General features: G+C 36.4%; 2 protein-coding genes, 1 long non-coding RNA gene and 1 pseudogene across 11 annotated transcripts; 2 read left to right on the top strand and 2 right to left on the bottom strand.

Moving 5' to 3' along the window:
• Window positions 1-10,662: 10,662 nt before the first annotated feature.
• LOC144312201 (uncharacterized) lies at window positions 10,663-84,445 on the bottom strand. Of its 8 annotated transcripts, XR_013377645.1 has the most exons (5): window positions 82,706-84,416; window positions 67,156-67,216; window positions 42,139-42,355; window positions 36,433-36,621; window positions 21,757-22,101 (listed from the first exon to the last, which is right to left on the bottom strand). It is a non-coding gene; the product is annotated as an uncharacterized LOC144312201 (long non-coding RNA). The 8 variants fall into 8 exon arrangements; XR_013377646.1 differs by lacking the exons at window positions 21,757-22,101; window positions 42,139-42,355 and adding an exon at window positions 10,663-11,193 and having other exon boundaries at window positions 82,706-84,414; XR_013377644.1 differs by lacking the exon at window positions 42,139-42,355 and having other exon boundaries at window positions 21,844-22,101; window positions 82,706-84,414.
• On the top strand, window positions 20,530-51,463 carry UBE2D1 (ubiquitin conjugating enzyme E2 D1). Of its 2 annotated transcripts, XM_077894580.1 has the most exons (7): window positions 20,530-20,774; window positions 41,887-41,950; window positions 42,044-42,075; window positions 44,520-44,597; window positions 45,664-45,769; window positions 48,612-48,705; window positions 49,440-51,463. In XM_077894580.1, the coding sequence occupies exons 1-7, from the start codon at window positions 20,751-20,753 to the stop codon at window positions 49,483-49,485; spliced, it is 444 nt and encodes a 147-aa protein (XP_077750706.1). In that variant the 5' UTR covers window positions 20,530-20,750; the 3' UTR covers window positions 49,486-51,463. The 2 variants fall into 2 exon arrangements, with proteins under 2 accessions (XP_077750706.1, XP_077750707.1); XM_077894581.1 differs by lacking the exon at window positions 42,044-42,075.
• On the top strand, window positions 83,787-99,658 carry TFAM (transcription factor A, mitochondrial). The gene is made up of 7 exons (XM_077894579.1): window positions 83,787-84,275; window positions 84,803-84,921; window positions 86,807-86,877; window positions 87,292-87,441; window positions 90,086-90,181; window positions 95,893-95,949; window positions 96,423-99,658. The coding sequence occupies exons 1-7, from the start codon at window positions 84,175-84,177 to the stop codon at window positions 96,567-96,569; spliced, it is 741 nt and encodes a 246-aa protein (XP_077750705.1). The 5' UTR covers window positions 83,787-84,174; the 3' UTR covers window positions 96,570-99,658.
• Window positions 99,659-140,532: 40,874 nt separating this feature from the next.
• On the bottom strand, window positions 140,533-140,753 carry LOC144311790 (dolichyl-diphosphooligosaccharide--protein glycosyltransferase subunit TMEM258 pseudogene; annotated as a pseudogene).
• Between the last annotated feature and the right edge of the window lie 3,426 nt (window positions 140,754-144,179).

The raw sequence follows: 144,179 nt of genomic DNA on the forward strand, positions 1-144,179 counted from the left end.
AGAATACTTAAACTTCGGATGAGATTATGACCTATCACCTTGATTTCTTCTGAATGAAATTGAGCAGAGGACTGAGCCCACCCATGCCTGAACTTCTGACCCAGGAATACTGTGAGAAATAAATTTGTGTTGTTGAAAGGAAAAGAAAGTCTGAGAAAATAAATGAATAATAGTAAATATTGGCACCTTTTTGATCCATTATTTTAAATAGGTGTCCAATGCTTAGAATTCAAATACTGACTTTTTAATTTCTTCTCGCAATGTAAGACCAGCATCTTTCATTATTTCTCCTGGCATTCTTCTTTGAACTTTTATTCTTTTTTTTCCTTAGAGGGAGGGGGAGGCTCATTGGGAGAGGGAGAGAGAGACTTAAGCAGGCTCCACACCCAGTGCAGAGCCTGACCCAGAACTTAATTTCACAACCTTGAGATCATGACCTGAGTTGGATGCTTAACCAACTGAGAGCCACCCAGGCACCCCCCCCTTTTTTAAATGTAAATATCCTATTTCCTTACATTTTGTTGTTATATAGCCTTCTCCTCAATTTCTTTTTTTTTTTTTTTTTTTTTTTTATGATAGTCATACACAGAGAGAGAGAGAGAGAGAGGCAGAGACACAGGCAGAGGGAGAAGCAGGCTCCATGCACCGGGAGCCAGACGTGGGGTTCGATCCCGGGTCTCCAGGATCGTGCCCTGGGCCAAAGGCAGGCACTAAACCGCTGCGCCACCCAGGGATCCCCTTCTCCTCAATTTCTATGTGCAGATCTTCAAAGCATAATTTTAAAGCTTATTGTTTCATCAGATATTATTAAAGTCTGATTCTTGCTGTTTACAAATATTTTGTATCTGATTATGCAAACATTTGTATCTCATCTAAAAATTTCCTACCAGAAAAAAGATAACTTTAAAAAATTGCTTACGTCTATCATTGTTTATCTTGAATCTCTTGTTTAAATGTACAAATATGTAAATTACAGAGGCTTGAGGCAGTAACTGCCCAATGACCTAAAATAATTTTAAATCATTTTGAACTTACTTTCAAAATTAATGCATGTAACTAAATTCCACTGGGTCAGAGACCAACAGCATAATTGAAAATTCTCCAAATTAACTTCCATGTAATATGCAAATATATTGAAGGATTTGTAATAAAAATGTGCTAATTAGAAGTTTACATATGCATTTCTAAGACCCAACAGGTTAATAAAATGTTCTAAACTTAGATTGTAGTGATGGCTATACAGCTATGAATATGCTAAGAACCATTGAATTATATACTTTAAATAGGGAAATTTTATGGTCATAAATTCTATCAAAATAAAGATGTAAAAACTAAAAAAAAACAAACCTCAAGAAGAACTGAAGTGATAGTTTAGAACTTAGATCAATGAAAGATTTTGGGGGGAGGAGTTATCTTATTACTGACATTGTGTAGAATTGCTGGCAGTTTTATATTATGCTTAAATTCTCTACAGTGAGCCCCATATAGTCAGTACCCAGGATGAACACCACCCTTGGCACTTCACTGGATCACTTATGTGCCCATAAGTCTATGTAATGTAATTGTTATTAAATTTTACTCCTTTAGGCTCTGAACTCAGGGCAGTTATATTATGGCTGCCCAAATGCTAACCACACAGTAATCCAGGGGATTGTGAAATCCAACATTTCATGACATATTCAGGGACGATTTTGTAGTTTTCCTGCTTCTGATACTGAATTTTCTCTCTTGCAGTTCCTCTGTTTATTTCTCCCTCGCTCATTCTCCCTCTCTCCCTCCAGCATCCTGTGTTAGAAATACCTGCGAATTGTTCCAAGAGGCTTAATGTTTTTAAACTTGTCATTTGCCTGTGGCTTTTTAACACACCAGCAAGATAAGATAAAGTGACTTTTCTTTTTTAAGGTATGAAGCTGGAGGTGCTATGTAGTTATAACACCTAACATTCACACTACCTAACCCTACCTCCTTTTCCTTCAAGGTAGGAGAAACTTCAATCCAGATATAAAAAGTCTGCTTTGTTTCAGGGTGACTAGTATGTTAATATTAATATGAGATTCAGTTGTGATGTGGTTTTGTGTATGTATGTGGATTTATTTTGCTCACAAGTCTTCATAAGAGCTCAGCTGAGATAGCTCACCCTTGTTCCAAGAAGCACTTGCCCTGGCAGCTTGAACATCCTGGAGAATCTATTTCCAAGATGGTTTGCTACCTGTGGGGCATGGTGTTTTTAATTTTATTTTTATTATTTATCTTATTGAAATATAATTTACATACTATACAATTCACCAGTTTAATGAGAATACCAACTGGTGTAGCCACTCTGGAAAAGAGTATGCAGTTTCCTCAAAAAGTAAAAAAGAGCTTTATCAAGTACAACTATCACTACCATCCAGTTTAAGAACTTTTCCATCACCCCCAAAAAGTTCCTTTTTACTTGTTTATAGTTCATCTGGACATACATTCCCAAGCCTGGGCAACTGGTTTATTTGATCTGCTTTATTTCAATCTTTATACTGTTATGGACATTTACCTTTGTTGGACATTCCATATAATGGAATCATACAATATGTAAGTCTTTTGCATCTGGCTTTTCTCACTTGGCATAATGTTTTTGATGTTCAAATATTTTGTAGTATGTGTCAGTAGTTTGTTCCTTTTTATTACATAATAACATTCCATTGTACAGATATACCTTCAGTTTATCTATTCACCAGTTGATGGACATTTGGATTGTGTCCAATTTTTAGCCATCGTGAGCAATGCTGCTATGAACATTCATGTATATGTCTTTTCATGAACATACATTTTATTTCTACAGGGTAAAATCCTAAATATAAAATCCCAGTGTTCATATGGTGAAGTTTATGCTTTTGTTAAGAAACTATAAAATTATATCTTCAAAGTCCCTGTACCATTTTACACTCTCACCAGCAGTGTATAAGGATTCCAGGTTGTCCACATCTCTTCCAAAACTTGTCTTTTTAATAAGAAATTTTTAATTGTGATTAAAAAACACAAAATGTATAATCTTAACTCTTTCTTTTAAAAAAATTACTTAAATTCAATTTAGTTAACACTGTATTAGTTTCAAAATAGTATTCAGTGATTCATCAGTTGCATATAGCACCCAGTGCTCATTACATAGTGCCCTCGTTAATGCCCATCACCCACTTACCTCATCTCCCAACTGGCCTCCCCTCCAGCAACCCTCAGTTTGTTTTCTGGAGTTCAGCATCTCTTATGGTTTGCCTCTCTCTCAAATTTCACTTTATTTTTCCTTCCTTTCTCCTATATTCATCTATTTTGTTTCTTAAATTCCATATATAAGTGAAATCATATGGTATTTGTCTTTCTCTGACTGACTTATTCTGTTTAGCATAATACCCTCTAGTTCCATCCATATCATTGCAAATGGCAAGATTTCATTATTTTTGATGGCTAGGTAATATTCCTGTGTGTGTGTGTGTGTATACACTAACCTTTATCCATGCATCTGTCAATGGACATCTCACCTCTTTCCATAGTTTGGCTACTGTGGACATTGCTACTCTAAACATTGGGGTGCAGATGCCCCTTTGGGTTAATATGTTTGTATCTTTGGGATAAATACCTAGCAGGGCAATTGCTAGGTCCTAGGGAAGCTCTATTTTTAACTTCTTGAGGAACCTCTGTACTGTTTTCCAGAGTGGCTGCACCAGCTTGCATTCCCACCAACAGAGAAGAGGGTTCCCCTTTCTCCATATCCTCGCCAACATCTGTTCTTTCCTGAGTTGTTAATTTCAGCCATTCTGACAGGTGTGACGTATCTCATTATGGTTTTGATTTGTATTTCCCTGATGCCAAGTGATGGTGAGCATTTTTTTTTTCTTGTGTCTGTTGGCCATTTGTATGTCTTTTTGGAGAAAGTTCTGTTCATGTCTTCTGCCCATTTCTTGGTCAGGATTTTTGTTTTCTGGGTGTGGAGTTTGATAAATGATAAGAGTTTGCTGTGGGTTTTTCATATATGGTTTTTATGATATTGAGGTATGTTCCTTCTACCCCTACGCTGCAGAGAGTTTTAATCAAGAAAAGATGCTGTATTTTCTCAAATGCTTTTTCTGCATCTACTGAGAGGATTATATGTTTCATGTCCTTTCTTTTATTAATGTGGTGTATCACTCATCTTTATACTCCTTTGAAAAAAAGTCTGTTCCAATCTTTTGCCCATCTTTTAAATTAGGTTGTCTGTGTATAATAGAGTTATAAACGTTCCTTACATATTCTAGATACAAGTCTTTTATCAGATATATAATTCGCAAATATTTTCACGAAGTTTATGGGTTGTTTTTTTCAATTTGCTGATAATAAGTGACCTTTAGTAGTTTTGTCTTATATTTGTTTTGAAGAATTCTTATAGCTGTCATGTCACTGTTGTTGATTATGTTTATTAGCTTTATCAGTTTCCTTCTTGATAGTAGTATTAAAATGCTTTCTGAAAAGTCTCGAAGGAAGGGTATCTGGGAAAAAATAGGAAGAAAAAATAGGGGGAAAAAAAGAGGAAGAAATAGGAAACCTATTGTAGGCTTTCAGGAGGGTCCAGGGTCAGGAGGGTCCAGGAAAAAATAGGGGGAAAAAAAGAGGAAGAAATAGGAAACCTATTGTAGGCTTTCAGGAGGGTCCATCCTAATTAACTATAATTAGGATGAATGTCCAATGCTAGGCAATAAGGTGTGGATTGGGACTATTCCAGAAAGTGATGTCTAGGGAGCAGAATCTCATATGATAGCACCAGTCACAATTCCTACCTCTCTTGTACAATTGAGCTGTACTGTTTGGCTGAAACTTCATGCTCAATATAGCACCTATTATTACCTCATGAAATGAGGGAGAAGTTAGAGTCTTTCCAGAATATATATGGTTTTCTAGGTATGGTGCTAGTAAATGTAATGTGTTCTCTCTAATCAATGCACTCTGGTAAAGTTATAAAGATTGAAATTGGAGAATCTGGGGGATTCAAGAGAAATTTCCTCACAAGCACTAACCATAATGGAAAGGCCAAAAGATAGAACTAAATGGAGAGTTTAAAGAGTTGGAAGAAAAGATGCAAAGAAATGAAAATAATCTTTTTAGATGCTTATTCTGAACTACTGAGTCCTTTATATAGTTTTGAAAATTTCATTCATCTATGGAATTGGTATTATTACTAACATATTATATATGAAAAATTTAAGAACTGGAGAGGTTAAAAAACTTACCTAAAGATACACAACTAATTAGTACTAGAATAGGGATATAAATCCAAGTTTTTTATTCCAAGGTCATGTTCATTCCACTGCACTATATTACCTCCTTAAGAAAGCAGACTTATTTTTCATTAAATTTCCTAATTTAGTTACCAGTAGGCCTTCTGTGAACTAACTCAATGTGACAGTCAATTCTTTTACAAGCATTCTCAATTACTCTCCCCTTTACTTCTGTCATGAGACTCACTTCCACCCTTCTTTTCTTCTGCAGAAGATGGAATTTCCTTAAAAAAAGATTTTATTTATTCATGAGAGACATTGAGAAATAGGCAGAGACATAGACAGAGGGAGAAGCTCCACAGAACTTTTTAACTTTGATGTAGATACATTTGTCTATTTTTGCCTTTTATTGCCTGAAACTTTGATGTCATATTCAAGAAATCATCACCAAATCCAGTGTCATGAAGGTTTCCCTCTATGTTTCTTCCAGAGGTTTTATTGTTTTAAGTCTTCAATTTAGGTCTTTAATCTATTTTCAGTTCATTTTTGTATATGGTGTAAAGTAAGGTCTAACTGTTATTTATGCAGACTTTTATACAAACTTTCAATTTCTTCTCCTCAACTCCTTACCCTCTCCTTCCAAGGAACTGGAGTTTTATTGTCTGAGCCTTTCTGGGTCAGCTGGCTTTTGTTTGCTCCTCTTGGCTCCCACTACACAGAAGTTTCTACCTACTTTTCAACGACCAATCCTTTTCCCTCTTACTCCTTTACTATAGCTATTTTCCAGAGTTCTGTTTCTTTTTCTTTTTCTGTATATTTTTATTGGAGTTTGATTTGCCAATATATAGTATAATACCCAGTGCTCATCCCGTCAAGTGCTCCACTCAGTGCCTGTCACCCAGTCACCCCATCCCCCCGCCCACCTCCCCCAGAGTTCTGTTTCTAGGGTCATACTCTCTTCTGTTTTCTCTTTACTCCTTTAGGAGCAATTTATATTTTCTAGTTTCAGGTCCATCCTCTCACATGATTTCTCTCATATATGTATTTTCAGTCCATGTCTCAATCTACCATTGGGGTAATTCGTCTTGGATACCTCATACATTTGATAACCTCAAATTGTATATGTGCTAAATTCAGTTTACCATCCCCTCTCTAGAAGATTATCAGTGTTAGCACCTTTATTTAAGTCACTCACTCTCATAAATTTGGAGTTCAAATTTACTCTTCTTTTTTTTTTCAATTTCTTGATCTAGTTGTAGTCTAGTTCCATGGATTCTTTTTTCAAAAGTTTTTCTTTGTATTTCTAGTGCTGTCTCCATCCTTGTGTAGATTCTCATTATCTTGGCCCTAAATACTGCAGTAGCAACTGAATTTGTTTTCCTTCCCCTATTATCTCCTCATCTAGTCCAACCTATGTTCTTCTACTAGACAAATTTTCTTTATTTTTTTAATTTTTTTTCTAGACAAATTTTCCAATTAATATATCACTGTCACCTGCCACTCCCATGATAAAAAACCTCCTCTAGTTACACTTAGGCTCAACTTTGTTTCTAGATCTAGCAGTCAACATCCTTTACTATCTAATCCCAATCATTGATACAGCTAACTGTATCTCCTTGCTAGTCCCCAAGGAAACATTGGGGCACATTTCATACTCATTTCCATGTGCATTTCCTTTTGTTAGAAAGTTCTTTATCTATTCATCTTCTAATCCAAATGCTTCACTCCATTCAAGTGCTCTTATTTCTACAAAGGTTTCCTTTACTCTCAAGTCCATAATACCCTTTATAAACACCTTAAACCTTTATCCTCTGTACCATATCCCTTATGCTTTGCACAATTTAGTTGACCTTCAGGAGATTTTGTTATTGAGCAAATAAATGAATATTATCTTGCACTAATACTTGTTTATTTCATTTTTTTGGACATATTCTTCTAATGTAGATTTTAAGTTTATGGAAGGTAGGAGTTTTATAATTTTTCTTTTGCATAATTCTTATCATCTAGTACAGTGTAATACCCTAAATAGAGGTAATCCTGAGGGCAAAGATTATTTATTGATAGTGTGGGCTGATGGCCAGATATCTGCATTTCTAATAAGTCTTTCATCCATCTCTCCATCTCATAGGATTTTGATGTACTGTTTGAGGATAGAGATCTTATCTATTCTCTTCACCATATGTCTTTAATGCCTGACATATAGTAGTTATTAGGTAATAATTTTAAATTGATTATGCATTTGACTACAAACCACATTTGGATACCATGGCCTGGGAGAAAGAACAAGAAACTAAATTAAAACTTTGAACTATGTGTGAAATACTTATGTTGCATATGTATTTGCATGTTGGGAAAATTCATATGAAGGTTTTGAAAAGTTTAAAGCAATTCCAAAATGTAAACTATTATTTAAGATGCTAAAGTTGTTTTTTGCTTTTTTTTTTTTTTTTTTTTTTTTGAGTGTTGACTTCTTTCTATTGGGTGGCAAATTTTCCCTATAAAAGAAAAATAACTGTGTAAGGTTTATTTTAGGTGTCTTATTATTATAAAGATGAGAAAAATAATCTTTTTAAGGGTATAAATCATAGACCTTTGACTTGGAAGAGCACCAAATGTTTAAGCTCCATTCACTTTAAACAAATACACCATTTATTGACTTAGTTATAGATGAGGAAATTGGGAGTTTAGGCAGATTTAAGGATTTGCCTAATGTGGAGATTCTTTCAAAGTGTTGTCCTCAGATGCCTCAGGCATTGGAATATCCTAGAAAGTTTGTTCAAAAGTATAGCTTCCAGAGCTCTACTCAAGACAGTAAGTTAGATTCTTTAAAGGAATCTGCATTTTTAGAGGCTTCTTGTATATTAGTGGCTTTTGGTATAGTGCTTCTCACACTCTACTGTTCATCTGAATTACTTAAGGATCTTATTAACTACAAATTTGGATACAGCATGCCTAGGTGGGAGATTCTTCATTTGTAACAAGTGCTCAAGTGATGCTTATGTTTTTTGCCCATGGACCACATTTTGAATAGGAAAAATCCAGAACAGCAGTTCTCAAGGTGTAGTCCCAGACCAGCAGCATCAGCACCATCTGGGAACTTGTTAGAAATACTACTTTTGTTCCCCACTCCAGATCTACTGAATCAGAAACTCTCATACATGTGAAAATTTGAGAACATATTAAAATTTGAGAACCACTGATATAAGAACTTTTATTGAAAATCCCTTGCCAGGGGTGCCTGGGTGGCTCAGTGATTGAGCTTCTGCCTTCAGCCCAGGGCGTTATCTCAGAGTCTTGGGATTGAGTCCCATATTGGGCTCCTTGCATGGAGCCTGCTTCTCCTGTCTCTGCCTCTCTCTCTGCCTCTCTGCCTCTCATGAATAAGTAGATGGAATATTTTAAAAAGAAAAAGGAAAGCCCTTGCCAGAACCTACCAGGTAGTTTGATTAGTTACCCCTGGTTGAGGTTTGGACATTTTTTAAGTTTCCTAATCGACTCTAGTGTGCATTCAGGATTGCAAATGATAGTTTGAGAATGTTGGCCTAAGGTGACACCTGTATTCTTAGGACCTAAATCTCTTGCATGCTGGTGACATCCTCTTTCCACCCTTTCTGTGGTTCCTAGACACCACCACTTCAGCATACTGGCCTGTGCTGGGATGCTATCTAAGTATCTCACCACCACTTCCTCCCCCAACCCCAACAAAATCTAACAAACCCCACCAGACACACACACACACACACACACACACACACTCACACACACACACCAACAGAGAATAGGGAGGGAGAGAAAGAAAGAATTATTTCACCTAAGGAGATGTTTAAAGATTCAGTTTCCCAGCCTGGGATAAGGTAAAGAAATTTGGCTTTCTTTAAAATTTTCTAGTTTTCAAGCACTTTGTCCTGTATGACCCTGTATACCCCATACTCTCCTCCCTTTGCACAAGCCCAGATTATTTTCTCACCTGAGACAACTTTTCAAATTGAAAAATGCAAATGCTTGGGTTAGTTTGAGTAAATCAATAGAATAGATAGCCTAAATTCTATGATGGTTGAATAGATTTTAAATCAAGGTATGACTTTTAGATGCTCCTTTCTGTGGGGAAGAGGCTGAGCTGAGAATAGAAAGTTATTTTTTGGTGCATCAGTAGACAGAATTCAAGTCACACATTTACAGCTAATTGCTTCTGAGAGTATAGTTTTATCTAATCTTCCATTTTTGACAATTCCTCCTTTTTACCAACCCTACCACTATCATAACTTCCCTCTACAAAAAAAATTACACTCTTTATCAAAGAATTCATAATGAATTCCTACTAGTCTTATGTAGGTAGTTAATTAGTACTGTTTGGCTAAATTTTTATAGTTTAATGGGGATCAAAACATCAAGCTAAAATAATGAAGTCCCTATAGTAGAACTCCATAGACTAACAAGAAAATGAGTAGAGGATGGAAACTTGGGAGAATGTGGGAATTAGTCTCTATATTAATTTTCTATTGCTGTCCTGTTTAATCCTTTCACCCTGAGCACTGGTAGGACCTGTGAATATGATAGAATAATCACCCTTTTGATGATTTTGTTATAATGGTTCTCCCTCTTAGCAGACTCAGAAATACTGAGAGACAGAGGGAGATATATTCTCTGTTGACCTTGAAGAAGCTGTTAGGTTGGGAGAGAGCATGTGATTAGAACTGGAGGGAGATTTCTAGGAGCCAGGAATAACATCTGACTGACAAAACCAGCAACAAAATGGGAACTTCAGTTCTACAGCCAGAAGGAACTGAATTCTGTATACAACCTGAATAAGCCAAAAGAGGACCTCAAATTCTAGGTAGGAATGCAGCCCTGTTGACTTCTTGCTTTTGGTTCTTCAAGAGGAAGAAAAAACAACACCAGATTGAAACTCAGATCTGCATCAAAGAATAAAGAGCAAGTAAATGGTAAACATGTGGACAAACATAAAAAAAAAAACTGTCCTTTTTCTGAACACTTAATGCAAAATTACAACATGTATCATAGGATTATAGTATTTGTAGATATAAAATGTAAGACAACAATAGCACAAAGAGCAGAGAGGTATGCCATTGTAAATTCTTACATTTAACATGGAGTGATACAACGTTAACTCTGGACAGACTCTCATAAACTTAGGATGCATATTTTTTTAAAGATTTTATTTATTTATTTATTCATGAGAGGCAGAGAGAGAGAGAGAGAGAGAGAGAGAGAGAGACAGGCAGAGGGAGAAGCAGGCTCCATGCAGGGAGCCTGATGTGGGACTTGATTCTGGGTCTCCAGGATCACACCCTGGGCTGAAGGCAGCACTAAACCGCTGAGCCACCCAGGCTGCCCTAAGATGCGTATTTTAATCCCTAGAGTAAATAACAGGGACAGACAGAGAAATGTAAAAATGATTAGCTAAACATATCATAAAGGATTTTTCTCACTTTTTTTTTTCCTTTTCCTCTTCCACATCCTTTTCTTTCCCTTCCTAAATAATTCAGAACTAAAACCAACAGGTAGGACCAAGCAAGTTAGGTGTCTATGCCAGAACTGGGAGAAATACAGTAGCCCAGACTGTAATATCAAAGCCCAGCTAGGTTGAGAAGGATATCCACATGGGGTGGGGTGAGGAAGGTGTGGTCATCAGAATTCTAATATGCCTTGTTATTAGTTTCCTAGAGCAACCATAGTGAAGTATCACACACTGTGTGGCTTAAAATGACAGAAGTTAATTTTCTTATAGTTCTAGAAGCTGGAAGTCCAAAATCAAGGTTGGCTAGGTTGGTTCTCTCTGCTGGCTCTGAGGAAACAACCTTCCCCTACTTCTCTCCTAGCTTCTGGTGGTTGTCAACAGTACTTGGCTTTCCTTGGCTTGTGGTAGCATAACTCCAAACTTTGACTCTGTCTTCACATGGACATCCTCACTGTTTCTGTCTCCTCTGTGTCCAAATCTCCCTCTTTTTCCCTTTAAAAAGACACAAATTATTGGAGTTAGAGCCTACCCTAAATCCAGGATGATTTTATTGTGAGATTCTTAATGAATTATATCTACAAAGACTCTATTTCCAAATAAAGCCTCTTCCTAAGGTTCTGGGTGTACGTGATTTTTTTGGGTAATACCGTTCAACCCATAGCAACTCCCAAGACTTTTACCCTCTGGTAATTTAACAGGCTTGTGAGACCCTGGGCAGAGAAACCATCTAAGCCATACCTGGATTTCTGATTTACAGAATGAGATAAATAGGTTTTGTTTTAAGACACTAAGATTGTGGTAATTTGTTACTCAACAATAGAAAAATAATACAGAGAGTATCTGCAAAGGAAGGCTGCCTGATGCAAGGTATAGTGGAGTGAGGAGGAGGGCATCCTCATGGAAGACATCCCAATTTGGAGTGTTGAAATTCAAGTAGAGATAGAAGAGTGTTTATCCAGAGAGTGGCTTAGCACAGGGTATCATAGCCAAGGTGGGTGAAGGGAGCATCATTGTAGGAGGGTGGTAATGGTGACTTTTCAGAGCCTAACCAGGATGGAGAGACATTCATGTTAGAGGGCGGTGGCCCAGTAGAGAGTATTAGAATCTAAGCTGAATGAGGGGAGTGTCCATATGGGAAAGCAGACCAGTGCAGGCTTTCAGAACCTGAGCTGGTGAAGAAGATATCTGTGTAAGAGGTGGCTCAGTGCTAGTTGAGAATGCCCAAGATAGGTGAGGGGTGAGGACATCCATGGAAAAGGAAAACCCAGTTGGATTGTCAGAGAGCAAGTGGAGTGAGGAAAGTTCTGATGGTGGTGCTGCCTAGGGTTGAGTATCAGAGCCAAGTGAATAGAAGACAGTATTCACATGGAGAGGCACCCCTACATGGGGGTGCCAGAGCTAAGTACAGTAAGGAAAGTGATCACATTGAGGGGAGAGTAACCTAATACAATGTATTGGAGCCCAAGTGTGTGAAGAGGGCTTTCGTATGGTGAGATAGACTCAGAACAGGTAGTTGGAAAAAGAATAAGATGAAAGGGGTGTCCATATGAGGGTTGAGGAGTGTGGCAGCCCAGTCCTGAGTGCTGGAGCCCAAGTATGATAAACAGGAAGTTTGGTTAGGGAATGGTGAGCTGTGGTCACAGATTAGTTATATCAGAGGAATTGACTAAATAAGCAAATATTTTTTAGTATAATGGGAGATATGGTATTGTTGTTAGAGAAGTGAGTTTAAAATGTGAGAAGGAAGAAAACTAGAATGAACTTTATAGTGTTGGAATTGAATTAGAGATATTGATGTAAAGAGATAAAACTATAAATGTAAATGTTCATATATGTATATACACACTGCATATATTTACCAACTTTGTCCACTGTAAGGGTCTGAGGATAACTACACCCAATAACAATGACACACTAAATGCCCAGATTTGGGTTTCTAAATAATATTACCATTAAAAGGAAATAGAGAAAAAAAAAGAGAGAAAAAAAATAAAAGGAAATAGAATTCCTTGAGGGAAATGGCTGAGTCCAAAATCGGGAGATAAAAAGTAGAAGATGAACCTCGAGCTAGTTTTTTCTGTCAAAAAGTAAGTAAAAAAATCTCAAAGAATGAGAGGAGATAGACAGAAAGGCAAATAAGTCAGTTTGAAGGGGCTACAACTCACCAAATCTGGAATAATTGAAGCATCAAAATTAATGATGGTGATAGAATAACTGAATAAACAAGGAAGTCATGGGTCCATAGTGATATAAATATGTAAATGAATAACTTAGCAGTTTGAGGAGGAACAGCTTACCTAGTCTCAAAGTATTTCATAAAAGGAGCGCCTGGGTAGCTCAGTGACTGAACGTCTGCTTTGGCTCAGGTCCTGATTCTAGCTAGGGTCCTGGGATCAAGTTCCGCATCAGGCTCCCTGCAAGGATCCTGCTTCTCCCTCTGCCTACATTCTGCCTCTCTCTGTGTCTCTTGTGAATAAATAAGTAAAATCTTAAAAAAATATATTTCACAAAATACTTATTTAAAAAAAACAAAAAGGGTAACTTTTCTGTTAGAAGCCCCTGATACCACCTTAAATCAAGTGATCAAAATGAATATCATCATTAATAGGTCAGATTGAATTTAAAATTCATTGAGAAACATTACAGCATCACTTCTCTAATATTCCTGCGAAACATGCATAATTTAGATCTAATCATGACAAGAGATCAAATTGAAGAACATTCTACAAGGTAAATGGCCTATAATATTCAAAAGAGCCAAGGTCAATAAAGTTAGGAAAGACTGAGAAATAATTCCAGCTTGAAGAAGGCTAAAAGACAACTAAAGGCAACAGAAGATTTTGATATGAATCCTTTTGCTATAAAGAACATTCTTGGAGCAACTGGCAAAATTTGATTGGGGTCTGAGAATTAGATGGTAGTATATGTCAATATTAGTTCACTGATTTTTGGCTCTTGTGGTTATGAAAGAAATATCCTTTTTTCATTGAAATTACAAACTAGTCTACTCATGGGTGATGGAGTATCATGTTGGGAACTTTAATATTGTTCAAGAAAAAGTATTTTATACTATATCTCCAACTTTTATTTAAGCATAAGATTGTGTGTTTTAAATTAGAAACTGTCTTTAGCCACAGCAATTTCTTACAAAATGTGCCTCCTAAGGCAGGAGAAATAAAAGCAAAAATGACTATCAAGACTTCATGAAGATAAAAGGATTTTGCACAGCAAAGGAAACAGTCAACAAAACTAAAAGGCAACCTGTGGAATGGGAGAAGATATTTGCAAGTGACTTATCAGATAAGGGGCTAATATCCACAATCTATAAAGAACTTATCAAACTCCACACCCAGAAAACAAAAATTCTGACCAAGAAATGGGCAGAAGACATGAACAGAACTTTCTCCAAAAAGACATACAAATGGCCAACAGACACATGAAAAAAAAAATGCTCACCATCACTTGGCATCAGGGAAATACAAATCAAAACCATAATGAGATACCACATCACACCTGTCAGAATGGCTGAAATTAACAACTCAGGAAAGTACAGATGTTGGCGAGGATATGGAGAAAGGGGAACCCTCTTCTCTGTTGGTGGGAATGCAAGCTGGTGCAGCCACTCTGGAAAACAGTACAGAGGTTCCTCAAGAAGTTAAAAATAGAGCTTCCCTAGGACCTAGCAATTGCCCTGCTAGGTATTTATCCCAAAGATACAAACATATTAATCCAAAGGGGCATCTGCACCCCAATGTTTAGAGTAGCAATGTCCACAGTAGCCAAACTATGGAAAGAGGTGAGATGTCCATTGACAGATGCATGGATAAAGGTTAGTGTATACACACACACACACACACAGGAATATTACCTAGCCATCAAAAATAATGAAATCTTGCCATTTGCAATGATATGGATGGAACTAGAGGGTATTATGCTAAACAGAATAAGTCAGAGATAGACAAATACCATATGATTTCACTTATATATGGAATTTAAGAAACAAAATAGATGAACATAAGAGAAAGGAAGGAAAAATAAAGTGAAATTTGAGAGAGAGTCAAACCATAAGAGATGCTGAACTCCAGAAAACAAACTGAGGGTTGCTGGAGGGGAGGCCAATTGGGAGATGAGGTAAGTGGGTGATGGGCATTAACGAGGGCACTTTTTGTAATGAGCACTGATGAATCACTGAATTCTACCCCTGAAACTAATAATACCACTAGCAGAAATCAAGAGTCAGCTGCTTAGTCAACTGAGCTACCCAGAGTCCCCAAAAGGAAATTAACTTTAAATATAAAGATACAGGGGCAAGTGCTGGTTAAGTGTTAAGTTGGTTAAGTGTTTGCCTTCGGCTGGGGTCATGATCCCAGGGTCCTGGGATGGAGCACTGCCTTGGGCTTCCAGCTTAGTGGGAGTCTGCTTCTCCCTCTGCCTCTGCCCTTCCCTGCCCCGCTCATTCTCTCTCTTTCTCTCTTGCTCTCGCTCTTGCTCTATCTCTCCCTCTAGCTCTCAAATAAATAGATAAAAATAAATATAAAGACACAATTATATTGGAAGTCAATGGATAGAAAAAAATACCAAGTAATAAGCATCACAAAGATGGTACGACTATGTTAATATCACACAACTAGACTTTGAGAGAAAATGTACAACCCCACATAAAGAGAACTTAATCTGAAAGATAAAATTATCAGTTATTAAGCAGACATAATAATCATAGATGTGTATGCATCTGACACTGGAGCTTCAAAATATATGAAGCAAAATTTGAAAGAATTGAGGGGAGAAATAGACAAATCTATAGTCAGCTGGGGATTTTTATCTTTCTTCTCAGTAATTGGTTAGAATAATTGACTGAAAATTACTAAGGACAATGAAGATTTGACTTGATTAATAGTTCTTGAAATCTATCCCCAACACTTGAAAAAGTCACATTTTTTTCAAGTGCATATGGAACGCTCTCCAAGGTAGACCACATGCCTGGGCATGAAAACAAGTCTCAATCAATTTCAAAAGATTGAATCTTACAGAGTATGTTCTCTGACCACAGTAACTTAGAAATTAGTAACAATATGATGCCCAGAAAAGCCCTGAATATTTAGAAATTAAACATTATAATTTTAAATGACCTAAATGAGAGCAAAAGTGAAAATTGAAAATTATATAACTGCTTGGGAAAACTTTTTGGTGGTTTCTTATATTACACATATACTATTCTATAACCCAGTAATTCAAATTCTAAGGTTTTGTCTTAGAGAAATGCCAATCAACATTTGTCTATAAAACAAGATGTAAAAAAAAAAAAAAAAAGGATGTATAAGAATATTCCTATTAGCTTTATTTGTAATAAACCCAAACTGGAAACAACTCAAATGTTTATCTCTCTCTCTCTCTCTCTCTCTCTGATATATATATATACATAATGGGAGAATCTCAAAAACATTATGTAAGCTTTAAAAAGTAAAACACAAAAGAGTATGTATTATATTTTCTATGCACCTGACATTGAACAACAGACAAAACTGATCTATGGTGCTAGAGAGTCTGAACGGTGGTTCCTTACTCCGGTGGAGAATGAATAGAAGGGGTAACAAGGGTATTTTCTGTGATGATAGATATGCAAATGATACTAGCTTGGGAAAGTAACTTCCCAAAGCAGCTAGTGCAATATTCCAGACTGTTTCTTTCTTATTTACAAGGACACTCTTATACTTGCCCTATAAAAAAGAAGAGTAAGGTGGGGGGATGGGTCCCACTTTCTGAAGCACAAAAATGGTGCCTCAAAATAGCCCAAATATATCTCTCTGTAGGTGAGACTTTGCTGGTGTCTTTCAGAAGCCTCTTTGCCCCCAAATACTTCAAACTTTCCACAGCTATTTGGACCATGGTGGTCAACCCATACTTTGTTCACTAACTGACAATTTACAGTCTAGAGTAAAAAGATGATCTGCACCAATAAGAATCTTCTTTTGGGGAGATGAAATAGGGAGTATCAAAAGGTACTTGGCCATTTACCAGCAGGAGCAGTTACTGGGAGAGTGTCAAAAAGTTAGTATCAAAAAGTGCTAACTCAGATAACCTAGGTGGCTTAGTGGTTGAGCGTCTGCCTTTGGCTCAGGTCTGCTTCTCCTTCTGCCTATGTCTCTGCCTCTCTCTCTGTGTCTCTCATGAATAAATAAAATCTTAAAAAAAAAAAGTGCAAGCTCAAGCCATGTATAAGAGAAGCTAAGGAGGAGCTGGAAAAATGAGAATGGGCCAATGTGCAGAGAAGGGAGACCTCGGGAAAGGGACAGTAAGAGTAGTCAGGCTCCAGACTTGTCGTAGGGGTTTTGCAAGGGTGGGGTGTGAGGATGGGGGACTTCCAAGTTAACTTTCAGATCCCATAAACTATTTCTATCATTCTTCCACTGTCCTATTCTCTTGGACATTTTCTTTTAAGTTACATGAGTGGATTTTTGTCCTTAATCTTTGTAATGTAGAATGTGATGGTCGTTATTGTTCTGGGCTTCCTGAAAAACTTTCCTCCACCCTCACCTTTTAGTAACAAACTCTGATCCCTGACCACATGGAAGAAAGGTGGACATATCCAATAGGCTCTTTGAAATATAAGAGTGAAACTGGAGGGACACGTGGGCTGGAAAAGATCATCATCATATAAATAAAAATAAGGAAGTATTTTTTTCTATTTGAAGTTATTTTAATTCCAGTTAGTTAACATACAGTGTTATTTCAGTTTTGGGTGTACAACATAGAGATTCAGTACTTCCATACATCACCCTGTGTTCATCAAGACAAGCGCATTCCTTAATCTTCATCCCCCATACCCACTTCCCCTCTGGTAACTATCAGTTTGTTCTCTATAATTAAGAGTCTGTTTCTTGATTTCTCTCTCTCCCTTTGCTTGATTGTTTTGTTTCTTAAATTCCACATAAGTGAAATTATATGGTATTTGTCTTTCTCTGACTTATTTCCCTTAGCATTATAAACTCTAGCTCCATCCATGTCATTGCAAATGGCAAGATTCATTCTTTTATGGCTGAATAATATATATATATATATATATATATATATATATATATATATATATCCTCTTCTTTATCCATTCATCATCAGTCGATGGACAGTTGGGCTGCTTCCATGTCTTAGCTATTGTAAATAATGGTGCTATAATCATAGGGGCACATGTATCCCTTTGAATTGCTGTTCTCATTTTCTTTGGATAAATGCCAAATAAGGTAATAGCTGGACCAGAAGGTAGTTCTATTTTCAACTTTTTGAGGAACTTCCATACTGTTTTCTACAGTGACTGCACCAGTTTGCAATTCCATCAATAGTGCAAGAGAGTTCCTTTTTCTCCACATCCTCACCAACACATGTTGTTTCCTGGATTGTTGATTTTAGCCATTCTGACAGGTATGAGGTGATATCTCATGGTAGCTTTGATTTGCATTTCCCTGATAATGTGATGATGAGCATCTTTTCCATTTTTTCCCAAATTTTTACTTAAATTCTAGTTACTTAACACATAATGTAACATTGGTTCAGGAGTAGAATTTAGTGATTCATCCTTTACATATAACACCCAGTGATGAGCATCTTTCCATGTGTCTGTTGATTATCTAAATGTTTTCTTTGGAAAAATGTCTGTTCATGTCTTCTGATCATTTCTTAATTGGGTTATTTATTTTTGGGGTGTTGAGTTTTAAAAGTTCTTTATATATCTTGGATACTAACCCTTTATTGGGTATGTCATTTGAAAATATCTTCTCCCATTCAGTAAGTTGACTTTTGGGGGTTTAAAAAATATTTATTTATTTATTCATGAGAGACACACAGAGGCAGAGATATAGGCAGAGGGAGAAGTAGGCTCCTCGAAGGAAGCCTTATGTGGGACTCAATCCCAGGACACCTGGATCAGGACCTGAGCTAAAGGCAGACGGACACTCAATTGCTGAACAGGTGTTCAGCAGGTGTCTCAGTTGACACCCAGGTGTCTCAGTTGACACCCAGGTGTGGCAGTTGACTTTTAGTTTTATTAATGATTTCCTTCATTGTGCAGATTTTTATTTTGATATAGTCTCAATACTTTATTTTTGCTTTTGTTTCCCTCTCAGAATACACATATCTAATAAGAAGTTACTACAACTGATGTCAAAGAGGTTACTGCCTGTGTTCTATTTTGGGATTTTGATGGTTTCCTGTCTCATATTTAGATTTTTAACCCATTTTGAATTTATTTTTATGTATGGTGTAGGAGAGTGGTCCAGTTCCATTCTTTTGCTGTCCAGTTTTCCCAGACCCATTTGTTGAAAAAATTGTCTTTTTTTCCATCGGATATTCTTTCCTGCTTTGTCAAAGATAAACTGACCATATAATTGTGGATTTATTTCTGATTTTCTATTCTGTTCTGTTGATCTATGTGTCTCTTTTGGTGCCAATACCATACTGTTTTGATCACTACAGCTTTGTAATACAACTTGAAAGTGGAACTATGATACCTCCAACTTTGCTTTTTTTTTTTCAGGATTGCTTTATTTGGGGTCTTTTGTGGTTCTATACAAAATTTTAGGGTTTTTTGTTCTAGTTTTCTGAAAAATGCTGGTGGTATTTTGATAGGGAATGAATTAAATGTATAGATTGCTTTGGGTAGAATAGACATTTTAACAATATTTGTTCTCTCAAAGGAAAGTAATTTTTATAGAAAACTTCCAACATATTAGTACTGGCACTATAAATTTTAACACCAATTAATTTTTATACATCTAGGGGTTATTATATCTATTGACAGATGAAGGAACTGAGGCTTAGAGAGTTTAAAGTGGCTTAGCCGTGGTCACACAGTGGGTAGCGATCAAAGGGATCAGTCTACAAAGCCCATACTTCTCCATCCACCCTGGGGCAGCCTCCCAGTTTATCAGAGTCCGCAGGAGGTCTACTTTCTTAGGAAGATATTGATGATGAGATCAAGGCTTGGGATTCTGAGGCACTCCAGCTCTTGAGAAGAGGAGCTAGCGACAGAAAAAGGAAATTCAGAGAAGTTTAGGACCCAGTTACTGTGGTGCTATGGAAGATAGTGTCAGTTATGTTTTGAAAACCAAAATGATGGTCAGTTGTCAAATGGTTCAAAAACATCAGAAAGGGTGAGGAGTGAATTGGATTCAGTTAACTAGAAGTTCAAGCGTGACTTTGGTGAAAACTGGTTCTGCTTGTGTTGAAAGAAGCCAAGTTTTAATGAGCACACAAGATCCTAAGAATGCAGTGAGGAGTGTGAGCATTGAGTAGGTACTGTGAAAGGAAGGGATGGAGCCTATAGTGACGGCGAATATGAGTTTGGAGTTCCAAGGAGAAGCAGACATGCAGGATTAGCAGTGGGTAGAGGAGGTACCTTTTGAAATAGGAACTAAGGAGGTAAGTAAGGAGTCATAATTGGTATGTCTCTCTGCATTTGTGAGCAATTTAGGCGATTTACATTTTTGAGAAGACCGTGAACTCCACAGAAGTAAAAATAACAGGATGGCTGTATTGGAAATTCTATTGGAGATCCCTGTGTTTTACGAGCTAATTTGTTCTCCCTATTTTACAGATTGGGCCCTTGAAGTTCATAATTTGATCAAAATCAAACTGCAGAAACCCGACTCATGACCGCACAGTTCTGAACCCGGGCTGGGGTTGAAGTCAGCGGTGAGTAAGCCGACGTCGCCCGGGGCGGCCGGCCGGGGACAGGGCTGGAACTACACTTCCCAGTGTGCCCGGCGGGGCGGGGCGGGGCGCGGGCAGGGAGGGCGCAGGCTCCTTCCCAGAAGCAAAAGCGGAAACAAAAGAGTCTCGCCGGCGTCCCCGCCCTCACACTCGCGCACACTCGCGCTCGGGCGCACACGGAGCAGGCACCGGCGCCCGGAGCGAGCCAGCGAGCCAGCGAGCAGCGAGCCGAGGACCCGTCGGGCTGAGCCGGCCGAGCAGGGAGCGAGTCGAGCCCGTGACGACCCTACGCCCCTCGCGCCCCGTAGCTGCCCCCAGCCGGCTGGTGTCCCCGCCGCCCTCCCTGACCCATGGCGCTGAAGAGGATTCAGAAAGTGAGTGCCCGGGCCAGGCCTGGGGCGACCGGGCGCGCTTCGGCTCCCTGCCCACGCTGACCCCGGCGATGGTCGCGAAAGACGCGCCGGGAGGGCACAGAAGGGGCCGGTGGGCGGGGAGCGGGGGCCGGAGATGCCGGCGGGGCCAGCGGGCACTGGACAGGTGAGGTGGGAGCAGGGGCAGGTCCCGGGTGGCCCGACGGACCTGGAGGCGGGGGCCCCGCTGTGAGCTCGCGCCGGAGCTGCTCCGGGAGTCCCTGGGTGGAGATCCTCCTCCGGCTCCAGACCTTCCCAAAATCTGTTCTTCACCGTAACAACTGGATTTTGCCCTGCACTGGTCTAGTTGTGGCCCCTGTCATGCTGTGTTTTCTCCATGCCGTTTCTTAAGCCCTTTCTTTTATGTTCTTGCTTCCCCGGGCTCCCGGAGAGGGCAAGGAAGGTGTGGTGGGCCTGCAGCCTTTCTCCTCGGTGCGGTGGGTTTTTTCTTGTCCTCTGCGTTTGGCTTCTGCTCAGATCCCCGAACGGGCTGGAAAAGCCCATTTGGGGCCCAGAAGCCAGGAGAAGCCTCTTGTGTCTTCTATTTTGGTGCCTCTTCTGCTGCCACTTCAGGTCACATAGCTGTAGTGAAAACATAGTTGCTGATACACAACAAGATGACCTCCTGGCTGTGATTCATCGTGAGTCAAGCCAAACAGGTTTTTTTTCCCCTCATGATAAACTTACATATAAAGTTCGAGACACAACAGAAACTGCCACAATTTAAGTTGTTTGATGCTTTGACACATGAGTATAGAATGAGGAGGAAATGTATATATTCATTCAACAAATATTTATCCATCCCAAAGGATTGCCTTCTCTTGCATAATACTGTATTGCTACTGTTTCAGATGTGAACATCTTACAAAATTGAGGTTGGGGCTTTTTTTTTTTTTTTTCTGTTCACTTTTATTTCTTGTTGGGTTATGGGTCTGTTCACTGACACAAGTTTTAAAAAGGTTTATAGTTATATGGAGAACGTTGAGAATTTATTTTTAAATGGGGAGGTGTTTCAGCAAGTTAAGCCAATAACAGACAGCTGTCTCATAAATAATTTTGGGAAGAAATCAATGCTACAGAAAATATTTATTAACCTTTTAAGGCATGAACTGATGGAAATATATACATTGTGTTCTCTGTCAGTACTGGTGTCATCTTCTGGTACAGAGGACAGCAACTTCCAGGTCCAGCCTTTTTTTGTTGTTTTTCTTCAAACATTGAATTTGTAGAATCCTGGTTTTTGTGTGTGTGCGTATAACATTTGAGGGTCTTCTCACTATAAAACATAAAGCTAACAATCCCCAATTATTGATTGTTTTCTGATTTGAAGATAATGCAATTACACATTCAAAATTACCCTAATTTTGAAGCCCTAATCAGCATCTTTGCCATACCTGGTATGCTTATTAATAATATGTAATCTTGGCTTACATTTGATTTGAAAAATACACATGTTCCAAAGAAGTTTTAAAACTCCATTTCCTTCTTTCCTACTTGGGAGAATTCTTCACAAGACTTGGCTTATAAAATAGGTTTTAAATAATGTAGAATTTGTCCACAGTAAGTAGGCATTCAAAGAAAATGGACACTATTTGTAAATACTTTGCTGGGCAGTTGTCAGTCATCATGCTGAACCAATGTATTTGGCTTATATCTATAATCTGGAATACACTCAAGTCATATTTTTATTAGCTGTTATTATTAGTTTATAACAGAATTGTCTGGTAAGAAAAAAAAAATCACATAGAATTGATTTAGGCCTGTAACAAATTGATACGTTGGAGAATAAATTGAGGATCCCATAACATCCGATCTCTGTATGCCAGTCTTTGGCTTTCCTTTTCTGTTATCAGAAAAGTTGACTTGCACAAATCTCCTTTCCACTAATCACATGTTCATATCATTCCTTCAAACTTTAAGGAATGTTATTTTGTTTGATTCTCCACTTCTGCTTTTCACACCTTCTTGATTAAAAGCCAATTCCAAGTAAGGTGTGCTGTTTGCCTTATGAACAGTTTGGTATCATTTTGGTATCATGAACTTCTTTGGTATCATTGGTATATAAATTCGTATCTGAATCCTGCGTATTCCAAGGAAAGAAGATACATATTAACTTTTGGCCTTTCTTTTTAAATATATTAAAATAACTGTCAGATACCTTCCAGGTCATTGGGTTGTACATTTCTTGTACCTAAAGTGTCAGACCTTAAAGCTGTGAGGAACCTCAGAGAATTGCAGTTTGGAGTTGAGTGGAGGGCAGGGGCAGGGGGCCAGCTTCCAGGGTAGTGTATCAGAAATATCTGTGGGACATTTTCAGACTGTCCCCACTGCTGCAAATGAAGAGATAGGGAATCCCCCAGATGGACTGGAGTGGAAAGAAGGTTGAGAACCACTGATGCTGTAGTCCATTCTTATTCAAAGAAGGAACCTGAGGCCTGGAATGAAGGAGTGCTTTGTCCAAGTTAATCTCTGAAAAAGTCACTTGACATATTTAAGAAAGTCTTAAAAAGTTTGTGACTTCACATTTTTCACTTCATATGAAAAGGTTAAAGATGACTGAATTAAAATTATATTTATATACAAAGCATGTAGATACCAGTGCTTAAAATCGATTTTATTTTTTTATTTTTTATACTAGAGTATGCTAAATGATTTAATACTCTTATTTAGACATCCAGTGTCAGTTTTGCATTTCAGCTCATAAATTTACACACCCATGCCCTATTTTTAGATACAGGGAAGATGTTATCACAGTCACCTAAATTACTAAAGGGAAAAGTTCAAACAAAGTCTGAGGAGAGACACCTAAAATATGTTTGAAAAAAGAGGATAGTTTTTCAGATGGGCATCTTTTATTTTCTAGAATTATTTTTAAATGTTTCTTTTATCAGTGCTATTTTTAGTCCTTGATAAACTTGTTTTGGAAATCACTTTTAAAATTATGAATGTTGTATCATAATACTGAATGTTTTGAAAACCAGGGGAAAAAAAAGGAGATCCTAATATAGTCATTAGGATCAATGATACAATATATCATTTGTATATTTACTTCTAGATTTTTAAAATTTGATAAATTGAAGTAATGATCATTATACTAACATGTTATGATAGGCTTTATTGCCTTTTTGGTCTTTTGAAAAGTGAAACAAGCATTTTGTTTTATAAATATAGCAAGACAGATAACTATTCCTTAGTGTACAGTTCTGTCCTCAAAATGGAATATTTGCTTTTTTAATAATCAATTTGACTTAAATATATATAGATAAACAGATTACAGTACAACTTTATAAATGTTTTGAGCTGCTGAATTTTTTGATTTGTACAATTCCACATTAAACTCTTTACATCAGTCTAGAAAACCTTAAGGATACTTAAGAAAATAACCCAGCTCTCTGTGGATAGAGCATCAAAGAGAAGAAGATCCGGTTTTTATTTCTGGCTCTGTGACTTAACTAGCTTGTTTCTCTATACATACAATGATACTGCACTAAGTACATCCAGCATGTGTAATATGTACTAGTTACTCTATGAAAGATGCTATTCTAAGTGTCTGACATATATTAATTGATTTAGTCCTTAGTGGGCCCAAGAGGTAGAAATGATTGTTATCCCCATTTTATAGATGATGAAACTAAGACACAGAAATGTTGGGTAATGTACCAGAATCATGTATCTAGTAAGTGGCAGTGCTGGAATTTGAAACCAGATAGCTGGCTTCAAATTCCATGCTCTTAACCATTTTAGTACGTGGCTTTTCTTATCCAAATGGACTCATATCTATTGTATTTAAATTGATAGACCTATAGAGTCAAATGAGTTTATGGATATTAGTGCTTTGCCAACTGGACAGTTCTATACACATGTAAAGTGGTATTATAATTAAGACTTTGGCATATTTAATCATGGGTCACTCAGTGTGTTGATTGTGCATTGTAAATCTCTGCTCTGAAGTAATGTACACTGGATCGTTAAACATGGTAAATGAATGATACAGTTTTGTTTATTTTTGTTCTATCACTTAAGATTTCTCCCCTTCAAAAGGATTTAGAAAAATTGTAATTTAGAAATGTTCTGTCAAAGTATCATTTCATTGTGAAGTTTTCTTTTGAGAAAACTATGAATTAATACAGCTATTTAGTTCTTCTAGTGGCTTTGAATAGCAGTCGACTGTTCAGATTGTACAAATGTTAGGAAGACTTGCAGATTACAAGATTATCTAAGATTCCAGATTGTTTCAGTAAAAAAAGATGTAACTTTAACAAAATTTTTTTAAAGGAAGAACACAATATTTATGCTTCATGGTAGATGAAGTGGTTTGCCTTGAGATGAAAGGAAGAAAGTGTTCTTTTTCTAACAAGCCACCGTGTGAATTTTTCTGCTTTTAAATCTTTGTAATTAAGCTTAATCTTCCTCCTTTTGCCCTGGTATCATGTATTTTTCCTTCTTCATCACAAGAGGTGTAAAAAAAAAACAAAAACAAGATAACCTATTGTAGTTTAAGAGTTCTGAGGTTCTTTCTTTGTGGAAATAGCATAGATCTAAATAAGGCCGTTTTTGCCTATTTTAGGAAGCCAAACACATATTATTATTATAAAAACCAACTTAGCAGGATGTGGGATTGCCCCCAGTATAGCATCCTTACTTGCTTTAGTTCCCTGAAATTTATATAGAAAACATATTTAATGAGTGCCAGTAATCAAAATAATAGAATGGATACTTTCCATCGAAACGGAATTAATGGTTATGTATAATGTATTAGCTCTCTTCCCTTCCCACTTCTTTTTAACAGTGGTTGAACTGATACTATGTTTAATTAAAAACAGGTATGGAGATACATGTTCTCTTAACCCTATGATGCTGGAATAAAAGATGTAGAGTATATAATCTAGATTTTTAGGGGATGGGAAAGATCCTCAGACCACCTCCGAACGTCTGTCTGAAGGCAAAACAGGTTCTATTTCTAGCCTGTCTTGGTCGAGAGATGGCCTCTTAGAAGCTTAGGTTCCTCTGCATTTTTCTGGTTCTAGGATGAATCTGTAAAGGTTTGAGTCACACACATTAGACAGTTTTAGAGGCTACTACGTTCCAGGAGTTGTCCTTAGTATGAGGAGGAAGCTACCATCCTGAAGCTTACAGTTTAGTGCTACCCATCCTCTCTCTGAATGTTTCTTCCACTTCTCTATTCATATTATTCTGGGGTTTTTTTGTGGCTCTTCTCCTTCAGTGATACCACATTGCTTATTAGATGCCCAGTCTGCCCTTTCAGATTTATGAAAGCCTTTCCAACAGAGATGAGGTTGGGGTATTGCTTCCTTCATCTTAAACTTCCTTAGTTGTACAAATAATGTGATGATTCTCAATCCAGGTGACCACCCTCCTTATGTGAGCAGAATTTGGATTTCTTTAGAGGGAACCAAACAGACCTGATGGCCTGGGCTCATTGTTCTCCAAACCAGTAAAACCCTGGCCTGTGTTTATGCTTCTCCCAAATGTTGATATGTTGTATTTTCATTTAAGTATTAAAAATGTTTTAAAAATTAAAAATATTTCCTAATTTCCCTTTTGATTCTTCTTGAACCCTTGAGTTATTTAGAAGTACATTATTTATTCTCCCAATATTTATGATTTACAGATAGCTCTCTGTTATTGATTTCTAAGTTAATTCCATTGTCCGTGAAGAACTTGTTATTTGACTCCTTTTAAATTTTTGGGACTTGGATAAATAAATAAATAAATAAATAAATAAATAAATAAATAAATTTATTTTTGGGACTTGTTTTATGGCCCAAAATATGGTCTGTATGTTTTACTTGCATAATAATGATGCCATTCAGGTGCTCAACATAGCTTTTGAATGAAAATGTTTAATAATTTCTAGGATTCATTTTGCCAGTTTCTGGTTGGTGTCTTTAGAGCCTAGGTTATTTCTAAGGAATGAATGCCAAACTAAGGTTTATACCTTCCCAGTGTCTTCCTGTATGTACTTTTATCAGCTTCCTGAACTGGGGTGATGAAACCAGTTTAGTGGGTCACAAACAGCATTTTAAAAAGTGAAATATAAAATATTAATGCTTTAGGTATAATAAGGTTAATACTGTTTCATGAAACTTTTATATATTTATATCCCTCTGTGTATATGTGTACTCAGTTGTGATGTATGTAATCCTGGGTTATTTTGTTATGAATTGCTATAAGGAAAATTCAGAAATCACTGTTCCATAACATAAGATCCATAGAAAAAATAAATATTATAAAAAAATACATGCCACATGTCCATACATATATATATATATGCATGTATGTATGTATATGTAGAGAGAGCAAATGAACATATATACACACACAAACAGGTACACACACATACACGTAATGTCAAATGTTGTAGCCTTGGAAACAGATCTATTTGATAAAAACTCTCAGTGCTCATTGTTTTCTACTAAAAGTTGTAGCTTTTTACAGTGATTGATTTACACCACAATATTCAAGAATAGTTCTGGGTGATACAAAGACTAATTGACTTATTCTGTGAAGACTTACTAAGTTCCTACCATATACCAGTTATATGGGATAGAAATGTAAGAAGTGATATTTAATGACAAATATTTGATAAATATTGAAAGATATGTTTGTCTTTTAAGTAGATTTTAAGAAATAGGCTGCTAGCTTTTATCATTTCATCTTTTTTCCTGAAGCATCGTCTTTCTTGATTACTCTGAAGTAAATGGTAGCTTTTGATAATGTAGCATTGAAAATGCTGTGTGTTGTGTGTCAAAATTCTATTATGCATTTTGAAAAGTTGTACATAATTTCCAATCATGTTTTTCTTGCCTCTCAGTGTCTTTGATCACAAACACTCCTCCTTATAGCTTACAGAGTAGTGTTCATTTCTAACCTTTTATAAAATATAAGCTCACAGGAAAAGATAAAAAGAATGCCTTTTCATTCCCTTACTCCTCACACTTTTGTTTCTCTTGAGCACAGCTGAAACTGTGCAAATGGCCTTAATTCGAGTGCTGGAGCATTGTTGGCTCCAATGTTGATTGAGAATAATGGGCTCTAGTTACTACAGCCTTGAGGTGAGTATTGTTTTGGTCCCGGAGAGTGCTGGAGTGGAAGTCAGATGGTCTGAGCCTTTGTTCAAGCTTTGGCTTTGTGACCTTGGCCAAGAAACTCATAGTTTTTAATTTTTAATTTTCTTTATGTAGAAGTGTTATGCCTTGAACTAGATAATTTCTGTGGTCCTTTCTGATTTATAATTTTAGGCACCCCTAAATAATGTTATTTGCTTTTTGTTTTGTTCAACTAACAGTAAAAATGGTTACGAAAACAAATATTGAGCAGTGGCAGTGCTCTGCTGCTATATGAAACTTGAATTAAAATTCTATTTACTTTGAGATGTCAGAATTGAAATAAATGTTGGCATCTTAATGTTTAAGATTAATGAGTCTTTTAAGATGTCTTACTCTTTGATTAAGAAGCAGTTATTTGTGATGCAAATAAGATATATTTCTGTTTTTGTAGCAGTATCATAACAAGCTTTTCTGATTCCATTTAGCCTCCATCTGTTTCACAGGTGTCTTTATACTTTAAAGACTGTTTTATCCACATATTTAGAAAACTGCCTTATACAACTACCTTACATTTAGTAGATTTTTTTGAATTCTAGTTAATGCATTTATGCAGCACCTTCTGTATGTAAGGCATATACAAAATGAAATGAGAAATATGGAAAAGTGATATAAAACCAGTATTATCTAAGAAATTTAAAACTATTAAGGGTAAGGAAAGTACCATAAGAAAAATATAACGCACTTTGAACAGAAAGAGTCAAAAGTAGGAAAGGCCAAATTTCATTGGGAAGATCAGGAAAAATTCTATGGAGAAGATGAAATTGGATATAGGTTTGGAAGAAAGCGCAGCATTTTTTAAAGACAGGATTTATAAAGGAAAGTACAGAATTGAAGGTACCAGAAAGTACTTGTCTTGTTTAGGAATGAACAGATAGTCCTGCTTTTAGGAAGTATTTGGGGGAATAGTAGACATAAAAGTTCATACTGTGGAGGGCCTTGAAGATCCATATTGAGAAATGTGTCCTTAATGCAGAAGTTTGAGGAAGCCGTTAAAGTTTTTTGAGTTAAGGAAGTAATGTTCTTAATCATATTTTTAGGTATGCATTCTTGCCCTCATAGAATATAAGAATGTTTACCATTTGTGATTACAAATCTGATGAATGTCATGAAAAGGGGAGTATAGAGTACTCTGGGAAGATCCTGGACCCTTTGAAGGGTTCAAGGAAAACCTTAAGAAAATGTTTAAGATGAGACATAAAGGTAAAAGTAGATAAAGCCAGTGAGTGTGGGGGGTGGGGTTGGGGAGGAGGTGCTTAGTAGTCTTCTATTGAAAAGGAAACTAGGGACAAGATAGCATTTTGGGGACTTTAAGTTATGACTGGTACAGAGAGTATTGGAAGAAAATGATTGCAGATACAAGGCAAGAGAGAAGGAGTCAGATGCTAGAACCATGATGATGATAAGCCATTGTAAGGAATTAAAATTTTTCTGTTAAGGCTAATAAGAAATATTGAAAGCATTTGATATGGTACTTTGAGAAGATGATTTTGAATACAATGTCTTGGTAGAGAAATAGGACAAGTCAGTGAAGACATTGCATTTATTCAAGTGAGATCCAAAGAGGGTCTGACTAGGATGGTAGCAGAGGACAGTTGGAAAGAGGGTTATGTGAGAAAAATTCTAAGGTGTTTCGACCACCTGGCGTTTTTTAATTGGTCTGACCCACACATGTCTACCTCTGCTTGGCCTTTCAAATCAGATCTCTGAGGCTCAATAGTCAAGGCAGTCTCTTCAGAATCCTTCTACCCAGTCTGTTCTCAGATACTTCAATAGTGTCTTCCTAGTTCGAACGTTTGGCTTCTGTAAGTGTCTCTTTTTGCTTCTCTCAGACTTTTTTGCCCTTTGGGCCTCAGTTTTTCTATATCCTGGAACTGTTCGAGTTGGAGAAATTTGGACATTCTAAACAACTTGGTACTGATTAATGTGAGGAGGTAGAAGGGTAGGGTGGGACATGAAGGGAAGAAGGAATCACATGGTGATTCTAAGGTTTAGAGTTTGGATTACTGGAAAAAAGTATATTTTTATCATAATACTTCATAAAATAGATGAAACACAATTTTTACTGGGATACTTTGGGTTTGTCTAAGATACATTCTTACTGATATACTTCCTATGATGGAAATATATATAAAGGAGGTGACCAGAAGTCTTCTCTTTAAGAGGAAGCTATGTTTTAAACTAGAGGCAAGATAGTATTTTGGGAAATTGAAAGTCATTACAGCTGCTTAAAACACTGGGGAAAAGTGGTTGCAGATCTGAGACATTGGGTAAATAATGTCCCTAATCTTGACCTCAAATGTTTATTCTAAATTGTATTCTTTATAGCTCTGATTCAAAAATACTATTTTGATGCAACAAAGTCAGTGGCGTCATGGCTTTCTTCATCTTCTTTTGTGTAGAATTTAGCTGCATTATTATTATTATTATTAATTTATTTTTTAATAGCCTTTACCAGAGATGTCTAATCCAAAGAGGTGGTGAAGCAGCTAGGACCAGTTTGTTGAAGTGAATTTGGTTCCTATAACTTGATTAATTGGATATTATCAGCATTTTGAAGCCTTCCAGGAAGAATCTACATGGTTAAAAATAAAGCTGTTCTTTAATTCAAGGGCTTAAAGAGGTTCTGTATTTGGAGACCTTTCTGACAATTGTTTGATATCTCTCTATTGGAATAGCTCTAGTCAGCTGGATAAGGAGATCAGAGTCTGAACTGTAAGCCCATGAAATGTTTACAGATAAACCAAATATAGCTCATATATCCCTTTAGAGACAACATCAAAAATGCAATCCAGTAACAATCACTGTCTTGTTTTAGGAGTTTTGAGGTAAAGATGATTGTGTCACATAAATTAATTGTCTGTTGAGCCAGGATTTTTGAAATAATGCTTTCATATGCTTTGGATTCAGTAATTTAGATTTTTGACTGTAAATCAGTCCCTATTCACAGGCAGTTTAATGTCCTTCACACATCCAGTGGAGTATATATTATATCTGTTATAGAGATTTAGACCGTCTGAATGTTGAAGCTAGAGAACAGCGAAGCATTTTTCAGCCTGGTCAGCATAATTTTTTAGAGAGTATTTACTGCATAGTGTCTAGGTGTGGTGGTAAATAAGGCAGCTCTGACTTGTTAGTTTTCATTCTCTACTGTTGAGATTGGACTGTTACCCTTCTGGGAGTTGAGAGATTAATGCAGGCCTCTCTTCTCTTACATTCCCTTCTTTGTTTCCTTTTATTTGCTTACTTTCTTTGAATTAGGCTACCTCATCTACTTTTAGATTTTAAGTTCCCTAGAGGCAGGGTCTGTGTCTAGGTTGGTTTTAGGGAGAACACTCAGCATATTGTGGGGGAGTTATAAACATACCATCTGTGCCAATTTAAAATTCAGTTTTAGATCTCTTAGTACTTTCCTTTGTGTCTATTTGATTATAGAAATCTGAACTAGAATAGAGGTGCTTAGCCATGTAAAGCTATATAAATACATTAAGTATACATTTTTGTGGACTTACAATGCTTCTATAGTTCCAGTCAAAATATAGGATAATATCTTGTAACCTACCTTTCATTACTATATCTTATACTTTTATTTATTTTTTGTAAAGATTTTATTCATTTACTCATGAGAGACACAGAGAGACAGACAGAGAGAGACAGACACAGGCAGAGAGAGAAGTAGGCTCCATGCAAGGATCCCGACGCGGGACTCCATCCTGGGACTCTAGGATCACAACCTGAGCCAAAGGCAGGCGCCAAATCACTGAGCCACCCAGGGATCCCCTATGTCTTATACTTTTATTTTGAAATTTAAATACCCTAGTTCTTTTTTTATATGAGTATTAACCACATTAGAATAGAAAATTGTTTTGTCTGGGGCATACTTTAATCAGTTTGATGATACTTATTGCCTGATCTGTGTTTAGGTGTAAGGTTGGTTTGTTTTAATCTTACTTTGTCTCAAAGGAGAAGGACATTGGATCAACTATGTATTTCAATTTTCGATTTTAAAAGTGACTGAAAATGAAATATACATTATGCACACACACAGTGTGTCTACTATAATGAATTCTTTTCATATATGGATTTATAACTAGCCTCACTGTTTGTTAGGCATCTGGTATCTTACAGGATTTCTACATTTTTCTGTTAAGTATGTTCCTGGCAGTAAACTTGCTGGGTCATTGAGTATTCTAGTATTCACCTTTGGTAGTGAATGTCAAACTTTCCCTCATCCACCAGCAGCATGAGAGTTCCAATTGCATCACATTTTTGCCAACACTTACACTTTTTTCTGGCTTTTTCATTTTAACCATTCTGTTGGGTTTTTAGTGGCATAGCATTTTGGTTTTAATTACATTTCCTTGATGCCTAATGAAACTGAGCTCCTTTTCATTTGTATATTGGCCACTTGTATAGTCTCTCTCTTTTTCTTTCTTTTTTTTTTATGGTAGCATCTTTTATAAAATGTCTATTCAAGTCTGTCTTTTAAAAATTGATCTATAGATAAAGTTTTTACATATTTGGTATGGGTCTTTTGTCAGATATATGTATTGCAAATATTTTCTCCTATTTGATGGCTTGCTTGCCTTTTAACACTTCTAGTGTGTCTTTCAATGAACAAGTGTTCTTGATCTTAGTCAAGTGCAAATTTTTCATTTTTTCTCGTATGGGTAGTGCTCCTCCAAGGTCATGAAGTCATTTTGTGTTTTCTTTTAAAAAACGTTTATTTAAAAATAAAAATAAAACCTTAAAAAAACATATAGAAGTGTTATTTTATCCTTCATATTTAAGCCTATGATCTATGTAGAATTGATTTTTGGATAAGATTTGAGGTGGGGAGGTCCAGGTTTATTTATTTTTTTTACCATATGGATACCCAAATGACCATCTATTGAAAAAAAATTTTCTTTTCCTCCACTAGAACGCCACTGACTTCACTTTTAATTTTTGAATGCTAAGTTTGCCATTGTTTTCATTCCATTTGCAATGCATTGACAAAATAAGTGCTCACGGTCCGACTCAGATGTCAAACACCATCACTTTTGCTTCCTCATCAGAAGTGCTATTTGTTTATCAAAAACAGTGATAATCCTATTGTCCATTTCTTTAATGTGCAACTAACTGTCCACAGTGAAGCTTTGTAGAGCCCTAGGGAAGCACACCATTGAAGTATGTGAAAGATATCCTCTGGATTTGGCTTATGCCCTGTGTGGCAAAATGCAGCAGCCCTGACTGCTACTTGTAATAACTAGCAAATACAAAAGAAAAAAGAAACAACAAAAAAATTAACTTTTCTGTGCTCTAGCAATCCACTTTTTTGCAAATAAGGGTTACTTATATTTAAGTACAGTATTGTAGAGTGCCACAGGTTTAAAGGGTTGGGGTAGGAAGTATCTCTGAGGCAAAATATGTGGCTTTTTAGAATTTACTAGATCTTATAACCTTTTTTTTTAATGTTTCATATTGTGTGTGTGTTTTTAAAGATTTATTTATGAGAGACATAGAAAGGCAGAGACATAGGCAAAGGGAGAAGCAGGTTCTTGTGGGGAGCCTGATGGTGGGACTCAATCTCAGGACCCTAAGATCATGACCCAAGTCAAAGGCAGACACTCAACTACTGAGCCACCCAGGTGCCCCAATATTTGTGTTTATTTTTTATTTGGAAGGTAATTTGGGTCAGTCAAGATATTTCATGCCAGTCCTTACTAGATCACACTTCTGTCCTAGGAAAAACTCTCTAGAACTCCTTAGAGTGTTCTAAATTTGAATAAATACATTCAGAAGGTGACCCTTGAAGTGTATAGCTATTCTTACAGGTATTTTCTTGGAGATACAATTACTTCTAAGTTTCTAAGAATCTAGAAGACCTCTTTCCTATACATTTTAAACTATATCTTATGAAATTATTTTTTTTCTGCAAATCAGTTCTCCTCAAATTTCATGTGTCAGTGTAATCATCAACAAATATGTTGGACCAGTGACTTAGGAGGATTATTAGTGTCATAATTTGATACCACTACGTCTTTAAAACATTGGGAGGGTAGAGTTGGGATGAGAGTATAAAAACAGAGTCATGATCCCTATTAGAAAAGATATGGAAATGCTTAATAAACTTCTATAATTAGTCAACTGGTTAAATTGGTCATGGGACAAAAAAAAAACCCAAAAACAAAAAAATTGTCTATGCCATGAACTGCAGCCCTGTTTCTGGACAGCTCTGTTGCCACGGATTGCCAGTGTTTGGAAGATAACTTTCCTTTAAAACTGATCAACTCAGCACAAACTCCTAACTCCTCCTGGAAAAGCAACTAAAAGCTATATATCCTGACAGTAGGTCAGCAGCATCCTAAATAAACAGTAAGGGTGGAATAATTTAGAGTTTTGAGGTCTTCTAAACCAGAAAAACCAAAACCAAAATTTGTAACTAGAATATTCTATGGCTTTGGCTACTTTGCTAGAATGTCATACATTCTGTAAATTGAAAATAATTGTGGCAGTAGCATGAGTTTTTAACATTTTAATGATTAATATTCTTTTGAGATTCATTTTTAGGTTTAATTATATGTTACTTAAAGGGCCATCCCAGTGTTTCTAAGTGAACTGCACTATTCTCTCTTAACACCTGTTATTATGATATTTTTTATTAAATGCAGTCTGCATATCAACATAAGGAATTGATTCTGATCCTCTTGTCAAATCTAATTATTTGTATTTCTAAGAACATTGAAATTTGAAATGTCTATTCCTTGCTGATCATGTTATTCCTTAAATTTTATTGATTAACTCAAATATCACACACTTATATAAAAGGCATTGTGCTAATAAGTATTGTGGAGGAATCCATGAATAAAATGCATTAAAGTCCTGGTTTAAAAAAAAGCTTTCTGGTAGAAGAGGAAAGGGAGGGAAGAAATTTGGTATATATTAAGCATCTTATTATACATACCAGGTATTGAGGTAGGTACTTTTGTGTTGTTGGGTATTTTTTTTTTTAAAGATTTATTTTATTTTATTTTTTAAGAGAGTGAACAAATCAGTGAGGGGAGGGGTAGAGGGAGAGGACCTCAGGCAGATTGTGTAGTGACCATAGATCCTATGGTAGGGCTCAATCTCAGACCCTAAGATCATGACCTGAGTCCAACGCTTAACTGACTGAGCCCTTCAGGTGCCCCGGTACTTTTGTGTTTTCATTCATTTGTCAATATAGTTCTTCAGGGTTATCAGTGATGTCCAGAAGAGGTACTTTGAGACTCAAAGAGGTTAAGTTGCCCATAGTCACACAGCTAGGAAGGGTTAGTGCAAGGCCAGATTTTACCCAAGTCTGACCCCAAAACTTACGTTTTTAAAGTGGCTGTTGAGAAGATGACCACTGTTAAGGAGAATGGGTATAATTTGGGAATAGGAACTAGTTTTTGAAGAAAAAAATTACAAAGGCCAGAGAACTTAGCCATGTAATATCAAAGTAATCAGGTGAAACCTGACTATATGTCTCTCAAACTTTTTGGTCTTAGGACCTCCTCGTATTAAGTGTTGAGGGGATTGCCTAGGTGGCTCAGTTGGTTAGGTATCCAACTCTTTGATTTCGGCTCAGGTTGTCGTCTTGGATTCATACTTGGAGTTCTCTCTCTCGCCCTCTGCCCCTCCACTTGCTTGTGTGCTCTCTCTCAAAAAAAAGTATTTAGGACTTCAGAGAGCTTTTTGTTTGTATGGATTATATCTATTAATATTTACCATATGAGAAACTAAAACAAATTTAGAAATAGTAATTTAGAAATAACAAAATTATTATGTAAACATAAATAATATTTTTATTAAAATTAACTTTTCCAGGGGCTCCTGGGGCTCAGTTGTTAAGTTTCTGCCTTCAGCTCAGGTCATGATCCTGGCATGGTGGGATCAAGCCCCACTTCAGGCTCCCTGCTTCGGGCAGGGAGACTATTTCTCCCTTTCGCTCCATCCTCCCATGCTCTCTCTTTCTCTTTAAAATAAATAAATAAAATCTTTAAAAAAAAGAATAACTTTTCTAAAACAACCGAGAAGTGGCATTGTTTTACATATGTTCAGATCTCATTATGTCAGGCTTATAGAAAATAGTTGAATTTTCACATCTGCTGAGGAATTCAGTCTGTTAAAATATCACATGTCGTATAACTAGAAAACTCTACTGTATACTCATTGAGAGTGAAAAAGGTAAATAACATCTTAGTTTTATTGTGAAACTAACATTGACCTAATAGGCCTCCTGAAAGCGTTTAGGAAAACTGAAGGGAGTTCTTTGGAATATTATTGGGCAAGTTTGTGAATGGGAACCCAATTGAGCATGTAAACTGGTAACTAGGTAATGGAAAGCCTTCACTGGTTGAGTGTGATTTTAATAAGCAGTGGGGAGCCACTGAAATTCTCTAAAGGAAGATTGAAATAGAGCTGTGCTTTTTAGAAGATTATTCTGCAAATAATGCATAGAGTTTGTGGAAGCAATTATAGTTGTACTATACCTGGTTTTTGAAGAAATTGTAGTGAGCAGTAGAACAGGTATTGAGAGTATATTGTATTCTCATCTGACTATATATAGATGATGGATAAGAGAAAGACAAGAGTCAAAACAATGCTGAAATTTTGAACCTGGTGACTTTGTGACAAATATTCCATTAACAGATGTTGGAGACACAGGAAAAGAAGCAATCCTGAGAAAGAAAGTGGATTAAGTTTGGCAATATATAAAAAAAGTTTTACATTATTATTTGTGTTGAAATAAATTTAGTCTTACAGAAAAGTTACCAAAAATAATAAAGTTCATGTGTATCTTTCACCTAATTTTTCCTAATATTTACAACTTACATTACCAAAATGAAGAAAGTAACATAAAGTACAATACTATAAACTAAACTACAGACCTAATTCAGATTTTACCAGTTTTTCAACTGTCCTTTTCTTGTTTGAGGATCCAGTCTGGGATCCTACATTGAATTTAATTGGTATGTCTTAGTATATATATTCTTTAATCTGTGACATTTCCTCAATCTTTCCTTGTCTTATAAAAATTATTTAGTGACAAGAGAAGATACTTATTATAGGTATAATGAAAAATACCAGTGTTATTTCAGTTTTTAAAAACGTCTAAGAACCTGAGTAAAAAAAAATCACTTTTTTCTTTAAAAAGTTATAAAAGTATTATTAAAAAGTTGAAATAATATAGAAGACATGAATGAAAAGTGACAACTCATTCCCAGAAATAGCTATAGCTAATAGTTTGGTGTGTATCCTTTTATTTATTTTGTATGCATGTATAGTATGTGTATATGTTATGGGATCTAATGGGCATACCCTTCTGTAACTTGAATTTTTAACTCAAAAACTTTTATAGGCACACAACATCTTTTAATGTAGCATATACAGATCTAGTTCATTCTTTTCAATGGCTGCACAGTGTTTCATCATGTGGCTGTATCATGAAACCATTCTCTTATTAATGGAGCTTTAAGTTATCCTTGGTTTTTCATAGTTAAGTAAACTGCCTCACTGAGCATCCTGATACATGTATTTTTGGGTATTTGGACAGTTATTACTATGAGGTGAAATTACTGGGTCAGAGACCATATGTGTTTTTCACATTCACAGTTATTACCAAATTGCCCTTCAAAAGGATGTGTCTTAACACTCCCTCCAACAGTGAATGACGTGTTCATTTTCCTCCAAAGCTGTGGATGAAATATTCTAATGTTAAACAATGGTTTGGTTTTGGTGACCACAATTCCTGTGGGTGTTTGACTATTTATGCGTTACTCTGGTTTTTTTTCTTTACAAAGCACTACTTTGTTTTACTTTTGTAACACAAACACACATACACATATACCTCTTAATTAAAAATAAATGGTTTTAAATGCTTTGTCTTTGAGACTTTTTTTTTTCCTTGAGACGTTTTACTTTTAAATAGCATGAGGTAAAAGCAAGGCCATGAAGAGGCCTAGATGAGGGGCTAATGAAACAGTTATTGGGAGGCTACCTATGGAGTGCATCCTAGATTTCAAGGTAGTTGGTGGAGTAGGAGGAAGTGAAAGCCAGGGTCAGAGTAAACCGAACTTTAGAGGGGCTTCCATGAGTAGAGAGAATGTGGAATTAATCTTTGGCTCTTAGGTAAGGACCTGACTGTTTGAGCAGTTGGTATAATTCAGTGTTAATTCTTACATAGATAGTGGAGAGAGGAGCAAAGGAAGAGATGACTATTCCTAGAATTTCCGCTTGAAATAACATAGGACTCACTAAATTATTTTTAATACTCCATATGTGGCTATGGTGATAGAAATAGGCAAATAAGAATGCCATTTAAAGCAGAAAAACCATGAATCAAATTCTAAGACTGTTTCTGAGAATCTTGGAGTAAACTAAATTGGAATTTAACCAATATAAGTAGTTCTTGGTTTTTTGTGTCTTACCTAAAAGTATACTGGCTGCCGAATAGGCTAAGAACAAAAGGGTGGGGTTTTTTTGGTTGGTTGTAGTTTTGTTTGCTATATATTTTCACCCTCTTAGCACATCTCAGAATTCCTCCTTTTTCTTTTTTCAATTTTAAGATCTATTTTTGTGGATGAAGGAGGGTATATATTGAGCCTTTTGTTTTCAGTTGGTCATTCTGTCTGCACCGATGTACCATAGGTTTAGTTACATATTTCCAAATATAACAGGGCATATTTCTAGACACATGGTTTGAGAAAGGGATAGAACATTAGAGATTTAGACTCCTAAAAAGTCTAGGATGTGTAAGTCTTCACCTAAGCATTAATGTCACTATTCATGAGTAATGATCAGTCTCACTATTAAGAATGTCTGATGTACTGTTCAGCTTCCTCTTTCCTATAATAAGTGAGCTTTAAATAGACAACTTAAGAACCTGACCTTTGCAGTTCAGTTGTGAGATTTTTCTCTTGTCCTGAGTTCAAACTGCTCCTAGCAGAGGAGGAAGTATCAGGGCACAAAGGGGTCCCTGGGTGGCTCAGTCAGTTATGTGTCTGCCTTTGGCTCAGGTCATGATCCCAGGGTCCTGGGATGGAGCCCCCTGTGAGGCTCCCTGCTTAGCAGGGTGCCTGCTTCTCCCTCCCTCTGCCTGCCCTTCCCCCTGCTTGTGCTCTCATTCTGTCAAATAAAGAAATAAAATCTTTAAAAATGAAAAAAAGAATCAGGGCACAAAAATAAAAGAACAAGATAACCTTGACTTTTCTGTATTATTTTAAAGGGATTTGAAGAACAGTCTAACATTTGAAATTTGAACATAATATTACAAATAAAGTATAATTGTGGGCTTTTTGTTAGTATATAAAATATATGTGTGTATTTATAGGTATGACTTATTCACATATATAGTCTCTCTGTAAAAATATATCCATGCAAATAACTTCATTTTTTTTAACTACAGAAACTCATTTTCAAAATAACTAGTTTTCTGCATAAAGTAAGGGCAAAGTAGTCCCATTTACCCATTTACACTAATGTTTAGAAAACTCAACATGATTAATATTTTCAGAAGCAATCTCCTAAAAGCCCAGATTAGAAAACTATTAAATAAAGCACAGTCATCTAAAATGGGTCTGTGACTTGGGAACACTCCTCCCCCAGGTATTTAAACTGGTTAAATAGTTGCATTCTGCTACTGGAGAATTGGCTGGTTGTTATCCATTCCATATTAACATTTACTTGAATACTTAGTACATGTCAGAGATTGCGGTTTTTCACATGTATCATTTCTCTTGGCTGTTACAGAAACTATGGATAAAAGTAGTAATGCCACTTTACGTTACAGAAAACTAAGGTTTGGAGAGGGGAAAATAATGTTTTGCCCAAGATCATGTGGCAAGTGAGTATGGCACCTGAATTTGAAGTTCAGAGCCTTGCTTTTTAATCTAACCATTATCACTAAGTTGAGGATTGAAATCTCCCTCTTATTGTTTAACTACACCTGGACCAAAGAAACTGCTAACTTTGCTAGTTAATTCTTAATCAGGAAGAAGGGTACAGCACCAGTTGTGAAGATAACAGAAACAAAAACAGAAATGAAAAGACCAAGATATACTGGAGAAGACTTGAAAGAACTAGACCAGAGTCTGCACTTGGCTCAGTTTTTAAGCTTAGGAATTTCTTAGGAAAGCCTTTCCTTATTTCTGTTAGAACACTGTTAGCCATCCTTTTCCTTATTTCTGTTAGAACATTGAACTCGTTGTAATACCATATTGTAAGGGTTCTAAGGTGCTTATATTTTTTATTTAAACATTTCTAATATCTAGATAGCATCTTATAATTGATATAGTCTTAAAATTAATTGATAGCTTTTCTCCCTAATTACTGGTACAAAAAATAAGGATGTCATTTATGGTTGTTAGCATCTTAGATTGGATGAAATAGAGTTTACATGTGTTACCATGAAAAGTTTTATATCATTCCAACAGGTTTAAATGCCTGGTATACATAATGATTTTCCAATTTCTAGTCTAGTCCTCTTAAGCCCCAGACCTACATGCTGAACTAAATTCTCCTTTGACACCGCAGGGATCACCAATTCAATATGTCTCCTTTCCAAACAAACTTGTCTTTTTAGTATTCTCCCATTTCTAAATGGAATCCACATTTGTACATTTGTAAGCTAAAAAGGTTACCAGTCTGACTACCAAGGTGTGAATCCCGCTTCCACCCTATACTAGTTTTGTGAGCATACAGTGAAGTGTGATGCCTTGTTCTTCATCTGTAAAATGGGGAGCATGATAACACCTGTCTCAGAGGATGGTTAGGACAATAAAACAAGGAGTAAATGTTAGCTGCCACTAATCTTCATGATACATGGCTGTGACCTCTCTCCTTACCTGTGTACATATAATTCATCATCAAATCCTGTGAGAAGTTGGCCCTTCAAAATATTTCTGTCCACTTTTATTTCATAGCTGCTTCTCTACACCAAGCCCTCATTTTTCTCTCCTTTAGTAACTAATAGCTTCTCCTCTTTCTCATCTCTTATCCATTCAATACAAAGGCCAGACAGCTGTTTTTTAAATCAGATCATACTGCTTCCTAAAACCTCCAATCTTTAGTATGATGTGTATTGTTCTCAGTTCTCTGCCTGGCCTCTGCCTACTTTTTTAGTCTCATCTTATTTTTTAGTCTACTTAACGGTGTCACTCATATCTCCCAAAATGAACTCCCACTCCTTTACTTTTTGATTTAGATGCCACTGCCTCAAATGATCTTCCAAACTAAAGTAGGTACTTCAGTCCCAAAGTATGATTTTTTTTAAAGTATAATCTTTTATATTGAATTTATTATACCTTTCATATTTGGGGTGAAGATAAGGGAATTGAGTGATTTCCCCCAGGCTCGTGATGCTAGTTATGGTAGAACTAGAATGCCAATCCAGGACTGGCTCCAAACTGTATCATTTCCCTGATCCTTCCTTTGCTTCCTTGAGAGCAGAAGAAAGCATATGAATCAATGTGCTATGCTTCCAAAGATGGCCTGACTTATCTCCTTTCTTTCTATTTAACCTTCAGGTAGGTTGTTCTTTCAATATCCACTTCTCTGTGAGTCATCACTCCGAAATTAGATTGTAAACGTTTGAAGTTCTTTTTCTATTCTTACAGTATAGTATAGCATTCTTATAGCAGTTCTTATATAGCAATTCTATAAATTACCTTGCATACAGTAGATACTTACTAAATATTTTTGTCTTAGGGGATATTAGAGAAAAACAATATTTTAATCCATTTAATATTTTAGGGTTTGGAGATCTCTCAGGAAGGAATTTAATACTTGCCATACTCTTCTACCAATTAGTAACAGAGTACATTTTCTGTTTTCATATTTTGAATAGAACTGCCTAAAATTATTTTAAATAATTTATGTCTTCATAGACTATTATGTTTGTTTCACTGGAAAAATGATTAACCTAAAGTATTTTTGCTTTGCTTCAGGAATTAAGTGATCTACAACGGGACCCACCTGCTCATTGTTCAGCTGGACCTGTGGGAGATGACTGTAAGCTTTGCTCTCTTGCTAGGATTTTGCTATCATTAATAATATAGGTTTGAACATTTGTTAATGACTCCAAAACTCCTTTGTTTGTTTCAGTGTTCCACTGGCAAGCAACTATTATGGGACCTGTAAGTATGATTCATATATATGAAATTAATTCCCGAAGCCATACTTCATTTTTGTTGTTTCACCTTTGATCAGATGTTTGTGGCTAAGGTTGAGTTTTCTTGTACTCTGAATCACCCAGGAAGCAAAATATGATTAAAGGATTTATGATGATTTTCTAGAGCACTGGTGGCAAATACATCACTGTGATGTTTTCCTTTTCCTTTGGCAAATCCTTGATTATTACAAATAGTCACGGATCGATCACCCACAATATGCAACCAGGCTATACATTTGCTTGATCTGTTTTTAAACACAAAAGTCAGTTGTTCAAAATTAAGCATAGTTATTCTCATATCAACAATTTTAGTAAAAAAAGCAAAACAATTTTAGTAGATTAGAAATAATTAACTCAGTAATGGAATACCTGCAAGTAACAAGCACCAGTTTGCAATAACTGTTTTCACTGTTCCTATGTATGAAAGAGAATTGGTGAGATGATTTCAATGCATCTGTCTTTGCCAACTCGTGAATTTGTTGTTTTTAGTTTCGCTGTATTGTACTGAACTCAAAATTACCTATTTTGTGACTGGCTTTATTTAATAACACTTACTACCCTTGTTAAGATGGTTTCTTTCTATACCTAAGAGACAGTTATGACTTGAAACAGGCTTTTCTTTCTGTGCACAAAAATCTGATTGCAAAAGAATGGGCATTGACTACTTTCTGGGTGAGACTATACTAGTAACATGTTTCCATTAACACCATTCTCTTCTGCCTCCCCTGAAAGAACTTTATCTAGTTACTCATAGAAGTCATTTTGCCTCGTGTTTCATTTTAAAAGACAATAAGTACTGAATTTTCAAAACAGGAGTCCTGGGCAGATGTCTGAAATTACTAAACTGTTACATTGTTAGTTTTTTAAAGGGTAAATGCAACATATTTATTTAAATAACAACTTTAAGAATCTAGTTATTTGTTTTTCATTGCTTACTAAGAACCTTCAAAATACTACTATTTAAAGGCCCACCCTTGCCATTTGAATTATAGCCCTTCACAGATATTTCTTAGGTGAATCACCTGTAGCAAATGGTTACAATTATGTTACTCATACCCCTTTATTTTAGTAATCTAAACATGCCACTCTATAATATCATTTGAATTTACTTACATTTTCTACATTCCTTTTAATTTTTGATGAACTGGAATTAAACTATATATAGTAAGATAATTATCCAGTACAGTCCTCTAATGTATATACAGAAACTCGAAGAAGTATTGATAGTCTTGCTAGTATTACCAAAGTGGTAATATAACATGATAAATTTAATTAAGTATAAAGGAAGGGCACCTGGGTGGCTCCAAGTTGGTTAAGCATCTGACTTTGGCTTAGGTCATGATCTTAGGGTCCTGGGACTGAACCCTGCATCTGGTTCCCTGCTCAGTGGGGAGTAGTAGTCTGCTTGTCCCTCTGCCCCTCCACCTCCTTGTGCATGCATGCGCTCTCTTACTTTCTCTCAAATAAATAAAATCTTTAATATACATATAAAGGAATATATGTGAGTATGTATATATGTGTGTGTGTATAAAGGAATTAAAATAGAATTTTAGGTATTTTGCTGCCTTTTTTCTTTATCATTTTTTTCTTGCTTGTAGCATTAAATGTATTTTCTAACTGCCATAAAGAAACATGGCCATATTTAAATTCCTCTTGTAAAGTTGACTCCTAATTTGGTTAAATGAATATTGAATTTATCTAGGTTTATTTTTAGCTTTTTTTGCGTTTTCCACATTATAAACCGTTACTAAGTGAAGATTGGAGATCTGAATGGTGTGTCACTGAACCTTTCCTTTTTGTAACTTGGTCTTTTTAGTTCATCTCTATTCTTGCCCCTTAATGGACACTCAGGGGTGCCTGGGTGGCTCAGTTAAGTGCCCAACTCTTGATTCCAGCTCAGGTCATGATCTCAGGGTCATGGGATCAAGCCCCACATCAGGCTCCCTGCTCAGTGGGGAGTCTGCTCAAGATCTCTCCCTCTCTGCCCCTCTCCCAGCTTACATTCTCTCTAAAATCAATAAGTAAATCTTTTTTTAAAAGACCATCAGATCTTGTTTTGTAAATAAGAATACTAGCCCCACCCCTTTTTCCCATACCAATTACTGCTGCAGAAAATTATTTTCTCAAAGCAATCTTAGTGTATACCAGTCTATTAAACTCTAGACTCATAAAAAGATCTGTTTAAGTCACACTACTGTGTGGGTCCTATTTTTGTGTTTAACTTTGATGTTGTCATGATTGTTGGAGAGTCTTCCTTCATATCTGCTAAGGGAAACCTATTTTCAGGGTAAATGATTTGAACTTGGGACAGAATAATGGCATTTTTTTTTCAAATCTATTTAGGGGGATATCATATCTCAGGTTACTAAAAAATACAATAATTACTGATGCAAATATTTGTAATTTCAGCCTGATAGCGCCTATCAAGGTGGAGTCTTCTTTCTCACTGTACATTTTCCGACAGACTATCCTTTTAAGCCACCAAAGGTACTTTAATTTTTATGATTGATGTGCCTCCTTTGCCAGGGATCTATCTTACTCTTTACTCCAAGATATGTACATGATGTTAAACACATCATGTCAAACACATGGGTAGATTAGCATGTTGAAACTATTTTGTAAAATAACTGAATTTAAAATATGCTTTCTTACTCAAATATTGGACTATATCTATAAAAGGTAGTATCTGTTATACTATAAATTAGCTTTCTTACCTTTTTTCCCCTCCTTATTAAAATATATGTAGTTTGGGAAATTTTTTATGGTCAAGAATCAGACTTTTCTATTCAGGAGATTATCTTTCCAAAGTTGACCCTATTTCTCAGTTCTTAAGTTCTTAATTCAAAAATTTATTGAGCATCTCCAATGTTCTATTATATTGAGGATTAAAAAAATAAATATGGTACAGTCTCTTTGTTAAGTGGGGTAGGAAAAATAAAAATGTGTTCTTATTAAATTAAATATAAACTAGATCTGAAGAGGAAATAAGTGATGGTGACATCAAAGAGGGAGAAATTTGTTAAATTCTGTCACTCAGAATAATTATTTCTGATTTTTAAAAACACCTGATTAACATCATATATATGAAACAATATAACAACTTCCTGGAAGATTAGAATTCTTGTCAGACTCCTTAGGATAGGTAACAGCCCCTCAGCTTTCTTGTGGACCAAGGTCAGCACCCTATTTTTAGATCCAAGTGTCACTTGCATGTATCAATGATAAATTAAGAAAAGGATTACTTTGAGGGATGATGAAAGCCATTGTTAATTACTTCAGGTACTACTCAGCCAGTCATATCAGCTATAAGAGTTTTATTTATTATCTTCCAAAATACTTCTCAGTTCCTGAGAGGAAAGGGAAAACTGACTTTATTTGCTTTTACACTCCCAGTAGTTAAAACTGTGTGCACAAAGTAGATGCTCAGTTTCTTGTTGAATACATTTCTCCTCTAAGGTTATATAAAATTGAGGACATTTTGCTCTAGCACAATTTTGTTCTGTTTTGTCTATAGTTCATGGATTGTCACATTTTGTTTTGTTTTGTTTTTTAGATTGCTTTCACAACAAAAATTTACCATCCAAACATAAACAGTAATGGAAGTATTTGTCTTGATATCCTGAGGTCACAATGGTCACCAGCTCTGACTGTATCAAAAGGTAATTTCGTTTATCAGATTTATAACAGTTGATAACAGTGAGACAGGAAAAATACAGCAGAGGTATCTAGGGAATAAAGTTTTAAAAAAAAACAATCTACTGTGTTTTTTCCCTGCTTTGATTTTGCTTTACTTTCATAGCTCTTCTTTTACTCTTTTGCTTTTAGCAGTTAGCTTGGCATGATTAATGGGCAAATTGTAATGATAAAATGAGAGAAATTTTAAATATGTTAGAGCTAGATATTTGGATAAGCCTGTTGACATTTTACTCCTTTAGTTTGGGCTTTAAAGAGAGAGATAGGGTATAAATAAGATTTTAGGACCATCTGTTCCATTTATTAAATGGGATTTTTGATGTAATGAGTAAAGTTATACTTCTCTTACATCATCTAAGAAAAAATACCAGATTAGACTGATAAATGATTTAAAATGAGAGACACATTTCACTTTAGAATAATGCAGGACATTTAGCATGTTAGTCTAAACTTACGGTAACCAATAGCATTATTTTCATGACTGATGATCCATGTGGATTCTCAGCTTTCACAGATATATAGCTTTTCCTTGTTAAATTATCAAATGTGTACATAGACCTTCGGAAGCCTTTTTGTTATTAGCCAATACTATATACTGTGCCAGTTCTCTTAATTCATGTCTTTTTTCTCTAATAGAAGAGAACCTAACCATTGGAAAATACTGTTTTGAGTTAGAAGCATCTGCTGAAGTAATTTAATTTGGTAGTTTTCCCTTGTTCTAGAATTTAAGAAAATTATTTCTCTTGAAGGATTCAAGGGAGGAGTGAGTCTATGCTCATTTTAAAAATCGCTTTAATAAATGCTACCTTAATGTTTAACTTAAAAGTGATTAGGTTTAGGGGTGCCTGGGTGGCTCAGTCAGGTAAGCGTCTGTCTGCAGCTCAGGTCATGATCTCTGGGTCCTGGGATCCAGCCTGCATCAGACTCCCCTGTTCAGTAGGGAGTCTCCCTCTCCTCATCATTCATTCTCTCTCTCTCTTTCAAATAAATAAAATATTTTTTTAAAAAGGTGTTTAGGTTTATAGGAAGCAGAGTCCACAGAAATATTTTAAGTATTAGGTAAGGAGTAGCCCTTCCTGTCAGCTGGTTATTATGAGTGGCAGTTTTTCTGACCAAAATGTTTGTATAAAATGTTCATGTTGATTCTGGTGTCATTTTAAAAAGCTTTCACATAGTATAACTGCTATGCACTAGATGTAAGAAAGTTTGTGTCAAAAGGTTACTCAATATACTCTTTCCTGGAATGGTATCACAAATGTAAGTCATTTGGCATAAGTGGTTAAGTACTTATAAAAGAAATGGCACACTGCCAGATGTTGAGCACTTATCTTCTAACACTGGAAACTTTTTATAAATATTAGTTAATATTCTTGGCTCCTGGAAACTGTCCTTGAAGAATTTCAAGGAGCCTCAGTTTCCTCATATGTAAAATGAGGATTATAAGAGTATTACCACCTAAGGTTGCTATGCATCTGGCACATAGAAGGCACTCAAGAATGTCAACTATTAATACCTTTTTCTCTATCTTAAAACATTTGATTTGTGTATATGATAGTGAAATCAGGGCATGTGGCTCTTGGCAGCAAGAATGAGAAATGAGGAATTTCCCTCTTGCTAATTAATAAGGTAGCTATACTTTGCTTATTTGTACATTTTTTACTTTTTTATATTTTAAATGTCTTATTTTGCTTTTTTATCATGAGTTTAGTCTAGAAACTCTGGAAATGTGAGCTAAGATAATCTACCCTATTGATTTAATATATACAAGGTTTAAAATTTTATTGGGCAGATGAAAGATAAGGAAGAAAATACTAATTTTCTTATTAGCCCTTAGCAGCCCCCTTTCACATGTGTCATTTAAGAATTAACTCTGCTTTATAAATTCACTTGTGGATTTGTAAGAGTAGGAAAAGATAAAGAAACATAGTAGAGGAAGGTGAAGATAAAATGTTCTTCCAAAGACTCCTCATACCCCCTCAAAAGTGGTGGCATGCAGCTGAAACATCAGTGAGGAACCAGAGTCCTTGTTCCTTACTTCTTCAGATACTTTAGATTGTTTTTTAAAATGTAGGTATTTGAAATAGTATTTTGATGTGGAAAGATACAACTACTTTTTCAGTTTTCATTTCTATTTAAAAATGTACAAGTTAAATATTGATAATTGTTCACATTATTATTAAATGAGTGTGATACAGATAATGTACATGGAATAAAAGATTTATTGAAAAAATCTGACAAATGTTTCTTTGTAGGCAAATTATAGCACTAAACTAAAGTAAAAAGTACATAAACATGAATCTAAAATGGTTTGGACTGTTAACTATAATTTGCTTTCCTTATTTTGAATTGATTAGGACATAGATTTTCTGAATTATAATAAAATAAAAAGTAGACAGTTTCCTCATTAAAGTTCAGAAATATCTCTAAGAAATATCTAAAATTAGGATACTGTTTTTAAAATGTTTTGATTAGCTATATATGTTACCTAAAATTATTTTTGTAGAGACCTCTTGAGATTAAATGTTTATAGTTACTATAAAGATGCATATTTTTTAAATAAGTAGAAATTCAGAGTTTAAAACATCAAAAATTATGGTAATTTTGTATTATATACCCTACATGCTAGTTTTATAATTTTTAATTTAAAATAAAAAATATTTGTTTCTAAGTAGTTAGTCTACAATGTAATTTAGCATGTTACTTTGTTCTCTTTATAAGTTCATTGTCTATATTCAGTCAAATCATTTTCATATATGTAATTGTGCAAAATAGATCATTATCTAATATGTTGTTCTCTTTTCAATCTAGTTTTATTGTCCATATGTTCTCTACTTTGTGATCCTAATCCAGATGACCCCTTAGTACCAGATATTGCACAAATCTATAAATCAGACAAAGAAAAGTAAGTGTTTACTTAAGTTTCTGCCTGGTTGTATTTCTGTGTAGTCTGCCAAAATAGAAGTATTATCAATACATTTAAGTACAATTAATTGTGTTTATTATACTAAGTTTGTTTATCTTTCCAATGGAAGAAATCTTTTATTTTAAACTTTATTAGCCTTTTTACAAAAGATATTATTCCTTCCCAAATAGTGTTTAATCCTTTACTATTTAATAGTACATCTTGTATTTGCACAATATGACTTTATTGATAAGAAAGAACTATATATAGTTCTGGGTGGTAAATTTTAAATAATTTGATAATGGGAAAGCATTGAATATTGTATTCCTTATCTTCTCCCAGGAAGAGAAGTTATCCCTAACCCCCTCCAAACTGACCTAATTTTCAAGCTGCTTCATCTTGCTGGTACTTTTGATTCATTTGCAGTTTACAGACAGTGCCCATTCAGGGTTGGCTTTTATAGATTTATGTTACAAATTGATTTCCTCATTTTGTTGTTTATAATTTAGGCTTGTTTTTATATTGGTTGTAGAGAAATCCATCAGTTAAAAATTACTTGTTTTCTGTTTTATTTATAATGTATGAACCTAAGTCACCAATATTGAGCCAATAATTGGCATATGAATAAGTATTGCAATTAAGTGTAAAAGGTAAAATATACAGTTTTATATAAATAGGGCTTCTAAAAGATTCAGTTTGTATGTTTTTACTATATCTCTTTTGTATGCCTACAGATACAACAGACATGCAAGAGAATGGACTCAGAAATATGCAATGTAAAATCAAAAAAATTTTCATATATACCAGAGTACTGTAAAATCTAGGTTTTTTTCAACATTAGCAGTAAATTGAGCACTGTTTACTGTTTCATTGTACCATGAAATCCTTTGAATTTTACCCACTTTACATGTATTTCTGAAGCAAGACAAAAAACAAACTTCCAAAAATACCCTTAAGACTGTGATGAGAGCATTTGTCATTTTGTATGCATTAAGAAAGACATTTATTATGGTTTTTAAGATACGTGGACATCTGCATCTTCAGCTTACAAGATCTGCAATGCATCTGAAAAACAACCAAATTATTTTTTGCTGAAACTAGATGTTTTTACATGAGAAATACCGTACGTGTTGTCTAAGATGTCATCAGTTTTATAAATCTGTATTCAGATTTCATTCTTTGTTAGCTCACTTTATAATTTGTATTTTTTTACTGTATAGACTAAATATATTCTATTTACATGTATGTCAACTCATTACCTTTTCCCTGTGAACAGTATTGAAAAAACCCAACAGCTGGTAATTAAATGAATTAACTGTCTGTCTCCCTTGTCTTAGGGTATTCTGTAGATTGATTACAGATTTCTTAAACCTGAAAGGATCTTTACACTGTAATTCTCAGTATCCTGATTATGGAGAAACACTTGTTTTGATTTTGTTATACTTGACTTAACTTTATTGCAATGTGAATTAATTGCACTGCTAAGTAGGAAGATGTGTAACTTTTATTTGTTGCTATTCACATTTGAATTGAATTTTTTTCTGTATAGGCAATATATATTGACACCTTTTACAGATATTAATGTAGCTTTTTCCATATAAATAAAATGCTTTTTCTACTATTTGTCTTGATTACTTAAAGAAATAAATTATCTATAAGTAAGGATCAAAACTATAAAATTTTGCATGAAAATTAATTCCAAGTTGTGAGAATGAGATCTGTTGTATTTGGCATTCATTGCCATTAATTATATAAATTTTATTGCTTTAGGTTTGTATCTGTTTATTATAGTATCAGTCTAGATGATACACATCAATACCTTGTTATAGAAGAGAATTTAGAATAAGTTGGTTTGTCTTAGATCACATTTTAAATGGATTATTTACTAAAGTACTCTGATGAGTGTAAGGCAGTGTCACTCACACTGAAGAAGGAATAGACCTGAAAAATAATTAGTTTAATTCATTAAAGTGCCCTCTAGATGGAACGGACATTGTATTTCTTAACATTTTAAAATCTAGAATTTTTAAAATAGTAGTGTAGTGCCATCACAGTTTGAAAGAGAACATCCATTTTTTACTATAGATGTTATAAAGAAAATTCTAAAATGATGCTTTTTTCTGTTTTTATAAATTTTCAGTTAGAAGTGATTTAAATAAATAGGTAATCTTTGCAGATTTTAAAGAAAGCTAGAAAGTTCTAATGTTTTAACTTGGAAAAAAATACATTTTTAATTATTTAGCATGGTTACCAAACTTGAGTGAGTGTCATTTTCAAAAAGAGTTGTAGCTCTTTGGATTATTGCAGTAGTTGTATAAGTGTACAAGAATCTGTGATGGATGTAGTCATTAGTAAAGCATCTAAATCACTTGAGTATTTTACCATGGATCATTATTATTAAAGCACAAATAACCCGTTGTTAGAAAATGTGTTTTTATAAATGAATGTAAAAATAATCAAATGAATTGTGAAATTGATGTTTAAGAAAATACAGGTTTAAAAAGTAACTATATTAAGTAATGTCTTGAAACAAACATATCATGAAAAACACTGCTTTACTAGGTATGTGATTATAAGCTACATTCACCCAGAATTTGAACACTCAACTTCATTAGACTTTAATATTTAGTATATTTTGATAGTAAAGGATTTTGTTTCTTGAATATCTTTCACTTTTTTAAAAACTTTGATTTGTGTGGCATTTATTTTTGGAAGTGTCTTTTTTTTTTCTTTATTAAAGGTTTTGAAACTCGCCTAATTCTTGTTTGCCTTTGCTTACATCTGAATTGTATACCAGACTCCAGAGGAGTGAGCACAAGTTCTCATAATTAAATAAAAACCTTAAGAGTTTAACAGTAGCATAGTGACTAGACAAGTCACCATTTTAGTTATGTTGTTTTTGCTTCATTTTGACAAGGATATATCAATTATCTTATACAACTGCAAGGGGCCTTTCTCCATAAAGTAACCATTAATTTAGAGACCCTTGAAGTGAGGAAAATGGGTAGTCTTTTGGAGATTTAGGATAGTATCCCTTGAAGTCCTGGATGTTTCAACACAGTTTAAAACCATATTTAAGTTGAATTCTGAACGCTTGTAATTGCCACATAGAGTAAATCAGATACAAGTTGTAAGGGCAACCTTACCCTCATCTCCCATATTTGCATATGATTCCTGAAGTACTTTACACCTGACTGTGTAAACTATATATAATTACTCATTTTTGCTTTAAGTTGCCCCCCTGACCCCCTCGTCCTTAAACTGTTAAGGGAAAATAAAAAATTTACTTTGTGGGTCAACTACTTAACAATTGCAAAGGATCATAAAGTATTAAATGAGAAATATACAAACACAGAGCACAAGGGCAGTCCTAAGAATTAATATTCAAAAGAGTAACTTTTTAAAAGACTTGAAAATACCACACGTGGGACACATGGGTGGCTCAGTGGTTGAGCTTCTGCCTTCAGCTCAGGGTGTGATCCTGGAGTTCCAGGATTGAGGCCCACATCAGGCTCCCTGTGGGAAGCCAGCTTCTCTCTCTGCCTATTAATCTGCCTCTCTCTCTATGTCTAAATAAATAAATAAATATTTAAAAAAATACCACATGTAGTTTTTCATTTCTTTTATTATTTTATCTCAGTGATCTGTTTATCTTTGTACATGATTTAGCCACTGCTCTTTTGCAGGATCCTGCTCTCACAGTTCTGTATTTTTAAGATGGGAAAGATTGGGGAAATTAATTTTCCTCTCAGATTGAAAGAGATTCTTGGTCATGAAACTATTTGTATGATGTTTATTTGTTGTACTCAAAGTCCAGTAAATGATGTTTGAGTCTACTATAGAATCATCAGTCCTGTTACTAGGACCAGCCATGGAAAATGATCAATGCTTTAGCCATGACCATATAAATAGAGCTTCAGTGTATTCAAATTGTTGGATTTGGTTTGTTCAAAAAGAACAGTTTATTGCTTATCTTTTTAGTTTGTTTAAATCTTTTAAGTGATTATCAATATAATAATAACAAACCTGAACTTTAGAAGTTCAGTTTTATCTCTCTATCATTTATAAACTAAGACTTTCAAAATATTTTTCCTTAAAACAGGGACTTAATTGCAATTCATTAGACCTAAAGTGTAATGCAGGTCATTTGTGAAAGTTCTTATTTTTTTAAATAGTATTTCTCTTTTACTGTTCTAATAGTTGTACAGATAAGAGAAGATTCATTTAATTTCACTTGTAAAAATTGCTATGTATGGATAACTTTCTGTACTGATTGACATTGGCAAGCTCTTCTTAAACAATTGATGTACTTTCACCAGGAGTTTTTCAGTAACAATGATAATTAAAAATTTGTGGACAGCTGATGTTTTTGGTTGTAGAAATAATCTGTAATGTAAAAAGTATGTTCATAACAACTTAATAGCTTTATATCACTTATTTGTATTATATTACAATTAAATTTCTGCTGCCATTATCCTGTTATATATAAATATAAGAATATTACATATGTATATATAATATACAATTTTAAATTGTAAATGAATTGAACTAATAGGAGGACGGAATATTCACCTAAAAAGTATTAACAATTGGAGCCATTTTTGTATAATAAGATGTTTCTTTAAAAGCTTTCTTTAGCACTCTATTAGGTTCTACTTGTAGAGGAAGGGATGTGCCTTAACTCATGAGGAAGTTGCTTTTATTCTGACAAATATATAAAATCTGAGCTAGGCTTTCCCAATATAATTTGTGTGAAGATCTCTTTAGTTCAAAAAAATCACTAGGCGTTGTGTATGAAATACAATAAACCCTTAATATGCGTCTTGTGGAAGCCAGTTGTGACACCACTTGTGTTGGCACTTCTGAAGCACTCATTTTTTAAAAAGATTTTATTTATTTTAGAAAGAGCATGACTGGGGGAGAGGGACAGAGGGACAGGGAAAGAACCTCAAGCAGACTTTGTGCTGAGTGTAGAGCCCCATGCAGGGCTCAATCCCAGGACTCTAAGACCACAACCTGAGCCAAAACCAAGAATTGGATGCTCCACTCACTGAGCTACCCAGGTGCCCCCTGACCCACTCATTTTAAGAGCCCATAACCACCCACACATTCAGTGTGTCAATGTGATTCACAAGACTAAGCATATTGTAATACTTAGCTAAGATTTATTATAGTGATATAGCAAAGATACACAACTCGGCCAGGAAGAGGGAATGACTAGAGGAATGAATCTAGAGGAACCCATGTGCAGACTTCCTATGCAGTCCTCAAAGAGCCCACACAGATTATACTCCAACAGTGAAATGCATTAACATGGGCACAGTATTTCTGCCCAGGGAAGCCTGTTAAAAGCTCAACGTCCAGGGTTTTACTGGGGGCTAAATCATACGGCACCCTTTGCTCACCAAATTCTGATTTCCCAGAAGAAAAGCAAGTGTTCATCATAAATCACATGCTTTTTTAAACAGTCTGGTCAGATTAGCACAGCTAATACAACCTTATCATATGGAGAAAATTTCAAAAGCTAAGGTTTTGGATGTCAGCTGAGGGCCAACCTTGTAAGTAAGCCCTTCTTGAATAGTCATGGTACCCTTGAAAATCAGCTGAACATAGAGGTTTATTCCTGGACTCTTCTATTGATCTACATCCCTTAATACCATACTATATTGATAACTGTAGCTTTGTAGTAACTTCTGAAATCAGGAAGTATGGGTCTTCCAGATTTGTTCTTTTGTGATATTGTTTTGACTTGTGTCCCTTGTGATTCCAAATGCATCTCAGGATCAGTTTTTCCATTTGTTCTGCTGAGATTTTAATTGGGATTGTATTGAACCTATAGAGCAATTTTGGTGAAGACATCTTTTGTTCTATCTATTGCTGAATGACAAATCACCCCAAACTAAGTAGTGTAAAAGAAAAACCTTTTTTTTTTTTTAATTATGCTCATGAATAATGTTGGATGAGGAATTGGGATGGGGCACAGTAGGGATAGCTTATCTATTCCATGATACTTAAAGCCTCCGCTGGGGGTTAGGATCTGGGGCTTAAATCATTAGGAGGATTCTTTGCCCAGATGTTGGGACCCGGACAAGTATTGTATACCAGAGCACTTATTAATAGTCTATGTGACTTGAGCTCACAACATGGTAGGTCAGTTCTAAGAGGGAGTAGCTGGGGACAAGTGTTCAAAGAGAAAATAGAGAAAGCTCCATGACCTTTTATAATCTCACCTTTGAAGTTACATAGTATCACTTCTGTTGTAGTTTATTGGTTGAAGCAGTCATAAGCCCTTCCGAAGGGAAGGGGACATAGTCTCCCACTTTTCCATGAGAAAATTTAAGGTCACCTCAAAATTCATTGTATGAATTCATTCATTCGTGATTTCCTCCATTCCATGAACACACACACATATACTGATTGTTTTGTAGTGTTCTGTATAGATGTCTTGCATATTTTTCATTGGATTTATTCCTAGGTATCTAATTTTTAAAATGTATTAAGGTTTTTTCATCTTATTTTCTGTTCTTACTATATAGAAATCAATTTATAATATTTGATTAGTATTTTGCAGCCTTGCTAAATTCACTTTTTAATGGTTTGTAGAATTTTAAGGTTTTCTACAATTATAATTATGTAACCTGTGAATAATGATAACTTCCTCATTTCCAATATATAATTTCCTTTTCTTGTTGCAATAGTTATGACCTCCTGTATCATGTTGAATAAAAATAGTGATAGCAAGTATCCTTTCTTGATTTCTGAGGAAATGCTTTCATTGTTTTAAGTATGATGTTTATTACCAAGTTCCTTCTTTTCCTTTTTTTTTTTTAATTTTTTTTTTCTTTTCCTAATTTATGAAGCATTTTTATCATTGTTGAGTTACATGTTAAATTTCATTTAGTGCTTTTTCCACATCAATCAAAATTATTATTGTATTTTTACCCTTTTTCCTCTATTAATGTAGTATGAATTATATTAACTGATGTTCAAATGTTAAAATATCTCTACATTTCTGAACTAAACCCCCTTTGTGATGCACTATCCTCGTTCACAATCACTAACTTCTGGGGGTATGCTAAGATGGTGGCATAGGAGAAGAATGCTAGGCTGGGCTCATCCTCAAGCACAACTAGATAACTATCAAATCATTGTGAATACCCAAGAAATTCACCCGAGGACTGACAGAACAAACTGAACAACTAGAGGAAAAGAAGAGGCCACGTGGAGGAAGGTAGGAAGTGCAGAGATGTGGTTTGGAGTAGAAATGAATCCCGGGTTCTGTAGACAGGAGAGAGTCCTAGTCAAGGAGAAAGATGAGAGAGAGTAGAGTACACAGGGATATGCACATGGAGTACATTTCCCCAAAGCCATTGCCTGGGAAAAAGAGAGGGGCTGATTTTTGTGAGTTTTTGCAACCAGCGGGGATTAAAGACTAGAGTTTCAAGAGGTCAACAGGCTTGGCTGAGATAGAGCCCTGAGGGTGCTGCCCTGCTCCTGAAGAGAAGGCATGCAAGCAACCCCAGGGCAGATGCCATGATCTGAGGATTGCCTAATGGGCATGGGGAGAGGATGTTCACTTTTCTTAGAGTTTATCTATGAGGTGGCTTTCACAGAGGTGCATCTCCTAGGACAAGAGACCACAGTCACCATTTCCCTTTCTTGCCCCTCAACATAGGCACATGGATAACTTCGTGAGGGTTGCTAAGCCAGATACTGGCTGTCAGCCTCCTTTGCTCCAAATACCATGACCCTGTACCCTGGTGCCACTGCCCTTATTGGTCAAACTTGCATCAGTCCCAGTACAATGAGTCCCTTCCCCGGAAGACCAATGCAGGTCCCCCTGCCACACTAGGTCCCTAAAGTCTGGAGTTTTCAAAGCAGGCTTGGCTGGAATAGAGCCTAAAGTGTACTATGCTGATCCAGGGAGACAAGCAACCCAGAGATAGCATGAAAACAGTGATTGAAAAATACTTGGGACACACAAGGGGAAGTTATTCACTCTTCTGGGAGTGCTTCCCTGAGAGTAGCAAGCATGAGGTCCCCTCTCTGAAGACAAAGGGGCTGGCTGGTGCCATTTCCCTTCCCCACTCCTCAGCATAAACCAACTTCAATAAACAGCATAGCACCAGCACTGATTGCCTAACCTCCTTATACCAAGTCCTGCCCCCCTGTGGTACTGATTTTCTTAGGCAAGTGTGCCTAAGCATCAGCTCACTGGGCCATTTCTCCAGAAGATCCAGAAGACTAGTACAAACCCTAGCATTCACCTCATCTACCAACAACAGAGCTCTGCAAGGCTTCAGTTCTAGTGGAAGTAGCATCAGGGCTCAATTATTAAGTAGACCAGAGCACACCTAATTAAAACTCTAGCGATCCAAACACTGCTCACTGCAGGCAAGAACCTCTGCAGACAACTGACCTGTTGGATAGAGCAGCTAAAACACAACTAAGTGCATACAGCATACACCAGAGACACTCCCTGATGCACCAGGCTCTGGATATTATATGACCTTTTCTTCAAAAAGCCATTACTTTCAGGAGCAGGAAACATAACAGGCTTTTCTAATAGAAGAAGACAGAGACCTATATGAAATGCCAAAATGGAGGAATTCATCCCAAAAGGAAAAACAAGAAAAGGTCACACCCAGAGATCTAATTGAAAGAGATATAAGTAATATGTCTGATGGAGAAATTAAAGCAACAATCATAAGGATAATTGCTGAGCTTGCGAAAAGCATGAAAGACATCAGGAGACTCTTACCACGGAGATAAAAGAGTTAAAAAGAATAGGCAGAAATGAAAAATGCAGTAACTGAGATTTGAAACAGACTGGCTGTAATAACCACAAGCATGAAAGAATCAGAGGAAAATGAATAAGTGATATAGAAAATAAAATTATGGAAAATAATGAAGCTGAACAAAAGAGAGCAGTCCAAGAGAACTCTGATTCGATCAAATATAATAACGGTATCATAGGAGTCCTAGAAGGAGAAATGAGGGAGAAAGGAGGCAGAAGGTTTATTTGAAGAAATAATAGCTGAAATATTCACTAACCTGGGGAAGGAAACAGACATCCAAATCCAGGAGGCACAGAGAACTCCTATCAAAATCAACAAAAGCAGACCAATGCCAAGACATATTGTAGTTAAATTCGCAAAATATAGTGATAAAAAAATCTTAAAAGCAACAAGAAAAAAGAAGTCCCTATCTTACAAGGGAAAACTATACAGCTAGTTGCAGATTGCTTCACAGAAACTAGGAAAGCCAGAACAAGAAAGTGACATTATATATATATATAAATTCAGTGTGCTGAATGGGTAAATCTACAGCCAAGAATACTCTTAGCAAATAAATCTACAGCCAAGAATACTCTAGCAAGGCTATCATACAGAATACAAAGATTGATAAAGTTTCCCAGACATGGGGCACCTGGGTGGCCCAGTCAGTTAAGTGTCTGCCTTAGGCTCAGGTCATAATCTCAGGGTCCTGGGATTAAGCCCTGTGTTGGTCTTCCTGCTCAAGAGCCTACTTCTCCCTCTCCCTCTGCCCCCTCCCCCCACTCACGCTCTCTCTCTCTCACTCTCTCTCTCTCTCAAATAAATAAATAAAACCTTTAAAAAAAAAAAGAGTTTCCCAGACAAACACAGACTAAAGGTGTTCATAACCAATAAACTGGTCCTGCAAGAAATATTAAAGGAGGAGATCCCCGGGTGGCTCAGCAGTTTGGCACCTGCCTTTGGCCCAGAGCATGATCCTGGAGTCCTGGGATAGAGTCCCACATCGGGCTCCCTGCATGGAACCTGCTTCTCCTCTGTCTGTGTCTCTGCCTCTCTATCTGTGTCTCTCATGAATAAATAAATAAAATCTTTTAAAAAAATGAAAAGAAATATTAAAGGAGACTCATTGAGTATGATGGAAAGACTGAAACTGTCAAAGACTTCTTTTCTGGAGAAAATCTCCAGAAACAATGACAAAACAAGTAATAAAATGGCATTAAATACATATCTATCAATAGTTACTGTGACTAAATGCTCAAATTAAAACACACAGGATTGAATTAAAAACAAGACCATCTATATGCTGCCTTTATAAGAAAATCATTTTAGACCTAAAGTCAGATTGAAAGTGAGGGGATGGAGAAACATCTATCATGCTAATGGATGTCAAAAGAAAGTCAGAGTAACCATACTCATATCAGACAAATTAGATTTTAAACCAAAGATTATAACAAGAGATGAAGAAAGACACTATATCATAATTAAGGGAACTATCCAATGAGAAGATCTAACAATTGTAAATATTAAGGCTCCCAACTTTGGGACACCCAAACATATAAAAGAATTAATAACAAACAGAAAAAAACTCACTGGTAGTAATACAATAATAGTAGGGGACTTTAAAACCCCACTTACAACAATGGACATATCATCTAGGTAGAAAATCAACAAGGAATCAATGGCTTTAAATGACACACTGGACCAAATGGACTTAACAGATATATTCAGATCATTTCAGCCTAAAGCAGCAGAATACACATTCTTTTTAAGTGCACATGGGACATTCTACAGAATAGATCACATAACAGGTCTCAAATCAGGCCTCAACAAGTACAAAAAGATTGAAATAATACCATGCATATTTCCTGACCACAATGCTATGAAACTTGAGGTCCACTGCAAGAAAAAATTTTGAGAAACCACACAAATGGAGGTTAAACAATATGCTACAAAGAATGAGTGGGTCAACTAGTAGTTGAACTCAAAGAAGAAATTAAAAACTACATAGACACCAATGAAAATGAAAATATAATGGTCCAAAACCTTTGGAATGCCGCAAAAGTAACTACAAGAGGGAAATATATGTCAATACAGGCCTCCCTCAAGAAGCAAGAATAATCTCAAATACACAACATAACCTTACCATTGTAAGGAGCTGGAAAAAAGAACAACAAATGAAGCTGAAAGCTACCAGAAGAAGGGAAATAATAAAGATAAGAGCAGAAATAAATGATACAGAAACAAACAAATAAAAGCCCAAAAAATCAGCAGAACAGATCAAAGAAACCAGGAGCTGGTTCTTTGAAAAAATTAATAAAATGGATAAACCCTTAGTTACACTTAGCAAAAAGAAAAGAGAAAGGACCCAAATAAATAAAATCACAAATGAGAGGGAGAAATAATAGCCAACACTACATAAATACAAACAATGATAAGAGAATATTATGAAAAAATATATGCCAACAAAGTGGACAATTCAGAAGAAATGGATAAATTTCTGGAAATATATAAACTACCAAAATGAAGACTTAGAGAACTTGAACAGACCAGCAAAGCAATTGAACTGAACCAGCAAAGCAATTAACAGAACCAGCAAAGCAACTGAATCAGTAATCAAAAATCTCCCAACGGTGCCTGGGTGGCTCAGTCAGTTAAGCAATCTGACTCTTGATTTCATCTCAGATCATGATCTAGGTGTCATGGGATCAAGCCCCGTGTTGGGCTCTGGGCTCAGCAGGGAGTCTGCTTCTCTCCCTCTGTCCTGCTCCCCCTGGCGCTCTCTCTCTCTCTCAAAAATGAATAAATAAAATATTAAAAAAAAAAATTTCCCGGGGATCCCTGGGTGGCTCAGCGGTTTAGCGCCTGCCTTCTGCCCGGGGCGTGATCCTCGAGACCCGGGATCGAGTCCCACATCAGGTTCCCAGCATGGGGCCTGCTTCTCCCTCTGCCTGTGTCTCTGCCTCTCTCTGTGTGTGTGTGATTATCATGAATAAATAAATAAATAAAATCTTTTAAAAAAAAAATTTCCTGACAACCAAAAGTCCAGGTCCAGAAGACTTCACAGGGGAATTCTAGCAAACATTTAAAGTAGAGTTAATACCTATTCTTCTCAAACTATTCCAAAAAATAGAAATGGAAAGAAAACTTCCAAACTCATTCTATGAGGCCAGCATTACCCTGATTCTAAAATGAGACAAAAACTCCACAAAAACAAAACGAAACAAAACAAAACAAAATAAAACAAAAACTACTGTCTAGTATACTAATACATCCCTGAGGAACGTGGATGCAAAAATTCTCAAAACACTAGCAAATCAAATCTAATAATAGTACATTAAAAGAATAATCCACCACAAACAGTGGGATTCATTCCTGGGCTGCAATATTTGCAAATCAGGGACACCTGGGTTGCTCAGTGGTTGCGCATCTACCTTGGGCTTGGAGTGTGATCTCAGGTGTTTGGGTCCTGCATTGGGCTCCCTGCAAGGAGCCTGCTTCTCCCTCTGCCTATGTCTCTGCCTCTCTCTCTGTGTCTCTCATTAATGAATAAATAAAATCTTAAAAAATATATTTGCAAATCAATCAGTATGATATACTATATTAATTAAAGAAAGGATAAGAACCTTATGACCCTTTCAATTGTTGCACAAAAAGCATCTGACAGGGCAGCCCGGGTGGCTCAGTGGTTTAGCGCTGCCTTCAGCCCAGGGAATGGAGTCCCAGGTCAGGCTCCCTGCAGGGAGCCTGTTTCTCCCTCTGCCTGTCTCTCTCTCTCTCTCTCTGTCTCTCTCATAAATAAATAAAATCTTAAAAAAAGCATCTGACAAAGTACAACATCCATTCATGATAAAAACCCTCAACAAAGAAGATATAGTAAAGGCCATACACCAAAACCCCACAGCTAATATCATCCTCAATGGGGAAAAACTGAGAGCTTTTCCTTTATGGTTAGGAACAGGACAGGATATCTACTCCATGACTGGTATTTAACATAGTACTGGAAGTCCTAGCCTCAGCAGACAACAAAGAGGAATAAAAAAACATCCAAATAGTCAAGGAAGAAGGAAAACTTTCACTATTTGCAGATGACATGATACTCTGTAGAAAATCCAAGAGGGCAGCTTGGTTGGTCAGCAGTTTATCGCTGCCTTCAGCCCAGGGCGTGATCCTGGAGACTCAGGATGGAGTCCCATGTCGGGCTCCTTGCCTGGAGCCTGCTTCTCCCTCTGCCTGTGTCTCTGCCTTTCTCTCTCTCTCTCTCTCCCTCTGCCTGTGTCTCTGCCTCTCTCTCTGTCTCTGTCTCTGTGTGTGTCTCTATGAATAAATAAATAAAAATCTTAAAAAAAAATCCAAAGACTCCACCCAAAATTACTAGAACTAATACAGAAATTCAATAAAGTCACAGGATACAAAATCAATGTCCGGACATCTGTTGCATTTCTGTACACTAGTGATGAAGTAATGGAAAGAAAAATCAAGGACTTGATCTCATTTACAATTGCACCAAAAACCGTAAGATACCTATGAATAAACCTAGCCAAAAAGGTAAAATATCTCTACTCTGAAAACTATAAAACACTGGTGGAAGAAATGGAATGGGAAACATTCCATACTCCTGGATTGGAAGAACAGGTAGTGTCAAAATGTCTACGTTACCCAAAGCAATCTACACATTCAGTGCAATCTCTATCAAAATACCAACAGCATTTTTCACAGAGCTAGAATAAATAATCCTAAAATTTGTATGGAACCACAAAGGACTCCAGATAGCCAAAGCAATCTTGAAAAAGAAACAAAAAGCTGGAGACATCACAATTCTGGACTTCAAGTTACATTACAAAGCCATAGTGATCAAGACAGTATGATACTGGCACATAAAAAAGACATAGATCAGTGGAATAGAATGAAAACCCAGAAATGAACCCATAACTATATGGTGAACTAATCTTCAACAAAGCAGGAAAGAATATCCAATGGAAAAAAAGACAGTTTCCTCAACAAATGGTGCTGGGAAAACTGGAGAGCAACATGCAGAAGAATGAAACTGGACCACTTTCTTACACCAAACACAAAAATAAATTGAAAATGGATGAAAGACTTAAGTGTGAGACAGTAAAATCCATCAAAATCCTAGAGAACACAAGCAATAAGCTTGTTGACATTGTCAGTAACAAGTTCTTACTAGATATGTCTCCTGAGGCAAGGGAAACAAAAGCAAAATGTACTATTGGGACTTCATAAAAAGCTTCTGCACAGCGAAGGAAACAACCAACTTAAAAAAAAAAAAAAGAAAGAAAGAAACAACCAACTAAACTAAAAGGCAACCTTCAGAATGGGAGAAGATATTTGCAAATGACTTATCTGATAAAGAGTTAGTATCCAAAATGTATAAAGAACTTATGAAATTCACACCCCCAAACCCTATGATCCATTTAAGAAATGGGCAGAAGCCATGAATAGAAGTTTTTCCAAAGAAAACACAAATGGCAACAGACACATGGAAAGATGCTCAACATCACTCATCATTAGGGAAATACAAATCAAAACTACAATCAGATATCATCTCATACCAGTCAGGATTGCAGAAATTAACACAGAAAACAACAGATGTTTGTGAGGATGTGGAGACAGGGGAACTCTAACACTGTTGGTGGGAATGCAAACTGGTGCTGCCACTCTAGAAAACAGAGTGTGGAGGGTCCTCAAAAAGTAAAAAATATAACTACCTACAATCCAGCAAAATCGTACTATCAGGTGTTTATGCAAAGGACACAAGAATACTGATTTGAAGGGATACATGAACTCTTATCTATTTATAGCAGCATTATCAACAACAGTCAAATTACAGAAAGAGCCTAAATGTCCATTGATTGATGAAAATATTGATATTTACTATTTTCTTTTTCTTCCTTTAGTTTGATATTTAATTTTTGTTTAGCCTCTTGAAATTGAAACAGATTTTAGCCTTTCTTCTTTTGTAATATGTGCACTTAAGACTATATATATATATATATATATATATATATATATATATATATTCTCCTAAGCCCCACTTAAACTATATCCTACCAATTTTGAAATATTGTATCTTCATTAGGTTAAAATATTTTCAAAGTCTTGTTTTGATTTTTCCATTTATCCTTGAATTATAGAAATGTATTATTCAATTTCTCAGCAGTTGGATTTTTTTTAGTTATATTTTTGCAATTGATTGCTAGCTTAATTTCTCCATGAGCAGAAAATGTAACCTGAATGTTAATTCTTAGAAGTTTGTTGAAGCTTGCTTTATGACCCAGCATATGGTAAATTTTGATAAAGATTCCATTTACATTTGAAGAGAATATGCATTTGTTGTTATTAGGTGCAGTGTTTATAATATGTGCTAATCAATCAAGTTTATTAATTGTGTTCACCGTGTGTATATGCTTGTTTTCATAGACATTAAGGGTAATACGTTAAAGTTTCCCCTTTATTAATGTGAAATTATCTATTTATTGGTTTATTTTTGTTTTAAAGATTTTGAAGAGAATTATTGGATATACACACACATAAAATTATGAAATCTTACTAACAGAGTAACCCTTTTCTAACTAAGGGATATCTCTGCTTCTAATAATGCTTTTGACTTCAAGTGTACTTTATCGAATATTTTTTTTAAGATTTTATTTAATTATTCATGAGAGACATAGAGAGAGAAGCAGAGACACAGGCAGAAAGAGAAGCAGGCTCCCTGCAAGGAGCCCAATGTGGGACTCCATCCCAGATCCTGGGATCACACCCTGGGCTGAAGGCAGATGCTCAACCACTGAGCTACCCAGGTGTCCCTACTTTATCAAATATTAATATAGCTTTCATTTTGGCTAACATTTACAGTGTTTATCTTTCTGGTTTTTAACTTTGGACCTTTCTATGTCTTTTTTAAAATGTGTGTCTCCTGTACTTAATATGTTGTTTGGTTTCATTTGATTCAATTTTTACCCAATATAACAATTTTAGTCTTTTAACTGGAATATTTAGTTCTTTGCATTTAATGGAGTTACTGATGATGTAATTGGGTTTGTATTATCCTGGGTTTTTAAAAATATGTTTTATTTTTCTTCTCTTTTCTTGCCTTCTTTTGAATTAATTTTTGTAATAGTCCTGTTTTTCCCTCTGATAGCATTTTGTTTTATTTTTTAAAAGATATTTTATTTATTTATTCATGAGAGACACACGGAAAGAGGCAGAGACACAGGCAGAGAGAGAAGCAGGCTCCATGCAGGGAGCCCGATGTGGGACTCGGTCCTGGGACTCCAGGATCACACCCTGGGCCAAAGGCAGGTGCTCAACCACTGAGCCACCCAGGTGTCCCCCCGATAGCATTTTAGACATTCTTTTATTCTTTCAAGTGTATGATTATCCTGAATAAAGAGATTCATCTTTGTCTTATTACAGTTTAATATATATTATTACTTTTATTATTTTCCTAGTAATGTAAGAACCTTATACTTCTTGGACTCTGTTATCCCTTTCCTATCTTATTCATCATTATTATCATGTATTTTATTTAGTTCTATATATAAGTAAAATTCCACAAGACATTAATATTCTTATTTTGCATGTCATTGCCAGTATACTTACCTCCAAAGTTACTTTTTCCAGTGCTCTTCATTGCTTCTCGCATTTTCATGTTTCCATCTGAGGTCATTTACCTTCTGACTAAAGAACTCCTTTTGGTAGTTCCTTTTTTTTTTTTTTTTTAAGACATATTTATTTATTTGAGAGAGAGACAGAGCACAATGGGGGGAGAGGGACAGAGGGAGAAGAAGAGAGAGAATCTCAGGCAGATTCCTCACTGAGTATGGAGCCTGATGAGGGACTCTATCCCACTACTCTGAGATCATGACCTGAGCCAAAATCAAGATTCCAAAGCTCAACCAACTGAGCCACTTATGCATCCCTAGTATTTCTTTAAATGCTAATATACTTGCGACAAGTGCTCCTTTTCTCCTGAAATGTTTTTATTTTGCCATTATTTTTATGGGATATTTTCACTGGGAATAGAATTCTAAGTTATCATTTTCTTTCACCCCTGTAAAGACAATCCACTGTCTTTTTTGGATTCTACCATTCTGCTGATAAATCAACTGTTAGTTTTATTGTTGCTGCTCTAAAAATAATATGTCTCTTTTCTTTTTTTCAAAGATTTTTTAAATTTCTTTTTTCAAGACCCTGCAATCTTGACCGGAGCCAAAGGCAGACCTCAACCACTGAGCCACCTAGGTGCCCCAATATGTCTCTTTTCTATGACTACTTTTAAGATTATTCTTTTATTTTTTATTTTTAGCAGTTTTGCTACAAAGTGTAGCTTTGTTGTTATCTTGCTTGAGGTTCACAGAGCTTCTTAAATCTGTAGGTTGATACATTTCATCAGTTTTGGAAAATCTCAAATATTCATCAAGTATTGACTCTGCCTCATTTTATTTCTTCCCTTTAAGACTGCAGTATAAAGTATATTTGAACTTTTGACTGTCCCACATTTCCTAACATGTTTTCTTTTTTCTCTCTCTCTCTCTCTTCTTTCCTTTGGGCTTTAGTTTGGAAATTTTGTATTCATCTTTTTTCCAGTTCACTAATCCGATATTCTTCGCATACAATCTGTTCTTAAACACACTCACTTGGGATGCCTGGGTGGCTCAGCGGTTGAGTACCTGCCTTTGGCTCAGGGTGTGATCCTGTGGTCCTGGGATCAAGTCTTACATCAGGCTCCCTGCATGGAGTGTGCTTCTGCCTCTGTCTCTGCCTCTCTGTGTTTCTCATGAATAAATAAGTAAAATCTTTTTAAAAAAAAATCCCACTCAATTTCAAATATTGCAGTAATTTCAGATTGTATTTTTCAGTTCTAGAACTATCTTTTTTTTTACATATTTCAGTTTTCTATTAAGTCCCTAAATTATTTTCTCCATTTTTTTCTATTTTTTAAATACTTAATCAGTGATTTTAAAGTCTGTCTGCTAATTCCAATTAACTGAATCACTTGTAGTTATGCTTTTATCAAAAGCCAGACAAGGTGTATAAAAACTGTTAGAGACACTAGATGATGTTATTTTCCATGAAAGAAGGCTCACTCTTCCCTCTGCAGGTGAGGATGATCACTTTAAGGCAATCAAGATCTATACTTAGTTTGCGCTGGTTTGCTGATTTGTCCAATTCAATCTATGCCTGGCTTACCCTTGTTTAGAGTACACAAGGCTCTAGGACTGTTTCCTCAGAGCAGAGGGACTGCAGGAAATTCCATTCTGCTTTTCAATATTTTTGATTCCCAGTTTTAGCCTTTTGCTTCTTAAGAAGAGCTGCAGAATTTGGCAGATATTTTGAGAGTGAAATATCCATATTTTTGAAGACTCCCAGATCTGCTGGAAACCACCAAAAGTACTACTGGTTTTTCTGTCATAAACAGTCACCCTCTGTCAGAGATCCAGTCTGAATCTCAGCCTTTCACCACAACCAAATCAACAAGTACTCCATGGAGAAAAAGGGCTGTAGATCATGAGTGTCTGTTCCTACCTCAGTTTTTTAACTCCCCTTTCCTCTGTCTCTCCACACTATGAGATTGCAAAAAAATTACACTATAGTTTCAAAAGTTTAGTTCCTTAGCTTCCTGACTGGCACAGTTTAAGACTCTGGTACATACCTTGAGAAGAAAACCAGTTGCATGTGGAGGTCCCTTAGTCTCCAGTTCTGTCCCTCCAGCACTGTGAACGACAGAAAGGTCTGCTTGTTTCTCTGCCCTTCAGTATTGGCCTGCTGCCTGTGTTAAGCCCAAATTTTTACCTTCTAGTTTGTACTACAGAAGAATGGTTATAAATACTCAAGAGCTTACCTTTGAGAGTCTCATGGTTTCTGCAGCAATCTCATCCCTTTTCAATCATAATTTTTTTAAAAAAGCTTTATTTTTAAGTAATCTCTACTTAATCCCCAAGATCGAGAGTCACACATTCTACTCACTGAGCCAGCCAGACACCCCATCAATTATAATTTTTATATTTCAGTTCTTCTGATTCTCAGGACAAACCTATCTGGAAACAGAAATCCCTATTGCTTCTCTCTCTCTCTCTCTCTTTTTAATGTACTACTACTACAATCTCCTCTCTGTCCTCAGACTGCCTTCAAATCCATCATCCACAGACATGTCAAAGCATTCTATGTAATCCAAATCTGTTCTTGAAATGTGTAACTCCCCACAGCCTCAGTAGTGGTTTTGCAGAGGGGCAAGAGGACGAAAGAAGAGAGGTTATGGGTTAGCCTTTGGATCCTACACTTCTACTTCAAACAGTGAAGCTCATTATATCTGACTTGTATATCAGAGTCCTGTGGGTTCTCACATTTGTTCCCTTTGCTTAAATCATCAACTGGCAGAATAAAGTACTAAGTATTGTGATCTGACCTGTGTTGCACTTCCAGACTTATCTTCCACTGCCTGCCTCCATCTTGTTGCCAATTGCAGGATTTCCTTCTTTCTCATGGCTGAATAATATTCCATTGTGTACATATACACATCTTTATTCATTCATCCATTGATAGACATTTAGGCTTTTTCCACATCTTTGCTATTATGAATGATACTGCAATGAACGTGGGAGTTCAGATATTACTTGGAAATCTTGTTTTCATTTCCTTTGGATGAATACCCAAAAGTGAAATTGGTGGATCATAATAGTTCTATTTTTAATTTTAGGAGGAACCTCCATATTGTTTTCCATGATGGCTGACCAGTTTACATCCCCATCAACAATGGACAAGGATTTATTTTTCTCTCCATGCTTGCCAACATTTGTTACCTCTTTGTTTTCTGATGATAGCTATTCTAATAGGTATGAGGTGAAATCTCATTGTGATTTTGATCTCATTGTATTTCTTTGATGATTAGTGATGTTGAGCATCTTTTCATATACCAGTTGACCATTTTTATGTCTTCTTTGGAAAAATGTCTATTCAGTTCTTCTGCCCATTTTTAAAGTGGGTTGTTTGGTTTTTTTGCTATTGATTTGTATGATTTCCTTATATTTTTAAAATATTAATTCTTTATCCAATTTATGATTTACAAATACTTTTTCTTATTCCATAGTTTTCATTTCCATTTTTTAAACTGTTTCTTTTGATTAGCAGAAGCTTTTTAGTTTAATGTAGTCCCACTTATTTATTTTTGCTTTCATTGCTTGTGCTTTTGATGTCAAAAAACTATTGCTGAGACCAATGTCAAGAAACTTTTTATGTTTCTCTAGGAGTTTTTTTTTTTTTTTAATTTATTTATGATAGTCACAGAGAGAGAGAGAGAGAGAGAGAGAGAGAGAGGCAGAGACACAGGCAGAGGGAGAAGCAGGCTCCATGCACCGGGAGCCCGACGTGGGATTCGATCCCGGGTCTCCAGGATCGCGCCCTGGGCCAAGGGCAGGCGCTAAACCGCTGCGCCACCCAGGGATCCCCTTCTCTAGGAGTTTTATGGTTTAAGTTTTATGGTTAAGTCTGTAAATCCATGTTGAGTTAATTTTTGTGAGTAGTGTAAGATAGCGGTCCAATTTCATCCTTCTGTATATGATTATCCAGTTATCCTGGTACTATTTTTTGAAGAGACTATCACGTCCTCACTGAATATTCTTGAATCCCTTGTCAAATATCGATTGACTGTATATGCGAGAGTTCTTTTATGGGCCCTTGATACTGCTCCATTGGTCCATGTGTCTATATTTATGTCATTACCATACTGTTTTGATTGATATAGCTTTGTAGCATAGTTTGAAATCAGGAAGTGTAATGTCTCCAGCTTTGTTCTTTCTCAGGATTGCTTTGACTATTCAGGGTCCTTTGTGATTTCATAGGAATCTTAGGATTTTTTTTATTGTCTGTGAAAAATGCATTGGAATTTTGATAGGGGTTGCATTCAAAATATATTGGGGAGTATGAACATTTTTACAGTATTAATTTTCACAATCCATGAACACAGGATAGCTTTCTATTTATTTGTGTTATTTCATCAAAGTTCTATAGTTTTCAGTTTACAGATTTTCACTGCCTTGGTTAAATGTATTCCTGAGTATTTTAGTGTTTTTGATGCTATCATGAATGAGATTATTTTGTTTTTCAGATATTTTGTTGTTGGTGTATAGAAATGCAACTGATTTCTGTATGTTGATTTTGCAGCCTGCAACTTTAATTTGTTAACTAGTTCAATGGCTTTTTAAGGCTTTTTAGGATTTTCTATATTTAAATCATATAATCTGCAAAGATAATTCTACTTCTTCCTTTCCAATCTGAATGCCTTTTATTTCTTTTTCTTGCCTAATTGCTCTGTCTAGGACTCAAGTAATGTGTTGAATAAGAGTGATGAGAATGGGCATATTTGTCTTCTTCCTTTTATTAGAGGAAAAGCGTTCAATCTTTTTTTTTTTTTGGAAAGGTTTTATTTATTTATTCATGAGAGACATGGAGAGAGAGGCAGAGACATAGGCAGAGGGAGAAGCAGGCTCCACACAGGGAGCCCGATGTGGGACTCGATCCCAGGACCCTGGGATCACCTGAGCCAAAGGCAGATGCTCAACCACCGAGTCACTCAGGCATCCCAAAGCTTTCAATCTTTCACCATTGACTGTGTTTGTCATGCATGGCATTTATTATGTTGAGGTATATTCCTTATTTGCTCAGTTTGTTAATAGCTTTTATTCTGAAAGGATGTTGTATTTTGCCAAATGATTTTTCTGTATCAATTGAGATGATCATATGATTTTCATCTTTTATTCTATTAATATGGTGTAAAACATTATTGACTTACATATATTGAACTATCGTTTCATCCTAGGAATAAATCCCACTTGATTGTGGTATATTATCCTTTCAACATGCTGTTGAATTCAGTTTGCTAATATTTTGTTTAGGATTTTTTGCATCTATGTTCATCAGAGGTATTGGTCCATAGTTTTCTTTTCTTGTAGTTTCTTTATTTGGCTTTGGTACAAGGTAATGTTCTCTCTTCTTCAACTTTTGGAAGAGTTTCAGAAGGATCAGAAAAATTGGAGATAGATTGCTATTTATTCTTCAACTGTTTGGAAGAATTCACCAAGGAAACTCTCTAGGTCCAGGCTTTTCTTAGGTAGGGGATTTTTGATTACTGATTCAATCTCCTTATTATTGGTAGGTTTCAATTTTCTATTTCTTCATGTTTCAGTCTTGGCAGGTTGTGCATTTCTAGGAATTTATCTGCTTCTTTTAGCTTATCCAATTTATTGGTGTATGTTCATAGTAGTCTCATGTCCTTTGTAATTCTGTGGTTGCAGTTATAATGTCTCTTTTTTCATATCTGACTTTATTCATTTGAGTCTTCTCTTAGTCTAACTAAAAGTTTATTGATTTTGTTTATATTTTCAAAAAATCAGCTCTGGATTGACTCATTTATCATTTTATAGTGATATCATTTTATAATTTATCTCTTGTTATAGTTTTCTTTTTTTTTTAAATAAATTGTAAGTTTTTGCTTGTGGCTACTACTAGGCCTACATGAAACATCTTATAGATATAACATTCTATTTTATGCTGGTAACAACTTAATTTTTACATACAAAAATTCTGTCCTTTTACTTTCCTACCTTTTATGTTTTTGATATCATCATTACCTCTTTTTATATTGGTATTCATTAAAAATTATTATAGCTATAGTTATTTTTTATATTCTTATCCTTTACATTGGAGTTAAGTGGTTAACACATCTCCATATTATGGTATTAGGTATTCTGAATTTGACTATATATTTACCTTTACCATTGGATTGTATATTTTCAGGTTAATTGGTGTCTTATTATTTCTGCTTGAAGAACTAATTTCAGTATTTCTTTTTTAAATATTTATTTATTTATTCATGAGAGACACAGAGAAGCAGAGTCATAGGCACAGAGAGAAGCAGGCTCCCTATGGGGATCCTGATATGGGACTCAATCCCAGGACCCCAGGATCATGCTCTGAGCCAAAGGCAGATGCTCAACCGCTGAGCCATCCAGGCATCCCCATTTCAGTATTTCTTATAAGACAATTCTATTGGAATACTAAGTGAAATAAGTCAGTCAGAGAAAAGCAAATACCATATAATTTCACTCATATGTGGAATTTAAAAAACAAAACAAATGAGCAAAGGGGGAAAAAGATAGGCAAACCAAGAAATAGATTCCCAAATATAGGGAACAAACTGGTGGTTACCACAGGGGAAGTGTATGGGAAGGGAATAAAATAGGTGATTAGGATTAAGAAGTGCACTTGTGATGAGCACTGGGTATTGTATGAAAGTGTTGAATCACTGTATTGTACACACGAAACTAATATTATGCTCCTAACTGGAATTTAAATAAAATCTAAAGAAGAAGCAGAAGAAGAAGAAGGAGGAGAAGAAGAAGAAGAAGAAGAAGAAGAAGAAGAAGAAGAAGAAGAAGAAGAAGAAAAGAAAGAAAAAGAAAGAAAGAAGAAAGAAAGAAAAGAAAGAAAGAAAGAAAGAAAGAAAGAAAGAAAGAAAGAAAGAAAGAAAGAAAGAAAGAAAGGAGAAAGGCTATTCTATTAGGATAAACTCTCTCAGGTTTTGTTTTTCTGGGAAAGACTATTTCTCCATTTCTGAAGGACAGCTTTACCAGACAGTATTGTCAGTTGGTACGTTTTTTTCTTTCAGCACTTTTCCTAGCCTGCAAGATTTCTGCTAGAAATATGCTAATAGCTTTATTGTGGTGAGGAGGGTCCCTTGTGAGTTACAAGCTTCTTTTCTTTTTGTGCTTTTAAGATTCTCTACTTGCCTTTGATCTTTGACAGTTTTATTTACTGTGTTTGGGAGATAATCTTTTTAAGTTGAGTTTGGTGACCTATGAGCTTCATGAACTTGGATATCTAAATCTCTCACCAGATTTAGAAATTTCCTAGCAATTGATTCTTTCTTTCTTTTTAAATTTTTTGTTTATTTATTCATGAGAGACACAGAGAAAGTGATAGAGACATAGGCAGAAGGAGATGCAGGCTCCCTATGGGGAGCCTGATGCAGGACTCCGGGGTCACAACCTGAGCTAAAGGCAGACACTCAACCACTGAGCCACCCCGGTGCCCCCTCAGCAATTATTTCTTTAAGCTTTCTTCCCTGCTTCTTGACTCCTTTTGGAACTTCAGTAATTCTCAAATTGTTTGTTCATATGTTATCCCATCGATTATGTAGATTTTCTTAATTCTTTTTCATTGTTGTTGCTGTTGTTTTGTTCTCTGACTAAATAATCTCCAAGTTCTTGTCTTCTGACTTGGGTTCTTTCTTCTGCTTGTTCCATTATGATGTTGATGCTCTCTATAACATTTTTGCATTTCATTCATTGAATTCTTCAGCTCCAGAATTTGTTTTATTCTTTTATGATTTGTATCTCTTTATCAAGCTTCTCTTTTCATGTATTTTTTCCCTGATTCTGTTGAATTGTCTTTCTGTGCTGGTGTGTTTTGGTTTTGGTTTGGTTTGGGGGTTTTTATTGTAGCTCATTCAGGTTCCTTAAAACAGCTATTCTGAGTTCTTTACCAGATAAATTGCAGATCTCTAGGTTTTGGGCATCAGTTCCTGAAGGGTTTCACAGTTCCTGTGATCCTTTCATGGTATCATTTTCCTTGCTTTTTTATGTTCTTTGAAGTTTTGCATTGTGGTCTTGATAATCTGACAGACACCTCATCTAGCCTTTCCTAGCTGCCTTCAGGAGAGAAATAACTTCCATCAGCTCTGCTAGGGTTTCTGAGGTTTTCTCAGATCTTCTACACATCTGTTCCATTCTTCTTGCTCCCTCTTGTGGCAGAATTCTTAAGCTTATATACCTTCTCTTGATCCTGTAATGTACCAGGTTGAGTGCTGACAGCTTCCTTCTTGTTTTTCCAAAGGTGGCATTAAAGCTTTAATTTGTGATCTCTCTCTGGCCTACAGATTCCAGCTGGCTCTCTGTGAATGCTCACTAGCCATATGCCAAAGTTTGCTCTCACAGCTGTCATCAATGCACACAGGAAGCTGGATACAGGTTGTAGATATGTTTGCGTAGTGTGTGTATGTGTGTGTGGGGGGGAGGGGGGATGGCACTGAGGACTGAGGGTGTCCATGGGCCAGGTGAGAGGATCTGTGGATAAAGTGTCCCCTGCAGCTAGTTGGCTGGATTCTTGATGGAGTCCACAATAAAGTTAGTAAGATCCACATCTCTTTAATACCCTCTGAGAATCCTATCTGATTCTCCTTCAGTCTCTTCCCACTCTCCAGTCCTTATGTTTATGATTCAGCCCTCTGAACGGGCTGAGAGAAAAATGAGCTCCTTTCACAGTATTCTGCAGAGCTGGGGAAGTGAATTCCTCATCCATGTGCTCTCACTTTCCCTTGTTAACAGGAGAAATCATGGGCTCAAATATCTCTTGGCCTTAAGCTGTGCACTGTCTTAGGGGAGAGGTGAGGACTCTGTTCTTCCTTTTCCAATGTGTCGACACTCTTTTTTTTTTTGCTTCAATATTGTCCTGGAAAATTTCTGGAAACCTGGACTTCTACAATGGCTCTTTGGGCCTTGATTGTCTAAGAGTGTTTTGTAGGGACTCCTAGATGGTAGTTGAGAGGGGCTGGAGTGGATCACAGGCCACTGTAATGTCCACAGCTGAGACCAAGGTTGATATGCTTCTTACCAATCACACAGGTGGTAGAACTCCCAGGTCCCTTGGCAAATAGTGCTAGATCCCACAGCTCCCATCTAAGCACTTTTGTTCATGGATGGATGTCAAATTGTTGGTGGGGGGTGCACAGATGAGCTATGTCTTATTCAGCCATAATGCTGACATCACTCCACCCCCAGTATGTATCTTAATAATTGCATTTACCATGCTATATTATCAGTATCATTAACTGTGAGATCCTTGGCATTTCCCATTTTTGACTCCCCAGCACTTAGCACAGTGTCTGGTACACAAGAACTCAAATATTTATTGAATAAATAAATGATTGACATAAGCATCAGAAGATACTTGGAATTTTATTTTATTTTATTTTTTGATACTTGGAATTTTAAATGGCATGTTTATATTGGGAAGGCATCGATTTATATAAATGAAACCTAATAAAGACAAAAAATAGAAGTAAGTAGAAATAAGAAATAAATAATAGCATTGGTAGGTCTGTGTGCAATTAAAGAGAGAAAAATATTACATGGAGAAGGCAGATCTATTGAAGGTGAAACATTGGTCTGATAGTCTCTAAGAAATCAGTGTAAGTTTTTAACCAGCAGACTGATGTAATGAAAGCATTAGGAATATTTATTTACCAAGGATAGAATTTGAGTAGGGATAGTCTGTCATACTAGAATCCTCAAAATATTTCTTGGCTTCCATAGACTAAACTGGTCAATGAAATCCTGCTGGTGGTACTGAGAAATGCCTTTGGAGTGTGAGCTGTAGCAATGTGCTAGTTCAGAATCTCAGTCTCTTTCCTGGACTTAGCAATAGCTTCCTCACTCATCTCCTTCTTTACAGTTTTCTCACTCCCATCACTTTCTGTGCTCTTACCAAAGAGATGTTTCTAGAAACAGTGTTACCTGCCTAAAAAATGGCCTTTTGCTAACAAACTCCTTAGCATATTACACACAGCCCTTTACAACCTAATGCTGCCCATCTTTTTTAGATTTGTCTCATATCACTCATTTCCATATACATATATATGGAATATTTATATGTATATAAATACTATATATATAGCATATATATATATATATATATAGAGAGAGAGAGAGAGAGAGAGAGAGTACACCATGCTCTCAGGTTTATCTGTGACTTGCACATACTGTTTCCTTTTTCTGAAATGCACCTCCACCCTTCCCCACTTGAAAAAACAGTTCAAATGTCACCTGCTTTATGAAGCCATCCCCTCCTCCCCCAGGCAGATTTAAACAGATGGATTATGCCTTAGTCATCTTTGTATTTTTAGAAGTTATTGCAGTATCTAGCATAGTACTGGCTTCTACTAGGAACTAAATTTAAAATAATTTAAAGATGAATATCATTTATGTTTTGGTAACAATGTAAATCAAACAGATTTATATAAAGTAAAAAGTGACTACCATCTACACACTCTTGCAATACTCAGGTACAATCACCATTAAACCCAATTTTATGTGTATTATTTTACACACTTTTTATGCATTCACAGACATGTGAACATGTGTGTGTAGTTTTAAAAAATTCAAGCCTAATGTTTTTGAATGACTGACTGAATGAGTGAATAAAGGAACTTTTTAACAGTACTCATTAGTTAAAGAAGTAAAGAAAGAGTCTTTATGGGGATAGAAAAGTAACAATAGAATGTGAGCATTGAAAAATAAAACTACTACAATTTCAGGATTCATTTGTCTGTGTTGTCCTTACATACAATCAAATATAATTTCAAAGCTGCAAACTGTGGAGTCATAGGTGGATATTTATAACAAGATGCAACCAGAAAGATAATCCTTTCTATATATCTCGCTCTGAAGACCAGTTTTCATATCAGTACAATATAAAGAACTCCACATTGTAGGATTTTGAAACAGTTAGAGATAATGTATTAAAATGTCAAATACCAGGGATCCCTGGCTGGTGCAGCGGTTTGGCGCCTGCCTTTGGCCCAGGGCGCGATCCTGGAGACCCGGGATTGAATCCCACATCGGGCTCCTGGTGCATGGAGCCTGCTTCTCCCTCTGCCTATGTCTCTGCCTCTCTCTCTTTCTCTCTCTGTGACTATCATAAATAAATAAAAATTTTAAAAAAAGTCAAATACCAGAGGGGAGGAGAGTGGGGGATGGGTGAAATAGGTGATGGGAATTAAAGAGTGCCCTTGTGATGAGAACTGGGTGTTGTGTGGAAGTGTTGAATCACTGTGTTGTACCCTTGAAACTAATATAACACTGTATGTTAACTGGAATAAAATTTTTTTTAATTTTATTTATTTATTTATTTATTCATTAGAGACAGAGACACAGGCAGAGGGAGAAGCAGGCTCCATATAGGGAGCCCGACAGGGGACTCGATCCTGAGTCTCCAGGATCACACCTTGGGCTGAAGGTAGCGCTAAATCGCTGGGCCACCCAGGCTGCCCAATAAAAAAAAAATTTTTTTTAAAGATTTTGTTTATTTATTCATGAGAGACACAGAGAGAGGCAGAGGGAGAAGCAGGGAGCCTGATGTGGGACTTGATCTTGGGGCTCAAGATCACACCCTGAGCCGAAGGCAGACTTTCAACCGCTGAGACACCCAGGCGTCCCCAAAATAAAAATTTTAAAAAGATATAAATAGCCATGAAATAGAATGTTTGGCACATAATTGAGCAATAAATTATAATTTGAATCCATTAGGTGTTTTACAATAATACAAAGGCAAATACTGGAAAGTTATTTTGTTTATTAATAGGATTATTCTATCAATATAATCATTCTGGATTTCTTTCATTCTTTAATTCAGCTTTTGGGAATATTCAGCAATATGAATTTGGATTTTGTAATTTGCATAAAATTATAGCTATTCTTTTTGCTTGTCCTACCTACTGCTGACTCATAGAATTGGCTTTAAAATAGAAAGGCTATATTTATTTTACATAATGTTGCTACAGCAATGGCTAAAAATAACTTTGATTTGCTCTTAATAATTAAGACTGCATCTAGACTTTGTTCTAATTGAGAAATAATTCATAACTGGGTAACTGGGAATTGTTAACATGCAATAGATCTTTTTTCTAAATTTTCTCTCCCTTCTATCCTTTTGTTTACTATTTTATGGAAACTTCAAATGTGGTCATAATAGATCCTAAGTAATGAAAATGTTTTGGAGGAAAAAATTACATACATAGTTTTCTTTGTATGTAATTCATTAAAATATTGATATTTAGGAAAGATACACTAGGAGATATTCAGATTATAATTTTTTTTCCCCTCTTGCTGCAGTAAATTGTTATACTTTGGTAATTTTCATGTGTTGTTACTGTTTTCCTAATCAGAGTGTAACCTGTTTGGGACAGGAACAATGTCTTAATCCTTTTTGTGCCACTTTCAATACCTATTATAGTGCTATTTAGTTGATGATAAGTAAATTGTCTTTAAATGTGGTGTTTACAGTATAATCTTTTTCTTCAAAGGTTTTATTTATTTACGCATGAGAGACACAGAGGGAGGCAGAGACATAGGCAGAGGGAGAAGCAGGCTCTAGGACCCGGGGATTAAGACGTGAACAAAGGCAGATGCTCACCTACTGAGTCACCCAGGTGCCCCTCACATATAATCTTATTTCTAGAAATAAATTTTACTTATGAGTTCAGAATGCATCTATTCTGAGCCTATTCAGGTTAAACCTGAATTGTGCTAAACCTATTAGGTGATTGCTCTTATTTTAGTGAATTATTGTGCTAAACCTATTAGGTGATTGCTCTTATTTTAGTGAATTATTTATCCATTATAATTACAAAAGCAAGACTGCTTTCTTTAGGAATATGTTTTCTTTGAGTGACATCAGTGTATGTAACTCTGCTATATAGTAGGGAGTTATCTTGGTCTCTGACTGCTGCTGCTGTTTATTGGTGCTACCCTCACCTTTACCAGTGTACAAGTACCAATAAACCATTATCATTACTTTCATATGTATTTTCAAAAATTTTACATGGTTCCCATCTCCACACATTAACTGTCCCTTCTATTGGCAAATGATACTTCTAACAGGTGTTGCTATTTTCTATGGAACCAAATTACTATATAAATAATTTGTCTAGATACGAATCTTTTCACTATTTCTGTTTCTCTCTTCCTCCCTCCCTCCCTCTACCCATCTGTCATGCACAATATACTGTGCTAGATACTATTAGAGGATAGAAAAAAGCATAAGGCTTGGTCTTGTCTTCAAGAGCTTACCATTTATTGAGGAAAAAAAAATTGTGCATATAAAAAAGATTAAACACCAGAGCCGTATATGATATGTCACAAGTAAAAAATATAAGCTCATACACTATAGAAGATCCAAGAATATTTTGGGCTGGAATGGTAAGCTGTGTTGAATGAGTCTGAAGGATAGTCTGACATAATGGGGAAAGCATTAAGACAGTGAATTAGAAGACCAGGTTTTCACTTCTACAACTTACTAATTAGTGTAAACTTTTGTGTCTTGTGCTTTCTGAACTTAATTTTTCTCCTCTATAAATTGGAAACTATGATCATGATAAAGTTCTGTGTCTGCTTCTTCAATTTATGAATAATATAATCAAATAAAGTTATAAAAAATGTTCTGAAAACATTAAAGTATGATTCTAACCTAAGGGTGTTGTTTTAATTTTTCATCACCTACCATAGTTTTATGTTCAAACATCACTAATTTAACAGATTTTAGAAGTTCAATAGGAAGAGAGGAGCAGTGCTGGTATATAATATGTAGGTAGGTAATTTAATAAGGACAGGATATGACAAGGTAGTGATGGTCTGTGATGCAAATCTGACATTGGGGAAAATTCACACCATATCTGTAATTATTTAGAAGCTAATAATAATTTTCACAAATAATATAATTATAGCTATTATTTGTTGAGTCTACTATGTCTGTAAATGTACAAGGACTTCTTGTACATTTTCTAATCTTCACAATAAGAAAAGAGAAAGTAACAAGACCAGGATTAGATCTAATTTCTGAGTCTGTATTCTTATCAAGTAATTTCTGTAACTTTGGCACATATGCAAAATGCAATGGTAAACTCATTGCCAAATGAAGTGGTTTGATGTATTTATTAAATCAGAAAAAGAACTAAGTATTTAAATAAGAAATTATTTTTAAGCAAAGGTTAAGTGGGAAATGAAGCTATAGGGGATACAGAAAAGCCAGTTTGTGCAGGACTTGTATGCCATGTTTGAATATTTAAACCTTGATTCCGTAGATAATCAGGAGCCATTGACGGTTTCAAATACAGAAACGTGATCATTGCCTCCCTGGCATTGTAGCAGGATTTCTTTTCTTTTACTGCCCATAGTTCTCAGTCATGCTGCTTTGAAGAATGAAGAGGTTGACTAGACAAAAGTGGTGGGCAGCAAAGCAAAGTTTATTGAGCCATACTACAAAGCCCCTGAAGAGGGAGGAGGCTGGAGAGGGTTGCTGCTGGAGTTTTTAAGCCTAGGGGTTTTTATGGACTCATCAGCGGGCTGTTTTGATCTGATTAACCCTTGACACACCTGTCACCCAATGAAGTTTTTGTCATCTACCTATCACGTGGACAAAGGTGGAGGGCTCTTTCTAGGGTGGTGTAAAATCCTTTTAAGAGTTGTTTTCTCTTAAGGCAGGGGTGGGGGAGGGGTGGGGGAGGGGTGGAGGTGTCCCTCCCTACCATCCTTCTGACTCTCCCTCATTAGCTTAGAATCTATCTCAATAAACAAGTGAATGAATGAGATTTGTCTTTTGGAAAGACTGACTTGGTGGGTGACAGGGTGGAATATGGTTAGGAGAGAAGATGAAATTGGCAAAACTACCTTAAGAGTTTGGGAAAAGATGTCAGAGCATTAACCAGTGGTATACAAGAGCTGGATGGTATTGGCCTGGAGAACCAATTATATATATATATATAAACCTTATATATAAACCATATATGTATGTATGTATGTATAAATATAATACGAACATATTACTGGCCTGGACAAAAGCAACAGCAAATGGACTGGAGAAGAAGGAATACTTGCTAGAGTAGTTGATTGATGGGGGAGAAGTGTTGTCACCAGCTAGACCCCAAGACCTGAACTTTACTGTTTGCCTGCCTGCACCCACTCACCTTTGTCCACATTTTCCTTCCAATTTATCTCCTACCTCAGGCAAAAGACCCTAGGGCATAGCACCCTGAGAAGGAAACAGAAACTACTCCTTGATCTATGATAACAACTCTGGGCAGAGTTCAGCAGGCCTAGACCACCCAGACCAATTTGAGATTCACTCCTCTCACACCTGCTCAGTAGGCCATGGAGTGACCCATGGAATGACTGACGGTTACTTTTACCTCATTATAATACTAAAATCTCCACCAGAGGAGGACCACAAGCCTCATTTGAGCCTCATTTACATAACATACGGTTAAGGTATGTTTTCTTAAGGCGCATGTGCAACCTACCTTATCCCCACCTGTACAAACATTGACAAGGCTTCCCCATCTAAATATTCATCCTAACCCAAATAAAAGGAACCTGTTTAGCTTTGCTCAGAGAGTTATGGCTTTGAAATTTATTAACTATGATCTCCTTATTTGCTGCGAATAGTGTACTTAGTGTGACAACTACACTGGTGTAGTTTTTGTGACTCACCAGAGAGCAAACTCCCAGTTGTTCAGTTACAGTTGTGGAGGCCGAGAAAAATCAAGGCCATTCCACCTCAAATTTAGCATTAGCACAAGTACAGCCATCTTAGGTCCCTGGGAATAAGAGCTGAACTTTACAGGAAAAACTGCAGAAGGTCCTCAGCAGGGAATCCCATATAAGAAAGACAACAGAGCCCAAGCCCATGGCAGAAAGTCCCATATTAGAATGAGAACAGAGCTCAATGCCCTTGAAAGCCCCATATCAGAATGTAAACAGAACTTGAGAAATTTCTCCACCCCTTCTGAAAATCCCCTAAACCAGCCTATAAAAAACCCAGCTGTAACCTACTTCCGGATGTAAGTCCCTGCTCTGCTGTGTCGCGTATACTTGGACCCAAGCTCGAGCTTATAAATAAACCCCCGTGCGCTTGCATCGGTGTCGGCTCCTTGGTGGTTTCTCAGATTCACAATCTTGGGCACAACACAGTGGCAATGGGAGAGATTATAAAATGATTTATGAAATTATTAGCTTGGCTGATTGAAATGGGATACTGGTGTCTCTTCCCAGGAGGAGTTTGAAACAGGAGAAAGTGAATTCATTTCAGGGAAAATTGAAGTATCTGTGAGACATGATGGTAAAGATGTCCAGAAAATAGTGGTTGTACAGACTTGGAACTAAAATGAGGTCTGGATTCAATATAAAATATAGGAATCATGAGGGTATAACTAATAGTTGAAGTCATGAGAATAGATAAACTTTTAAAACAAAAAAGTAACAGAACCCTGGGAAAGGTTGTGGCAAGTCATGTTTCATAAAGTAAATATAAATAAATCATATGCCTTTTTGTTCAAAAAGAGTTTGGGTAAATAGGTAAGATTATAGTTTCTTTGCAAATGCTGCATTTGGAATAAAATAAAATTACACTGCAATGTAAATGAATGTTAAGGAATATTGGCATCTGGTGAAAACAAATAGATCAGATTTATAAGACCTATACAGCAAGATTTATCAAAATGCCACTTTATTTTTTAAACAGTTTATTTTAGTGATAGAGGTCGTATGAGCAAGAGAGGCAGAGAGAAAGACACTATGCTGAGTGTGGAGCCCAGCGGGAGAGCTGGTTCTTGTCTCATGGAGTCAAAGAATGAATCTCGCAGACACTGGAGAGTAGTAAGGTGATAGAAGTTTATTAAGTAAAGATACAGAGAAAGCTCTCAGAAGTGAGGGGGTCCCTACAGAGTTGCCACTGAGGGCTTGTAGGGTTGGTCTTTTATTGAAAGCCAACTAGGGAATCTAAATCCTCTTAACATCTATCTCTATTGATATCACCATTGAGTAAGGACTAGTGATAACATCTTTAATGGCTTACTTCCTTTTTAGGGTCCGGTATTTCTTTTTTGGTCACAAGTAGCTGTTATAACAAGACCCCACCTCTGGCACATGGGACAGGATGGTTTAGTCTATCTATCTCTGGTTTACTTTCAACTCCACATTTTTGGGATTTTTGTGAGCCTGATTCTGTGGCCCTCTACCTAGCCCCATCTGTCCCTAACTCGCAAATACGGGGCTTGATCCCACGACTTTGAGATCATGACCTGAACAGAAACCAAGAGTCAGTTGCTTAACCAATTGTGCCACCCAGGTGCCCCTCAAAATGACACTTTAAAACAACAAAAAGATTTTTTAAATATCCAAAAGAAGTTTAACTTATCAAACATCTGAAAGAACAAAAACATTCTAGAAAATATAGAGAAATGAATTATATTAGAATTCAGGTAAAATGTAACTATAAGGTAGTGTATCCTATACTTGCCTCTATCTTGGCAGTATGTTTTATTTCTTTGCTTCTCTCATTAGACTTTACTGGGAGTGGGGAACTATTTTGTCTTTTACCTGAGTTTGGGGCCTTGTACATAGTTACATAATCAGAAAAAACCCGTTTCTTCTATGACAAGATGGGAAGTTTGAACAGATGACCTGGAAGGTTCCTTTCAACCCTGAGAGCCTGAATAGGTGATAGAAAGAATAGAAAAAGTGATAGTTGCTTACTTACTACTTGAAGAAGTGGGCTTAGTCCTTTGTAGCAGCAAATGGCCAATGTTTCAAAGCCACCACAGAAAGGCAGATGACTCTCAGCTTAATATTACAGGGGTGAGAATTTTCATTTATTCAATTAAGAGTTAATAACTATAGCTATCCAACAGAGGCTATTTCAGGAGGTGGTTATCTTGGAAATAACTGGAATGTAAAAGCTGATCGTTAGATACTTTTAGTTTAGGTCTTCCCAGTCTTTTTCATGCTATTGCCTGCACAGAAAATGTACAGCGTATCAATCAGTATTTCAAGGCATATTTGTCACACCTTCTCAGGACTTTGGCAAAACTATAGTCCAACATCCTCACCTGATTCTTAGGGGATGCAATATTTCGGGATCAAACTTTAACGTTAAGGCTGGGTCTAGAGTCTCTGCACAACTAAACAGTCGAAGTCTCCTCCCCACAAATTAAGCAGGGTTGGATGTCAGGCTTGAAGACTGAGTCTGGGAGAGTTGCCGTGGATGGGGGGACGGTCGAGATCAGTATTGCTTTAACTGTGGTCCCATGACCACTGGCATCAGAACTTGTTAAACCGTGAGGAACTTGTTGAGAACAGACTCACGGGCCTCACACACACAGACCAGGCCCTGTGGCAAGGCAAGGACATCTGCACTTGTAGGTCTGAAAGCACGCTCCGCTTGCCACTCGCCTACGCCCACCCCAGTAGTATTTCTGCACTCCTGAGCTCCAGCTGCGCCTTGAACTGCGCGGCTCTGCTCTTCCCGCGACAACCCGCCAGCCTGACCTCGGAGCAGCGCGGGCGGCGCAGTTACCCCGCGTCCTCGCAGTGAAATTGTCTGTTACGTACTAGCCCTCTCGGTCGTCACAGACGGACGCCAGCCAGCACTGCCTTATCCGGGTGAGACCTCCGCAGTGCCTCCATCAGCTTCCCGGCCCCGCGGAGGAACCGACTGCGGAGGGGTGGGGGCCGGGGTCAGAGGCGGCTCAGCTGCGCCCCTTGGAGGCCAGGACCCTCCGCAGGCGAGCCGGGCTGCGGTTTCCCTTCTCCGCCCCCGAGCTCCTCCTCCTTTGCAGCCCCGCCCACCGGGAAAGCCGCTACGACGCCTGCGCCAACTCTGCCTTGCCCCGCCCCCGACTACCAACCGGATGTTAGCGGATTTCCCATGGTGCCTCGCTAGTGGCGGGCATGAGAGGAAACTGCAGAGGGTCGCCCGCGGGTTCTAGTCTTCGTTGTTGGAGTTGTTCTCTTGGCGTCGCGGGGCTCTACGAGATTGGCGCTCGGTCGCTGCGTTGTAGGCTGGTGCAATGGCGCTTTTCCGGGGCGTGTGGAGCGTGCTGAGTGCCCTGGGAAAGTCCGGAGCGGACCTCTGCGCGGGCTGTGGAAGTCGACTGCGCTCTCCTTTCAGGTAGGACCGCTCGCCTGCCACCCCGGGAGGTGGCGCGCCCAGGACGCCCTGGGGTTGGAGTGTGTACTTTTTGCCCCTCCTAGGAGGTCTAGGCCCTTTGATTCAGACCTCGACTTTGCCAGGGTGGCTTTGAGACCAGGCCTTACTCCAGTAGTCTTTCCCGCCCCTCTCCACCGTCCCCCCCCTCCTCCCCGCCCCACCGCACTGTCCAACCTTGTAGCACTGGTTCGGAGCTTTCTGCGAAATCGCGCCAAGACTCTCCCGCCATCAGTACAGGCGTTAAGGAGGCAGGGCCCAGGAGCTGAAGTATACGTGCTCTCCTCCACTTTGCCCTTCCGAGGAGGCGTAGATAAGAGCTTTGATGCTTCAGTTTTGCAGGTCTTCCTTCTGGTTAGGACAGGGTTTTAAATGTTACTAACACGGTGTCATTGTAGCATCTTGATGACATCTAATCTGGGATCTGTGTTCATATACAAATGAATATTGGTACTTAAATACTTGATCTCGGTTGTTTTCTTTGTACCTAGTTTTGCGTATGTACCGAGATGTTTTTCATCCACCGCGAATTATTACCCAAAGAAGCCTCTGACTTCATACGTTCGATTTTCTAAAGAACAGCTACCCATATTTAAAGCTCAGAACCCAGGTAAGGAGTTTTGGAGCATTTACTCTTTTCTGAAGTGATAAAGAGGTCACTAAGAAGTTAAACTTCAAACTTGATACGCATTTTCAAAGCATCCGGTGACTGCGGAAACATAACCATTACTTTTAGTGATACGTAAAATAGGAAGTATGACATTTTTTACCAAGTAGAAATCCCTTTAAAATAATTGAGAGCTTATGGAAGATATTTTATCTTCTTTTTAAATTTTTTTTTTTTTTAATTTATGATAGGCACAGAGTGAGAGAGAGAGAGAGAGAGGCAGAGACACAGGCAGAGGGAGAAGCAGGCTCCATGCAGGGAGCCCGACGTGGGATTCGATCCCGGGTCTCCAGGATCGCGCCCTGGGCCAAAGGCAGGCGCTAAACCGCTGTGCCACCCAGGGATCCCTATCTTCTTTTTAAATTACTGTATATATTTTTTATTGAAGTATAGTTGACGCACAGTATTAACGTTAGTTTCAGATGTGCAACAGTGATTCTAGTGATTCCACAGCTTTCTACATTATGCTGTGCTCACAAGTGTAGCTACCATCAGTCACCATACAACGCTGTTACAGTATCATTGACTTTATCCTCCTGACTTATTTAATGGAAAGTATTTTAGAAATAGCAGTGTGTGGAGTGGAAAGCTCCCAGGGAAGAGGCTGGAAAAACTGAATTTTGGGGATCTAGTTGCCATTAGCCTGGAGGACCATTGATGAATCATTTTCTCTCTCAGCTCTTGCTTCAGGGAATTGTTAATGGAGTTGCAATGAAATAACTTAGGTGGATGTGTTTTGTAAACTAAAGCTCTAAACAAATTGCTGCAAATTTTAAGAGTTTTTTCACTGTAAATTGGTTGCATTCCTTATTAAAAGATTTTCAGGTAGGATGTTTGTTGGCTCCCTGGAAGGGCTGTGGGCCTTCATTTGGGGCTATAGTGGTGTAAAGATAGTAACTAAATTAATAATAGTCAACTTTGTTTATAATTTCTAAAGCTCTTTCATGGGGCACTTGTGGAAACCAAATGAGCTGTAATGAAAATTCTCACATTATAAAAAACTGGTTTAAGAGACATGTTTCAGTAATACATTTTTAAAATTTGATAGTTCAAACTTAGTGGTTTCTTAAAATGTTTACATACATCCCCGGCATTCCAATTAAGATGAGGAAGGAAATGGGGAAGAATGAATTGATTTTAGAATAGTCTGTTTGCAAGTAGTAATTCTGTAATTGAAATACAAGATGTTACATGAATCAAAACTGTATTTTACTGTTTAGTCAGGTTTTTTTTTTGTTTGTTTGTTTGTTTTGTTTTAAAGAGTTATTTATTTATGATAGACATAGACAGAGAGAGAGAGGCAGAGACACAGGAGGAGGGAGAAGCAGGCTCCATGCCGGGAGCCTGACGTGGGACTCGATCCCAGGTCTCCAGGATCGCGCCCTGGGCCAAAGGCAGGCGCTAAACCGCTGAGCCACCCAGGGATGCCCTTAGTCAAGTTTTATAAACTTAATAATTCTTGAAAGACTGGGAAAAAAGTTTTGTTTGAAATAAAAAGCAAAGAGCTTGAAGAAGTTGATTACCCAACTGCTTAAACAAATAATTTTTGATGACTATTTTGTGGGTATGTGATATACTTCTTACTGTTTAGATAACAGATTTTAAGAATGTTTGATAAAAAAAAAAAAAAAGAATGTTTGATAAAATATGAATTATCATATTTAAATTAGTTGGTTAAAGAAAACCTAAATCATTGTTATTAAGTTGTGTGTGGTATAGAGGCGTCTGTAATAGAACTTAGAGCTAATGGATTATGCTTTCCTAGAAGTCTTTAGAAGTTAATCCTGAGACAAAATTGTGACCTTTTTCATTTTATTCCAATCTGTAGATGCAAAAAATTCAGAACTAATTAGAAAAATCGCCCAACTTTGGAGGGAACTTCCTGAATCAGAGAAAAAAGTAAGCATATTGGTTTTCAGCATTGCTGACTAACTATTCTGCAGTTAAGAACAATAGTCATGTCCTTTGAGGGATCAAAACAAATTTTTTTTAACACCCATTATCTATAAAGGAACTTCACACCTTCAGATTCACATAAATGATTAGAATATGGATATATGGCAGTGGTGACGGAGGGTTTGGCAGCAATCTGAAATTGAAGACTAATTGTTAAACTCTCGCCTTGGTTAGCATGTATGTGAAAGATACATGTTTTTAATCCATATACATGTGATTCCAGAGCACGTTTTCCACTTGGTGTTTCAGTCTGTCTTTATATGAAGTCATGCAGTTGTCTTTCCCTGGCAGGTGTGCTATTACGTACTACTATCAGCAGTAGTTTATTGACTTCTTATTTGAGTTTTTTGTTTATAGATCTATGAAGATGCTTATAGGGCAGACTGGCAGGCATACAAAGAAGAGATAAACAGAATTCAAGAACAGTTAACTCCAAGTCAGATCATGTCTTTGGAAAAAGAAATCCTGCAAAAACGTCTAAAAAAGAAAGCATTAATAAAAAAAAGAGTGAGTATCAATGAAACATTCTTTTCCTTTGGCAAAGGACTGAAATTTATATAACTATGAATAGGCGAGTTTTTCTTATTTTGATATATATCCCTAAATGGTAGAATGTCATAAGGCATATTCCATTTAGGAAATAACGACATAATTCTTTTTTGCCACTAGTACCAGTTGGCGTTGAGTCTGTCTTGGAAACCCTTGTTACTACTTTCAGATGTATCTGAATTTAAGATACGTAGTTAGGACTAGTATGAAAGCTGTATGAACAGAGTCAGGAAACAGCCAAATCAGGAGTAACAAGAATCTTTTCTTCTGGGTCTTGTCTAGAATAACCTACTGATTTGAATTGTTTTATAAATAATGGTGAGTTTTATTCTGAATGTTGAATAGACTGAATTCATTAACGCATCAGAGAGAAGTGACTTATTGTATCTAGTCAAGGAAAAAGTACCTATAAGATGAAATTCTATTTTTCCTTATTAAAAACCCCACATGGTTCAAATTTGTAATTCCCAGCTTAAGGTTATTAATTAACATAAATTCTATTGCTTGATAGACTACAGTTTTGTATGGAACCAGTGTTAGGTATGAGGTGGTCAGCTTGCTGGTCTAGTACTTAAACTATAGAAGATGGTCATAAGAGGCACATGGGTGGCTCAGGTCATGATCTCCAGGTCCTGGGATCGAGTCCTGCATCGATCGGGCTCCTGGCTCAGTGGGGAGTCAGTTTCTCCCTCTCCCTCAGCCTCTCCCCCTGTTCATGCTTTCTTTCTCTGTCTTGAATGTATAAATAAAATCTTTAAAAAAAAGAAAAAGAAAATGGTCATTAGCGTTAAAAACTATGTCTTTAGAAAAATAGATTTGAGAGTTTAATGTGATGCCAACATTTCTCTCCCTGACTCTAATGTCAAGTCCTCCTAGCACCAGAGTTGAGGACTCACCCATTTTAAAGTAGGTAACCTAGATAGTCATCTAGTCTTCTGGTTCAATTGGTAGAAGGAAGCCAGGAAAGATAATAACAGAAATAGTGTCTGCTTAGGGATGGTATTTGGAGGTGTGAGTATTAAAGTTTATTCTCCCTCTTTTATTTTCCCTTCCTCTTTAATGCACCCATTCAGTGTTAAGAGTGGGAAGGACCAGAAATGAGGATTGGGAGGTGATACAGGATTTCCCTTTCGTATGTTTCTTTTCTTCCTTTTTCTTTCTTGTCTTCATATTCCATTTATTTATTTATTTATTTATTTATTTTATTTATTTTTTTTAAAGATTTTATTTACTTATTTAAGAGCGAGAGAGTGAGAGACCATGAACAGGGGAAGGTGCAGAGGAAGACTCCTGGCAGGAGCAGGGAGCCTGATGCAGGGTTCGATCCCAGGACCCTGGGATCATGACCTGAGGCAAAGGCAGATGCTTAACTGACTGAGCCACCCAGGCGCCCCTATTTTTCAAACAGATACTGTACTTCGCTCTCCACTCACCAAAAGGCTTCTTCACCAGCTGAAGTCCTACATCTCCTCTGTTGCAGCTCCAGCCTTACCTCTTTCATGGAGTAAACTGCTACACTATTTCTTCTTTTAGCTTTCTCACTTTTTAGCTCTGCAGAGGTTAGCACTTTTTATTTTTTTTCTCTGATACTTTCTTCCTGGCCCTGAATCTGCTAGGTATAGGAATCCCATACGTGTACTGATTCCCCAGGATACTCAGTACTAGGCCACTGATCGCTGGGACTGTACATAAGTATCAGAAGTAACAAATACACTGGAATTAAAATGAAATCACTGTGTTTTATGTTCCCTGTGGCTAAAACTGATTTTTGCATTTAAAACATAGGTTAAAGCCATTCATTCATTCATTTATTTATTGTTTTTAAAGATTTTATTTAATTATTTGACAGAGAAAGCACAAGCAGGGAGAGCAGGAAAGGAAGAAGCAGGTTCCCCAGTGAGCAGAGAGCCCAATGCAGGGCTTGATTCCTGGATCCTGAGATCATGACCTGAGCCGAAGGCAGTTGCTTCACTGACTCATCCACCCAGGCACCCCTGCCTTTTATTTCCTTTAAAGATTTATTTATTTAGTTGAGAGAGAGGGAAAGAGCACATGTGAATCAGTGGGAGAGCAGGCAGAGGGAGAGAAACTCAAGCAGATTCATTGCTGAGTGTGGAGCGTGATGCGGGGCTCAATTCCATGACCCAGAAATCCTGACCTGAGCTTCGGCTCAGGAAGTCAGATGTCAGAAGTCAGATGCTCAATCTTATTAAATAGGTAGTCTAGTGTTCATGAGTTGTGGTAGAGGCATGTAGTGACCTGGAGATGGTAGTGTCCTGTAAGGATGAAGCTGAGATTGTTTTAACCTTTAAAAAAGATTTTGTACATATATGCTTAGTTATTCCATTTGTGGAGACCATGAAAATAATATGTAAAGGAAGTGTTTTTATATGGAAAAGAACTCCTAAAATCTGTTACAATTTTCAAAACTTGGTGCTATCAAAAAAATTCTCATCCTAAGAATGCACAGATAGTTTGTATAAGAATCATAACACTGACTTACAGAAACTTTCCATAATGCATAGTAGTGAATAAAGTTTCTGTAGGTAAAGTTAAGTCTCACAGAAGTTAAAACTCTAACTCTTCCATTTTTGTTACTCAGGAGTTAACAATGCTTGGAAAACCTAAAAGACCTCGCTCAGCTTATAACATTTTTATAGCTGAAAGGTTCCAGGAAACTAAGGATGGTACATCACAGGTAAAACAGAACCCCATTTGTTTTTAAATATTTGCTTATTTTGATTTTTAAAATATTTAGACAGTTGTAGGGATGCCATATGTTAGGAGGTGAAGAACAGTAGTAAATTATTATAAATAAGTACTTTATACAAATAAGGTCCTCTTTCTTGTATCTCTTTTAAAGGAAAACCCTTTTTCTTTCCACATACAATTAATTTGAGTACTTAGTGGCCAATATATGTATAGGCAATTTTAAAAAATTTAAATAACATTTTCAAATTGAAAAAGTTCTGGAGACTTCTTATCTGGCAATTCTTAACTATTTTGTAATCACTGGGAAAGAATGAGTAGAGTAACAGTATTTTATACTGAGATTTGAATATAACTTATTGCTTCATATTATATTCTTTAATAAAATTTCGGTGATGCCCATGGGTATGTACTATACACATGAATACCATCATATGAATGTGTCAAAATAAAAAGCTTGTCATTCCTGCTGTGGCTTATTCTTTATTTCCTCCTTAGAAGCTTCAAATGGGCAATCGTATTTTTCTTTTATAATATGATAGGTAAGAAAAGCATTCAGATCCCTATCCATAACTCTTTTATCAATCTGAGATGAAGGCTTTTGCCAATCTGCCACATTTTGTGTTATTTGGATCTGTAGTTAATTTCTCAAGTCTGTTGAACATTCGATTAATGTATATGTGACACAGACTTCCCTGGCTATATACTTTCACTGATATATTCCTTGGGATTTTATTTTTTTAAAGGTTTATTTATTCTAGAGAGTGCATGAGGGGAGGGCTAGAGGGAAGGGGGGAGTAGGGAGCCTGACATGGGGCTCAGTCCCAGGACCCTGAGATTATGACCTGAGCTGAAATCAAGAGCCAGATGCTTAACCTTTTGAGCAATCCAGGTACCCTACTCCTTGGGATTTTAAAATTTGGCTTCTATGACTTTACACTTCTAAAATACATGCCTGTTTATTTTCTTAGTTGGAATTTGCTCAGTCACTGACTTACTTTGGATTTTTTTTTTTTTAAGATTTTATTTATTTGAGGGAGAGAACAGAGCGAGTGAGCAAGACAGTGTGTGTGCGTGAGTGGGGAGGGAGGGGCAGAGGGAGAGGCCCCCCCCTTCCCTGCCATGTGGGGCTCCATCCCAGGACCCTGGGATCATGACCCGAGCTGAAGGCAGACATTTAACTGACTGAACCACCGAGGCGCCCCAGGATTTAGTTTTCTTACCAGGATAAGAAAGTTAAATGCTAGAGAACTCTTCTAAATCTGTAGTTCTCAACTCAGACTGCACCTTAGAATCACTCAGAAAGCTTAATTAATGGCTGAGGGACTCTATCCTGGGAAATTAAAATTAATGCAATTGTCATTTTTAATCATTTAAAAAATATTGGTTATACATCCTCACAGTTAAAAGAATCAAAATAAGACTTGTTATGAAAGGGACCAATTTTCATAGCCCTGTCATACTGCTTACTCCAGAAGCAGAACCCTTTCACTGTTACCTCATTCTTGTGGTATTGACCTCCATATTTCTAAATAATACCTTATATTGTTACTTCTTGATTTTTTTTCCAATTTGAAGCATTATCTATATTTTAGGCATTACCTCCCACTATTTAAGACCAACATTTAATACTTCCTCATCCCATTGTTCATGTCTCCACTCCCCTGCCTCCCAGTATAGTTATAATTTTGGTTAGGTCAGTATCTACTATGTTGTTATGGTTTATGTAAATGTTAGTCATAGTAAGGTGTGCCATTTGCTATGATTATTTTTCCTTTTTTACAAAACTCATTCCTACCGAAGTTCATTATATTTTGTGTTTCTGTTTCCTTAGCTTTTTATACACTATCAGTAGTTTAGCTTTAAACTCTTAGGTGTTCACCAGCTTTCAGTGCATTTAGATGCATTCACTATTCTGTCGGTTTCAGTGTGAAGCTCTGATTTGTTCCAGTTTGGTTGTGGCCTTTTATGCTTAGTGCACAGTTGACACTTGCTTTTGCTTCTTCTGTTGTCTTTCTTGGTTTACTGATTTCTGTTACAGCATCTCCCCAGTGAGAGTACATGGGAGATCAGTTTTTTTTTTTTACTTTTTGCATGTCTGAAAAAATTTCTATCCTTACATTTGTTTGATAGTTTGGGCACAGAATTCTAGGGTAGGAATCGTGTTCTTTCAAAATTTTAAAAATATACCTTCTTCTCTTGTAGCTTCCTGGTATTGCTTTTGAGAAATATAAAACAGTTTTGACTGTTAGAATGTGATCTCCTTTCTTTTTTCTTCCCTTCCCCCCTTTTTTTCCTCTGTTCTAAAAGAGAGTCTTCTGAGCTGGTCCTCTCATTTTCTTTTCTGTATTGCTTTCTCGTAGCTTCTTTTGCTTTTCTTTCTGGGATATTGTATATAGTTTTACTTATTCTCCTTGTTTTCAGTATGACACCACTGGCTCCAGCTATACCTGGGAACCACAGAATAGCTCTATTTTGCCCTTTTGAGAGGATAAATCCTAGAATCTGCCCATGGTGGGGATTTAATCTCCTTTTCAAGTGAATTTCAGTCAGTCTCCTATTTTAAGCCCAACTTTCACCTCTGTTTTCTTCTTATCTGATGCTGCCAATTCCTGAGCTTTTTGGGAATTCTGCATTATAAACCGGTTTGCTTTTTTGGCTTTCCCCAATGCCAGCTTGGGAATCTGCCTTATTGGTTAGGTAAGTCAGTTACCATTTCTCCACCTGCTTTTCAGCTTCTAAAATTTTGTGTTGGTAGTGCTCTTTCCTGTTATTTTGTCCATGTAGGCTTATGCCATTAAAAATGTTTATTCGTTTATTTTTCTTAAAAAAATGAGCAGTAGAAAGGTATTGCCACAATTCTGGAGGCTGGGAAGTTTAAGATCAAGGCATCATAATTGTTGCCTACTGGTGAGATCTTTCTTGGTTCATAGCTGGTACCATCTCACTGTGTCCCTCACATGATGGACACATGATGTTTAATAGGTTTTAGGAGTAAACATCTTTCCGTCTCTTTAATTTTCTTTAATGGATTATTTTATTTAGGTGAAAGCTCAGATCATTTAGGGATAGAGCTTTGTAAATTACTGTTTAATTCAGTGAATATAAAACTTTATGGATTAAATATAAATAAAAAGTTAATTAGAGAAAGACTTGAGAGCATTAAAGCAATTCCTTCCAGAGCTAAGAGAGCAATTATTTAATGAGTAACTTTCCTGGAGTATATTAGATGTGTTTATAAAAGTAAGTTTTAAAATGTTCAAAAGGTAATGGTTATGTAGTCTCAGATACTATCTGGTACCTCCATTTTTGTTGATGGAAGAAATTTAGGGCTCAGAACAGTAAAGTTCACTATTCTCATTCTGCTTCTCCTTCAAATCACTGGTGATTTTCTCTTAGCTTTAAACAGTTACTTTTCAGACCGTTTTCCCTCTCTCCTTCACACTTGCCTTCTGCCCCTCTGTGTCTCCCTTTGCCCCTCATTCTCTACCCATTCATTTCTTCAGTTTCTGCTTTCTGGGAGCAAGAGCACAAGGTATATGAGGGGTGCTGACTCTTTTCTCTCTGCCTCTCCTCCAGCCATGGGTTCCCTGAATCCCTTTATTTTATAAATGAAGAACCAAGCCTAAGGGAGGTAATAATGACTTTTTCCAAGTCATAAAATTAAGTTCAGCTAAGTAGAATTAAGAACTAGTGTTGTATTGTTCCTATGGCTACATTTAAATACTTTGGCACAAATTTTAGAATAAAACATTAAAATACAGGGAAGAAATAAAAACAGTCTTTGGGGATGACTGGGTGGCTCAGCGGTTGAGCATCAGCCTTTGGCTCTTGGGATCCAGGATTGAGTCCTGCATCGGGCTCCCTGCGGGAAGCCTGTTTCTCCCTCTGCATATGTCTTTGTCTCTCTCCCTGTGTCTTTCATGAATAAATAAATAAATCTTAAAAAAAAAAAAAAGAAAAATGTAGTTTTTGAAGTTAGTCTATCCTAGAAATTTAGGTTTATACTTAAATATTAATATTGCTGAGTCAAAAAAGATATATCCACACAGCAAAGGAAGCCATTAACAAAATGAGAAGGCAACCTACTGAATGAGAGAAAAATATTTGAAAATCATATAGCTGATAAGGGCTTAATATCTAATATATGTAAAGGACTTGTACAACCCAATTGAAAAATGAGGAGAGAATCTGAATAAATATTTTTCCAAAGACGACCTACAGATGGCTAACGGGTAGGTTCAGCATCGGTAATGATCAGGGAAATGCAAATCAAAACCACAATGAGATATCACCTCACACCTGTTAGAATGTCTATTCAGAAAGATGAAAAAAAAATAATGAGTGTTGGCAATGATGCTGAGAAAAGGGAACCCTTGTACATATTTCATGGAAATGTAAATTGTAGCTCACTATAGAAATCGTATGAGGTTCCTCAGAAAATTAATAGAATTACCGTATGATCCAACTATTCTACTTCTGGATATTTATCCAAAGTAACCAAAAACACTAACTCAAAAAAATAGCTACACCCCCATGTTCATTGGGCATTATTTACAATAATCAAGACATGGAAGCAATCCAACTGTCTATCGATGAATGAATGGATAAACTATGGTGTGTATATACAAATATACAGTGGAATATTTAGCCATCAAAAAGAATGAAATCTTCCTATTTGCAATGGCACAGATGGCCCTTAAGGGCATTATCCTAAGTGAAATAAATCAGAAACAGACAAATACTGTATGATCTCTTGTATTTGGAATCTTGAAAACAACCAAGTTCATATATACAGAAACTGAATTGGTGCTTGCCAGATTTTGGGATTGGGGCTCAAAATGGGTGAGAATGGTCAAAGGACACACACTTCTAATTTTAAATAAGTCTTGAGAATGTAATGTACAACATGGTGACTATAGTTAATAATACCATATTGCATATTTTATTTTTTAACAGATTTATTTATTCATGAGAGACAGAGAGAGAGAGACAGAGACATAGGTAGAGGGAGAAGCAGGCTCCTCTCAGGGAGCCTGATGCGGGACTGGATCCCGGATCCTGGGATCATGCCCTGAGCTGAAGGTAGATGCTCAACCGCTGAGCCACCCAGGCATCCCTGTATTGCATATTTTATTATTTTTTTTTAGATTTTATTCATTTATTCATGAGAGACACAGAGAGAAAGAGGCAGACACAGGCAGAGGGAGAAGCAGGCTCCATGCAGGGAGCCCAGTGTGGAACTTAATCCCGGGTCTCCAGGATCATGCCCTGGGCCAAAGGTGGCGCTAAACCGCTGAGCCACCCAGGCTGCCCTGTATTGCATATTTTAGTTACCTGGAATAGATCTTAAAAATTCTCATCATAAAAACTTTTGTAACTATTTTATTATGACAGATGTTAACTAGACTTATGGTGGTGATCATTTCACAGTATTTACAAATAAATAATCAGGTTTACACCTGAAACTAATAAAATGTTACATGTTGATTTTATCTCAATAAAAAGGATAAATATCCTTATCTCAGTCATTTTTTTCTGTGTTTTAACAGTTTAGTAGTTTTTATTTAGAAAGTTAAGGCTGATGAGAATTTGTGATTATTGATATCTGAGATTTTAGAATGATTTTAGAATGGATAATAGTAAAAACTTTAACCACTTAAGTTTCTGTATCTGGTGCTTAAAACATGTGTTTTACAGGTAAAGCTGAAGACTATAAATGAAAACTGGAAAAATCTCTCTAGTTCTCAAAAGCAAGTAAGTATGGTTTTAGTTTCTAGTGTCTAGTTAGAATATCTGTGAGAAAATATACTAGGGCAAGGCTTGATTCATGTGAAAACAACTTGGTACCATTAGTAACACAGTTAAAGTATTTTAATATTATTTTTATATCCTTAGAAATAGTTTGGCTACTTTTTAACTGCGAATAAAATTGGTATTTAAAACAATGTCACTCATAACTTAGTGTTCATTCTACTCAGTGAAGATTACTCCTTGCCTCTTCTCCTTTCCCATATCCCAAGCCCTAAAATTTTACCAACTTTATTAATTCGTAAAAAAATCTTTATCTCTGGCCCTTTTCTCATCTTTTATCTCAAAAAAACATTCTTCAGTCCCTTTTTATACATGTAGAACAGTAAGGTGATTTCTAGAGTATATGGAACATTCCATATATTAATTGTAAAGGATTCTTCTAAAGAAATCATTTTAACAGTCACACTTTCTCTCAGGTATATATTCAACTTGCTAATGATGATAAAATTCGTTATTATAATGAAATGAAATCTTGGGAAGAACAGATGATGGAAGTCGGACGAAATGATCTTCTACGTCGCTCAGTAAAGCACCAAGGAAAAGATGACACTGAGGAGAATTAAAATAGAAGATTGAGTTATGTTCGTAATGGATAGACACAAGACACCAATTAGGTCTCAGTACCTGACGCTGTTGAAAATTAGAAAGGATAAAGTTGGTGAACATTTTATATTTAATTCCTTTTTCTTTAGCCCATGGACTTCTGTCAGTTCAGTTCATTTTGTATTAGTATCTTGCTTTGGAAAACCCAAACAGATAAAAGTTCATGCAAAATGTATTTTGTGTTAAGGAACTACTGAGGATCAAAATAATCCATGAAATGTAGCAGTGAATCATTTTACCTTTGATAAAGGTAAATCAGACTGTGAAGTTTTTTTTATACTTGATGACTGGAAAAAGAGTATTCTTGTTTCCTTATATATATGGAGGCAGGAGTTTCATATTCAAAACTGTCCCAAATTGTAGAAGTCATAGTGTTCTATGATATAATTGTACATTTTAAAAGAGCACCCACAACTCCTCTAGGTAAATTTCAATTTCTAGGTATAATTCACATATTCAGAGTTGATGGTTGTACATGCAAGGAATTGCTGATTTCAGTTGCAACTTTTTATAAAAGGGAGAAATTTATAAACCTTTTCCTCATTGTCTTTTTCTTAAAGTACAAACCAAGAAATTATGTACCAAATCTATGCATATTGTTTTATACTGCATAGAATAAAAATTTTAAATGTTTCCTAATTATATGTTTTAAGATGAAACATTCATTTTGCAGATTTTGGTTTTTTTTTTTTTAAGTAGAGATATGTATTCTGAATTATTTTCTCTTTCTCATGTGAGTATATTTATCCAGAAAGTAGATAACTTGTCTGGTGTAAGTTTTAAAATGAGAGATCTAAAAAACAAAAGTCTTTGAAGACTTGGAATTTAAGTGGTTTTGTCCATACAAGGCACAGCCAGTTCTGGCCTATGAACCAAATCCAGCCCATTGCCTGCTTTTCATGGCCTGTGGGCTAAGGATTGTGTACAATTTTAAGTAATTAAAAAGAAAGCATATTTTAAGAAAATTAATATGCAATTCTGTGTCCATAAATAAAGTTTTATTGGAACACAGTTATACTTTCTCTTTTACTCATGATTTGTGGTTGCTTTTGTACAACAGTGATAGTTGAGTATTGTTTCAGAGACTACATCTTTACAAAACCTAAAATAATTACTATCTGACCCTTTACAAAGAAAGTTTGTCAGCCTGTGGTCTATAGTATAGAGTAGTATGACTAGTGTTCCAATGTATAAATGTGTTGGGATAGTTCTTTAAAACTCAAGAGATTCTTGTTTTAGGATCTTTGTCACTATTAGCTTAAGAGGAAAGAAGTCAAACCACTGAAGAAGCTAAGCAAACTTGTTCCACAGTGTTAGCAAGGAAAATTATCTTTAGTTTCAAATTACATTGCAGTATAATTTTAAAAAAAGGTCCCTCCAGCCTGGAATGAGATCCTTTTAAAAGTATTTGCTGTGGCTTAGTAATATGAACTTTAAGAATTTTCCAGTTAGCACGTATCACAAAACCCTTATCAACTATTAGCATTTGTTTATCCTCTTAAGAGAGTCAAGTAAAGGTTTTCAAAATCCATACCACCTTTTTGATGAAAATCATTCATCTTTCATCATGAGTTCATAGGAACAGAATAACTCAAAATTTATATGTGCTTTATATTAAGATCAAGAAATGGTAGGTAGCCTCTAAATTTCCAGAAGACCTTCAAAGATTTTTGTTGTTTCTGGTTGGAAAATCAGTAAGAAGTCACAAAAAAGGTGACTTGTTATGTATACTGAGATTGATGTATACTGAGCTTGACAAAGGCAGGGACTGAAAAGAAAAATATAATGAGGGAGAATAAGATTTAAATGTATAAAATTGGGTGTTTTCAAACAACTGTCCCTTGTGGTTACGAATACAGGACAGTCTGCCATTAGTTAAATAGATATACTATGAAAACAAAATAGATATACTATGGTTCTAAGGCTAGAGTATTTTGGGGAAGAAGAGGAGGTACGCTATTGTGTATCAGTCTTTCTTATTTGGATTTCCGGGAGAGAATTAAGCCCTAACTCCCTGAGGCATCTAGAATGATACTGATTATATACCACCTTTAGGAGAGTGGAGAAAGTCATCAGTCAAATAATTTACTGTGTCCTGTACTTCAAATGAGCCCAGGGAGCATATGGGAGTCAATGCTGGTAGTGAATATTATAGAATGAGTGAGATGGAGAAAGGAATTTTGTAAATACTTGACAAATGTACAAAACACATCTTTGCAATTACATTCTAAGCTCTTGTAGCATTTTACCTATGTATGCTATTTTATACTGAACACATTTAACACATTCAAAATAAATCTTCCTAAATATATTGGGAGGTTCACTATCTAGTAAGTTCTCAGGTATTTTACCCTCATATAGGAAGAAGAAGTATGGAATAATGGAAAGAGCTAGAGCAGAACAAGATTTTGATAATACCAAATTTTATTAGGTTTGCTTTGTTTCTAAAAGAATGTTACTGTTCATACTTTAAATATTAGAATAATCTTATCCCACACATTTGTTAATAAACTTTAGTACATGCTGAAGACTAGTATGCCAAATGCCATCTAGGTGAACAATATACAGTTTCTCTTAAAAAGAACAAGCACTAAAAAAAAAAAAAAAAAGAACAAGCACTTACATCGGTAACCAGTGGCCACTCGCATAAAGCCTTTTTAGACTTAAGTTGCCCCAACAAAGTAATTGCTATAGGAAGTACAGAAGAGTTTTAGAGAGAAAGATGCTGAAGAAACGAAACAGTAGTGTTTATACTGTTCTAAGCAGTTCATCATAAAAAGATTTTTGTACTTTTGTTCATAGGAGTACCAAAATTAGGTTTTAAAAATAATTTGATGACAGTAGAGAACTGTGATTATTTTACTTTCTGACATTTACTCAAAGGATATCGTGTGCACAGTCAGCCTACTGTAATCATGTAATTTTGCTATTGTTTTTGGCTAACTCCTTTCTTCGAAATGCCATTTTAAGAATAAGGCATATGTTTTTATGGTTGCTCTGAATGTCTATATTTAAATTTGTGAATTAAAAGGGTATTACCGTAAGTGGATTTAAAGTCACTAGAAAATTTTATTTTCCTGACATCTGCTGTACCTAAAATAATCACCACCAGGTTGTGCTAAAACATCATGAAGTTTTTATATAGTTAACTGATGGAACCCATTATTCCTCTTAATTTTATCAACATTCATTTTAAGAATATTCTCTTCCTTTCTTTCTTGTCCCCAACCACCTTCCCTCCTTCTCTTTATAGCACCAGGCTCTTAGAGACAAATTTGAAAATGTTACTAAGCACAGACTGTGTTTTGAAATTTTAAAGCAGTAATAGCTTTTTATAAATTGAACCTTTGGAAAGAATAAGAAAATGAACATATTTATTACTTTGAATTTGTAAAACAAAGCATAATTATACAAAGTTGCTTTCATCAGTTTCTTAACATTGTTCACAAATAAAGTACTTTGGATAATTGATTAAATTATTGATTATAGTTAATGGAGAATATATAAAATACAAAACCATTTCCTAATATATTTAAAAGATTAAAAAACATTTTACTGGCTAAGGAACTAAATACTTAAAATTGATCCTAAACAAGAATTTTAAATAAGCTAAACATTTTTTTTCACTTTAACAACATTTGAAACACCCTCATATAAAATGGTTTCTGATTTACTAATGGGATGTGCAACAAAATATTTGGGTTTACTTTTTTGCTTTTATTGAATGAATTTAGAATTTCTCAAGTTTCATTTCTCCTTCTCCACAAATCCTGTAGAAAATATGGGAAGAACAAAGAGTGTATTTTGACATAGTGACCTTTTATTATATGACTGAGAATTACCAGCCTTAAAAAAGTTTGATTTGGTTATATCCATCTCTAAAGTTCTATTTAAATTACCTATTTATACTGGAAATTTTTTGCATCGAGTTGGGTGAGATTACATGATGGCGGGGGGGTCCAGATTTTTATTAATTTATTATTATTTATATTTATTATTTATTATATTTATTATTTATTATTATTTATTAATTATTTATTAATTGTTGAAGAATTATGAGCATTTTCCACCAAATTTGGATTTTTTTTTCCCTCAGTCACCAGTCAGAACAGGTCCTCAATACTTGTGAATTAGGGTGAACGAGAATTTTTACTAGTGGCAGGTAATTGATTGGATAATTAATTGGATAATTGTTAGAAGAGGCCAGTAGTTTGTACCACACTGGAATTTATACCCTGACTAGAAAATACTCAGGTGAGGATAGTGGAGATTTGTTAAAAGCATAGAAATTTTCTGTTAATTTTGCCATTAACAACATCTGATTATGTATAAGCTTAGTATCAGATAAAAGTTAGACCTAAACAACTCAGGATATTTCCCCTAAGCTATCTCCTCACCCTCCTTGTCCTCCAAAGCTCCTACTTGTCCTCTGTAATAAGAGCTTGAATGACAATTTGAATGGCTGGTGAGACATGTTACAACCTTTAGCCAATACTATTATTGACTGAATCCAAGGTAACCTTGGATTCAGAAGGGAAGTGTCTCTCTTTTTTATTTATTTATTTATTTATTTTTATTTTTTATTTTTTCTCTTATTTAATGGAAAATGGGAATTGATTGTTGATGAGGTTGCTGAATACTAAGAACAAGAAAAAAAGCAGTGTACATTAAGAAAATAATTAGAACTAGCTCTCTTATAAAAACCAAATGATGAAAAAAAGGTTGGAAAATGGTGAGATGAAGCCTTCCCTTTTCCAAAATTCATTAAAGTGGCTAAAGAAATGCAGACAAATATAGCAACATTAGAAAACAAGAAACAGTACCACCGAAAGAACAGCAATTTATAGGTATTTTTGGAAAATAGGAGATGGGTAGGGGATTAGTAGGTGTTCATAAGTGTCAGTATAATCAAACCACATAAGGTAAGTGAAAAACATGGCAGTATCACCAGTTCTGAGTAGTGGGGGGTGTGGTAACAAAGGTTATCCCTTAAGGTTGTTGGAGAGAAATTGAGGTTGGGTGGAGCAGGAGAAGAATTAAGAATGGACAGACTAGAGTTTGTTTCTCATTAGTTATTTTGCTTAAGGAAAGTAGAACAATATGATACTGCATGGTGGCCTCTATCCAAACTAGGTGCTATGATTCTTAACCCTTACTCAAAAAAGAATCTACCCTAGAGCTTTTAAACATACAGATGCCTAAAGCCAGAATCTGAAGGGTAGAACTGAGCACTGGCTTTCATAAATTATGGTAAAATAATGTACAGCCGGGGTTAAGAACCATTTGGGGGAGTAACACTGTAGTTTGGCTTCCCAACCTAGTAGTAGTAGAGGCTGGTATTACTCTGAGTGGGTTATAGATAGTGTAATCATAATCCATTATCCAAGCTGGAAGGTTTTTGAAAAAGCAGTAACTGGTAGTCATACCTGAACAACAAACAACCTGGAGCATATGGTCACTCTAGTTATAAGTGTGCTTAGGTATTCCTTTCACCTCTCTGTATTTAAGCTATTGCCTGGAAGAGCCCAAGTTGCATAGGAGCTGCTTCTGTTGACTCCAGTATTCCTTGTGAATGTTACCATTTTTTTGTATGCCATGATGTGAAAAAGATTGATAAATACTGTTTCTAGCTAACCCCAGGCTGCTTTTAACACCTGTAGTAAGATGTAAATTTCTTGTGAAAGAGCACCTCTGCTGGTCTTGAATCCCCAATTAAAACATACTTGCTTTCTGTTTAAGTCCATATGGAGCATTCTTCAGGCTAGACAATATGTTAGGTCATAAAAGAAACCTCATGATTAAAATCCTGCAAAATCACAATGAAAAAATGAGGAAATTTGGGAAATACATAAATATGTGGAATTTAGACTTCCGTTCCTAAATAACCAAAGTGTGGAAAATAAATCACAAGTGAAATAGAAAATATACTGGGATAAGTGAAAATGTAGATAACCTATTGTAATGGGATAATAAAGCAATGCTTTAGAGAGAGAATATGTACAGTTTCTACTGCCTACATTATAGATCACAAAGCAACAGCCTAACCTTTCACCTTAAGACTGGAAAAAGAGCAAACTAAGCTCAAAGCAAGTGGGTGGAATGAAATAAGATTTAGAGCAGAAGTTAAAATAGATAAAACAATAGAGAAAAATCAGTGAATCCAAAAGGTGGTCATTTAAACTAATCAAAATTGACAAACTTTGCTGGATCGGCCTATGAAAAAAGATTGAAAATACTAGATTCTGAAATGAAAGAGGGAATTTTACTGACTGTACAAAAGTAAAAATTACAAAGATGTTATAAGCAATTTTATGCCAACAAATGAAATGGACAAATTTCTAGAAAGACAAACCATAAGGTAATAGTATAGCTGGTAATTCAGAAGGAAGTGAAGGTGTTTTTCTAAAACTGGTTGAGATAAGAATTTTAAGTGTCTTAAAGTTACTCAGCAGTGGAGGAACTAAAATTACAAAATTGGGGGAAAGGAGTAATGTTACTGTGATTAAAATATTCATCTTTTCCTTATATGTAAATAAAAGGTACAATTGTTATTTAGAGCTATAATCAAAAGGTTATAAGTGGAGTGGCTAGCCTGAGGGATGGAAACGGGGAGGGCAGGGCAGGAAGTGAGACTTATTTCTCCTATCCTCATGTTTTAGTTTCTATATATTAAATAATTTTTAAAAATATTTTGAGAGAGAGGGTGAGCAAGCATGAGCAGCAGTGGGGGGATGAGTGGGGGAGGGCAGAAGAAGAAGAAGCGGACTCCCCACTGAGCAGGGAACCTGATGGGACTCCACCCCAGGACCCTGAGATCGCGACCTGAACCAAAGGCAGACACTTATCCGACTGAGTCACCCAGGCGCCCCTTAAGTAATTTTTAAGTGCAGAACTGAAATATGCACAGATATTTTGAGGAAAGGAAAAAAACAGTATGAACAAGACCTCATATTCCTAAAGCTTTTAAGAGGTTGGCCAGGATTCAGACATTATTCTGACTCTTAACCATTATATTGTCTGTCTTCTGAGTGCTTACTGTTACAGGTATTATAAGCACTCTGTATGAGCCTACTTAGTATTTAATACAACCTGATGAGGTAGATACTACCATTTTTTTCATTTTTTGCAATAGAAAAGCTGAGTTACTGGATGTTGAGTAACTTTCTTAAGTGACAGAGCCACAATTCAAATCTAGATAGTAGGACTCCAAAGCCCTCACTCTTAGTTACCCTATCATTTTGAAATCTGAACAACAAAATTTCAAGAAACCAATAGTTTATTTTTATTTTCTTTAAGATTTTATTTATTTATTTATTTATTTATTTATTTATTTATTTATTTATTTATTTATGAGAGACACAGAGAGAGAGAGAGGCAGAGGGAGAAGCAGGCTCCATGCAGGGAGCCCGATGTGGGACTCGATCTTGGGTCTCCAGGATCACGACCTGGGCGGAAGGCGGTGCTAAACCGCCGAGCCACCCAGGCTGCTCCAATAATAGTTTAAATAAAACTATAATATTTCAAATGACAAGTATGCTTATCTGTTATTCCAAAACTCACTTTTAGTATTTTTTACCCTGAAGGAATCTATAATTTTCAACTTTTACTATATGAATATGTTTCTCTTTGGCATCACCCCAACTATGATACTCAAGTCTGTCTGCATGTACCCTTAGGACTGATTCTTTAAAATGGTGGCAGGAAAAGAAAGGTGGTGAATTTAGGGAATAGATAGGAGAATGGTGTGGTTGGAGTGCCCTAGATAACCGGGAGAGTATGAGGCATGGTCAGTGGTAGGGAGGTCAAAGATCTGAGATGCTGACAGTTGATTAACTATCAGACGATATAGGAGGAGTTCACATTTGAGGGAATGTTCATATTTTAAGTTGCACTTTTGAAATTTAAATTTCAAAATTAAAAATTTTTTTTTGGTTGGTGCATTTTAAGTTTTACTGAGATATAGTCGACATATCGTATGATTTAAAGCATACAACTGAAGCGTTTATTTAGTATATTTACAGAATTATGCAACTATCACAATCTAGTTTTAGAATTCCTTTAAAAAAAAAAAAAGATTTTATCTATTCATGAGAGACACAGAGAGAGGCAGAAATATAGGCAGAGGGAGAAGCTGGCTCCTTGCAAGGGAGCCTGATGCGGAACTCAATCCTAGGACCCTGGGATCACGATCTGAGCCAAAGATGGACGCTCAACCACTGAGCCACCCAGGCACCCAAGTTTTAGAATGTTTTCATCACTCATGTAAGAAACCCTGTCTATCCCCCACCCTTAGCCCTAGGCTAACCGTTAATTTACATTGTGTTTTTGTCTATTCTGGACATTTCATATAAATGAAATCATGCAGTATGTGTGATTTCATTCAGTGTGGTATTTTCAAGATTCATCCATGTTTTGACTTGTATAAATACTTCATTCCTATGGCCAAATAATATTCCATTGTACAGAAATACCACTTGTATTCATTAATCAATTGACAAACATTTAGACCATTACAAGTAACACTTTGGGATTATGAATAACAATATGACATTTGTGTATAAGTTGTGTGGATATTCGCTTTCCTTGAATATATATCTAGGAAATGCTGGGTAATTTGATAACTAACTCCTTGAAGAAGTCCATTCTGTTTCCAAAGTGGTTATGCCACTTTACATTTCCACCAGCAATGTATGAGGGTTCTAATTTCTCTGTATCCTTGCTAACACTTTTTTCCTTTTTTTTTTTTTGAGCTATAATTGACATACAACATTACATTAATTTCAGGTATACAACATAATGATTTGTTGTCTGTATATATTGTAAAATGATCGCCACAATAAGTCCTGTTAACATCTGTTATCATATATAGTTACAAAGATTTTTTTTCTTGTTATATAAAGATCTATTCTCAGCAACTTTAAGATATGCAATACAGTGTTAGTAACTATAATCACCATGCTGTACATTATATCTGTAGGGCTTATTTATTTTATAACTAGAAGTTTGTATCTTTTACCTACTTTGCCTCCCCCAACCCCCACCTCTGGCAATTATCAATCTGTTCTCTGTATAGTACATATTTTTATGTCTTTTATTATAGCTATCCTTAGGATTTTAACTAATGTTTACATAATGACTAATGATTGTGAACATTTTTTCATGTGTTTACTAGTCATTTGTATATCTTCTTTAGAGAAATGTCTATTCAGATCTTTTGCACTATATAAAATTGTTTAGTTATCTTTTTATTATAGGGTTTAAAGAGTATGTAGTCTAAATATAGGTCCCTTGTAAGATACATGAATTGCAAATATTTTCTCCCATTCTGAGAGTTGTCTTTTTGCTTCATTGATGATACCATTTGAAGCACAAGTCTTAATTTTGATGATGCCCAGTTTATTTTTTCTTTTGTTTCTAATGCTTTTGGTGTCATATTTAAGAAACAATTGCCAAATCCAAGTTTCTGAAGATTTACACCCTCTATTCTAAGTGTTTTATAGTTTGGCTCTTAGATTTAGATCTGTAATCCATTTTTAATTTTTATGTTAAGGTTACACAGGGAGTTAATTTTTGTGTATGGTATGAGGTGGGGATCCAGCTTCATTCTTCTGCATGGGGATATCTTCTGTTCTTGCACTATTTGTTGAAAAGACTATTTAGTTCCAATGAATTATCTTGATATCCTTGTGAAAAATCAATTGACCATAGATATGTTTATTTTTGAAGTCTCACATCTATTAGATTGATCTATAAGTCTGTCTTTATGCTTACCATAATCTTAATTACTGTAGCTTTATAACTGTAAACTGTTTTATAACTGTAAGTTTTATAACTGTAAACTATGAATTCTTCAACTTCGTTCAGCTTTTTCAAGATTGTTTTGGCTATTCTGGATCCTCTTGCATTTCCATGTGAATTTTAGGATCATCTTGTCAATTTATGCACAAAGTCAGCTGGGATTCTGATAGAGATTGCACTGAATCTGTGGTAAAAATTGGTGCTTTTTAATATTTCCATTGTTTTGTCTTATCAATGACCTCTTCATATTAATTTGCATTTGGCAGATATATATTTGTTCTCAGCACAGTTTTGGAGGATGATTATGGGTTAACCTAATAGTGAGTGGCCACAGTGCAGCTAGTAGTCTTCTGTATTGCAGAAAGACAGAGGAAACAGTACACCCAAAGGCCTTATATTGGGGATGGCAAGAATTAGGTTGATTAAAGACATGTTTAAGGGGTTGAATCCATAGGACTTGATAATTGAGGGTATATGAGAGATAAGGCAGAGAAAGATATCAAAGATTTTTCCCAAGTTTCTTTGGGCAACTAAGATGGGGAATGCTGAAATATCTGTTTCCTTCAACCTGGCCATTTCTCTGCCTAGATCTGTGGGTTTCTTGCCTTTCTAGACTATTGTTTTTCTAGAGTTAAAGAAGAAAGACAAGGCCAGGCTTTAGATTGTAGACATATTCACAAAAATGGTGAAGCTGGGAGGATTAAAAGTTGCTACGTTGGATAGAGCCAAGTGTTAATTTTTATGGAGTTAATCATACTGTTGTGACTTTGTTAAATTAACATTTGTTAAGTAGAGCTCTGGGGTGCCAGATGGTAAGCCAGGAGAATTCTACAATAGAGAAGTTTATTACTACTGGTCCTGGAGAAGGTACTCTGCATGCCTAGAGGGCTCATACAGGGAAGTCAAGGCAGAGTGTAGGTAGTAAGACCAAGGCAGAACCTGGGCATATACCTTTATTAGGGTCCTTGGGTGGAGTGCTTTGGGGTTCCCAGGCTAAGTTCAGATTGGTTAATTCAAACCAGAAAAAGGTGGATTTGGTAAAATTCTGGGAGTCTTACATGTAGGGCACACAAGGTGAAGGTCCTGGGAGGTGAAGGAGAATATTTATTAAAGGTCAGTTGAGGGAGTCATATCAGGAACTTGTACTTACTTGTGATTCTGTGGGGTATTTACTATTTACGGCAAGAGCTCAAGGGAAGGGCTAAAGTCAGCTTGAGGCCACTTGGCCACACAAAAAGGTGGCTGAGACAGCAATGTGAGGGAGTAGTTTAGCTAAAACTCAATACAGAGGCCTGAATGTGCATCTAAGGAAATTTGAGAGTACACCTAAGGAGATTGTACTACAGATAGGGACAGACAGATCAATACTGTGAGTGAGGATATAGGATCAGAGATGTCACTATAGGCAGAGGCTAGGTTGTAGTATCTAAAGTTGGGTGTTCAATTGACAGCAAATGTGAAGAACTTTGTTGGCAGAACCAATATCAGGTTCTAGAACCAAGAAAGAGGAAAAAAGAACATCATCCACCTGGAGTCAAGAAGCTCATCAAAACGAGTCTCTCACAAATTAAAGTAAGAATCATCTGCAAAACATGTAATGCAAATTTCTGGGTGTCTTATAGATCAACAAGAATCTCAGATGATTTTGCCACAAATAGAATATTGGTCATACTTTAAAAAACACTGAAAATTATCAAAAAGACTAATGATGAAACACACTATTAGTTATATCCTTTCTTTAGGTCTAGGACAGATCTTAACACGTTATGAATGGAGACTGGGGTTATCTTCTAGTAGAGCCCTACAAGATCTTTGGCCAGTCTGTGTGATCATTCTTTAAATAAGTGGTTCTTGACCTGGTGGGGATAGGAGGGAGGGCTAGCATTTTGCTCCTCAGAATATTTGGCCTTTTCTATCTGGAGGCATTTTGATTGTCAAATCTGGGGCAATACTGCAGACATTTAATGGATAGAGGACAAGGCTGCTGCTAAACATACAATATCCAGGATATTCCCCACAACAAAGAATTGTCTAGTCCTAAGTGTCAATCTTGCTGCTATTGAGAAAACCTGCTCTAAATTCTGTTCTAACATAAGATCTTGAAATAAAAAGAGGAGTAATTGGTGGCAAGATTTAAGAGGCATAGCTAAGGTAGTTCTAATTCCTTTTCTTTGGAAGTTGCTACCATTAGCAACATCCACACAACCACCAAAAGACATACTAAGTTTTATGGGAAGAGAAGGATTAAGGGGAAGGGTATATAGATTCAAAGGAAAGCCCCAGGAACTCCTCTTACCTCTCTCTATTCCATGAAGACTGATTCATGATGATGGCTCTTTGCAGTCTTGGAAGTCCTTGTAAAAGTGACCAGTAAGGAGAGCTTGTATTTGTATAGCAGTTTCAGTTCACAAAACACTTGTACATTCCTTAGCTTATTCTTTGATTTGGGAGGTACCAGCATGGCTGCTGTAACAAATTGGCACTCTGTGAATTAAAACTACAGAAATTTATTCCCTAAAGTATTGGGAGTCAGAAACCTGAAATCAGTGATTCAGCAGGGCTATAATTCCTCCAAAGGCTGAAGGGGGAGAGTCTGTTCTTTGCTTTTTCCAGCTTCTGGTAGCTGTTGGCATTCCTTGGCTTGTGGTGGCTCTATTTCTCTCTCTGCTGTCTTCTTATCACCTTCTGTTTATGTGTCTCAAAACTCCCTCTGCCTTTCCCTCACAGGCATACATGTGATTGCATTTAAGGTCCCCTCAGATAACCTGGGATAAGGTTCTCCTCTCAAGATCCTTAACCACAGCAGCCCCGGTGGCTCAGTGGCTTAGCGCTGCCTTCAGCCCAGGGCATGATCCTGGAGTCCTGGGATCGAGTTCCATGCTGGGCTCCCTGTATGGAGCCTGCCTGTGTCTCTGCCTCTCTCTGTGTCTCTTATAAATAAAGTCTTTAAAAAAAAAATCCTTAACCACATCTTCTGCCACATAACAGGTCCTAGGCATTAGGGTGTAAACATTTTCTTCTGGAGTCTCTACCATTTAGCCCACTGCACAAGGTAATAATGACCCTTATTTTACGTTATTTTCACATGGCTAATGAATTATGGAATTTGGCCTTAGAGGCCAAATGCTAGTCCTATCTTTTAACGCTATACAAAAATTATAACAAGAGAGAGAAGAAATAGCTAAGGCAGAAAACAAGAATAGAAGAGAATAGGGAAGTAGATTAAAACATTAGTTAAATTGCAAACTTGGGATTTGGGATAGTTAAGCAAAAAGAAATACTGTTGTGAAAAAAGGCTAATAGATGAGCCCAAGGGCAATGGTCAGTTAATGTATTACTGAATGAATTACTACCATCTGGGGTTTTTCTTTGTCACCATACCTCCCATGGTTTAGTGCTCCAGGCCTGGGATTATCTACAGAGGAGATAATGTCATTTACTTACAATAGTTGGTACAGTGCCTTGCAAATAATAGCATTTCATCATTGAGAGCCACCATAGTTATCAGCCATAGTTATGAGTTAACATTTTTGTGCTCAAGTTATATAAGGACTATTGATTAGTTGTTTTTTTTTTTTTTATAAAGTTTGCAAATCATTACTTGACAGACAATTATCACACTCAGGCAGGTGGTAATGCAGCTTTCATTTTTCCTGCTCCTTGTTGAGTGTTATCCTATTCAAGCTGTTTTTAGATTAAAGCTATGGTCAATTTTGGCTACACACTAATAAGCTGGGGATCTTCAAACACCATGACATTCCTGCACACTCCAGGCCAATTTAAAGAGCCTGGGACCTGAGAGAAGGGGCACACAAACTTTTTACTTTTATTTTTTAATTTTCACATTCACATATTAAAATTAATATGTAGAATTTTATTTTATAGTTTTAAAGAGTTGTAAGTATTAAATTTCTATCATCATAAATACAGATTTAAAAATATAAAAGTCATCATTTCTTTAAATGTATATAATGGAGACTAAAAACCATAGTGTAACATGATAACTTCATTATCACTGGAAAACTTCCTATTATTCTTTTCCATTCCCCACCCCACATAGAATTTTATCCAATTAATGTAATATATTCTTATCCTTAAATGTCTTTTATTTATTACCCTCTCATTAATGGAATAGAGCAAATATATGGATATAAATTTGGATTGTGCTTTTAAATTTCCTGTGTCCACAGGCTTTAAGTACTTAGGATATTTGGATTGTGGTATCATTATAATTACTATTAGAACACAATTAATAAATGCAACATTTATATATTAATAAACTTAATATGGTATATATATATATTTGATCCACATGATTTATTTTTATAAAATGAACACTGAACAGATAATCTGATGGATGTAGGAGGACTTGGCATCTTTGCAGTTATTCTATGTTGGTGAACCTTAAAAGCCAAATCTTTTATTTTATTTAAAAATTTTTTATTAAGATTTTATTTTAACATAGTGTTATATTAGTTTCAGGTGTACAAAATAGTGATACAACAATTCCATACAACACCTGATGCTCATCATGACAAGTGTACTCCTTAATTCCCATCACCTATTTCATCCATCCCTTCCATCCACCTTCCCTCTGATCATCGGTTTGTTCTCTGTAGTTAAGAGTCTATTTCTTGATTTGTCTCTTTTTTTCTTTGCTCATTTACATTGCCTTGTTTTTGTTTTTGGAGCAAAGCAATAGAAGTTTATTAAGCAGAGATACAGAGAAAGCTCTCATAAATGAGAGGGGTCCTGACAGGGTTGCCCTACTTTGTTTCTTAAATCCATATATAAGTGGAATCATACATATATTTTTCTCTGACTCACTTATTTCACTTAGCATTATACTTTTTAGCTCCATCCATGTTGCAAATAGCAAGATTTCATTCTTTTTAATGGATGAATAATATTGCATCATATATATGATGTGATGTTGGTGAGGATGTGGAGAAAAAGGAACCCTTTGCATGTTGGTGGAAATGCAAACTGGTGCAGCCACAAAACAGTTTGGAAGTCCCTCAAAAAATTACAGCTAGAACTACTCTACAATCCAGCAATTGCACTACTTGGGTATTTACCCAAAGAATACAAAAACACTAATTCAAAGGGATACATGCCCCCTGATGTTTATTATAGCATTATTTACAATAGCCAGGAAATTATGAAAGGAACCCAGGTGTCCATCGATAAATGAATGGATAAAGATCCAAGATTTCACTCTTTTATGGCTGAATAATATTCCACTGTATATTTATACCACTGCTTCTTTATCTATTTATCTATTTAGTTTATTTTTGTTTTTGTTTCCCTTGTCTCAGGAGACATATCTGGAAAAATGTTGCTAAGCCTGATATCAGGGACATTATTGCCTGTGCTATCTTCAAGGATTTTTATGGTTTCAGGTCTCACATTTATGTCTTTAATCCAAGTTAAATTTATTTTTGTGTATGATGTAAGAAAGCAGTCCAGTTTCTTTCTTTTGCATGTAGCTGTCCAGTTTTCCCAACACCATTTGTTGAAGAGACTGCCTTTTTTCCCATTGCATATTCTTTTCTCTTTGTCAAAGTTTAATTGACCATATATAATTACAATATATAATTGTGAGTCATTTCTGGGTTTTCTGTTTTGTTCCATTGATCTATATGAATATTTTTGATCTAGTACCATAGTGCTTTGTTCACTACAGCTTTGTAATATAACTTGAAGTCCCAAGTTGTGACATTTCCAGCTTTGCTTTTCTTTTTCAAGATTGCTTTGGCTATTAGGGTCTTTTGTGTTTCCAGACAAATTTTAGGATTGTTTTCTCTAGCTCTGTGAAAAATGCTGTTGGTATTTTGATAGGGATTGCATTAAATCTGTAGATTTCTTTCGGTAGTATAGACATTTTCACATTATTTGTTCTTCCAATCCATGAGCATGGGATGGCTTTCCATTTCTTTGTGTCTTCAATTTCTTTCAAATGTTTTATAGTTTTCAGAGTATAGATCTTTCATCTCTTTGGTTAAGTATATTCCTGAGTACTTTATTATTTTTGGTGCAATTATAAAGAGATTTTTTAAAATTTCTATTTCGCTGTTTCATTATTTGTGTATAGAAATCAACAGATTCCTGTATGTTGATTTTGTATCCTGTGGCTTTACTGAATTAGTTTATGAGTTCTACCAGTTTTGTTTTGTGTCGGTAGAGTCTTCTGAGTTTTCTATATATAGTATCGTGTCATCTGCAAGCAGTGAAATTTTATTTCTTCCTTGCCAATTTGGATGCCTTTTTATTCCTTTCTTTTGTCTCTTTGCTGTGACTAGGACTTCCAGTACTATTTTGAATAAAGTGGTGAGAGTAGACATCTTTGTCTTGTTCCTAAACTTAAGGAGAAATATCTCAGTTTTTTCCCCCAATGAGTATGATGTTTGCTGTGGGTTCTTCATACATGGCCTTGATTATGTTGAGATATGTTCCTTCTAAACCTATTTTGTTGAGGGCATTTATCATGAATGGATGTTCTATTTTGTCAAATGCTTTTTCTGCATCTACTGAAATGATCGTATGGTTCTTATCCTTTCTCTTATGGATGTGATGTATTATATTGACTGATATGCAAATATTGAGCCATATTTGCATGCTGGGAATAAATCCCATTTGATTGTGGTGAATGATGTTTTAAAAAACGTATTGTTGAATTTGGTTTGCTAGTATTTTGTTGAGGATTTTTGCATCTATGTTTATCAGAGATATTGGTCTATAGTTCTCTTTTTTTGTGGTGTCTTTACTTGGTTTGAATATCAGGATAAGGCTGGCCTGATAGAATGGATTTGGAAGTTTTCCTTCCTTTTCTAGTTTTGGAATAGTTTGAGCAGAATAGGTTTCTATAATGTTGGTAGAATTCTCCTGTGAAGCTGTCTGGTCCTGGACTTTTGTTTGTTGGGAAGTTTTTTTTTGTTTTTTGTTTTTTGTTTTTTTTTTGTTTTTTTTTTGTTTGTTTTTTTTTTTCTGATTCAACTTCCTTGCTAGTAATCAATTTGTTCAAATTTTCCATTCTTCCTGCTTTGGTTTTGGTAAGTTATATTTCCAGGAGTTTATCCATTTCTTCTAAGTTGTCAGTTTGTTGGCATTTGGATCTGTTATAATTGTTTGTATTTCTGTAGTGTTGGTTGTTTTTTCTCCCTTTCATTAGTAATTTTGTGCATTTGGGTCCTCTCTCTTTCTTTTCCTGCTAGAGGTTTATCAATTTTGTTGATCTTTTCAAAGAACCAGGTCCTGGTTTCATTGATCTGTTCTATTGTGTTTTTTTTAGTTTCCATGCCATTTAGTTCTACTCTAATCTTTATTATTTCTTATTCTTTTTTTTAAAGATTATTTATTTACTTATTTATTCATGATAGAGAGAGAGAGAGAGAGAGAGAGAGGCAGAGACACAGGCAGAGGGAGAAGCAGGCTCCATGCCGGGAGCCCCACCGGGGACTCCATCCTGGGACTCCAGGATCATGCCCCAGGCCAAAGGCAGGCACTAAACCGCTGAGCCGCCGAGCCACCCAGGGATCCCCTTCTTCTTCTTCTTTTTTTTATTTTTATTTTTTAAATTTTTATTTATTTATGATAGTCACAGAGAGAGAGAGAGGCAGAGACATAGGCAGAGGGAGAAGCAGTCTCCATGCACCGGGAGCCCGATGTGGGATTCGATCCCGGGTCTCCAGGATTGGGCCCTGGGCCAAAGGCAGGCGCCAAACCGCTGCGCCACCCAGGGATCCACCCCCCCCCCTTTTTTTTTTTAATATTTCATTTATTTATTCATGAGAGACACAGTGAGTGAAAGGCAGAGACATAGGCAGGGGGAGAAGCAGGCTCCATGCAGGTAGCCCGATGCGGGATTTGATCCGCATTCTCCAGGATCACGCCCTGAGCCAAAGGCAGACGCTCAACTGCTGAGCCACCCCGGTGTTCTGAATCTTTATTATTTCTTTCCTTTTGCTGGTTTTGGGTATTCTTTTTCTAGCTCCTTTAAGTGTAAAGCAAGATTGATTGAGATTTTTTCTTGCTTTTTGAGGTAGGCCTGTATTTCTATAAACTTCCCTCTTAGAACTACTTTTTCTGCATCCCAGATGTTTTGGACCATTGTGTTTTCATTTTTGCTTGTTTACATGTACTTTTTAATTTCTTGGTGACTCAGTAATTACTTAATATTATATTATTTAAACCCCACGTACTTGTGGTCTTTCCAGATTTTTTTCTTGGGGTTGATTTCTAGTTTCATAGGGTTGTGATCAGAAAAGATGCAAATTCTTTGAATTTGTTGAGGCTTGTTACGTGACCTATTATGTAATGTATTATGGAGAATGGCCCACGTGCACTTGAAAAGAATATGTATTCTCCTGTGTTAGGATGGACTGCTCTGATATATCTGTTAAATCCATCTTGTCCACTGTGTTTCAAAGCCACTCTTTCCTTGTTGATTTTCTATTTGGATAATCTGCACATTGATGTGAGTGGGATGTTAAAATCCCTGCTATTATTGTATTATTATATATTGCTTCCTTTATGTTCATTAGCTGTTTTATGTATTTGGTTGCTCCTATGTTGGGTGCATAAATATTTACAGTTGTTATAGTTTCTTTTTGGATTGTTCCCTTTGTTATTATATGGTATCCTTCTTTGTCTTGTTACAGTTTTTTTTTTTTTTTTTTTTAAGTCTGTTTCATCTGATATAAGTTTTCCTATCTTGGCTTTCTTTTGACCTCCATTTACATGATAAATGTTTGTCCATCTTCTCACTTTCAATTTGTAGGTGTCTTTTGGCCTGAAATGAGTGTCTTGTACAAAGCATATATGAGTTTTGGTTTTTAAAATCTATTCATTCACCCCATGTCTTTTGATTGGAGTGTTTAGTTCATTTACATTCAAAGTAATTATTGATAGATATGTATTTATTGCCACTTATTTACTTGTTTTGTAGTTGCTTCTATAATTTTTCTCTGATCCTTTCTTGCACTCTTTCATGGTTCTCTGGTTTTCTTTAGTAGTATACTTGAGATTCCTTTTTCTTTATTCTTTGCATATCTATCATTAGTTTTTGATTTGCGGTTGTTGTTAGGTTAGTATACAACATCTACATATCTCAGTCTATATTAAGTTGATGATCACGTAAATTCAAACCCATTCTTTATTCCTCTTCTCCCCACATTTTAGGTATATGTTGTCATATTTCACATCCTTTTATTTTGTGAATCTTTTGACTGATTTTTACAGATATACTTATTTTTCATATTGTCATTTATGGTCTTTCCTTTCTACTCATAGAGTTCCCTTAAACATTTCTTGTGGGTCTGGTTTAGTGGTCATGAACTACTTTAGTTTTCATTTGTCCAACAACCTCTTTATCTCTTCTTCTATTCTGAATGATAGCCTTGCTGGATAAAATATTCTTGGCTACAGATTTTTCCCTTTCATCACTTTGAATATATCATGCCATTCTCTTCTGGCCTACAAAGTTTCTGCTGAAAAATCCACTGTTAGCCTTATGGAGTTACCCTGATATGTGACTGTTTTCTTTTACTGCTTTAATTTTTTTTTTCTTTATCACTACTTTTTGCCATTTTAATTACTATATATGTCTTGGTGTGGGCCTCCTTGGGTAGATTTTTTGGGGGAACTCTGTGCCTCCTGGATCTTGGTTTCTGTTTCCTTCCCAGATTATGGAAATTTTCAGCTACTATGACTTCAAATACATTTTCTGCCTCCCTTTCTCTCTGCTTTTTTCTGGAATCCCTATAATACAATACCTAAATATACTTGATGGAGTCACTGAGTTCCCTAAGTCTATTCTTGTTTTTGCATAATTCTTTCTTCTCCCATTTGCTCAGCTTGATTAATTTACATTACTCTGTCTTCCAGATTATTAAGTCATTCTTCTGTTTCCTCTAGCCTGTTGTGTATTCCATCAAGTGTATTTTTAATTTCATTTATTGTGTCTTCAACTCTGATTGTTTTTTACTCTCTTAATTTAAGGGCCTCACTGGTGGCCTCCATTCTTTACTCAAGTCCAGTGAGTGTTTTCATAATCATTACTTTAAATTTCTTATCATGCATATTACTTATATCTGCTTGCTTAGGTCTCTTGCTGCAGTTTTGTCCCGTTCTTTCATTTGGGACATTTTCCTTTGTCTCCTCATTTTGTCTAACATTCTGTGTCTGTTTCTGTGTGTTAGGGTAGTCAACTATGTCTCCTGCACTGGAAAGTAGTGGCCTTATGAAGATGAGGTCCTGTAGTGCCTTAATGTGTAGTGTCTCATGTTCACCAGAACCTGGTGCTTCAGGAAGTTCTCCTGTGTGTGTTGCACATGCCCTGCTATTGTGGCTAAGCTGCTTTTGTTACAGTTGATCATCTGTAATGGTTCTCCTGTGGTGTTAGTGGGCCAGCCTGGGGACTCATTGAGCTTGAGTCAGACCAAGTGTTTGCCCAAGATGCAGTAACACCAAACTGTAGGGTGCTTTCCCTGTGTTGTCCTTCTGAAAGCTTTCATTGGTGAGTGGGGCCTACAGATAGACCAGTTGTCTGCCTGCAGCATTTTGATGTGGCCTCTACCTGATAGGTCTGTGTGATTATCTTTTCCTCTCTCTGGGGCAGGAGTCACTTTGGAGTGGTCTTGGTCACTGTAGAGGCTGCTTGCACACTGCCAGACCTGCAGCATTGCCCTAGATGGGCTCTGGCCAAGAGTGTTTTGGGGTGAATGGGTCCCCTAAAGCACAGAGCAGGGTTGGTTTTGTGGATGGGACAGTGATGCCAGTGAGCTTTGTGGGCCATGGGAGTAGCCCTGGCACTGAAGTACCCATTAGTCTCCACAGAAGCACAGTGCAGGCAGCAGTGCAGCAGGGCAGGTGGTGCTGGTAATCTTTGCACTTCTCATTCTTCTGAGGAAGGGGCTTTACCACAATGGACTGAGGTTGGGTGGAAGGGGCCAGGTGGAAGTGTTAGGAAGTTAGGTAGCTCTGCCCTTCCTACTCTTTTCAGTGTAGTCTCTTCTCTACATTTAGTTGTGGAGTTTATTCTGCCAGTCTTCTGGTCATTTTCTAAGTTATTTATACTGCTGTGAGTGTTCTCCAGTTGCATCTGTGGGACAAGATGAACCTAGGGTCATCCTATTCCATCATCTTCCCTGGAAGTCAACATGGTATATTTAAACATTGGAATGCACAGCAATAGAAAGGCATGTAATACTTAGGTATACATTAGCATGGATGAATTTGAAAAGCATTGTGCTGGGGTGTCTGGGTGGCTCAGTCAGTTGAGCATCTGGCTCTTGGTTTCAGCTCAGGTAATGATCTCAGGGTTATGAAATCAAACCTTGCCTCGGGCTTTGCACACAGCATGGAGTCTACTTGAGATTCTCTCTTTCCCTCTCCCCCTTCCTCTGCTCATGCTCTCTCTCTAAAATGAATAAAATCTTTAAAAAAGAAAAGAATTAAAAAAAAAGAAGAAAAGCATCATGTTGAGTGAATGAAGCCAGACATAAAATTGTATAGAAAATGAAAACCAATTTATAGTGACACAGAGCAGACTGGAACTGGCAGTAGAAAGAGGGATGGACAGCAAAGCATTAAAAGGAAACTTATAGTGATGATGGAAAAGTTCTGTAACTTTTCTGATGGTGAGTTCACAGGTGTAATTTATCAAATTCATTGAATTGTAGAGTTTATACATCAATTTGGTTGATAAAAATGTTTCAAGTTTTCATGAATATTAAAATCTTATTGGGAGTATATAGAAAACTGTCTCTCAGTTTTGAACCAAAGCAAATAGGGCTTCTGTAGATTCATCCCTGTCACCCATATCTGACCTATTCTATACCTAACTCATCTCATTTCCACCTACTTCTTACCCACCAGATCCATTAAGTGTTGAATAAAAGATGAACGAAAGTGGACTTAAAACTGAAGACTTTTCAAGTTCGTGTATATTTGGGTCAATAAGATCACTCATTAAACATTTTAAACCTTTCTAGGGATTTTTATAAGGGTACTCTGTCTGACACAAAAGCAAAAACAAAAAACTTAAAATTCAAAATTCAATCGATTCAGTGATTTCTGAGACAAAACTAGCAGGTTATAGCATATGAAACTCAAGAGTACTAAGTGTAGTCATTGGTGAACTAACTCCAGTGATGATGTAGGGTCTTGACTATGAGCCAAGATTCTTTAAAGCTAAGTACTCATTCCTCTTCCTTACAATGAGAATGCCAGGCTTAGGAGGAAAAGTAAATTTGAGGGAAGGTAAATTTATAATGGTTATATAAATGTGTTCACTTGCTCAACTTGAAGCATAGAACAATTATGTGGGGGAACAAAACTCTAACAGCCTCTAAAAAGATGGTTATTTACATAAACTGAAAGAATAGACCAGATGTAAAGAAGTAGGAGAAAACTGTGAAGCCAGAGAGGTGGGGAAGGATGTTAATCTCCCTATGGGGCTTCTATTACATTCCCTTCCTTGTATAATAACATGACAGGTTTATGCTTTCAGTCACAATCAATGAAACCTAGTTTCTCAAGCCTTTATCATTTCTAAATCAGAGCAGTGTTTACTTTTGACAAAAATGTCAAGAGTTAGGTAGATTTCTGTACTACATACGTTAAGCACCCAAACCCAACAATTGGAGATAGAGAGTCAGAACTGGGTCAGAAGAAACCGGCACACTCATGGGGTTATTTTCAGCAACTAAAGTACCTACTGAGCTCTGAAGTAGATCAAGAAAACAACAGTCTCTAGAATGTCCAATCCAGTGGCCAAATTAAGGATGAGGTGAAGGAAAAATGTGCAGTGTTCAGAGGGAATTCAGGCAGTAGGCATTTCTCAGACAAGTAGAAGTAAGTAATGCCTCAGAAAGCAGGCAGAAGCTAGGGTAGATGAACGCAAGAGAGGGTTTCTTACACAAAGACTGGGGAACATGTCAAGAAGGGCAGGGTGCAAGAAAGGACTCCAGGTCCAGCAGGAACTATCAAGACACCTTGTAGTTACAGGGACTGACCTGGAGCAGTATGATATATAGGGAAAACTCTCTTCTGAGAGCACTAAGGAAGCCACAGATCATTCAGATTTTCTTAGAATTTAGGTAAGATTGGGAAATTGCAGTTCAAGATGAATTTCAATTAGAGTCAGAAGTCTAACTTTGACAGCAATATTGAGAATCAACATGGCACCATGAGACTAGTGCTTCTCTTATAGTCCTTATAGTCCAAATTAGCTATGTTTATACTGCATTTAGAATAGTACCTTACATAGTAAGCAATGCATATCAGGAGATGTATCTTACAATAGGACATAATTTTGTAAAAATGCAGTGCCTAAGTTCTCACCCATTTAGTATATAACAAAAGTTATGTTGTACTTTCCTGAATGAAATATAAATTTGGAAATTTTTTGATTAAACTTTTATTTTTTTTAAGATTTTATTTATTCATTCATGAGAGACACACACACACACACACAGAAAGAGAGAGAGAGAGAGAGGCAAGAGACAGGCAGAGGGAGAAGCAGGCTCCATGCAGGGAACCTGACCTGGGACTTGATCCTGGGTCTCCAGGATCATGCCCTGGGCTGACGGTGGTGCTAAACCGCTGGACCACCCAGGCTGCCATGATTAAACTTTTAAAATTGCAAATGGAACTGAATATTATTGATGGATTTGAAAAATATTGCAGAGCTGATAAAAAGAATAATAAGTGGTATAAAAAAAGTATGAATGTTCATATGTATCTGCACTTCTACTTTACCTGAATCACATCTAAAAATAACAAAGGAAGTAAATGAAAAATAAGTGGCAAAAGACAAGTAATGGTTAAATAGACTATAAGAAATAAAAATAATTGACAAACCAGTGAAGTTACAATACTCCTGTATTGTGTAAATAAACTATATAATACAGTATATGCAATACATAGAACTGTATTAAATTATATGAATTATTATTTAAAGGATATCTATCTCATGTTCTCTAAGAAGAAAAGTCTCACCGGGCAGCCCAGGTGGTTCCTCGGTTTAGCACTGCCTTCAGTCCCGGGCGTGATCCTGGAGACCCAGGATCGAGTCCCATGTCGCATGATCCTGGAGACCCAGGATCGAGTCCCATGCTCCCTGCATGAGGCCTGCTTCTCCCTCTGCCTGTGTCTGCCCCCCCCCCCATATCTCTCATGAATAAATAAATAAAATCTTAAAAAAAAAAGTCTCACTATATCAATTGAAGTAGATAAAACATTCTTAAGTCATCAACTGGACAGTCAATTGTTTTGTATTCATAAATCCAGTTTTCCATCTGGATTTATGAATGAGTGACTCTGAGTGACTAGCAATGATCTTTATTGCAGTTCCATTATAACTATTAAAAAATGACATAGATAGCCTCAAGCTCAAAAGGACCAAAATATACATGTTTGTGGAAGGGCCTCTTGCTTCTGTGAACAAATCTGTCCATGAGCAGTAGCTGAATTTCAGGGCTCTTTTGAAGTTGAACTTGAGGCCAAATGGTAAGGATTCCCCTCTCATAGATCCTTGATCTAACTTCAACTCATTGAGAAGACTTTAGTTTACACAAATTTAAGTTCTGTGGTTGTTCTAGCACTATTTCTCAAAGACTGGGCCAGGTATCTGCTACGTCAGAATGGCTTCTTGTGCTCAATAAAAAAGATAGCAACTGAGTCAAAGACCATAGTATATACCTTGCCAGAGAAGATTTGCAGATGCCAAATAAGCACATGAAAAGGTGCTCTTCATCCTGTCATCAATTAAATGCAAATTAAAACAACAATGAGATACCACTACATATTAGAATGGCCAAAATCCAGAACATAGACAACACCAAATGCTGGCAAGGATGTGGGACAGCAAGAACTCCCATTTATTTGTGGTGGGAATGCAAAATGGTATAGCCACTTTGGAAGGCAATTTGATGGTTTCTTACAAAACGTACTCTTACCATCCAATCCATTAATCATATTTACCCAAAGGAGTTGAAAACTTATATCCACACAAAAACCTGCACACAGATGTTCATAGAAACTTTATTCTCAGTTGCTGAAATCTGGAAACAATCAGGATGCTTTTCAGTAGGTGAATATGGATAAATAAACTGGGGTATATTCAGACAGTGGAATGTTATTTAGCACTAAAAAGAAACGAGCTATCAAGCCATCTAAAAACATGGAGGAAAAAAAAATAAAAACATGGAGGAACCTTAAATGCATGTTACTAAGTGAAAGAAACTAATCTGCAAAGACTATACTGTACGGTTCCAACTGCATGTATGACATTCTGGAAAAGGCAAAAGTATGGAAACAGTAAAGAGATCAGTGGTTTCCAGGGGTAGGTGGGGAGGGTGGGATGATTAGGTGGAGCATAGAGGATCTTCAAGGCAATGAAACTACTCTGTATGATACTATGATGGCAGATATATGTTATTATACATTTGCCCAAACCCACAGAATGTACAGAGTAAGCTGTAATGTAAACTATGGACTTTGAATGATAATAATGTGTCAATGTAGGCTTATCAGTTGTAAACAAATGCACCACTCTGGTGGGGGATTTTTTTTTTTTAAGATTTTATTTACTTATTCATGAGAGACATAGAGAGAGAGAGAGAGAGAGAGGCAGAGGGAGAAGCAGGCTCCATGCAGGGAGCCCAAGTCAAGACTCCATCCCGGGTCTCCAGGATCAGGCCCTGGGTTGAAGGTGGAGATAAACCGCTGGGCCACCCAGGCTGCCCTGGTGGGGGATGTTGATAATGGGGAAGGCTGTGCATGTGTGGGGTCATGAGGTATTTGGGAAATCTCTGTACCTTCCTTTCAATTTTACTATTAATCTAAAACTGCTCTAAAAATAGTCTATATATAAAACAAAACCCCCACCAGTTCCAGCACCCAATCCCAGACTTAGAGGGTCACAATCTCTGAGGACAGACCCCTTGAGTCTTCATTTTTTGCAAGTAACCTAATGATTCTTATGCCCACTAAAATTTAAAGTCTACTGAATTGGAGTATTACATGTACTTTCTCAGCTCAGGCTGCCCAGTTCAGGAATGGCTCAGTACCCAACTGGCTAATACTGAAGGCAAAAGAGTCTGAAGCAAGTTGGATTAGGCTCTGGTTCTTTCAGCCAGCAAGTATTCTTCCCAGGCTCTCTCATTCATTTTGTTAACCTCAAATGGCAGTGTAATATACACACTGTTCTTAATTTTGTTATTATTACATTAGTTATTATTACAATAGTATATCAGGACATAAAGAATTGCTTTTTTTAAAAAAAGAAGATTTTATAATTTAAGTAATCTCTACACCCAATGTGGGGCTCTAACTCACAACCCTGAGATTAAGAGTTGCATGCTCTACTGACTGAGCCACCCAGGCACTCTGAGGAATGCTGTTTCTTCTCCTCCTCCTCCTCCTTCTTTCTTCTTCTTCTTTCTTTCTTCTTCTTCTTCTTCTTCTTCTTCTTCTTCTTCTTCTTCTTCTTCTTCTTCTTCTTCTTCTTCTTTTCTTCTTTCTCCTCCTCCTCCTCCTCCTCCTCCTCCTCCTCCTCCTCCTCTTCCAAGCCTGTGCTATATTCTATTGCATGGCTATATCATACTTTTTTAAAAAACAGGTTTCCTAATGATGATTGTTTCTAAACTTCTGCTGTTACAAAAATTCTGCCATAAATAGGTCTTGTACATGTACGTACATGTCATTTAGCACCTCTGGGGATATATCTAAGATAAATTCCTTAAAGTAGAAATACCAGATTGGAAGTATTTGCGTTTGTAATTTTTTAAAAAAGATTTATTTATTTATTCATTCAGAGATAGCGAGAGAGAGGCAGAGACACAGGCAGAGGGAGAAGCAGGCTCCATGCAGGAAGCCGGATGTGGGACTCAATTCCGGGTCTCCAGGATCACACCCCCGGCTACAGGCGGCGCTAAACCGCTGCGCCACCAGGGCTGCCCTGCGTTTGTAATTTTGATCTGTGGTCCCAAATTGTCTTTCACAGTGGTAGTCCCAATTACATACCCCTAGCAAAATGTGGGCACTGCATAACTTTTAATGACTGCTTATTATTCTATTGTAGGGATTACCATAATTTGTTTAATCCGTCTTCTGTTTGTGAACATTGAAATTGTTTCTCTATCTCACATGTATTTTGTTCTCAAAGCCACACTATTTTGTTGTATCATGACTACACTACTCAATATGGGGATTTGACAATCTAGGGAGGGTTCTTGCCCTTATTTTTGTTATTGTCATAACAGCAGCCCTAAAACTCTTTTCTAAGTATTTCTCCATCTATGATCTCACTTTTGTGGCCAGACCTCACCTCTAGCCTCTGGGAATTTCTTCTGTGAACCCAGCAGGATGACATCCTTTAAGTCAAATTCCAAAGCTTTGAAGCAGATCAGCAGATCAGGGCCCCCTAATGATTAATTACACACAGCCCTGACCCCACACAGCTTCAAGCTTGTTGTTTTTTATAGCCTTTCATCCCTGCATCCTTCAATCCATCTCTTCCCCAGTGGGAAAGCAAACAGTAGAGTGGGAAGAGCTTGATGCATGTCCCTCAGGCTATGCAGAGGGCTCTGATCTGTGCAGTGACTTGTTTGCAAACAAATTCTTTCACTTAGTGCCAGAGGACTGAAGAGAGAAGTGGGAATGGGGACACTCTGGCACCTGGAAACTGAAGGTTTATCTGCATGAAACAGTATAAGAAGTGTTTTATGCTGAGCATCTCCAGCTTGTCATATTTTGATTTTGCTCTAGCCTCAAACTTGGATGGTTTTTTTTACTGTTTGTTAAGAAGTTACCAAATATTTAGAGGTTCTTAGAGACTGTGGTCTTGGAGTGGAAATTGTTCTCAGAAAGAAGTGTTAAAGCCATGATGGCCTTTTCTCATTAATCTCCTTGGCTCTTCTAGCCTGGATCCAATTAGAAATCAGAATGAGAGTGAGATGATACTAGAAATTATTTTGGCCAGAGACCCATGAATAGTTAAATCTTACCAAGGAATAGCCAAGAAAGGCATATAACAAAGGAAGGTTAGCAAAGAAAAACAAAGTAAGGATTGATTGATAAATGTGCTCTTGACCCCCAAGCCCAATATAGACAACTAAGTCATAATTCTGGTTTACTACAAGATGGCCATGAGGAAGGAGGAGGGAAGAAGAGATTATGACAAACTACTTCCTGTGAGCATGGACCCTGGACCTTACCACTTTAGCAATTTGGAAGGAAGATAAGAGAACCACATTCCTATAGATGCAATATTGGAGGAAAGCATGTTCCAACCAGGGAGAAAGTAAAGGCACTGAGGAAGGAGCATGCTTGATATGTCTTAAAGGACAGATCCTGATCCCTGGATTTTATTACTTAATCCAAGATTCTGGCAGGTGTTTTGAATTACAACTGATAGCTGTGGTTTTAATAATTTTAAGTATAGAAGCCTTCATTTTTTGCTTGCACTGAATAATACTTTGTTCAGAACTTTGTTTTGATCTGTTCACATACACTTATTCCTCTTGGCATATGAAATTCTGAAAATCAGTGATGTTATCCTTTTCCTAATTATGGTTGGGAAGCCTTTAAAGATAGATTATAAATAAAGAAATGTCAAATTCATGGATATTGGCAATGAATTAAGTTATTTTATTGGAAGTCTTGACTTTGATCCATAATTTGTTAATAAGTCATTCATAAATTAATTGATCATCTGCTTTCCCAGTCATTGCATAAACCATAAAAATAAAGTTTCCCCTTTCAGATTATAGTGGAAAAAATAACTATACCTGGAGGTTTGAGTCAGTAACACCTTGGCAAAACTTGATTTGGATGTCAAGTGGCAAATCATTTGGAAATAGTTTTGGTGTCCTGTGGGTTTTTCCCAGTTTCTAAGAAGTTCAGATATCTATAGTTATTTATCCCAGAAAACTACAGCTAGATACATTTTTTATCATCAGGTTATATTTCAGGGTTTCTCAAAAGTAGTTTATTCCGCAAACATCAGAGGGCAGCATTTGATAGGGATTCCATAAAGACAGAAAAATTCTCCACATCAAACCAGCATAAATGCTCCATTGAGCTATGCTTTTCTCTCTTCTTTCCTGATTCCTCTTCTGGTCTTTGCAAGACAGCAAATGCCTTCACCTGTGGCTTTTCACTACTCAGTACCCTCTCCTTCCTCTACCAACAGAGCTAGCTGGCTGAGGTTCATCCCTTCCTTCTCCTTTTAGGATGCCTGTCTGTACCACAGAGGCTGGAAAGCCAAAAACTCTATCTCATGATTCCCTTGTAGAGTTAGGGTTGCAAATGTGATTTAAATTTGGCCAATTGGATGCACTTGTGGGATATTTGGAAGACAGGTATGTGTATGGTGGAGTGCTGATTTTGTTTTCTGTTGACAAGCATGGTGTAGAGGGTTTGGGCTTTCTGTAGTAGCCTCACAATATCCATCTACTAGCTCTGTGGGGCTCAAGGCATGGGATGCTGGACATGCAGCTTTTGCTGATGCCAATCAAGCAAGAGCAGTGTGACTTCAAAGATAACAGCTACAGCAGCGGGGGCATTGAGATTCCCGGATTGCTGTTTAGGCTGAGTTCCAGGGCAATTTCCTGATTCTCAGCCTTTTGGATGAGGACAGAGTAGCTGGTTCCTTGGCAGGTTAGTTCTGTCTTCTGGGAGCCATTCCTGGAGACCCTGCCTCAAATTTGTTTCCCTATATTTTCAAATACTTTCTATGCACCCAATTATCTGCATTTCTTACATCCCTTTCTGCTTAAAATAGCAAAACTGGTTTCTATTTTCTAAAACTGATCCCGGAATCGACTAGAGGTAGGCAAAAGCTCCAGCTCAAGCCCAGACCATGGTCCATATCTCTGTGATCTTTGTAGCCATCAGGTGAACTGAACTGAAATACTAGCATGAAATCTAGGGAATAACAAATTACTTCTTCCTATGTGCCTTGCCCTACTTCCAAAGTAAGTTACTGTGATTCTACTGCTGCCGCTGACATGAAGATATGAAGTATCTTCATATCTGACACCAGATATGAAGTGGTGATCTCTTGGATTGCATGGTGGCAATTAAGCTCAAAGGCACAATTCATTCAATAAGAATTTACATAGATGACTGTGAGAGTCTTTAGAAAGGGTTATCAGGAGCTAACCACATTAACATTAGTGTATCGTAGCTTCCCTGTCCTCCGGAGACACATGGCTGATGGATTCTGATATAACTAGCTTGAGGAATCCACAGATCTAAGGATGCTTGCCAATTTCCTCAGCTATTCTACATACCTTTCTTTTGGATGAGGCATAGCTTGGATGTGTTCCCTGACACTATTCACACACTAGCATGAGAAATATCTAAATGCATTTGACCTCATAGCATAGATCCTAAACAAGATATTTATTCATGCTTTTCAATATCTTCTTTTGTGGTATTTAAACTCTAAGAGCCCTTTACATGAATTCCCAGTATATCAGCCACTCTTAATGACATTATTACTCATTGTTGATGTATTAAATAGTCTCTGGTAAGTGGACTCTTTAATAATAAATGCTTATATTTTTTATATAAGATAATTGACAAAGACTGCAAATCCCACCTACTATATAGAAGATCAACCTCACAGCTTGATGTTTAGGGAGACAAAAGATGAAATTCCTTAACTTTTTATGACCAGCATGCTGTAAGAATCCCTAACTCTTAGAGATACAGGCCTGAGAGTACTATAAGAATTGGAGAAGGAATCAGACATTTCCAAGCATTCGATCCCTCTTGAAAAACAACAACAGCAGCAGCAATAGCAAAACACCACCATTGAAATTTCATTGCATAAGGAAGCCATTCTCTCTTCCTCCTCCATAGAAACTATTCTTTTTGCTACCCTGAGAGCTCTCTTCCAGGAGGAAGCTAATAATCCCTCTCATGCGGCATCTACTGTCAGCAGACTAGGGACTAGGACCATATCCCATTTTTCCTTGTGGTCATGTGCAAAACTGGACATTTCAAAATAAATTTCTGAAAACATTGCAGGAATTAGCAAATTCGTACCAGCAAAGAAAGTAAGCAATCTTTTTAGGAATAGATATTGAGGCTATTTTGCTCAGAAGCATAGATGATACTTTTAGATGGGGCTAAATTTGTTTCTATGGGTGCACAATTCTCTTATGGTCTATACCTTACAATTCCCCCCTAGACCAATGTTCCTGTTAGGATTCTTCAGTTATAAACAGTATAAATCAACTCTGGATAACTGAAATGGTATAGGAGTTAGTAGCTTGGGCTTTCCTTGGTGCAAATTCTGATTCTTTAATTTACTGATTTTATGTCACTGGGCAATCAAACTAATCTCTATCTGCTTTCATTTGTAAAAGGGAATAATAAAAATACTATACACTTCTTAAGGCATTGTGAGGAACAGATGGAAAATTGCACGTCAAGTGTTTGGCACACAGTAACTATTTAGTAGATTTCAACAATGATTTTATTTCTGTCTGGCCTTTCCTGCATTTCTCAAAAGAATTGTTTACAATAAATAAATAAATACCTGGAGTTCACCATATAGAGTTTTTGATGCTTATAAATAAGCTTTCCTTCCCCTGAACAAAAGCTTGCAATTTGCAGTGGTTGCCCTTGTGGTGTTAAATTTGGAGTTCATACTTGAAACCATTTATGTCAGTTGGGTTCCAGAGTAAGCAGACCCTGAGACAAAGTTGAGAATGCAAGAGGTTTATTGGGAGGTAGTATCTGTAAAAGGCAAAAGGGGAAAAGAGTGGGATTCAGCAGGGAGAGCCTTCAGACTATGATGTAGCTCTGACACCTGTGAAGGGAAAGGAGGAGAAAGCAGTTTTGGGTGAGAAGATCCTCAGATCTGAAAACATCAGCCAACCTTGTGGTGAGCTTTAAAGCAAAGATTGTGTATTAGAGTATGCATTGATGGCTGGGCAGTAGTGTCTCTGCTATGCTGTTATTGGCTGGGGAATGCCTTAGAAGAATATGGCTTTAGCTTAGAAGTTAAGGTAGATCCTGAAAGCATTAACAGCTGAGGCTGCTGGCAAGTTCTTTCTTGAAGGGAGGTTCTGAGTGGTAAACATCCATGGCTGCCACAGTCCCCTCATACTTCTGGGCAGCAGCTCTCCTAGGGTTCTAATGAGACTCTTTTCCTAATGGGGATGTTATAGGCTCCAACTGATATTCATTGTCTGTCCTTCTCTAGTGTCCATTCTAAATTCCCCTTTTCCTCAGCTACTATTTCTCTGGCCTCAGTGGCTTGTCTGTTGGTTTTTCCCAAAAGTTAATTCCTAAGGAGACTGAGCCCTAGGGAACCATATTCTTCTCAGGTTAGGATGGCCACTCTTGTTCACTCACAGTTATAATTGGACAAGGGAGTAACTGGGAAGTGTCCCTAGTGGATCACTGGAATACCACACATGTTTCTCTATCACAATTGTATCACAGCAACTCTGCCTCCTACTAACCCCTAACCTATTTAAGGCAGTGAATCCTGTTCTTGCTTTTTGTTCCTAGATGCAAGGAGTTCAAAGTGGCCTGATAGATCAATGAAAACCTTGCTATGTCCCTTTTTGAACCAGGACTTCTAATCCTGCCCAGCCCAGAGTTGTGGGGACTAAAGCATAAAGTCCCCTAACATCATTGCAAGTGATGTTAAGTGGGGCCACTCCTGCTTCCACCCTTTGGTTCTTGGACCCATGAATTTTTCCTATTGGGTACAGAGCATCCTATACAGTACTCTGATTCAGTGTGTGTACTGCAACCTGGAGGATAGTACCCTGTCCTTGCAGAGCACTGTCTATGAGTTAGTACTTCATCAGTCATTTCATTATGTTAACAGTTTGGCAGCTGCTGGGTAGTATGACCAGTGGATCTCATGGTCTTGAGCCACTTCCATACCTTTTCTCTCCCCTACCTTTAGTGGGTTCCCTGGTCAGATGCTATACTATATAGGACTCTAAGGAACTATGAATCAGGTGCTCCCTAACCATAACTTCCAAATCTGACTCGACTCATTTTTAGATTCAGACTCCCAGGTTGGAAAATGACTTCCATAGAAGTCATTTGTTAGGGGGCACCTGGTGACTCAGCGGTTGAGTGTCTGCCTTTGGTGCAGGTGGTGATCCCAGGGTCCTGGGATCAAATCCCTCATTGGGCTCCCTGTGGGGAACCTGATTCTCTCTCTGCCTATGTCTCTGTCATTCTCTGTGTGTCTCTCATGAATAAAAAATAAAATCTTAAGAAAAAGAAGTAATTTTTTAGTTCAGGTTCAATATAATCCCTGATTGACAGACATAACCCCCTTGAAAGAGATCAACAAGCCCAAAGATGGCGAAATCCATGATATCAATGCCATCATTTCCTTTCTAAGATCTCATAGTAGACATCACTAATTTTTTGTGACTTTTCTTTTTCCACTGAGTGCATATACAGCCTCAGAATCCTTTTCAACAAACTCTAGAAGCAGCTAATGCTAAACAATCTGATCTGTCACATTGAATTGAAATCTATGCGCTATTATGATCTAGCCTTTACCTGAGAGATAGCTAGACTGAGAATGCATTGTTACTTCCAACAGCTACCTTCATTTCTGTAGGAACATGAGGCCTCGTTTCACATTTAAATCCCCCCAATATGTACATAAGTGCTTAATAAATATTTAAATAATAAAATTTATAGAAAAATGAAAAATAAAATATTTAAAGACTGTTTCATAATTTGCTTCAGATCACCCAGAGTCTGTTGATTTATTAAACATTTATTGAAAACCTACTATGTTAAACATTAGTGTAAGAGCTGGGAGATAGAGTTGAACAACACACATAAGCTGTCTATCCTTACAGAGCTTTTTCATCACAGATAAAACTCTATACCATTAAAAAAACAACTCCCAAAAAAAAAACAAAAAAAAAACAAAAAACAAAAAACAAAAAAACAACTCCCCATTTCTTCTCTTCAGTCCCTGGTAACTGCTATTCTACTTTCTGTTTCTGTGAATTTGCCTATTCTGGGTGCCTCATATAAGTGGAATCATATAGTATTTGTCCTTCAATAGCTAGCTTATTTAACTTAGCATATCTTCAAGGTTCATCCATGCCATACCATGTATGAGGAGATGACTTTTTTATGTTTTAATTTTTTAAAGATTTTATTTATTTATTTATTCATGAGAGACACACAGAGAGAGGCAGAGACACAAGCAGAGGGAGAAACAGGCTCTCCATGGGGAGCTTGATGAAGGACTCGATCCCAGGACCCCAGGATCATGACCTGAGCCAAAGGCAGACACTCAACCACTGAGCCACCCAGGAGCCCTGGGAAGATGACTTTTTCAAAAGCTTTTAATTGATGTATAATATGCAAAGAAAAAAGTTGATAACTCCTTCTGAACTGACGACGCAGGCCCCTCGGCACCACTTCTCAGAGCTCCACTCACCACATCAGCGAGCCTGTCAGTGGGGGGAGACATAAACACAACCATTGTGTTGATATCAGTGCTAGCAAAGATGTCAAGAGCCAAAGCTTGAGAAGAGGGGGGAGAGAATTGGGGTAAATAGCACCTAGGTAATAAATTTAAAATTACTAGTGTCACAGAAACACCCCTCTTGCGCCTTTCTAGTTATAGCTGTCACTGGTAACCTCTATCCTGACTTTTATGGGTATATATTAACTTTACCTACTTTTTAGCTTTATATAAATGAAACCATTCGGGGCACCTGGGTGGCTTAGTGGTTGAGCATCTGCCTTTGGCTAAGGTGGTGATCCTGGGGTCCTGGAATTGAGTCCCACATTGGGCTCCTCATGGAGAGCCTGCTTCTCCCTCTGCCTATGTCTCTTCCTCTCTAATGAATAAATAAATAAAATCTTCTAAAAAATAAACTATACAGTATTTACTATTTTTCAATCTGCTTTCTTTTGTTTAATATTATGTTTGGTGGTAATCATCCATATTGTATATATAGTTCATAAAATTCTTATTCTTTTATAGTATTCTCTTGTGCAAATACACCACAATTTATCCATTAAACTGTTGATGGGTACTTAGATAGTTTCTGTCCTCAGCTATTATAAATAGTGTTGCTATGAACATTCTCATATATGTCTTCTGGTGGACACATGAATGGATTTATATTACTTATAGCATATATAATATATATATTGAATATATGGTGTATAACATGAATATATAGTGTGAACATGTTATATATATTCCTATATATATGCAGTCAGAAGTAGAAATGCTGGGTTATAGAATATGTATATGTATATGTTTAGCTTTAGTTGCTTTCCAAAATGGTTTACCCATTTAGAAAGGGTCACGTTTAAGCTGTGGCCTAAAAAACAATGGAAAGTGGAAGCTGAACTGAGATTTCTATACTAACATCTCTCCACTGCTGTGCCAAAAATGTATCCTTTCTTAAAGTGGTTAGATTCCAGTGGGAGATGTCCTCTACCTCCTTTCGGCTGTGGTCTCCCAGTGACACTTGAGTGAGAGGAACCTCTGTCATTTTGGTCAGACCCGGGGAGACAGGAGATGCTGACTGATGACTCAGGCCCCTCGGCTCCACTTCTCAGAGCTCCACTCACCACATCAGTGAGCCTGGCAGTGGGGGGAGACATAAACACAACCGTTGTGTTGATATCAGTGCTAGCAAAGATGTCAAGAGCCAAAGCTTGAGAAGAGGAGGAGAGAATTGGGGTAAATATGTCAATGGAAAAAAGATCAAATGAGGGTTTGAAAGTCATGTCTAAAGAATTGTTTAAGTAACAATGGCAAATGAAACACAAGGCCTCTACAGCTAAAATAATCAGTGGTACCTGTTTCAGATTGCTAGGCATGTTTTTGGGAGGTTTGAGGACTCAGAGTTTTGCCAGTTGTGTGGCCTGGGATGAAAGCCATAAACAGAGGTTGGAATTCAAGGCTTTCTTCTCAACAGAAATGAAAGGAGGCCAAAAAACTGGCCACAGTAATGCCTATAAATGCTGTGCGGGTGTGAGCCATTGACTATTTGTCCTGGTTCAGGAAGCATAAACAAAACTGATAGAAATTGGTCATTTTAGGGAAAAGTTTCCAGTGGGAAAGAGAAAAGTTTACTGGCTTTGCCCTTTAGTGGTTTAGAATTTCCTCAGAGTATAGAGAGGTTCCAGTGTATTTCTTTCAGGTGCTGCTCATAAAGTCCTATCCTTTGAAGAAAAGAAACAGAACAAAGATGGTTGGTGTGTTAAAGTGAGGTTTCTTTCTCTCCGTGTGACCACAAGTCACTGATCCCTTTTTGAATTGCATGCTATGTCTTTAAGTAGCCAAACAGATATGCAGTAATAATAATAATAATAATAATAATAATAATAATAATAATAAGCATTAACTGCCCTTAACCCAGGTCTAAAAGGGATTGAGTCTTATACCACAATCTCTTTTCATTATTTTTCTTTCTTTAGTATGTACAAAAAGTGAGGTTTTAACAGTATCCTAGGGTCATCATTCCAAACTTTAGTTGAGTGCTCATGTTGATAAAGTTGTAGATGTAGAAAGGATTAAACACTGAAATGCATATATTCTCCAACAGTTTTGTTTGTGTGTTCCAACAGAATTTCTTTTTCTTTTTTTAAATAGATTTCATTTATTTATTCATGAGACACACAGAGAGAGAGGCGAAGGGAGAAGCAGGCTCCATGCAGGGAGCCCGATGTGGGACTTGATCCTGGGACTCCAGGATCACACCCTGAGCTGAAGGCAGATGCTCAACTGCTAAGCCACCCAGGTGGCCCTCCAACAGAATTTCTCATATGAGATAACTTTCTTTCATTTATTTGTTTCTTATGAATCCTCTGGGAAAATACAAGTTTAATTAGCTAAGAAAATTCTGATTGGTTGGGTTTCACTTATATTGGTTTCCCTATAGTTGGACATAAAGGAAGGGAACAAGGGGGAAAGAGCCCATTTAAACATGGGACCATTTGATCCAGTTTGTATGATGCATTACATTCAAATAAATACTAGTTTGACAAATGAGACTAATCCGAGGGTAATTCAAGTATTTACCAAGACTCTCAAAGAACGACAAAATAATACCTAGGAGAATTCCTTATAATTACTTCATCTCTCATCCATCCCTACCCACTCTAAAGTTCTTTTCAAAGACTCTCTCAGCTCACCAAAAATCTATTTCTCAAATCTGTGTACACTCAGAGCTCTGGTCTCCCCTACCCCTCACTTTATTTTCCTCCCCTAACAAAGCAAATGTTTTTTTCTCCTTTTAAGATTAAAAAAATGTATATCCTCAGGCTGTCTATTATCTTCCAATGTTCAGATCCTTCTATCCATTGTCCTGATTGGTTTCATAGAAGCCCTGGAAGTAGGAATACAGTCACAGAGGGCAAAGTTGTGAACTCTTACACTTTAATGCTTTTGGTGCCACTTGCACATTTTTTAGTGGACTATTTTCCAGTTTGGAAAAAATGGCAAAACACTTTTGTTGTTGTTGTTGCAATAGAGGCAAGGATGGCAGAGTTACCAAAATCCACAATTTTGAAGATTGGAGGAAAGAAAAAGTTGAAATGTACAAGAAGAGAAATAACTTTGAGCATAGGTAAAATTCTGCTTACTCTTATTTTCCCCTCCTACGATGATATCTCACCTGCTGATACTTTTTTCCCTTGGGGTCCTGAGAACATAAGTCAATAAGCCATCCCCTTGGAAATTTATCTACTTTCTTATGGTTATTTGGAAGAAGAAAACTATAAGGGAGAGAACAGAATTTAAAGGTCAAATTTGGCCATTTTCTTGCTATTTCATATCTACTCCCAATTGGATCTCGTTTCTCTATTAAAATCAGAGCATCTGATCTCTGCTTATCTAGGCACTGGGATGGGCCAATGCTAGTATTCAATGCTGAACCTGAAGTAGGAAGACAGCTAAGGTGCTTTACTTGGAGCATCCAAAAACTAGAACAGCCAGAGAGGGAGTGTAAGCATGCAAAGTAAACACATATACACAGTATGATTTGATAAGACATAAATATAACAAAAGGTTAAAGAAGAAAAAATTCTAAATGCATCCTAAATGTAAACATGGTAAAGAGATAGCCAGATAAGAGTGTTTTCATAGTGTGGCAGAACAAATAAAGGAATGTTTCTCAACAAATAGTATATTTAGAAAATTTCCATGTAATTTATACGTGTCTAGAAAGAGCTGTTTTGAAAGCACCTAGATGTCTTGGGATTAAACTTCTCTGCTCTTAGTGAAGGATGTGATCTCCTGTTCATTTATTTATTAACACAAAATACGTTTAAATAAAATTGTTGTGTAGCAAGCACAGTATTAGGCACTAAGAGTAGGACATGGAATAAGACCAACATGGTCGTTGCCCTCTTGGAGCTTACAATATAACAGGTAATACATTGAGTAGGTTATTACTCATTCAGACATTGAATTGTGTACACTAAGAATTATGATGCAGAAGTACATGGTGTTTTCAAGCTAGTTAGGGAAGGCTTTATAGAAGAATATGATTTTAAAAAAAAGAAGACAGAGTTGCTTTCCTTTCTCTGGCATATTAAACCAAGTAAATATGCGTTGAGAGCTTCAGGTGTTACTACTATCACCTCTGGGCATTGTCTTTCTCCTTCGAAAAGAATACATTAGCATCAGATTAAACAAAAGCTCATAAAATGCATGATGGCACACTGACCAATCAAAACATACCAAGCATTCTTTTCCAGAGGATTGGGAAAGAGATTCATTTTGAAATAATTATCTGGCAATAAGTTCAACCTGAAAAAAACAAACATGAAGCCATAATTATTTTCCAAAGAACTGGAGACTTATCCTACTTTCTGAAATTGTATAGCTCTTTCATAGCACTGGAAGCTCAATGCCATGTTTTATGTTCTAAGGGTAAAAACATGATGTCTGTTTTATTTCACAACATGAATTGAAAGCATTTGTGGGACAGGATGTTGTTTTGGTTCAATAGGTTGTTCAAGGTTCCTTAGGAGTTTTATCCAGTAACTACTTTCAGCTTTAAGGTATTAATGTTTCCACTTGGTTTTCGGATCCAAAGACTGCGTAAGCAGATTTTTCTGTTTTTGGTGCTTTACTCTACTGCTAGTGTGGTTTAAGGTAATCAATCATATAACAGAGTAATAAAGAACTCTGGCTAAGAGTTTCTACACAAATAAAACATGCATTGCTTTGAGTGGACATGGCGATTATTCAAGGATTGCAGGAATAGCTTTGAGTCAAAACCTCAAAAATGTCCCAGATTTGCAACTCATGAGCTATTTGGGAAGGCTGTCTCTCATGTTAATTCAGGTAAGATGCTGGCCAGACTCACGTTAAGAATACTAGAGTACCTGATGGGAACAATAAATGACTGGTTCCTTTGGGCTCTTCCAGCAAGTCTCTACTCCTCCTTCAGGGATCTTTCTGCCAGACTCCACAAGGAAAACCTGCTCTACTCTAATCTTTCCCTGGGGACCCAACTCCAGGTTTTGTGTTTAGGATCACAAGTAAGTCAACTTTGTCATAGACTTTTCTCTCAGGACCCTTTCCCTCAGGGGTCCATCACTCCTATCTGCCAGTCCCCGAACTTTGCTGCTGCCCTCCAGAGGTCCAAAGTTCACCACACTGGGGCCCTACTTTGGTCTCCCTACTTGGCTCAATATTGCTAAATGATAATATCCCCCAAATTTAATGCTTCCTCACTGCATTAGTTCATATATTTTCCTACAAATGCTTCCCTACTACATTAGTTTACTATTGTTTCCAACAAATTACCACAATTGTAGGGCTTAAAACAGAACAAATTTATTATTGGACAGCCCTGAAGGTCAGAAGTCTGAAATGGTGTCTTTGGGGCTAAAATCAAGGTGTCAGCAGGGCTACATTCTTTCTTGGAGGCTCTAGGGGAGAATCCATTTTCTTGCCTTTTCTGGTCACTAGAAGCTTCCCTCAAGCCTGTGGTCTCCTTCTATCATCAAAGCCAGTAATGGCCAGTTGAGCCTTTCTCATATCATATATCTCTGACTTTTGTTTTGTCATCACATTTCACTATGACTCTTACTTTCACTTTTCATCCTTGTGATCACATTGGGGCCACCGGAATAATCCAGGATGATTTCCTATATTGAGGTCAGCCAATTAGCAATCTTAATTCTATCTTCGTTCTTCACTCTGTCTTGCTGTGTAACATAATATATTTGCAAATTCTGGGGATTAGGGCATGGACATGGGGTCCTTAGTCTATCTACCACACTCATCTTCAATCCTACAATCAAAAATTACTTTTATTAATCCAGTGACTTCCTACAATGCTGAAAAATAGACCTGGCAATTGAATTCAATAAAAGATGTTAAATGCAAATATGTAGGACAAGTCATTACTCATTCTCCTGTGTCTGTTTACATATCATAAGTATATGATGGTCTTTTTCTGTAGAGAACCCAGACAAGTCTTCAGAATCCTTTTTAACATAGTATTCTTGGTATCTCCTTCCAATTTATTAGATTTAGTGTTAAGATGAAACTCATTTGATACAGCTGCTTTCGTGGGTCACTTCTTCCTTTTAATTGGGACTTCTGGATATGCAATGTTTTAACCTAAAGGAATTCTTTTAATTGTAAACTTTAGAGTACCAGTAATCAGTGTCTGGAGACAATTGTGCTCAGGGTGTTTTCCTGGAATTTTTAAAGGTATAACATATGTGCCAATTTCTGTTCCACTCTTCCTAAGGCCACCACTGCATGGGATAGGGGATTGAATGATCTAGGACAGGGTTACTGAATCTCAGCACTACAGGCATTTTGCATGGGATAATTCTCTGTTGTGGCCACTCTCTTGAGCATTGTAGGATGTCTGGCAGCATCCTTGGCCTTTATCCACTTGATGCCAATAGCTCTTCTCCAGTGAAAAACTTCTCTAGATACTGTCAGATATACTCTGGGCAACAAAGTAGCCCTCAACTGAGAACCACTGCCCTAGTAGAATGAAGTGGAAACCACCTATTTCTGGAATTAGTGTTAGAAAGGTATACTTTTGTTGTGGTTCTTTGACTTCCCTTTGGCTTATATTTAATGGTTTCCACCCCCCGCCCCCATAGAAGACCCTATCACCAATATCATTTCCCCACGTCTTCATTTCAGATATCCAAATCCCAGACCAAAGTGGAAGCCCTTTTGTCAGCATGAGCACAAGTATTGATTCTATTCATTTTTAAATCTCAGCTCAAGCACACTCCCTCCAGTAACCCTTCTCTGCCCTCTTCCAAACTCCTGTTGGCTAAATCTTCAAAGACTACTCTCGTAATCCTTGTCATTTTATTTATGGATACATGGCTGACTGACCCCAGACAGACTACTTTGAGAATGGTTTTTATAACTTACTTAGGTACAGTACTCTGCACATACTAGGTATTTAACAATTACTTAACAAAACCTTATTTCTTTCACATAATTTAAAGAGTCCCATTTTCTAAAGCCAGGAAGCAGTCATTTTTACCTTTTTTAAAGAATGTCTTGGTATTTATTTATTTATTAAGATTTTATTTATTTATTCATGAGAGAGAGAGAGAGAGGGAGGGAGAGGCAGAGACATAGGCAGAGGAAGAAGTAAGCTCCCTGCAGGGAGCCCAATGCAGTACTTGGTTCCAGGACCCTGGAATCACTCTCTGAGCTGAGGGCTGATGCTCAACCACTGTGAGCCACTCAGGGGTCCCTAGATGTCTTGGTATTTAACTCCATGTTGCTAAATAATGCCTATATTGCTGCCTTTTGATTTTTCAGTTTTAAGCAGTCTATGTAGGACAGATATTTAGTTCTCTTTACATACATACAAATTACCAATCTTTAGGAAGTGAAAGTTATATTATTAATGTGTACTCTCAGCACAACCTTCTCAATATGGTTATACCATTGTTCCCAGTTGAATAATATTCATTGTGTTTGTCATTATTGCTCTATAAATGCTTTTCACAGCTGAACTGTGTAGAATACGATTGCTATTCCTTTTCTGCACATTTTTTTAAGTTAATACACATCCACAATCCCTAATTTGCAATCCCAAAATTCAGAAAGCTCAGAAGACCAAAACCAAAACAAAACAAAATTTTTTGTTGGCAGCAAATTCATTTGACAGCATCTGACCTGAACATATCTGGCTATATATAGTTTGGTATGTATTTCTTATAAACAAGAACATTCTGTTGTATAAACTCTATATAACCATTAAAAGCAGGAAATTAGCATTGCTACCATACCATCTAATCTTTAGATTCCATTCAAGTTTTTCAAAATGTCCTAATAATGTCTTTTATAGCTAATCCTAAATTGCAATTCCAAAGTTCAAAAAGTTCCAGTTCAGAATCACTACACCACAGTCTTTTCTCTTTAGTCTCTTTCAATTCAATCCAAAATAGTTTGTCCAATTTTCCTTGGCTTTCCTGACCATGAAACTTTTATAGATTATAGGTCAGTTATTTTGTAGAATGTCCCTTCATTTGAGCTTATTCGATATTTACCATTAATTAGATTTACTTTATGTATCTCTGGCAAGAAAATTATAACAGTGATGTTATGTTCTTTTCATTGGATCCTACTAGGTGGCACATAATTTCTATTTGTTCTATTACTGATGTTTATTTTGATCACTTGGTTAAGGTAGTTAAGTTTGCTAGGCTTTTAGCTGCAAATTTACTCTTTTGTCTTTCATAATTAATAGATATTTTGTGGGAAGATTCTTTGAAGATATTGAAGTACTTTGTTTAAATATCTCACAAAACTTTCAGTTTATTAACTTTTAAATTTAAGTTAATTTTGAGCCATGGTTTCCAATTTTATTCAAAGGATTATAGAGCTTTAATCTATTATTTATTGTGATGCTCAAGTCATCCTAGATGTGACCAGTGGTAGTTCCCTCAAGATGATTTTTGTTCTTTTGACATATCGCCATCATTCTTTAAGCCTTTCCTTATTTTCTAGCACAGGAATAAAGAATATTCCAGGATCATCTTCTACTTTTCTTACCCCTATCTTGGAACTATCGCTCCAAAAGAAATTTAATTTTAAGATTCCATTTAGTGGATATTTAGAGAATGAGATCTGGCTAATAGGTGCGCTCATTCCTTTTGAAGGTATCACTGCTCCCATGCCCTCTTAGTGGACATAGCTAGAGAATCTATGTATATGTATATTTATATACACGTGTGTGTATATATGCATATTTATCATATACATATATAATATTCACATATAACAGTACACATTTACATTCAGATTTACCTCTCTATCAATCTATGCATTAAAAACTGAATTCTCATTAACTTTAATTTTATTTCAGTACTGCAGGGTTCATCCTAGTTTTCCTTCTTTCCATGCTTTTACTCCCTTTCTCCCAACAGTTAGGAAACTGATTCCCCTTATCCTTAACAGATTTACCTAATTGATGGATTCCTTTTATGCAATCAATATCCTATCATTGCTGCTAGCCCCTCCTCCATTTTTATGCTCTCATCATTTCACTGGTGCTCTGACACCATGCAATGGTCCTGTGACCAGCCTTATGATCATTAGTAATCTCTCCATCTTACTCCTCCCTAAGCAACCACTGATGTTCTATGTATCTCTACAAATTAGTTTGAATTTTCTAGAATTTTATGTAATTGAAATTACACAGTGTGTACTCTTTCATTCAGCATAAGTAATATAAGATTTATTCATGCTGTTATATCACTAGTTCCTTTCCTGTTATTGCCGACCAGTATTCTATTGTATGGCTATACCACAATTTGTCTATCCATCTGCTGATGGACATTTGATTTGTTTCCACTTTTTGGCTATTAAAAATAAAGCTGCTATAAAAATTCCTGTGCAAGTCTTAATGAGAGCATGTTATCTTCCTTTCTTTTGGGTAAATACCTAGGAATTACATGGCTGGATAAAATTATAGGTATATATTTAACTTTTTTGTTGTTTTGGTTACACATCTGCCTTTATTGTACACAGCAGGTGGGACACTTCCAGCAATAGTAAAAAAAAAAAAAAAAAAAAAAAAAAGATTTATAAAACCAGAGATTCAGGTATACCACTTGATTGCAACCCTTGGGAATTCATATGTAGATGCTAACCCAGGGCAGCAGGAAGAGGACTCCAAAGTCCATGAAAAGCCAGGCTACCAAGGAGATAAGGAGCTCTTTGTAGATATCCCAAGTGTGGTGCAGGTAACCTCATAAAAAAAGGACCAAGTGGTGAAAAACATGCCAATGTCCAATAGCAGCATGGTCAGATGGGGGAAAGCAGCCAGGTTCACTGGGCTGATGTATCTACTCATGGCCTCAGGCTCTGTTTTGCCAGGCACAGTGTAATCCACCACTCTGCCACCAGTATAACACGTTGGCTGGAGCAGTATATGTTTAACTTTTAAGGAAACTGCCAAAATCTTTGTCAAAATGGTTTGCCACTTTACAATCCTACCAGCAGTGTATGAAGTTTCAGATTTTCTATACCCCCATCGATACTCATAAAGTCATCTTTTAAATTGTAGCTATTTTAGTAGGTATGTAGTAGAGCCTCATTGAGCTTTTAATTTGCATTCCCTATTGACCAATGATAATTGAGCTTATTTTCATGTGCCCTCTTTATGTCTTCTTTGGTGAAGTATCTGATTAAATCTTTTCCTAATTTTTAATGTCTTGCTTTTTTCTCTTATAGTTGAGTTTTGAGCATTCAAAGGATACTTTGGATGCAAGGCCTTTATCAAATATGTGCTTTACAAAGATTTTTCCCAGTATGTGACTTGCCTTTTCATCCTCATTCTTTAATTTTCATTCCTCCATTTAAAGAAAAATGGCACTTTTTAAAGAGCAAAAGCTTGAATTTTATTAAAGACCAATTTATGAATTAGTTATGAATTGTATTTTTGACATATCTAAGAAATCTTTGAAATCTAAGAAATCTTTGTTTAACCCAAGGTCATCATAAGTTTTTATATTTTTGTTGCTGTTATAAGTAGTAGTCCTTTTTAACGTTAATTTCCAAATCTTTGTTGCTAGTACATAGGTGTAATGCCATATAGTTCCTATCCGTCATGTCTGGGAGCATAAAAGGCCTGGTTTTCCCACTCTTAGTCATGTTTAGATTTGAGTTGAGATAGTATCTACATGATTGATCCATTAAAAAGTTCTCCTTCAACCTTTCACTTAATATTTCTGAACCATTAATGTTGCCTAGTTGAATTATTTCATTAGGAGTTGTGAACTGGTGATTTTCTAATACTATCATTCTTGCATTTACTACCTGTGATTAATTTATAAAGAAAAAATTTCTTTGGTCACTAATTTTGTTGGCCTACAGTACAGCATACAGGGAAAGCAATATAAAAACTCTATTCTTTCCTTTTATTTATAATTTTTAGGTAAGGATTTCATTCTCTAGCAACTTTTGAATCAAAGGGTTTTCATTTTGGGAATATCATTATGGATTTGTATAATTTGATATCCTTCAATTCATTGGGGCCATTATTTTTAAGTTGCCCCATCTTTGGCCAGAATGAGCCTCTTCTAATTGGCTCCTGTGTTCTTTCAGTATTATACTAGTAGCCATTGATAGCTTTCTTGCTTTAAGACTGGACCAGATGTCTCTGCTTCATCCTGCACATTAAAAAAATTTTTATTTATTTGTCAGAAAGAGAGTGTCAAGCAGGGGGAGGAGCAGGCAGAGGGAGGGGTAGAAGCAAGCCCCCTGCTGAGCAAGGAGCCTGTTGACACAGAGCTTGATCCCAGATACCCTGGGATCATGACCTGAGCTGAAGGCAGACAATTAACCAACTGAGCCATCCAGGCACCCCTCATCCTGTACATTCTAAGTTATAGATTTGGAATTGCCATTTCTAAAAGTCTAAAAGGTGCTTTGGTTCTCTTTTTGGAGAAATAGTATAAAGAGATTACAATCTAGATACTAGGGGCACTCATTACTCCTGGAGAGTCATTGTTTCTTTTAGTGGTATATTTTCATAAGCAGAAGTATTTAATTTTTATCAAATTTATTAATATTTTTCTTAATATTGACCTTATACTTTTGTGTGTTTTTGGGGGGATTATTTCCTTACACTGAATTTCTGAAAATATTCTCCTATATTTTCTCCTATAATATCTCCTATATATTTCTATAAATATATATCCTTGCCCTGAAGTACTGAAAATATTCTCCTATATTATCTACTATATTCTTCTATATTACCTATTGTTTTGTCTTTACTACTTAGTACCATGAGCTAAGTGGAATTGATTTTTATTTCATTGCATAGTTGAAATGTTCCAATATCATTTTTCCCCAAAATGATACTCAGTGTTCCTGCCATCATGTGTTGAAAAGTCCATCCATATCTAACTACTCTATACCACTACCTTTGTCATAAGTCAAGTATTCATATATGTGAAAGTCCATTTCTGGAGCACATATATTCTATTCAATTTGTCTACTATACTTGCACCACTAACTTCTTTTAAGTGTTATATTTTATTTTTGATAGAGCCAATATTCATACTATAATTAATTGTTTTTGTATTCTAGGTTTTTTGTTATTTTATATATATTTTAGAATTGGCTTGTTAGTATTCCTCCAAACCTATTGATATTTTTATTCAGTTGCATTGGAATTCTAGATATGTTTGTGGAGAACTGTTCTCTTAATAATATTGAGTCCCCTAATTAATGCACATAGTCTCTTTATTTGTTTAGGTCTCCTTTAGTTTTCTTTATCAAAGTTTTGCAATCTTTTGCCATATGAGCCTTACAAATTTTGGGTTATAATTATTCCTGTGTTATTTAATATTTTTGATGACATAGAAATGACATATTATTTTAACTTTTTTTACATGTTTGCTGCTGATATATAGAAATAACAAATTTTATATTGATGTTGCACCTAACAACCTTGCTAAACTGAATTATTTGTCACTAGATTATTTTTGTATTTCTAGGAACACAATCATATCACTTGCTAATAATGACACTTACATTTGTGTTTAACCCTTGTATATTATTTCATTTTGCTTTATAGTTTTGGCTAGGACCCCTAGGACAATGTTGACAAGTGGAACAGTGACATCCTTATTTTGTTCCTTATATCAGAAGAATAATTTTCAGTGTCTCTGCATTAAAAGTTATGTTTGCTTGTAGGTTAAGATTTATTTTTATTTATTATTTTTTAGATAAGAAAGATCACTTATATTTTAAGTTTGCTAACCTTTTCTTTTTAATCACAAAAGAAAGTTGAATTTTATCAAATGTTTTTCTGCATCTATTGAACTGATTGTATGAATTTCTTCGTTAACTTCTTAATATGACAAATTACATCGAACAATTTTTTTAGCTATTAAACTTCCCTTGATTTGCTGGTTTAAACCCATCTTGATTCATCCTTTCGCTATACTGCCAGGTGCACATTGCCACTTTAGTGAAGTGTCAAGGGTGACTAAAGGTAAGTGCATGTTTTTAGTCTGCCATATTTACTTCTAAATTAGTGCTCATTAATTTTTGCCAGCTGATTTACTGTCTTGGCACCTTCACTTCTGTGCAGTGTTTGTCCCCTGCCACTTCTGTGCAGTGTTTGTCCCCTGCCACTGCTCTCTGCTCTGAATCCTAGTACTGCTAATTGCATTGTCTTCTGGTTGCAAATGTAATATAAGTGTTTCCAGCGTTGTGCCCATACTGCATTCAAGTATTTTATTTATACTATGTGTCTTTTATTAGACAG

Source organism: Canis aureus, chromosome 4, assembly GCF_053574225.1.
Source record: "Canis aureus isolate CA01 chromosome 4, VMU_Caureus_v.1.0, whole genome shotgun sequence".
In the NCBI taxonomy this organism is placed as follows: Eukaryota; Metazoa; Chordata; class Mammalia; order Carnivora; family Canidae; genus Canis; species Canis aureus.

What these genes read in the sequence shown, in the direction of transcription:
- UBE2D1 (XM_077894580.1), top strand. Translation starts at nt 20,751, where the DNA reads ATGGCGCTGAAGAGGATTCAGAAA. An exon ending in TGGACCTGTGGGAGATGACT is followed by an intron (nt 41,951 to 42,043) that starts GTAAGCTTTGCT and finishes TGTTTGTTTCAG; the next exon opens with TGTTCCACTGGCAAGCAACT. An exon ending in TATAAATCAGACAAAGAAAA is followed by an intron (nt 48,706 to 49,439) that starts GTAAGTGTTTAC and finishes GTATGCCTACAG; the next exon opens with ATACAACAGACATGCAAGAG.
- TFAM (XM_077894579.1), top strand. Translation starts at nt 84,175, where the DNA reads ATGGCGCTTTTCCGGGGCGTGTGGAGCGTGCTGAGTGCCCTGGGAAAG. An exon ending in ATTTAAAGCTCAGAACCCAG is followed by an intron (nt 84,922 to 86,806) that starts GTAAGGAGTTTT and finishes TCCAATCTGTAG; the next exon opens with ATGCAAAAAATTCAGAACTA. An exon ending in TTCCTGAATCAGAGAAAAAA is followed by an intron (nt 86,878 to 87,291) that starts GTAAGCATATTG and finishes TTTTGTTTATAG; the next exon opens with ATCTATGAAGATGCTTATAG.